The sequence below is a fragment of the Miniopterus schreibersii genome (assembly GCF_964146895.1).
Source record: "Miniopterus schreibersii genome assembly, chromosome: 18".
Lineage (NCBI taxonomy): Eukaryota > Metazoa > Chordata > Mammalia > Chiroptera > Miniopteridae > Miniopterus > Miniopterus schreibersii.
In genome coordinates this window covers 19,104,914-19,249,092 of record NC_138121.1, presented here as the reverse complement: position 1 = coordinate 19,249,092, position 144,179 = coordinate 19,104,914, and the positions used below count along the sequence as shown (strand labels likewise).

At 43.0% G+C, this 144,179-nt stretch overlaps 3 protein-coding genes across 16 annotated transcripts; 1 reads left to right on the top strand and 2 right to left on the bottom strand.

The window, feature by feature from the left end:
• Nucleotides 1-13,932: 13,932 nt before the first annotated feature.
• ZFP1 (ZFP1 zinc finger protein) lies at nucleotides 13,933-30,836 on the bottom strand. Of its 3 annotated transcripts, none has more exons than XM_081118783.1 (4): nucleotides 30,632-30,836; nucleotides 26,312-26,366; nucleotides 18,788-18,914; nucleotides 13,933-16,846 (listed from the first exon to the last, which is right to left on the bottom strand). In XM_081118783.1, exons 2-4 carry the CDS (start codon nucleotides 26,324-26,326, stop codon nucleotides 15,768-15,770), a joined length of 1,221 nt encoding a protein of 406 aa, XP_080974909.1. In that variant the 5' UTR covers nucleotides 26,327-26,366; nucleotides 30,632-30,836; the 3' UTR covers nucleotides 13,933-15,767. The 3 variants fall into 3 exon arrangements, with proteins under 3 accessions (XP_080974909.1, XP_080974910.1, XP_080974911.1); XM_081118784.1 differs by having other exon boundaries at nucleotides 18,788-18,939; nucleotides 30,632-30,792; XM_081118785.1 differs by lacking the exon at nucleotides 18,788-18,914 and having other exon boundaries at nucleotides 30,632-30,782.
• Nucleotides 30,837-41,414: 10,578 nt separating this feature from the next.
• LDHD (lactate dehydrogenase D) lies at nucleotides 41,415-50,883 on the top strand. Of its 10 annotated transcripts, none has more exons than XM_081118171.1 (12): nucleotides 41,448-41,561; nucleotides 42,422-42,534; nucleotides 42,752-42,893; nucleotides 43,118-43,259; nucleotides 43,394-43,553; nucleotides 43,853-44,052; nucleotides 44,147-44,275; nucleotides 44,354-44,481; nucleotides 44,919-45,009; nucleotides 45,094-45,205; nucleotides 46,100-46,255; nucleotides 46,697-47,309. In XM_081118171.1, exons 1-12 carry the CDS (start codon nucleotides 41,496-41,498, stop codon nucleotides 46,797-46,799), a joined length of 1,542 nt encoding a protein of 513 aa, XP_080974297.1. In that variant the 5' UTR covers nucleotides 41,448-41,495; the 3' UTR covers nucleotides 46,800-47,309. The 10 variants fall into 10 exon arrangements, with proteins under 10 accessions (XP_080974300.1, XP_080974297.1, XP_080974294.1 ...); XM_081118168.1 differs by lacking the exon at nucleotides 46,697-47,309 and adding an exon at nucleotides 49,800-50,883 and having other exon boundaries at nucleotides 41,449-41,570; XM_081118173.1 differs by lacking the exon at nucleotides 46,697-47,309 and adding an exon at nucleotides 48,648-48,951 and having other exon boundaries at nucleotides 41,449-41,561.
• On the bottom strand, nucleotides 49,361-136,750 carry ZNRF1 (zinc and ring finger 1). Of its 3 annotated transcripts, none has more exons than XM_081118179.1 (5): nucleotides 135,686-136,750; nucleotides 61,684-61,779; nucleotides 52,870-52,975; nucleotides 51,116-51,207; nucleotides 49,361-50,221 (listed from the first exon to the last, which is right to left on the bottom strand). In XM_081118179.1, the coding sequence occupies exons 1-4, from the start codon at nucleotides 136,107-136,109 to the stop codon at nucleotides 51,150-51,152; spliced, it is 684 nt and encodes a 227-aa protein (XP_080974305.1). In that variant the 5' UTR covers nucleotides 136,110-136,750; the 3' UTR covers nucleotides 49,361-50,221; nucleotides 51,116-51,149. The 3 variants fall into 3 exon arrangements, with proteins under 3 accessions (XP_080974305.1, XP_080974304.1, XP_080974306.1); XM_081118178.1 differs by having other exon boundaries at nucleotides 49,361-49,922; nucleotides 135,686-136,748; XM_081118180.1 differs by having other exon boundaries at nucleotides 49,653-50,428; nucleotides 135,686-136,748.
• Between the last annotated feature and the right edge of the window lie 7,429 nt (nucleotides 136,751-144,179).

The following is a 144,179-nucleotide window of genomic DNA, read 5'->3' as shown; positions in this document are numbered from 1 at the left end:
GCCAAAGTCCCTAGTGGGTGTCAGTCCCTTGAGCTCAGGGGTAGGAGGCAGAGGCCAAGCTCTAGATGCCAGAAAACCACAACTATTCACTGCTTGTCCCACCAAAAAACTGCTCTGGGCTCCATTTCCTGCTCAGCAGCACTCAGAAAGGGTTGGGGGGGGATGGGGCTGTGGGGATGGTCTTCCTCCCCTCCTCTGCTTCTCACTGCACAGAGCTGCTGCACCGCTCACTCACTCGGAGGACACCTGTGCTAGCTGTCAGAGAGGGTCTGGGGCAGGAGCCCACTGCCCCAGAGCCCTGCAGTTGGAGAAGCAGACAATTCTGACCGTTCCCTGTTTTATCCTGCCACAGCCAAGCCCATTCCCATGACCATACACAGTCCCTGGTTCAAATCATTCTCTCCTCTCCCAGGTCTTCCTCCCAGTTTTTTCCCCATCTGGATGGTTCTCTCTAAAGTTTCTTCAAGATTGAACTTCAGAAAAAAAAATTGATCTTAGGGGAGGAGACCTCCAGATATCTGAAAAACGCAGTCCTGTGATAAGGTTGCCACCTGATGGCCAATGAGAAAACTGCATGGCTGCTCTGACTTCCTTCTAACCCAGCGCTGTACAAAAGACATGTGAGCCAAGTTATTTTAAATCATTTGGTAGCCTTACTAAAAAAGTCAAAAGAAATGGGAGATTTAATTTTGTTGATATGTTATTTAACTCAATATATCCACATAGTATCATTTCAACATGTAATCAATGTTTTAAAATTATTAAATGGGACGTTTTACATTCTTTTTCTCATATAGTAAGTCTTTGAAATCCAGTGTGTAATTTGCACTTACAACACATCTCAACTAAGATGCTAAATTCTCATTAGGAATACTTGATCTGCATTTAAATTTCATAAAGATTACAGCTGAAAAAGTTTACATACCGAAGTTGTTCCAAATATACTTTTTTGAATTTGGTGTTATACTGAAAGGTACAGTTTAGCAAAAAGTTCCACGTTTGAGGAGAGTCTGTGTCAGTTTACAGACATCCCCCTGCCCCAGGGCAAGGTCCATGTAACAGGCCCAGTCAAGGCTGCCCCACATCCTTGTTCTGAGTTAGACCTTGTTTGACACAATACACACTCTCCACCTCTCTGTCTGCACATAAACTTGCTTCCTAATTAACTAAAACACCTGAATTGATTAGAAAGATGGTCACCATTCACATCTAGAGACTGTCACACCATTCACCAGTCACTTATCAGCCAGCACCGGTGCCCACAGTCTAGTGGACTCTCTGAGGAGCTGTGTTGAGCTCCCCCGCCCCAGGAATGACTCTCAGCCCTCTGCTGTCAGTCTTCTCTGCAAATTTCCTCAGCTTAAGGGAATCATCTGGACCAGGGCAATCCACGTGCATGGGTTTTTTAAAGGCCCAGTCTCTTACCCCAATCTCGGGCTAGTGTTGAAACCCAGTTTCTCCCTCTGCCCAACCCTGCGCCCATTCCCTCCCTTCCCCTTCCCCTTCCCCTTCCCCTTCCCCTTCCCCTTCCCCTTCCCCTTCCCCTTCCCCTTCCCCTTCCCCTTCCCCTTCCCCTTCCCCTTCCCCTTCCCCTTCCCCTTCCCCTTCCCCGGTGTTGATTCTGATAAACTTTATGCATATTAATCTTCTTCTAGAATCTGCTCCCTGGGGAGCTCGAGCTTTGGCCGTGGGGATCAGGAGTGGGTCCCAGAGAGTGGGTGCTATGATGGGATTATGGAGTTGGAGCACTGCCTGCTGGCTGGCCATGAGAACACCTCTTCACCGTTGGCACAAGGTAACAATGAAATTGGTAAAACTTCTACCACTGATGAACCGGGCTGGTATCCTGGTGGAAGAGAATTCACTGGTCAGTTCCAGCTGTCAGGAATTGGAGGAAAATGGAGGGAGAAACTCTAAGGACTGGAATAGTGTGGCTATTGCTAAGCACAATGAAGTCTTTGGAAAAAGAAAAGCTGAGAGTGATTTATAGGCAATTAAAAGCTGGCTGTGCAAGCCAGCGCGCCTCCTTGGGAGCACAGGTAGGCTCTCCCCTCCTGCGGTTGCCTGCACAGTGGAGGAAGCTGAGGACTGGGTCCAGAGTCTAGCCCCAGAGCAGTCAAATTCCAAAGGTTAAACCCAGGCTCAGGTCTGCTGTGCCAAGCTCATGGCCCCACAGGATAGCGGGCACCCCTGCATCCGCCCCCATGTCTCTGCTCCTGGCCATGATGGTGTGTGGGGCCTGGAATGAGAGGAAAGAGAGTCCCTGCCAAGGGAGCTGCAGGGTCAGGCAGCAGGTGCTGGCCGGGCCAGGAGAGCATGATGGGGACTGGAGGCTGAGAGTGCTCAATCAAGGGAGGGGCAGAACCTAAGAAGGATAAGGGAGAGTTTATTAATTTGGGCACACTCACCCAGGGTGTAGGTTTTAACACCCTGGCCAGGCCCCAGGGGGATGGGGACAGCATGTTCCAGGATCATGTAATGGGCCACATTAAATGAGGCAGAGATAACAGAATGCTGTGTGAGGCGGTGGAATGAGGCTCAGAGAAGTGGGCATGGTAGAGTGGATAAGCTATGCAAGGCGGAACACCTGTTTCCCCGGAAGGCCTGGACAATGCGCCCATCTGCCTAAGCAGGGAGGTCTGTGCTGGTGAGAGGGGCCCCAGCGTGGCTAAGAAGTTCACCTGAGGCTCCCCTCTCTAGGGCAGGGGTAGGGGTTAGGGAAGGGGCCACTACAAAGCTGAGATGCCATGTGCTGGGCACCTGAGATAACAGGGGCCAGGGGGCTGCAGTCACCAGCACGAGTGGCAGCTGGGAGCTGCCCTCCAGAGTTATGTGGATGGCGAATAGCATCCGGCAACCCTGGGGCAGAATGAAGGACCGCTGGCTGGCGGGAAGGGCCTGGCCTGGGCAGTGTGCAGTGGGCTCAGTGAGGGAGTCAGTGATCTTGTTGAAAATGGCTCCTGGTGTAGAGCGGTTAGTGTGTGTGGAACCGCGAGGAACAACGACAGGAACTGGGGCCCCTAATTCTTCCAAACACCAGATGGGCTTGCCTTGTATGAAGAAACTGTCCCTTAGCCATTGGCCAGGCCAAACCACAAGGCTGTTAGAACAGCCCAGGAATCTGTAGCAAAGGGGAGGCCCTGTTTATGGCCTCTTTAAGGCTGGGTGAACAGCTTAAAGCACCACCAGCTGGCTGAGCTGGGCGTGCCCTCCTCCACTGGAGAACTGGCTGAGGCACGATGCGTGGCCCTCCAGGCAGCACCATCCGCCTGCTCATCTCAGACAGCTGGCCCCTGGGGGCTCCCCAAGGAGCTGGACTGGGAGGACGCAAGGCCACCTCTATCACTTCCTCAAGGCTCTGGGGCATAGGGAAGCCACATTCTTCCATAATCCTAATCCGGAAAGGCCTTTGACGGCTGGATCAGCCCTCTCCTGAAGGTTCCATTTCCATTTCACCAAGGAGCATCAGGGGCGGCAGTGCTTTCGCTGGGAGGCGTCTGTGGCCCAGGACATTGTGGGAACCTGGAGAGGTGCAGTCCTCGGTGGGGCCTCAGTTTTTAAAAGAGCCTCCTGGGAGGGGGAGAATCCCCCACACTTTTTAAATTGTTACGGCTGGGCTCATAATACAATTGACACAAAACCAGATTAACCGGGGGGAAGAAAAAACAATTTAACATTTGTGCGCAGGAGATCACAGGTGATGCTCAGAGAAATGATGAACCAGCTAGTATTTTATATCTTTTTAGGAAAAACAAACAATAAATTTGAAGAATTGATAGGACCCCCCAAATTTAGAGGTTATCACAAAGGAATCTAAGCAAGGTTTGAGTATTTATTAGTGAGGAATCTGAAGAAAGTTCAGGCTTGGGTAGTAAATTAATAAAGGGGCAACAAGGTTTGATTATGCAGGCTCTTGGGTCCTGCATCTCTTAGCTCTAGTGATAAGGTTGTCTTAGCCCTCCTGGGGCAGGGAGGGCACCTTTCACAGGGAGACTGTTTTGTTTGTTGATTTATATTGTTCTTCAGATTCCACATATAAGTGAAATCACATGGCATTTGTCTTTCTCTGTCTTTTTTCACGGAGCGTAATACCCTCTAGGTCCATCCATGCTGTCGCAAAAGGTAAGATTTTCTTCTGTTTTATGGCTGAGTCATATTCCATTGTATGTATGTGCCACCACTATTTTATCCACTCATCTATTGACAGGCCCTTGGGTTGCTTTCGTATCTTGGCTATTGTAAATCATGCTGCAATGAACACAGAAGTGAAATCGCTGGGTCATAAGGCAGCTCCATTTTTAATTTCATAAGGAACCTCCACACTGCTGTCCACAGTGTCTGCACCAGTCTGCGTTCCCACCAACAGTGCACCAGGGTTTCCTTTTCTCCACACCCTCACCAGCACTTGTTGTTTGTGGATTTATTGATGATAGCCATTCTGACAGGTATGAGGTAATACCTAATTGTGGTTTTAATTTGCATCTCTCTGATGATTAGCATGTTGAGCATCTTTTCATATGTCTCTTGGCCTCTTTGGAGAAGTGTCTATTCAGGTGCTTTGCCCACAATTGTTTTAGGTTTTGTTGGTGTTGAGTTGAATGAGTTCTTTATAAATTTGGGATATTAACCCCTCATCAGATGTATCATTGGCAAATATGTTCACCCATTCAGTAGGTTGTCTTTTTGTTTCCTCTGCTATGCAAAATCTTTTTAGTTTGATGTAGTCCCATTTTTTTTCCTTTTGTTTCCGTTACCTGAGGAGATATGTGAGAAAAAATATTGCTAAGAAAAATATCAGATTTTACTGCCTATATTTTCTTCTAGGAGTTTTATGGTTTCAAGTCTTACATTTAAATCTTTAATCCATTTTGAGTTTATTCTTGTGTATGGTGTAAGAAGGTGGCCTGGTTTCATTTTTTTTGCATGTATCTGTCCAATTTTTCCAACACCATTTATTGAATAGACTGTCTTTACCTCATTGTATATCATGCTTCCTTTGTCAAATATTAATTGACCATATAGGCATGGGTTTATTTCTGGGATCTCTATTCTGTTTCATTGCTCTATGTCTGTTTTTATGCCAGTACCATGATGTTTGATTACTATGGCCTTGAAATATAGTTTGATAACAGGTAGCATACCTTCGAGTTTATTCGTCTTTCTCAAGATTGCTGGGGCTAGTCAGGGTCTTTTGTGATTCCATATAAATTTTTGGATTGTTTGTTCTAGTTCTGTGAAATACACCACTGGTACTTTGATGGGAAATGTGTTAAATCTGTAGATTGCTTTCGGTAGTGGACATTTTTACAATGTTAATTTTTCTTATCCATGAGCATGGTATATGCTTCCATTTATTTGTATCTTCAGTTTCTTTCTTCAGTGTCTTATAATTTTCCAGGTACAGGCCTTTACCTCCTTGGCTAAATTTATTCCTAGGTATTTTTTATGCAATTGTAAATGGGATTGTTTTCTTAGTTTACGTTTCTGACAGTTCATTCTTGGTGTATAAAAATGCAACTGATTGCTGAATTTTTCTGTTTCCTGATACTTTATTGTATGTTCTAGTAGTTTTTTGGTGGGATCTTTGGGGTTTTCTATGTACAGTATATACAGTATCATGTCATCTGCAAATAATGACAGTTTTATTTCTTCCTTTCCAATTTGGATGCCTTTTATTTCTTCTTGTCTGATTCCAGTACTATGTTGAATAAGAGTGGTGGAAATAGACATCCTTGTCTTGTTCCTAACCTTAATGGAAATGCTTTTAGTTTTCCCCCACATTGAGTCTGATGTTAGCTGTGGATCTGTCATATATAGCCTTTATTATGTTGAGATATGTTCCCTCTGTTCCCACTTTGCTGAGAGTTTTTATTAAAAATGGGTGCTTGTTCTTTTTCTGCATGTTGAGATGATCATATAACTTCTATCCTTCATTTTGTTTATGTGATGTATCATGTTAATTGGCTTGTGGATTTAGTACTAAACTGGTTTCCTGGGAATACATACATGTATGATCTTTTTAATGTATTGCTGGATCCTGCCTGCTAATATTTTTGTTGAGGATTTATGTATCAATGTTCATCAGGGATACTGGCTTATAATTTTCTTTCTTTGTAGTGTTTTTATCTGGTTTTGGAATTAGGATAATGCTGGCCTCATAAAATGAACTTGGGAGTTTTCCCTCCTCTTGAGTTTTTTGGAATAGTTTGAGAAGGCTAATTGCTAGTTCTTTAAATGTTTAGTAAAATTCACCTGTGAAACCATCTGGTCCAGGACTTTTATTTGGTGAAAATTTTTTGATTACTGCTTCGATTTCACTACTTGTAATCTGTCTGTTCAGATTTCTGTTTCTTCTTGATTCAGTTTTGGAATATTGAATGTTTCTAGAAATTTATCCATTTCTTCCAGATTGTCCAATTTGTTGGTATATAGTTCATAATATTTTCTTATAATTCTTTGTATTTCTGTGGTGTCAGTTGTTACTTTTCTTTCATTTCTGATTTTATTTATTTGGGTCATCTCTCCCCCCCCTCCCCCCTTGATGGGTCTGGTTAAAGGTTTATCAATCTTGTTTATCTCTTCAAAGAACCAGGTCTTGGTTTCATATTTGTATTTTTTGTAGACTCTATTTTGTTTATTTCCACTTTTTTTTTTTTATTAGTTCCTTCTACTTGCTTTGGGCTCTGTTGTTCTTTTTCTAGTTCTATAGGTGTAAGGTTAGATTCTGTGTTTGGATATTTTTTTTGTTTTTAATCCTCACTGGAGGATTTTTTTTTTTTTCCATTGCGTTTTCAGAGAGAGTGAGAGTTGGGGGGGTGAGGAGAGAGAGAAACATTGATGTGAGAGAGACACATCGATTGGTTGCCTCCTGCAGGCACCCTGACTGGGGCCGGGGACTGGGGATTGAGCCTGCAACTGAGGTACGTGCCCTTGGCTAGAATCGAACCCAGGACCTTTCAGTCCACAGGCCATCACTCTAACCACTGAGACAAATCAGCTAGGGCAGATTAGATAGTTTATTTTGAGATTTTTCTGTTTTGTTTGTTTGAGGTCGGCCTGTAATGCTATGAATTTCCCTCTTAGGACCGCTTTCACTGTGTCCCATAGATTTAGGGTTGTTGTGTTTCCATTTTTGTCTCAAAGTATCTTTCGATTTCCTCCAAGATCTCATTGTTAACCCATTCATCGTTTAGTACTATGTTATTTAGCCTTCATGTGTTCGTGTTTTTCAGTTTTTTCTTGTAATTGATTTCTCGTTTAATACCATGGTAGTCAGAGAAAATGCTTGATGTGATTTCAATCTTCTTTAATTTATTTAGACTTGTTTTGTGGCCCTAGTCAGTTTTGCTCAGTGGTTAGAGCATCAGACTGTGGACTTGAAGGGTCCTGGGTTTGATTCCGGCCAAGGGCACGTACCTCTGTTGCAGGCTGGATCACCGGCCCTGGTCGGGGTGAGTGTGGGAGGCCACCAATTGATGTGTCTCTCTCACATCGATGTTTCTCTCTCCTTTCCACTCTCTCTGAAAAATAGGAAAAAATATCCTCAGGTGAGGATAAAAAATAAAAAAGACTTGTTATGTGTCCTAACTTGTGGTCTATCCTAGAAAATGTTCCATGTGCACTTGAAAAGAATGTATATTCTGCTGCTTTGGAATGAAATGCTCTGAAAATATCAAATTTATCTTGTCTAGTGTGTCAGTTAAGACCACTGTTTCCTCCTTCCTTTGTTGCTGCACGAAATCTTTAAGAAAGGTTTGAATTTCAGTTAAAGTATAGTTTCTAATCTCAGTTTCTACTTCCTGATTTTCTCCTGTTACCTTGATCTTGTGTGTTGTTATGGAAAACTTTGTGGATGGCATCCCTGTGAGCTCGCTTTCCTTCCCAGGGAGTCCCAGTGGAGCTCTCTGGGATGGGGGTCTGCCTCCCCTGGTGCAGTACTCACAAGGTCCTTGGGAAAGGCCCCTGGGCCTCTGGAGTATCAAACCAGAGCTTTGGCATGTTGGTGTGTTGCGGCCCTGAACAGCCCCACGAGGCTTCTGCATCAAGGAGCTGGTGCACGTCCTCAGGGTTCTTAGGCACTGGCCCTGGGTGTTTAGGACATTCATATTTGTCCATTAATTTTTTAGCAACATCCTGCTAGGGATTAGACACGATATGCTAGCAGTCAGGGGAGGAAGAGCAATAGCAGTGAGTGAGGCGGTGACACAGAGACCACAGGCCTCTGCTGCATTTCCCCTCATGGTGTCATTGGTTCCCTGTCACAAGGCTATTTCACTAGTCTGGGTTGGGACACGTAGTACAGGCACAACCCACCCACTCAATGGTCGCAGGTGGAGGTCTCTGATTCCCTTTACCTATGGGAGATTTTTACCTAAATTTCCTGCCTCTCCAGAGCCTCTGCTTAGGTGATGACAATAGTCTTACAGCCAGTCTACCCTCCTTAGCTCTCCTTGGCCTTGAGTCATGGAGGATCTGTAGGTACATGCCAATTAAGGCCTTTATAATTAGTGGTCTAATCATCTCGTTAGACCATATGGCCTTGATCACATGACTGTGGGAAGACTGTTGGGTTACTATGGTAGCAGTGAAATTTAGGGATGGCTACCGCAGGCAACACACGACAGAGGCAATATGTGAAAGCGCATAGTGGTGTGACAAGACTTCTAGCAGTGTTCCCTCCCCAGATGGTGCTACCCACCAGGGTTGGTCAGTCAGTAAGCTAGTTTCAGCTACATCAATTGTTTTGTGCTGGTCTCAGCCCATCAACAGAAATGCCATCGGCTAGAAATACTTGGAGGCACTTATGCAGGGAGCCCCCCACAGACATTCAGAACCAGAGTTGTGGGTGGACTGGCCCTTGTGGTTCTTATTACATTGCAAGAGGCCCTCGGGAACAAGAGGAAACTTTGGAAAAAACACACAAGGTTTATTACTCTCAGGTCCTGGAGGATCCATTGCAGGCCTGTGGCCACAGGTTGAGGTTGTGGGTAGAGAGAGTGTATGGACCTGGGGTTCTGCAGTTATTGGGGTAGAGAGTAGAGACCTAGGGTTTTGAGAGTTCAATCTTTATTGGTGAATTTTAAAAAGAGCAGGAATTAAAGCACATTAAGGGAAAAACAAGCAGCTAAATGGTCAACCTGGGATCTCAAAAACCAAGGAAAGTTGTGGAGGGGTGGGGAGCACAGGAGCCTGGCTCTTAGTTGTGTGGCTGGCGATGTGTTTATTCATATTAGCATTGGAAGTGGATGTCTCAGCTGTCATAAGTTTGTCAATCACTTGTATCCCAATAAAAAACCCCCAACTGGCAGGTGTTTAGACTACAGCTATCTTGTTACTGACTTCTAGCTGAATTGCGTTGTGGTCAAAGAACGTTCAGTATGATTCCAACCCTTTTAAGCCCATTAAGGCTTGTGTGGCCCAGCATGGCTGTCTTGGTGAATGTGCTGTGGGCACTTGGAAAGAATGCATTCTGCAGCTGCTGGCCAAGTGTGCCATCAGTTAGATCAAGGTGGTTAATTGTGTTCACATGTTCCATCTTTATTGAATTTTCATCTAGTTCTGTCAGTTGCTGAGAGGTGTTGATGTCCCACTGTGCTTGTGGGCTTGTCTTTCCTCCCTTTACATCTGTCCATTTTTGCTCTGTCTGTTTTGAAACTGTTATTAGTCATATACATGTTTGTCTCTTTGAATTGACCCTTTTATCAGCCTGATTGCCCTTGTCTCTGGGAGTACCGTCTTGAAGTCTACTTACCCTGATATTAATAGTGCCTCTCCAAGCCTCTTATGTTTACTGGTTACATGCAGTACTCTTCCCATCCACTTACTTTCCACCCGTCTATGTCTTTATATTAAAAATTATTCTTGCCCTAGTGGGTTTGGCTCAGTGGTTAGAGTGTCGGCCTACAGACTGAAGGGTCCTGGGTTCGATTCCGGCCAAGGGCACCTACCTCGGTTGGAGGCTCGATCCCCGACCTGGGTCTGGCAGCATGCCAGAGGCAACCAACCAATCAATATATCTCTCTCACATCGATGTTTCCCTCTCTCTCTCTCCCCCTCCCCCTTCCACTCTCTAAAATGCAATGGAAAAAATATCCTCAGGTAAGCATTAAAAAAAATAAAATTATTCTTGCCTGGCTGGTGTGGCTCAGTGGATGAGTATGAACCTATGATTCAGGAGATCGAGGTTTGATTCCCAGTCAGCACACATTCCTGGGTTGCAGGCTCGAGTCCCAGCAGGGATCGTGCAGGAGGCAGCCGATCAATGACTCTCTCTCATTGATGTTTCTGTCTTCCTCTCTGTCCCTCTCTGAAATCAATTAAAAAAATATTTTTAAAAAATGATTCTTACAGAGCATATAGTTTGGTCTTGTCTTTAAAAAAAAAAAAAATCCATTTGCCAATTTCTGCCTTTATTAATGTGGTTGACTTTTAGGTGTACCATTTTACTATTTGTTTTCCGTTTGTCCCTTTCCCGGACCCCTTTTCCTTTGTTCCACTCCTTTTTGCCTTCTTTTGGGTTAAAAACATTTTTAGGGTTCCATTTTAACTTACCTACTTGCTTTTAAATATACCTCTTTCCATGATTTGTTTCAGGGGTTGCCCTAGATTATAATATACAACCTTCATTTTTAATACTCTTAAGAATTGTACCATTTCACGTAGCTGGAGCAAATTCCTTAACCTCTCTGAGCCTGTCTCTTCATTTATACACAAGAATAATAAACTTACCTTGGGTTATTTGACTATTGAACTGTTGGGGCATATAAAGTGGTAACAAACTGCCAAGAGCAAAACAAGGAAGCCATACCTACACACCATCATCACTAATAGCAGTAGAGTGGTTATTATTACTACTACTGGGGGTAAATGTTTTTATTAGTGTTGGACCTCCTGGGCCACAGGGGCGCCATATTGAGCATCCTCACTAGCTTGTCATGTGTTTCCACCTGCTTTTTTTTTTTTTTAATTCTCATCCGAGGATATGTTTTTGACTTGAGAAGGGGGTTGGTGGAGACATCCATGGGTTGCCTCCTGTTGAGGCCCAGACCAGGGCTGGAACCCACAACCCGGGCATGTGTCTGACTGGGAATTGAACCTGTCACCTTCCATTGTACGGCATGCTGCTCCAACAAACTAGGCCACACCAGAGCTCCATCTGCTCTTGATCCCTCTGCTCCGTCAAGGACAGTTCATGTCTCAGCAGGGCATCCCTCAGCTGCTCCGGCCTTGCCCAGGCCTGTGCCCATTCTAAAGGCTTCTCCTGAATCCCAGTACAGCCAAGCCAGCTGACCACAGCCTGTCCCAGCCCTGCCTGAACCTAGTTCTCATCCCAAAGCCTAGCTTTATTGTCAACATTAGTGTCTGTTGTCCTGAGCAAAGTGACCTGAGGCCACCGTCCCACAAGCCTCCTGCTACCTTCAAATGCATCCTTCCCAACATGACAGGGCTCCCCACACCTGTATCTCCCTTCTCTCTTCATTTCCCTAAGAGCTATCAACCCCCATCTGTGGAAATCAATTGGACAGCAAAAGTGCTGATATTGGTTCTACCCCTAGCCAACCTGCAGTTACTCTGAATGTTTCTTGGGGTGTGGAATTCCAGAGTTTTGAGGTGGAGATGAGTAATTCTCAGGAGTCTGGATGGGCTGGGGCGGTGGCAGCAATGGCACAAACACCAGAAGACACTAGGAACAGAGCTGGGGGAGCAGAAGGAATTCAAGTGAACTTGGACCCTTGCAGGATGCTTTGTTACTAATTGTCAACGCTCAGGAACAGAAGGAAGCAGGAAGCTCTTGATTGCTGTCTGAGAGTTTTGTTAAAAGCAACTGAAATGGGGGCTTTGAATTGGCAGAACTTCCCGTCCTAGGCTTCTCTTCCTGGGTGGGGGTTTCTGTGTCTGGGCAACTCGACCCAAATTCTCCTTCCAGTTAGCATCAGTCTCATGTACTTTTTAAAAAGCAGATGCTGCTGCTATTCTCGTGGCTTCACATTTCTCACAGGGACAGGCCCAGCCCACACCTGTTTCCTGCTTCATCCTGTAGCCTGCCCTCTGCCCAGGCTTTCTGGCTGCTCCGGGGATGTACCTGATATGTAAACGTGCAGGGGCAGGAGCCTCTGTCATAATACAATCTATTCACCACAGTATCTCCAGCAGCGGCCATACCTGCCCCCTGTTGGTGCTCAAGATGTCTTTTTTGAATGCATGAGTGGCTGTCCCCACCTCCCCTGCACGGTTAGTGCCGACCACGCGGTCTGGGCTTCTCACGGGGTTTCGTGCTCCCTGTACTCTCCACCAACTTGAGTTCCTCAGTACCCATCTCTGGGTCCTTTCACAGTGCCCTAACCTTGGCAGGTGTGTTTTGGTTGGTTGGTTGCATTTTAACACCCAACAGTCCTTATAAAATCAAGGAAGAGGTAGGTTCTCCTTTATTCAAATGTGTGTTACCCAAGAACCAATTCACGGATGTGCCTGAGGTAGAGGACCAGCCTCTCTCCAGGGACCTGAGGTCACCAACAATGAACTAAGGGCTTGGAAATGGGGCAGAGGGGTCCCAGGAGTGTTCCACTGACTACTGCTCAGCAGGATGAGCTACGGGTTTTCCTTTTCAAAAACAGCAGAGCACAGACAGTATAGTCAGAAGACTTAAAGTGGAGACCAGGCCACAAGAGTCCACTGTACTTTGGCCAGTAGGACTTGATAGGAGTCAGGTAACCAGTTGAGCGACACAAGGCCCGGGGATGGCAGGGTTCCTGACTTTCCAGACCAACTACCTGAGGGCTGGTGGGGAGAACAGGGCTCTGCGTTGCTCTCAGCTGAAGAGAATGAGGACACTGCAGCCAGAGGTAGCCAGTGTGACAGGGGAGATAACAGGGGCACCTGGGACAGAACCTTCAGCTGCTCCCCACTAAGTCCCCCCCCCCCCGAGGACCCGGCGTCTCACATTTCTGTGTCTTTGCAAGCCTAGAATGCCGTCACCTTATCCCCCACATGACTGACTAGTCCTCAGACTTACCCAACAGTGGTGTCACCAACTGGATTTATACCAAGCATATAATCCCCAATTTAGATTTATAAAGCATAAAACAATGTGAAAAAGTAAAAATATTTCAGCAATTTGGTTATGAAAAATACCTATGGAAATAAAAGGGAAATCTCCAAAACGAAATTATCAGTGCCAAGTGCAATGGGTGGGGCTCTGGGGTCAGACAGGTTGAGGTCAGTCTGGAAACACCCCTGCTGGCTGGGTTTTCTTGTGCAAACAGCACTGCCCCCTGGCCTGCTGGCTCACCAGTCAAGTAACCCCGCTTCTGAGCTTGCTAATAAAAAACACAGTCCTGTGGTTGTCAGGTTATAGAATCTGTCTTTAGAAGGAGTTTCATCTGAAATCACTTTGGTTTATGATATTTAAAAAAATTAAAAGTTCTGGACTGGATGTCTAGGCCCTGGGAGTGAAAGGCTTATGAAAGGACAGTCATCCTTGTGAACACCTTTGCAGTTGTAAAGGTGGGTATGTGTTCTCAAAGCATTTGTAACTTATAATTTATAGAAATAACAATCTTGGCAATCCTTGTATTTTTTCATTGCTTATTTTGTCTTTGCTATTTTTCCTTTTTTTATGTAAGGTTTCCATTGCGTGAACAATTAATGTCAAATGCTTGCTTTCCTTGAGAACACAGGCTCGCATGTACGGCACAGCCATGGCAGCTAGGGCCTGCCTTATGTCATGCTGTGTTAACCTACGCTATTTAACAAACTGTCCATTTCAATGGGTTACGGTGTTGTTTCAGTATAAATGAATGGTAATTTAGGGACTAAGGAATGCATGAAAAACCTTCCACTGGAATTAATGGCAATTATATTTTTCACTTAGGATTCTATTCTCCAGGCCCATAAAGTCACACACAAATACACACACACACACACACACACACACAAGGTTCTTAGATCTTTATTTTACAATACTTGGTGTATACTCTCTCCTCTTGCCCCCTCACCCGACCTGGAGGTATTGCTCCTACGTATTCTTTTCTGTGGAATACCATCAACCACGATCCATTTTTACCACAATTCATTCAGCCATTCCTTTAATGATGGTCATTTACACTGTTTCCTTCAGTCCTTACAAAAAAAAATACGCTATACATTGATAAGAATAATCTTAAGTACTGGCATGTTTGTCTTTCCTTAGGGACAGGTTCCCAAACATGAGACTGCTGAATTGAAGAGTGTGTATTCTTAATGTTAAAACAGAGTCACAATGATTTCCAAGGCTGTCACAATTTATTCTCACAGCAGAGTATGAAATTAACCCTCCTGCGCTTCCTTGCTGAGAGTGGATCAGATGACAACTTAAAGACTTATTGGACTGCGGATGTTCTAGTAAATTTGTTCAGAAAGTCACTCATATTCATATAGTAACAGCATGTCAATGGTTTTCAAAAATTAATTCTAAAAAGCCAGTTATGGTTGCCATTTATAATTCTATGCATGATTTGTGATTGAGAGGAAAAGGAGGAACTTGAGAATCTGAAATCTATCCTCAAATGGTATCGTTGAGTTATGCAAAAAAAAATTTTGTAGGTTAAAAAATATATGAACAGATCACTGAACAGTGTAATTTATAAAACTGTTTGTGAACCTTTAAAGGAGAAGTGTAACTTACACTAAGTAAGATTCCAAAGAGAAATTCTGTAGGTTGACAAATACTGCAAAAATGTATTTCTAAAGTGGACTACGTGCATGGAAAATTTAAAAAGCAACAAGACATGATAGTTTCTTAAAATAAATTATTTTTCCTTTAAAGTCTCTGAAAGGTAACATTTGTGTACTACATACATATCCTATCATTTTTTACAAGACAATTCATAAAATAAGAGAAACAGGGAAACAAAAATACAGGTGGTCTCTGGGTTATACAACATTTTGGTAATTGACATGCATCTGTATGTAAACATCCTCCTGGAAAACAGCAGCATGATGGATGTGGGTTCTCTTTAGCCCATTTTTATCTGTGGTACGTACTGAGTAACACAGCCCATAGCTGCCTCCTTTTACTCTCCAAACCTCCTCTTAATTATCTACTTGCATATTTATGTAAGTAATGCTTCTAGAAATTCTTCAGCAAGCCCAGAAGCAGGTTAAAACTTCAACATTGTCTTGTTTATTATGAGGCAGCTCAATAACAATGGCCATGCCAACTTATATACGCCCGCAAGCAGTAGAAAACGTGTTACATGCTACTTCAAAATCTGTTCCATATTTCATCTGGAATGCATACTGAGTTGTAAAGATACTGAAAAAAACATGTGGTATTTAATATGGAAAATCTTTTGATATGTCCGAATTATTACAGAGGACTAGAATTTCAAACTTCCAGTGACTGTTACATTCACACATGCAGATCTAAAATATACTTTTGTGTTTTTGTGGCAAAATTGTGTACCACTAAATCCCTAGGTATTGTCTGTAGATCCTTTCTGCTGCTTCCCAGAATACTTTTCTCTTGAATAATTGAGACTTTAAAAAGCTCACTGTAATAGTTAAGTGTGCCTATTTACAACTGGACATATTCTGATATGTATTCTTTAGTTGGATATCATATCTAACTTTCAGTATACCGGTGTTCCTAGGGGACCCTGTTTTTACGTTTCTGAGTTGATAGGTGATATCTGAGTAAGAATTCCCATGCTCCTTCAGTACCTCAGGAGGTTTCTCCCCCCGGAAGGGCTCTGATGGAAGGCTTCTGCACAGTCCCCCTGGCTGCAGTCTCAGGGTTTGTCATCTATATGAACTCTTAGGTGCACACTGAGTCGGGACTTCCTGCTGAAGGCCTTCCCACACTGAGAACATTCATATGGTTTCTCCCCCGTATGGATTCGCAAGTGTAACCTAAGAGTCGACCGCTGGCTGAACGTTTTGCCGCATTCTGTACACTGGTAGGGCTTCTCCCCTGTGTGAGTCCTCATGTGTATGATGAGTTGCGAGTTCTGGATAAAGGATTTCCCACATTCACTGCACTCATAGCGTTTCTCCCCCGTGTGGATTTTTTGATGTATGATGAGGTTTGATTTCTTGAAGAAGGTTTTTGCACATTCATTACACTCATAGGGTCGCTCCCCTGTGTGGATTCTCTGGTGTGTAGTAAGTTCGAACTTCTGGGCAAATGTCTTGCCACACTCACTGCACTCATACGGCTTCTTCTCCATGTGTGCTCTCTGGTGCACAATGAGGTTTGACTGGTGGGTGAAAGCTTTTCCACACTCAAGACATTCAAAGGGCTTCTCCCCGGTATGAATTCTCTGGTGCTTAATGAGGTTTGCCTTATGGGAGAAGGTTTTCTTACATACGTTACATTCATAAGGTTTTTCTCCAGTATGTATTCTCTTGTGACTGATGAGGAGTGACTTAAAGGAGAAAGTCTTGTCGCAGTAATTGCAAATGAAAGGTTGTACCAAATTTCTAACTTTCTGATGTTTAAAAATGGCTTCTTTATGGCCAAAGGCTTTTCTACTTTTGTTATATTGGGCGTACTCCATTCCAGTATGGGTTTTCTCTTGCTTTAGATAGAAAAGTGCTTTTCCAAATCCATTATAGTCATCAGCTTGCTTCCTTATGTAGCTGCTACCATTAAGGAAGTCTGAACTATATTTCAAAGTTTTTTCATATAAGTCATATTTATAGGGTACTTGTCTTAAAGAAACAAAGTCTGTGCTCAGATTGAATGAGTTTTCGAAGAGATCACTTCTTTCCTCAATTGGGGTTTGGTTCTTAAAGATTATAAACGGCCTCGTCTGCTCCTCTGGGTTGCTGTGCCCCCTCTCCACTTGGTCGTCAGCCTTCCACACCTCTAGGAAAAAGCACAGGAAGTACAGTCAGTGCTTCCACTGTAATGTTATAGAAAGTGATGCCTCCACAAGTGTTCCTTTGTAGGGATGCCTTTTTAGTTTGGGACCCAGTATTCCAGTATTAAAAAGTTCCCAATGTAAATTTTTCCCATCTCTTCAACTTTGAAAGAAAAAGGATTAAAAAAAAAAAAAAGAGCCTATAGTAAAAAAAAAGAAGTGGAAACTGACAATGAACACAGTAGCACTGAGATTACAAAGTAACCTTCAAGGGGGGTAAAGTGGGGTAAAGTGAAGTAAAAACACAGGGCAGCAAACAGGAAACATGACGTGGGAAGGCTGGCGAGTCCAGGGTGAAGGAGATTCACAGTGTCCTCAAGGACGCTGCAGTTAGCACAGAGACCAAGAAAATAAGGTGAAGATGTTAAGGGGAAAGACACAGGCAGATCTGAGTTCAGCAACTGGAACTTTGACTCTGAATTACTGTGGTTGGACCAGCACTTTGTCTACATACTTCTAGGCTCTCTCTCCTCCTTTTCCCTTCCTACCGGCAGCATTTCTTAGTTTTGGGGAGACAATCCTATTGCAGAGCTCCACATCTCTAACACAGTGATTTTCAACCGCTGCGCCTTGGCGTTCTGGTGTACCACAAGAATTTTAAAATAGGTTTGTGTCCCTGAATAAATAGTTATTGCCTCTTTTCCCTTAGATTATCAAATTTAAAAATGACAACAGCCAACACAACAATAGCTGTCTGGTGTAAATTAATCAAAATTATACTTTTTTCTTTCTTTTGGTCAGATTGGCAAAATAAGTTTTTGGTGTGCCACAGAATTTTTGTAATTAGTTTATGTGTGCCACGAGATGAAAAAGGTTGAAAATCACTGCTCTAAAGTGAGATGTTTGCAAATGAACGGCAAGGTCCAGAAACTCATATATTCTGTAGGAAATATAAAATCAATCCAAAGATCCATCCATGATCCTTTTTGATAGATTCAATGCTATGGCTGGTTTCACTGCTTTTTCTATTGAAGTTGTTGGAGAGAGAATGCTTTCATTATGATCTTATTTTTCTCCATTTATTTTCAGAAAGTGCATATGGGGACAGATTGTAGAGGTTATTTTTATTTTTTTCCGATAGGATTTTATTTTATTCCTTTGAGAGAGGTAGAGAGAGAGAGAAACACTGATTGGCTGCCTCCTGCATGAAACCCGGGCATATGCCCTGACTGGGAATCCAACCTGTTACCTCTTGGTTCATGGAACCACTGAGCCACACAGGCCGGGCTTATCTTTCTCCTTTTAATATGCTTAATTTCTCCGTCAAATCACCCAGTCTCTACCTATGCCTTGAATAACCTTTACCATCCTCTGTGCATTATTGGTCATTCCTGCCTCCTGTGATCCTGCTGCCATCTGTGTCCAGGACAACGTCACTCTTGCACTGAAAAAATGGTTTCCCTTGAGGCCACTACGCCAATGACCATGAGCTAAAATATAAAATATTCAGACATCTGAGGTATACAGGTCATCTCTTTGCAGCTATCTTTAAAGGTTTAGGGATTTGAAGAAAAAGTCCTAACAATATTTCAAAGGTACCAACTCATTCACAATCTTTGGGATATTACTTCTAGTGGCTTCTGGTTCTCATTCCCTCCTTCCACAGCTTCCCTAGAAAGTTCTTACCTGGCAATTCTAACTTGGTTAGCCACAGCTTTTGTTGCTCCAACTTAAAAATCACATCTGGTTGGATATCTCCGAGAACTTGCTAATGGAACACAGCTCCTAAATGCTTGGACTTTAGAACTCTAGAGTCTCTCAGCTTTAACACCTGAAGCTTGAGATGAAAACCACTTACTAATTTAGAAGCTCATGACTTCTGGTAACTGAGAAAGGACATAAACACTACTAGGTAAACAAGGGTTACACCTGAAAGCTGTCCTTACCCACTGACAGCAAGTTGCTATAGTTCTCCAACATCACATCCATGTACAGGATCCTCTGAGACGGGTCCAACTGCTCCCATTCCTCCTGGGTGAAGTCCACAGTCACATCCGTGAATGAGACTGATCCCTGAAATGGCATATTGCTATTCATTCTGGAATGATGAGCATTTGGTGATACAGAAAGGATATATGAAAAGTTATTCTTACCATATTGTTTTAAAAGTCATTCACCAGGAAATTTACACAACACCAACTGCACATCTTCACTATATTTTGTCAAAAGACATTTTTGCACTGTTAGAGCATATATTCAGATTTTCCCATATCTCTGGCACTGTCACACTGGACAGGTATCTAAGATTAACAAAACCCCAGGTCCCCTCTAAAGATGTGTAGGGGCTCAATACTGCATAAACACTAACAAGAGCAGTTATCACAAAGGTGATGATGATGCTCACAGAGGTACTGTGTTTATGGTATCAAACTAGACAATATTAAAGAATAAATTAAACTTTTTGTGATATTGTGATCTGTAAGAAATATATTTGGTCTTTGTCCACAGTTCCTGGCGCACAGCTCCCCAAACTCCTATATTAACCTAAGAATTGAGTGTGATAAAGGTTCTTGCAAAATAAATGAGGTGAGTTGGAAGTTACTTAAGAGGCTGGTCAACACTAGACCTGACCATGTGATTAGAAGGTTGGAACTTACAGCCCTGCTCTGTGACCTCTGGATGGAGGAAGCGAGTTAAAAGGTACAAACTTCAAGTTATAAAAAATATGTTGTGGGGATGTATAATGTAGAGCATGATGGGTATAGTCTTTTTCATCTACAATAGCATACCTTCGAAATGTCAGGGTAACTTCCCTTTTTCCAGATCCAACAACCATGCCAGAGCAGACACCATAAATTCCTTCTTTGTTACTGTTATCAACTGTTAATTGTTGACTGTTAACTACCCTGCACCCACCCATATACATGTAAAAGATGTATATGTCTATCATTTTATTTTTATCCAATCACAGAGGTTTCCCCCACTTTGCTTTCTCTCGCCTTCCTAATCTATCACCAATGGATTTCATTTAACCCCCTTACGTCTTCTCTTTTGATTGGCAGTTTTGCACCTTATTTTATATATTACATTCTCTGTAATATATATATACATTCTCAATCCATTGAGGTTTTGATTCCCAGCAATTGTCAACAGTTTAGCTCAAATAAACTCACAAAAATTCTCTACAGGTTTAAACGTTTCTTATGTTGACAATACACCATATCAAATCATTGTATTGTATATCTGAAACTAATATGTCAAATTACATCTCGATTTAAAAAATAAAAATTAAAAAGACTATAAAAAATAAAAGAATGTTCACAGCAGCATTTTACATAAGAGCCCAAAGTAGGAAAAACAAATGTTCACCAATGGATTAGCTTCTTGTGGTATATTAAAACAATTAATTACTATAAAGCACTGAAAATGAACTAATTCCAGCTACACAGGGAGAACTTCACAAGGGCTTCAAGAATGCTGACTAATTTCTATTTCTTGGCCTGAATGGTGGCTACATGGGGGGGTGTGTGTGTATCTATATAAAATAAATCACATGTACATTTTAAATAGTCTTCTATATATGATACTTTATCCCCACAAAAGAAATACTGAAGCACAGAAAACCAAGAATTTAATCAAAACCAGAAAGTTATAAGAAAGGAAAAAATAGTGAAGACCATTTAATAACTTTCAATACCATCTCCATGTGCCACATAATAAGTACACTAAGAACTTTTGCATCACTGTCAGACCAACAAAGGTATAAACCTGTGTATGGCACATCACTGTGGCTCGATTCACACTGATTCAGAAATGGCTCTACCATCAAATATGAAAATACTTTGTCTCACAATGCTGTTTTCCATACTCTATACAAACAAAACACTGCTCAAAAAATTGGTGATAAAACACTATTCTGATACTGTAGCATTAAAAAGATGTCAAACATGATTGACTTCAGAGGCTTACTTTTGTCATGACAGATACAGTTTCAATCTGAAATGATTTCCTGCTCTGGGCAGAAATTCTATGGCCATGAGTAGAGGTGTACCTAGCTTATCTGACACCCAGAGCAGACTTTTAACACCTTAACTCTTTAAACTGTTATATACATCTAAAATCTTCACCTCTAAAAGAATCCTCTTAACCTATTTACATGCTCTTTCCTTTGAATCTATACCTTTCACCTTCAGTTATGACTTCCAATTCCTTAACTTCTCATACTTATTCCAAATTGTCATTGCCCCTCTAAGATTACATACCTCCAAAATCTAGATTATCCTTGTCACCAGCTTCAAAACCCTTGCCCCAGTAACTTTCCACCACTTCCCACTCATAACTACTAGCCCCAGGAAAAGTTACAGGAAGTGAGAGGGAAAAAAAGATAAAGGTCTGAGTACTATAAAAGGCCTAGTTATAGTTTACAAATTTGCATGTCATGTAATCAGCATTATTTCAAGACATCTTACAGGAATCTTTAGCAATTTGGCATGGGAGCAGAGAATGAAGATGATGATGGGTCATCTATGCCTGAGATCAATACCATGAGGGTCAACAATCAGAGTCAAGATTTTCCCAATTGTAAATATTCTCCATTTTAAGGTCACTTCTGAAATTACAGTTAAAAAAAAACCAGGATGACTAGAAAATTTCCTAGGGACTAAATTAAGTACTAAGGGACACAAAGACCAGGGTAAGTCTTCACTCTGATAGCTACCCCTCAATTCTCTCCTTTGCTTCCTACATCCACTGCCACCCCAGCTATTACAAAAGCTTCCTCTTATTTCTTGTCTCCCCTTATTCTCTTTTACCCCACATTCTAAAGCATCTGTAATTTTCCTGATTAGAAATGGATACCCATACCTATTGTAATAAATTAACTAGCCCATTATTCAAAGCAGCTGTACTGTTTTCACTAAGGTTGTGTAAAATTTTTGTAATATTTGCAAAATCCTAATATCTACTACCTCAGTTTCCAGAAATGTTATGCATAATCTAGTATGCTTGTCTCTTCATTAAAAATGCTGTTTATTCAGCTTGTAATCTACATGATTCCCAGATCAATTCCGGCTTGTATATTTATTTGCATATATTGGGTATTAGTTTTATTAGTGGCTATTCAGCTTTTCAGCATCTAGGGCAGGGGTGGGGAACCTTTTTTCTGCTAAGGGCCAGACCAAATGATTTTGTGGGTTGTGGAATAAGTATCAAGCACAACGTAAGTAGAAACATCCATGTGACTCATCACTACACAGGCATAAGTTATAGACCAAGTAACCTCTCACAAAAGAACAGAATAAAGAAAAACTAAGCAGGAAAAAAATCAGAAAAAATTTTAAATATATAATTGGATATAACAGGTTAGATACAGCTTGAGGAGATGATTAGTGAACCGTAAAATAGGTCAAAGTAAGAAATATCCAGCCTGAAATAAAGAAAGAACAAAAGATGGGGGGAAAAATCTAAAAGCCTAAAAGACATATGGGACAAATTAAAAAGGTCTACTATATTTGCAATTGCAGTCCAAATAGGAGAGGCAAAATACAACAGAAACAATACTTGAAGAGATAATGGCTTAGAATTTTCCAAAACAGCTCACACCAGACCATAGAAACACCACTAATCCCAAAAAAATAAATACAAAGAAAACCACACTTAGGCACATCATAATAAAGCTGCTAAAAATCCCAAAGGAAAAAAGATGCATTGCCTTCAGAGGCAAAACAGTAAAACTGACAGCTAACTTTTTCAATGGAAACAATGGGAGCCAGAAAATAATATTTTCAAAGTGCTGAAAATACTAAAATATGAGTTGGCAAACTTTTTCTATAAAGGGCCAAGTAGTAAATATTTTAGGTTTTGCAAGCCACATGTAGTTTCTACTCCAAATAACCAACTGTCATTGTACCACAAAAGCAGACAGGAGCAATATATAAACAAAAGGGCACAGCTGTCTTCCAATAAAACTTGACTATGGACACAGAAATTTAAATTTCATATAGTTTTCACATCATGAAACACTCTTCTTCCCCCCCAGCCATTAAAAAAATGTTGTAGGTAATTTATTCAGCATTGTTTCATGGCATCTTATAGGAATCTTTAGCCACTTTGCATGGAATGCAGGTAATGGGTCATCTATGCCTAAGATCAATACCAAATACTATATACTAATACTAAATATCAATACTAAAAACCATTCTTAGCTGCGGGCCATACAAAAACAAGGCAGCAGGCCATTTGGCCGATGGGCGATAGTTTGACCTTCTAAAGTAAAATTACAACTACTAAATAATAATGTTATGTGTTAAGTATTATTACTACTATCAAAGGACGTACTCCAAAAAGAAAATTAAACCTAGCACAAATCAGTTAGATGCAAAAAGCAACAGACAGCAAAATATGTTGTTAAAATAAGCACATATGGAATGGAGGGAAGGGATGTTAAGTAATAAGCTGAAACTAATTTTTAGATGCCAGAAACCTAAAAGTACTGTGTTTGGGAGGAAAATATAAATTGTGATTAACTTTAAATGTTTAAGTAAACATTAAAGGAGTAAAATAAACTTTAAAAGGATGGAAATATATTCTGACAGATCTAGAAGAAAAGTAGATCAAGAAAATCAGTAATCAAAATAAAATGGAATAAATATTTAATAAAAGATTAAGAGCTTCAGGAGTTTAAAAAAAACACCACTTAAAAGCCTGAAAATAAAAGTAACAGAAAAGCCTGCAGGAAAATGTCAATAATTGATTAAAACAGAATTCCAAAAATAAATGAACAAACAAAAGAGAAAACAACAAACTAATGGTTGCCAGATGAGAGGGGGGGTTGGGGTGAAGGGTGAAAAAGGTGAAAGGGATTAAGAAGTACAAATTTCCAGTTATAAAAATAGTCACAAGGATGTAAAGTAAAGCTAAGAGAATATAGCCAATACTATTACAGTAACTATGTATAGTGTCAGATGGGTTCTAGACTTATCGGGGCAATCACTTCGTGAGGTATATAAACGTCTAATCACTATGTTGTACATCTAAAACTAATTTAATATTGTACATCAACTGTAACTTAAAAATTAAATTAAAAAAAAAGACACACACAAAAAAGAACAGATAATTTCTATTACTTAACCTGGGTAAGTATATGTGTGCCCATTTTATTATTACTCTTTAATGTATACATAGTTGCCATACATATTGTTATAACACATATAAAAAGTATTATAATACTGTATATGTGTTATATTACACAATAAAAAAATTAGGAAACTATGCCCTGTTATGGGAAGACTAAAGACTAAAGATATGTTTTTGAATGATACAAACATACCTAATCAAGAAAATGAAAAGACAAAACCACAGATGGGAAAAAAATCTTTGCAAAACACATACCTGATAAAGAACCGGTATCCAAAATACATAAAGAAAACTCCTAAAACTCAACAATAAGTAAACAACCAACCTGATTTAAAAATGGGCAAAAGACACCTCACCCAAGAAGACATACAGATGGAAAATAGACATGGAAATATGCTCTACATCATGTCATCAAGGAATTGTAAATCACAACAAGATACTTCTACACACCTATTAGAATGGCGAAAATCTACAACACTGACACCACTAAATGCTGGCAAGGATGTGGATCAACAGGAACTCTCATTTACTGATGGTGGGAATGCAAAAACGGTACAGCCACTTTGGAAGACAGTTTGGCAATTTCTTACAAAATGAAACATACTCTTGGCATACAACCTAGGAATTACACTCCTTAGTATTTTATATCCATGCAAAACCTTGTACACAATGTTTATATAAAGCTTTATTCACATTTACAAAAACTTAGAAGTAATGCCCTTCAATAGGTGAATGGATAAATGGTGGTAAATCCATACTGTGAAATATTACTCAGTGCTAAAAAGAAATGAGCTATCAAGCCATGAAAAGACACTGAGGAATCTTAAATGCACATTTCTAAGTGAAAGAAACCAATCTGAAAAGACTACATACTGTATGATTCCAACTACATGACATTCTGGAAAAGCATAACGATGGAGATAGTAAAAAAAAAAGCAGTAGGAAAGTCATGCAACTGCCAGCTGCATTTAGGTGTGCGAGCCCCCAGCTCAGGCCAGGATGTTTGTCTTGGTGGAGATGGTGAACACTGTGCGGATTCCCCCATGGAGATCTGAGAGGAAGCTCAATGACTCCATTGCCAATGAGCTGAACAAGAAGTCAGCTACAAGGTACTGGGCCCATGGGGTCACACGTAAGCCTTGGCATGAGAGGGTCCAGCACTACCCACCTGCAAGCTTCAGGCCCAGCCTTGGGCAATTTGCTTATCTCAGAACTTGATTTCCTTACCTTTACAAGGTAATTCTTATCCCACAAGGATGTTGGACGGAATCAAAAGAGAAACTGGTTTTGAAAAAGGCCCCTGTAACTGCAAAGTGCTAGATGACACACTTCCTAATTACTTTGCAATCTTGCGTAAGCATTTACCCACTCTGGGTCTGTTTCCATTTGTAAAAGAGAAATAATAATTGCTGTCCAAAAAAAGCACCCACAATGTTTGTCAAGGGCTCAGGGAGAAGGAGGGATGAATGAATACATAGAGCACAGGGGATTTTTAGGGCAGTGAAACTATTCTGTGTGATATTATAATGGTGGATACATGTCATTATGTATTTGTCAAAACCCACAGAATGTACACCACCAAGAGTGAATCCTAATGTAATCTATGGACTTTAGGTAAAATATCAATATTGACTCATCAATTATAACAGGTATACCACATTAATATAAGATGTTAGTAACAGGAGAAACTGTGTGTGTAGAGGGAGTATATGGGAACTCTCTGTACTTTCCACTCAAATTTTCTGTAAACCCAAAACTGCTCTAAAAAATGAAGTCTATTAATTAAAAACACATATAAACAGAACAGTATGATTAATAATCTATCTTATAATAACCTATATTTGTACTTTGTACATATGTAGAAATAAACTCTGGAAAGCTACTCAAGAAAGTAATAATAGTGAGACTTGTGGAGGTTAGAGAATATAAATACGCATCCAAATATTTACTAAGTTCTCTGCATCATGCTAATCTGATTAGAAAAATAAAATACACAATAAAATCCTGCATTTGCACTGAAGAATGCTATATGAAATAACCATAGACAAATTGATAACTCTTTTAATTTGGGTTGTTTCTGCAGACACTGTCCAAAACACCATCTAAGTGAAGGTTTATAAAATTTCTTCAGACCTAACGCTAGACAACCAAAAAAATGGTCTTCATAACCAATGTAAGGCACTTAATTAACTTGGTTTGCTTTTCAGCTGCTGGTATTGATCAGTTATATTTACTTTGTTTTCCTTTATTCATCTATACTCTTTTGTTTCATAGTCTGGATCCTTATAAACTTCCTCAAATGTACTAAAAAACAAAGTTGGAAATAAACAACTCACCTGGGATTTGTTCATTTTCTGCAGTTTTTGGATAAAGGTAGATATGAAAGCAGACCTGAAATAAAGCAAAAAGAAAGGTATTGTTATTAAAGATCTGACCTGCTTCAGAACTCCTAGAAATCCCTGCACATCACCTGGGAAAACACCACCGCCTGGGGTAGTCACTTTGCCTCTTCAAAAGGGGCAGAAAAGATCATACTGGCAGCACTCACCTTCAATCACACATTATGAGACCCCAAAAAGGCCATGAGTAAGACCACCCACTATCAAGAGGAAAAGTAATCAACAAAAGCCTCACCTAATAAAAACAGGGAATTTAAAACAAATATAATTCATATACTAAAGGCTTTCATGGGAAAGTTAGACAATGTGAACAAATAGGGAATTTCAGAAGAGATGGAAACTGCAAATAGAAATCAGATAGAAATGCTAAGAAAGAAAAACAGTAACTGAGTTGAAAGAATACCTTCAACAAGTTTATTATTAAACTCAACAGAGCTGAGGAAATTTTCAGGAAATCTGAAGACAGGTTAAAAAAACATTACCCAAACTGAAATACAAAGAGGAAGTGGAAGAAGAAAAAAAGGGTGAGGGCTGTGGCACAATATCAAATGACCTAACAAACATGCCAATGGAATCCCAAAGGAGAAGAAAGAATGGGACAGAAGTATTTAACGATATAATGGCCAAGAATTTTCCAAAAATAATGCACAATAATGTCAAACCACAGATCCAAGAAGCTTGGACAATTTATCCAAAAGGGCTAAACCCTCCCCAAAACAAAACAAAGACACACTTGGACACATCATAGACCACTAAAAACCAGTCAAAGAGAAAGTCCTGAAAGCAGCCAGAGGAAAAACAGATATATATACAGAGGAAGAAATAATCACAGCCATTCTCATCAGAAAACAATGTACTGACATCTTTAAACTGCTTTTAAAAAAGCAAAAAAACCTCAAAAACCAAACATACCACACCACCTATCAACCAGAATTCTATACCCAGTAAATATATTTTTCAAAACAAAAAAAGAAATAAAAACCTTTTCAAACAAACAAAAACAGAATTCATTACCATAGACCTGTACTAGAAGAAATATTTAAGTAAGTTCTTCAGATAGAAGGAATATGAGCCCGGCCGGGCGTGGCTCAGCGGTTGAGCATCAACCTGGGATCCAGGCGATCAGGGTTCGATTCCCAATCAGGGCACATGCCCGGGTTGCAGGCTCGATCAATGACTCATCATTGATGTTTCTATCTCCCTCTCCCTCTCCTTTCCTCTCTCTGAAATCAATAAAGATATATTTAAAAAAAAAAAAAAAAAGGAATATGATACCACCAGGCAGAAACCTGGATCTACACAAAGAAATAAAGAGCTCCAGGATGGTTAAAAATAAAGATAAATAATAACACAAAAAGTGAGGTAATGAAATTGGAAGTATACTGTTTTAAGGGTCTTACATTACACAGCATAGTATTATTTAAAGGTCCACTGTGATTAATTCAAGATGTTTACTGTAAACTCTAGGGCAACCACAGAATTAAAAAAAATATATTTTAATCAATTTTTTAGAGAGAGAGGAAGGGGAGGAGGAAGGGGAGGAGGCGGGGGAGGGGAGGGAGAAACATCAATGTGAGAGCAGAACATTGATCGGCTGCCTCCCGCCCACCCCTTCCTGGGGATGGAGCCCAAAAACCAGACATGTGCCCTGAGGAGGAATTGAACCAGCAATCTTTTGATACATGGGACGGTGCCCAACCAACTGAGCCACAACCAGCCAGGGCAGATATTTTTTAAAAGAGGTATAAATGATAAGCCAATAGTGAGAAAAAAGTGGAATCATAAAAACTACTCACAAAATTCAAAGTAGTAAGAAAAAGAGGAAAATAGAAACAAAGACCAGATGGGACAAGTAGAAAAAAACTAGCAAGATGGTAGGTTTAATCCAGCCACATCAACAACTGGTATAAACACACCAATTAAATGGCAGAGGTTATAAAATTAGATAAAAAAGCAATACCAAACTATGTTCTGCACATAAGCAGTGTATTTTAAATATAAATATATAGCTAAGTCAAAAGTAAAAGGATGAAAAAAGATATACCTTGCAGACCCTAATTAAAACAAAAGCTGGAATGATTACATTAATATCAGACAGTTGGAAATTAAACAACAGACTTCAAAATAACCAATGGGTGAAAAAGGAAGTCACAAGGGAAGTTTAAAAAACACGCAGAATTTAATAGAAATGAAAACAGAATATACAAAAATTTGAGAGATGTAGTTACAGCAGTATTCATAGGGACACTTATAGCATTAAACTATTTCTATAAGAAAAGTTTCAATGACTTCAGCCTCCACCTTAAGAAACCAGAAGGGAAAAAAAAGGTAAATTAAACCCAAAGCAAGCATAAGGAAGAAAATAATAAAGGTAAGAGCAGAAATCAATGACACTGAAAATAAAAACGAGAGAGAAATTCAATGAAACCAAGAGCTGGTTATTTAAAATGATTAATAATATCAAACCTGTAGTGAACTGGCCAAGGAAAAAAAGAGAACACTAATTACAAATACTGAGACCTAAGGTAACCATATAGGTTGGTCTGCAATTAAAACTTTTAACTGAAACCACCAGTTTATAAAGGTAATCATGTTCTAGGCGAGACTCTTCCCTGACAAAAGTGAATCTTTACCTTAATTAAGCCTGCCTATTGTCTTTTTGCAGCTACCACAACATACCTTTGGAATGTCAGAGTAACTTCCCTTTTTCCAGACCTCTCAGAGCACAACCAATGCACCAATGGGGAGACCACAAATCCTCTCGTTATCATGTTAATTGTTGACTGTTAACTATCCTGTATCCACCTACATCAAAGATGTGACTATCATTTTATTTTTTATCCAATCCCAGAAGTTACCCCACTTTGCTTTCTCTTGCCTCCCTAGTCTATCACCAATGGATTTTATGTAACCCACTTATGTCTTCTCTTTTGATTTAATGTATAAAATAAGATGCGAAACTGCCATTCTCTGGAGCATTTTCTTAATCCACTGAGATTTTGCTTCCACAGCTGTCGACAGTTTGGCTCAAATAAACTCACAAAAATTATCTACAGGTTTGAATGTTTCCTAAGTTGACCAAACAGGTAACCATTAGCTACTCTAATTAAGGAAAAAAAGGACAAATCTGAAATACACAAAATTAAAAAGTGGGAAATATCAAATACCAGAGAAAACAGATAAAATGGGAAAATTCTATCTTCAACAGAAACAAAATACTATATAAAAATAAAGTTAAGGAAAATGCAATTATTTTATGAAGATTATAAAATATTGCTGGGGGTGAAGCTGGGGCAAAACAAAAGAGGACTTGAACAAATGGGAAGGCCTACTACAGTAAGACACATCATCATAATGGTGTACATTCCCCCTAAATTAATGTAACCATTACTGGGGGTCACAATAAAAGTACCAGCAATTTTTAAAAATATGAACGTAAAGTGCCACTGGGAATCATCAGAAAACTTGTATAATCTCAAAGTGGTGAAGGCTCTGGGTGCTATGCATAAGAGGAAAGCGCAGTAAATTCAACTATAAGTTCCAAACGCCTGCATGGCAAAAACTACCAGCGAGCAACGTCAAAGGCAAATAAAAAGAGCTTTGCCGCTCATATAAGTATCAGCTGGCTGTGTGACCTGCGCGAACCACTTCACCCTTCAGAGCGTCCGTTTTTCCTTCTGGTGAAACTGATACTAGCGAAGGCCCAGGGTAGGTGTGAGGATTAGGTGAACACTTAACTGAAAGGGCTCCTGCAAAGAGGTCAGTGCTCTAATTCGTTCGGCACGTCGTGTGCATGAGGAAACCTGCAGCATCTTTCAATTCTCCCTCCACCTCGAGGCGCCCCGGGACGCGGCACGCGGCACACGCGCGCGGCCAGGTGTGTCCGGCCCCGCCCCCGGCCTCGCGCGTGCTCGCTGGGCCCAGTCAGGCGCGCGCCCGGCCGGACTTCCGGACTCCCTCCGGCTCCCCCGGACCCTCGCCGCGGGTCTGGGGCGCTTCTCCGGACAAAGGGAGGAAGGCGAGCCTCGCAGCCGCCCTGTCCCTCCGCCGTCCCCGCCCCCGCACGTCCGGCCTGGAGAGCCCTGCCAACCCCACGCCTACGAACGCGCCCGGCGGCCCCCCGACGCCGCCCCGAGGGTCACCGCCTCCAGCGAGTCGCCGAAGTTTGGGCTCCCACCCCGCGCGGGCAAGAGCCCATCCCTCATCTTCCCCACAGCCCCCAGGCCTGGCGGAGCTGCCTGGCAGCCTCCCTCATACCTAGAGGGGCACAGTCTCCACTCGTGGCTCAGTGCCAGGCTGGGTCACGGCGTGGGGTGGCGAAGACACGCGGAAACCGGGGGCCTGTCACCCACTCGCGGCTAGAGGAGGGGGGAAGGGCAGCTACGGGTGCGCTCACAGCCTTGCACATGCGCAGCTGCAGGAGCTGCTCGCCCTCCCAGGGTCCTCCGAGGAGCGGTCCGTCGGACTTCGAGACTACATTTCCCATAAGCCTGCGGGCCATGCTGTAGGGACTCTCAGGAAAGTCTTCGCCTAGTTTAGCGGTTTGGAAGCGCATGAGCGTTGACGAAGATAATCCCTTGGAAGGACTGTTCGTTTCTTCCAGATCGTGTCAGGAGTTACAATCACTATCTCCCCACAGTACAAAAACCTGCCTCTTAAAGATTACTCAGGTGATCTATGATACCTGTATCTGAAATAGAATCTATGTATAAAATAAAAGAAACAAAAGCAAATACCTATAATTTCACTTTTCAAAGATAACACCTTTAAAATAAAATTGGCCATGAAGATGATATATGCCACAACTAGCTTCTTTTCTTCGTTTAGAGCAGTTGTAGGTTCACAGTAGAATTTGAGGAAAAAAGTACAGTTCCCATACACCACCTTCCCCCTCACATGAATAGCCTCCTCCACTATTAACCTGACTAGAGTGGAACATTTGTTACAATCCCGTGTACACCAACACATCACCCAAAGCCCAGAGTCTGCATTAGGGTTCACTCTTGGCAGTTGTACATTTTATGGGTTTTACAAATATGTAATGACATGGATCCACCACTATAGTATCATACAGAATAGTTTCACTGCCCTGAAAATCCCCTGTGCCCCATCTAGTCATTCCTCCCTCCCTCTCCCTAAGCCCTTGGCAACCACTGATCTTTTTATTTTCACAGTTTTTGCCTTTTCAAGAATGTTAAATAGTTGGAATCATACAGTATATAATCTTTTCAGATTGGTTTCTTTACTTAGTAATATGCATTTAAGACTTCTCCATGTCTTTTTTCAGGGCTTGATAGCTCATTTCTTCTTAGCACTGAATAATATCCCATTGTCTGGATGTACTACAGTTTTTCCATTCACCTATTGGACACCTTGGCCACTTTCAAGTTTTGACAATTATGAATAAAGCTTCTATAAACTTCCATGTGCAGGGTTTTCTGTGGACATAAAATAAGTTACTCATTTGGGTAAATACCAAGGATCACAATTGTTAGATCATACAGTAAGAATATGTTTAGTTTTATAAAACAAACAAACAAACAAACTGCTGAACTCTTCCAAAGTGTCTGTACCATTTGCCTTCCCACCAGCAAAGAATGAGTGTTCCTGTTGCTCCACATCCTTGCCAGCATTTGGTGCTGTCAGAGCTGTGGATTTTGGCCTACTAATAGGTGTGTAGTGGTAGCAACTAGCAACATTCAAGTCTGCATTACTACACCTACCATGCTTGGAAACTCTAACAGAATACTGGAGGCCATTCAGAAAAATCTTGGCCCTGACCAGTGTGGCTCAGTTGGTTAGAGTGTCATCCCATACACAGAAAGGTTGTGGGTTCGGTTACTGGTCAGGGCACATACCCAGGTTGTGGGTTTGATCCCTGGCTGGAGTATGTATAGGAGGCAACTGATTAATGCTTCTCTTTCATACTGATGTTTCTTTCTCTCTCTCTTTCTCAAATCAATAAAAACATTTCCTTGGGTGGGAAAAATCTTGGAATAAAGGTTCGGGGGCCTATACCTGACAAACTTTTCACTTTTATAGAGTGGGTTGTTTAGGGGCTGTGTAAATGCACCAAATGGTTCAAATAAATGACAACTACTATGAGGATCTGACACCCAAGGATACTGAAGAAACTATTGAGGAGCTCAAGACTGGGAAAATTCCAAAACCTGGGTCAAGGAGTGGGCGCTTTTCTTGTGAGCTAGCTGAGGGTCTCACCTCTTTGACTGAACCACCCAAACGACCTGGCTTTGGTGTGCAAGCAGGCCTTTAATTTATATTCAACTGTAAATATGTCACTGGAGGAATAAAATATGAATCTCCTATCTAAAAAAAGGGGGGGTACTTGTACACCAATGGTCATAGCAGCATTATTTACAATAGCCAAAAGGTGGATGGAAACAACCCAAGTGCCCATCAACAGAAGAATGGTTAAATAAAAGGTGATATATATAATTCAGCTAAAAAAAGAATGAAGTTCTGATACATGTTACAACATGGATGAACCTTGAGGATAAGACAAGTAAAATAAGCAAGCTACAAAAGAGCAAATATAGTATGATTCCATGTACAGCAAGTTCATAGAGAGAGAGAGTAGAATAGAGATTACCAGGTACTGGGGGGAGGGAGGCATGGGTTGATGAAGAAGCTCTGAAAAGAGATAGTGGTGATGGCTATACAACATTGTTAATGCACTTAATGCCACTGACTTGCACACGTAAAAATGGTTAAAATAGTAAATTTCATGTTATGTATATTCACCAGAATTTAAAAAATAATAATAAGCTGGGCCCTAGCCGGTTTGACTCAGTGGTTAGAGCATCGGCCTGGGGACTGAAGGGTTCTGGCTTTGATTCCGGCCAAGAGCATGTATCTCAGTTGCAGGCTTGATCCCCAGCCAGGTCAAGGTGGGCGCTTGCAGGAGGCAACCAACGGATGTCTCTCTCTCACTTCTGTCCCAACAAGCACTGACACCGATATTAAGTACATGCTTGGATGGCACTGCTATAGGATGCAAAGAAATTTTAACTGTAATTATAGTGACTATTTAAAGTGGAGCAAATGTGTGGTTTGTCCACAGATACTGACAAAATCTTTTTATTTTTGTTTACTTGCTAAAATGACATTGCCATGGGGCACAGTTAATATGTCACAACATGTGAACTCATCAATGAACTTTTGTACTCTGTTATATTAAAATCCATTGGTCTTTCTTGTACTCTGAATGGATCATTTATCTAGACATGATTTTCTAGGATCATGCATTGGTCATTTGAAAAATACTGGCTCACTGAGTCATGAAGATCTTTTAAATGCTGAGATATTTTATTACATAGTAGTATCAAAAGACCACAATAATATCACCACTAGTCTCATCAGAAAAGCCTTAAGTACGGGGAAGTGGATTTTGCCAAAATTCTACTTTTCACTTGAAAGCTCATTTTATCATTGGGCGACAAATATAGTCAGTTGTTTTCCTTGAAGTGACAGCTCACTTCATTCATTTTTGAGAAAATGTCTGCCAAACACTCAGCCTTCATCTGACACTCAGCTGTTCAAGGAAAAATGGTGTTCCATGAGAAAAGCAGTTAGTTCAGCTCATGACTCAAACAATCGCACGAGTGATCTTCCTGGAGTCAACCATCGTGTTTTTGTGTGTGGCACAAGTATTTCATGCATACTTTTCATTTAATCAGACAGAATAAAAAGACATGCACTCAAAGGTTAAGGCTTAATACAGTTAATAATTCATACTGCTCCACTAAGGTCATTCTTAAGTCAAACTAACATTTCTTTTCTGTAGTTGCTTGCAAGTGCAGGATGCAAAGGCTGCTAGGTCACTTTTGGTGCCACTGTCTGGAATCCTGCTATGGCACCAGCAGGTTCCCTCACCAACTGCTCTTGCACCATTATTGCAAATGTCAACTCAATGAAACAGGAAAATAATGTCTAGTTATTATTATTATTATTATTATTAATATTAAATAATACTGACCTCTTGGGTCCCCTGAAAGTGTCTTGGAAAATCCAGGGGTCTTCAGATCACACTTAAAGCACAATCGCTGTGCACAATTATCACACCTAAAAAATTAACGTTTCCTTAATAATATTCCAACAGCCATTTGGTGTTCATAGTTCCAAATTCTTTTCATAAACATTATACATCTCTTCAAATTTTTAAAACTCAAGCTCCTGCCTGGCCGGCATGGCTCAGTGGTTGAGCACTGACCTATGAACCAGGGGGTCACAGGTTCGATGCCCAGTCAGGGAACATGCCTGGGTTGTGGGCTTGATCCCCAGTAGGGGGCGTGCAGGAGGCAGTAGATCAGTGGCTCTCATCATTGATGTTTCTCTCTCCCTCTCCCTCTCTGTCTCCCTTCCTCACTCTGAAATCAATAAAAACATATTTTAAAAAAAAATAAAATAAAACTCAAGATGGAAATGAGTCCATGTCCTGTGATTGATGTCTTAATACACAGGATTCCCCCTCCATTTCTTTCTTTTCCTTTGCCATTTATATGCTGAAAACACTGGGTTGTTTATTCCAAAGAATTTCTGGCAATCTGGACTTTTCTCATGATCTTATATTTTAATGATCAACTTTCTAGTCCTTCATCTGGATTCTGAACTTGAGAAGGTCAACACTTAAGAATTTTTGGCCAAATGTTAACAGTGATTCCTCACTTCTTGCCAGGTCTTAAAATGATTTCTTTTTCAAAGTTACTGGTTTCAGGTTTCTCCCTCAGGCGTCTTTATTTCCTACTTTTTTATTCAGCGTTCCTGCAATCAAGCTTTGTCAAGCATCCTCTGGGTGGCAAACACTATACTAGGACATAGCTGTGAGCACCTTGTGGTTTATATTCTAGTTGGGAGGACAGGCAATAAGCACTAAGTGAAATATACAGCACGTCAGGTGGCATTTACCACTTAAAAGTTTGTATCAGGAGGGCTGGCAGGGGATGTGTGTGCTTTTTTAAATAGGGGGAATAGAGAAGTCTTTACTGAATAGGTCAGGTTTGAGTCAAGCCTCCTTAATCAGATCTTAGGACCCACAATCAGATCCCTACTGGCAGATGTTCCTTTCCTTGAATTATTTCCAACGTCTGATAACACCACTCCTTCTAATCACCAATTCCTTCCTGCAAGTTGACCTGCCTCCCTCTTTTATACCTGAGATGATGGGAAGAAATGATACCTAATCACAGCTTTTGCCTCCTCATTTGGGCTCTAACAAGTGGCCTTCAACCTATCTTTCTCATGGCAAAACTACAAAGTAGGAAGCCTGCAGAAATTCTCCTGATAGGAAGCAAAGTGAATCTCATGCTCTTTATTTTTAACATAAATTAACTCTGGAGAACAAAACAGCCTGAACCTTGCGAAATCCAATTGTTTTACTGAGCATTTGAAAAGACCATCTTTCTCCTCGATGAATGAAGGATTCTTACGTGGCCAATGGCTTAGAAAGGGTTCATCCAGGGATCCTCTGGGCATACGAGGACTGTTACTGCCATTCATCTCTGCCTTCCCAGCACTGTGCTTAGCATAGGGGAGAAGTGAATGAATGACTGGTGCAAGAACTGACAATGCTGGAAACACAACGACTACCGGCATCATACAACCCTGTGGTCCTGCCCCCTGAGTGTACCAAGTGCTGCCACACATCCTGCATGCGTCCTGCTGGAGTGGGCGGTATGGGTGGTACCAGCATCACCTAGTTTTTCAGCACTGCCCATGGGAGCAAAACAGGCGGTGCCTCTTCATAGTGCCAGAGGAGGTAGCTGCCCCTTCAGGCCCTCCCTCCTGCTGGCCAGGTCTTGGGACTGCAAAGAACTCCAGCTAGTTCCTTGCTCTGTCCCCTCCTTGGGGAGAGACACCTAAAGAATATCCTATTTATCCCACGATGAGAAGGAAAAAAACATCATAGTTATTCTGAATAAGTTTTAATGCTGGATGTATTGTTTTTATAGAGGATTTAGAGATAATTTCATATAGGTCAGAAAGACAGGGGTATGAATATTATCAGGCAAAGTATTATTACTAAATGAAGCAGTTGAATCAAAGCTTCCCATATTTTATGTATAGATCCAGAGATAAAAAGCATCAGGGTCTGTTAGTCCAAATACCTGTTTAAGAACAGAAAAAGTAAAGTCTGGAGAAGTCAACAAGCTTTAATTCTGACAAAGACAATCTGTTGATGGTTTCAAAATGATAATATGACTGTCCAGGTGTCCCTAAGACCATGCTCAGGTTCGATTATTCTGTAGAAGGACTAGCGGAACTCAGCAAGATGTTATACTCCTGGTTACAGTCTATTGCAGTGAAATGATACAGACTAAAGTCACAATGGAAAAAGGCACAAAGGCCAGGGTCCTGGAGACACCAGACACAAAACCCAGTTGTCCTCTCTCAGCAGAGTCATGCAGGCTGTTCTTAACTTTCCTAGCGATGATGTGTGACAACACATACGAAGTATTGCTGACCAGAAGCTCGCCAAAGCCTTGGTGTCCAGGGTTTCTATTGGGGCTTGGTCATATAGGTATGTCTGACCTATACCGCTCATTTTAAGTCTCCAGACCCAGCAGAAGCCAAGCTGATACCATGTGGACCAAGGCCCCCAGCATAAATCACATTGTTAGCACAGTCTATCTGGCTGATCCAAGGCCTCCAGGTAAAGACAGACACTCTTATTAGGCAGGATACTCCAAGAGTTTAGAGATAACCTCCCAAGAGCTGCACAACAGTTAAACCTTTCTTCATAAGGTATAGGGTTTAGACAGCCCAGGCTTGTTTAGTTAACCTTTTACTGCATAATGACCTACATGAGAAACTGGCTGTGTATTTTGTTTTGTTTTGTTTTTCTAGAAAAGCAATACTGAAGAACATTGAGGTAATAATTACCTTCTCCTCCCTTACACACAATCATTTCTTTGTGTCCAACTGTTGGTCGCATTTGCCAAACAGCATGAGGGAAGCTTAATCCTGTATCAGAAGTACTTGATACCTCAGTGGGATTTGGAGTTCCTTACAAAAAGAAGTGGCCCCAATGAATGGCCCACCTGTCTCCACGCTCTCGCAACATGACTTTGCAAGATTTCTTATCAGAAGGTGCAGTCTATTTCCCCATCTCTTCAACTGAGGCTGGCCTGGTGACTTGCTTTGGCCACAGTCTTATGGTTTTAAAGTACCTCTCCCAATATATTTATTAAATTCAAAGAGAAAACTAGTAACCAGACAGTGCAGAAACCCCACAGACACCACCTAAACAAAGTGATCAAGGTTCATGTCACAATAATAAGACACAGCAACATCTTATACTGCTGATACGATATATTGAGAAGGGCATATCACTTCTTCAGTATTCTTGCCAAAAACACAAGTCCTCAATCTCATGAGAAAAAATCAGGACAACCCAAATTGAGAAACATTCTATAAAGGGACTGATAGTACTGAAAATGTCCAGGTCAGAAAGTCAAGGAAAGACTGAGGAGCTGTTGCAGACTGCAGGAGACAAAGACAACTAAATGCAGTGTGAGAAGTTACTACACCCTGGACAAAACAAACACCTCCCAAAACAAGAGTATGTCAGTGGGAAAAGTGGTGAAATCCAATTTGTAGTTTAGTATTATACCAATTCCCTAACTGTACCAATTTTACCAGTTTTTTTTTAAACTTTTTAAAAAAATTGATTGACTGATTGATTGATTTGGGGAGAGAGAGATTGGAGAGAGGCATCAATTTGTTGTTCCACTTATTTACTCTTGTATGTGCCCTGACCAGGTACCAGACCACAACCTTGGTGTATCGGGACAATGCTCCAACCGAATAAGGTACCTGGCTAGTTCTTAGTTTTGATATTACTGTTATCTACAACATCAACATTAGTTCAAATTAAGTGAAAAGTATATAGGAATCCTCTCTACTATTTTTGCAATTTTTCTGTAAGTATAAAATCATTTCAAAATAGAAAGTTAAAAATAATATGGATACTCACCCTTTATCTGTTATTCATATAAAAAAAGTTTTCCTCTTCTGGCACTGCAGCGACGAGATGCATCTCTAAGCTGGTGCCTTTGCTGCGCCTTCCAAAGGCCATTCCTTCTATTGTTCCGTGAGGTGGATGGCTCTGGATGGTGAGGTAGACGTTAGGATTAGTGAATCCCATGGTCGGGAGTGAAACCCACCACTACACCCCTTTGTTAAAAAGTGAGTCACTTGGCCTGAAGTGATGTTATGTGCTATCCTGTGTTGGTGGATCAAACACTGTGAGCCTTCAGACAGAGGGGATGGCTGAGGCCATGCAGGCAGGAGGGGCAGACCTATAGTCATAATATGCGTTGTATTATTTCAGAATGTAATCAACTTGTTACCAGGTGACAAGCTGGTCTTCCAGGCTGGTCTTCCTCAGGAATGGTACCATGTTGGGGATTCAGTGTTACAGTAGGGTAGACCCACAGTAGTGGCAATAGCTTGATCAGCCTCAGTGAGTGGGTACCCATGCTGGTGGGCCCATTATTAGCCTCTATGGCTACTATTACTATGCCAGCATTGAGGTGGGTGTTGACAGAGCTTGGCCAATGACAACTGGCCGAATCCCGCTTTCTACTTCATTTAGTCTCTTGCATGGTAGATGCTCTCTGGTGGGTATTAATGTGATATAAAGATCTCACTTTGTACCTACTCCTATAGCTCCAACGACATGCCTCTTCCCAAACCTCCTTGACCCTAATTTTCTCATCTTTCCCCTCATAGGCCCCTGACCAACCAGCCAAGCCACTCACCATTGCCCATGGGCCCATATATTTTCTTCTGTTGGACCATTTTTCTTTCTACAAAAGGGGATGATCAGGTGTATGACCTGGAGCTCTGCCAATTGGGAGGATTTCAAGGTTACCCCTAAGTAGGGCTATAGTGCAGCATCGGTCCATTTTCAGCTTATATCCTCATATTGAGCCAACTCATTCATGAATCAAGCTGTAGGCATGAGCTGAGGGAGAAGTACTGGCCAAGCAACGGTGGGTGACATGGGCGTCTGGGCCGCCTAATCAAGTGGCTTACTTTGCCCTCTGGTTCTGCCTGTGGCCCATTTTGTTTGTTCCCCTTTCAACTATAATAGATTGTTTTGGACCTACCTGACTTTACTACTTGGTAGGTCTGATAGGATATAGCTCATCATGGCCAGCTTTGGCTACATGGTCACTTGAGGTCTTGGGGTCACATTCACCATCTTAACCAGGACCTAGTAGTAGGCCAGGGGCAGTATCTTGAATAGCGTATAACAGCTCTCTGTTGCAGATCTCATGGCCCAGCTCCAGAATATTAGGGATCTACATGGTGATTCTTTTAGGATTTGCTACACACTCTACCTGGCATCTCTTCCCCAACCATAGAATAAAAATGTTTTTATTGATTTCAGAGAGAAGAAGGGAGAGGGAGAGAGAGACACACACACACATCAATGACAAGAGAGTCATAGATCAGCTGCTTCTTGCATGCCCCCTACTGGGGATCGAGCCTACAACCTGGGCATATACCCTGACCCGGAATCGAACTGAGACCTCCTGGTTCATAGGTCAATGCTCAACCACTGAGCCACACCGGCTGGGCCATAGATAGCTTCAATATCATTAGCTACCCGCGGCGAGCGGCTACCATATTGGGAAGCACAGATATAGAAGATTTCCATCAGCACAGAAAATTGTATTGGACAGCACCACATCTAGGTCTAACAGTTTATAAGAAATACAAGATTAGAGAAATATATGAAACAATACCACAAGGATGCAATCATCCAAAAATGGAATGTGGAAAATTCTACAGAACAAGTGACCCAGTTTCTTTAACAAATAAATGGCATGGGGGAAAAAAGGCGAGAGGGAAACTGTTGCAGATTGAAAAAGATTTATGAGGCACATTAAACAAATGCATTTTGTGGGCTTTCACTGGATTGTGATCTTAACTAACCAACAATGAAAAAGGCATTTTTTGAAACACGCCAGTTAAGCAACACATTGAGAATAGAAATGTGAACTCATTTGAAGATGGTTGGGGAGAAGGGCCTAAGTAGATGCTTGTATTCCTGATTCGATTAGGAAGAAAAACAAAGCTAGGAAGAGCTTTATCTCAATAATGCTAGCAACATGCTCCTTTAAATTTGCTGTGGGAGGAAAACTGAGCTGGAAATACCTTCAAGAGCAGAAGCAATATCACTCCAAGATGGTCCAGGATCTCCCCAGTGGGAGGGTGGAGATGAAAGGGATGCAACAGTCTTTTCCTTCACTTATCTGGTGAACTGCCACTCATCCTTAGCTTTCCTCTTCCAGGGAGGCTTCCAGGATTGCCTCACTGCCCTACTCCATTTCATCCCCTGCACTTTTCCTCTTCACAACCTTGATTTCACCTACTCTCTGATGCTGGAGCTGAGACTTGCAGGGTGAGAAAGACAATAGTATGGCCAAGGCTCTGAGCCTTGCTGGAGCTAGGGGTATACAGGAAGGGAAAATGAAGCTGGAGCTTGGAGACCAAAGAGGAGACCGGAAGGAAGTGGGATAGATGGAGAGGTAAGCAGGAACTGGCAGGACCTTTAAGGCCATGGCAAGGAGTCTGCCTTTGTTTGAAGAACAACAGGAAGCCCTGCTATTTTGCTTTCCTTTGTATTAGGTAAGTCTCACCTCTCCTTTTTTTTAAATCCTCACCTGAGGATATATTTTTTCCATTGCTTTTTAGAGAGTGGAAGGGAGGGAGGGACGGAGAGAGAGAGAGAAAGAGAGAGAGAGAGAGAGAGAGAAACATCCATGTGAGACACATTGATTGGCGGTCTCCCGCACGAGCCCCTACCTGGGCCTGGGATCGAACCTGCAACCCAGGTACGTGCCCTTGACTGGAAATTGAGCCTGTGACCCTTCTGTGCGCTGGCCAACACTCTAACCACTGAGCCACATAGGCCAGGGCCTCAGCTCTCCTTTTAAAGTACTGATCCTGGCAGACATACCTGGCTCAGCAAGGTCTGGCAGGGCCACCTTAAGGAGTGCCACCTTAAGCAGGCTCTACCCTGAGCACAGCCAATGGGCTGGGTGTAGCTACCCAGCTTAAGTGCCCATGATTCTCTAGTCACTGCCCAGCTATGGCCAGTCTGCTGCGGGCTACTGCGACCTGGAGGCTGTTTCCCTGGAGGGGCTACTGCTCCAGGGTAAGGCAGGTAGGCAGACGAAGCCCCCTGGAGGGTGGGCTCCCCCCCATGCCAAGTTCCCACCAGGCTCTGCCGCCCCAGCACCAGTTGACCTTGAGCAGAGGATCAATGGGCTCACCTTGTGTAAAGTGTGGGTGTTGAGTGAGACGGCCAAGGCTCCCACAGCTGTCATGAATGGGGTTCAGAGGTGCCAAATGAAAGTTTTGTGGGCTGCACCCGAATGTTCACATATCTTTTGAAAGAGTTCCTGGGAGGCAAGGACTTGGGTTCTAGGCCAGGCTCTGTCCTTGACTTGCTGGCTTCCATTCTCTGTAAAATGGGAAGACATCCCCAGAAGGGGTCCAAGACCCCTACAAGCCCCCAGGAGAGGCAGAGGGGGTGGTGGGAGCACTGTAACTGGTGGGCAACGGAGTTTTTTCTTCCTGTCTTTCCTCTATCCAGCTCTGTGTCCCTGGTGTGCTTAGAGCAGTGCCTGGCTGGCCTCAGAGAAGGGGCAGAGATGAGTAACCTTTCCAAGTCACTAAGGCAGGCCTGGCTATGTGATGGAACCTTTTTGATGCCCCTTTCTGTAGAGTGAATCTGGTTCTTATTTTTATCCAGTGGCAGTTTTTCTGAAGTGAAACATGGACCCCTGTGGTTCTGTTTGGAAGGGGGCATACCTGCAGAGTGGGTCTGCTTCTGGTAGGCCCACTGGCAAGGCCTGGGCCTTGGAGGCGGTATCAGTGGGGAGTGGGGCAGAGAAGGCCAGAGATGCTGGCAGCACCTCCCACTCCAGCCCCCACCCCTCACACCTGTCACAGGGGCAGGCCTGTGGCCCCGGGTGTCTTGAGTGACCCTGGCAACCTGTTTCTTCCCTGCAGGGCAAACTCAGCAAGGACTTTGTGGAGACTCTGAAGGCAGTTGTGGGCAGCCCCCATGTGTCTACTGCTGCTGCAGTCCTACAACAATATGGGCACGATGAGTCGATGCACAGGTGTCTGGGGGGGGGGGGGTCTCCTCCTCTGTCAGAGCTCCTGGCCAGAAGTGAGGGTTCTGGGCTGGCTTCTTCCCCACCTATCTGTTTTGGGGTACTCTGGCATCCTTTCCTCCATACCTCAGCCCCATGCCCTGTAATACCTTGGGGATCCTGGAAAGGTGAGCAGGACCAGAGAGTCCCATGCCCCCCTAAACTGCTGAGGGTCTGATTCTAGGTGCCAACCTCCGGACGCCGTGGTATGGCCCCAGAATGTAGAGCAGGTCAGCCAGCTGGCTGCCCTGTGCTACAGCCAAGGCGTGCCCATCATCCCCTTTGGCACAGGCACTGGGCTTGAAGGTGGAGTCTGTGCTGTGCAGGTATGGTGGCCCCTCCCAGGCCAGGCTCTGGTCCCATCACACTTGTCACATTTGTGGTACCCCCTCTACCATACACATCTTGGTTGCTCAGGTCCAATCCTTCTTACCTGCCATTCTGAGGCTCTGGTCTCGCTGCTGGGAGGTCAGCTTCAAAGTGGAGTCTTGGGGGCTGTGGCCTGGCAGAAAAACTAGGTCAGCTGGCCCCTTGTCTCCCCTCCTGCCAGGGTGGTGTCTGCATCAATCTGACCCACATGGACCGAATCCTGGAGCTGAATCGAGAAGACTTCTCTGTGGTGGTGGAGCCCGGTGTTACCCACAGAGCGCTCAACACCCACCTACGGGACAGTGGCCTCTGGTTTCCTGTGGGTAGGCTGGGACTCGAGGCCCTTCCCTGAGGCCCTGAGGGCTCCCTGGAGGCAGGGGTTTCTGGGGCTTGAGGGGACCCCTCTACCCCTGAGGGCCTGCCCCAGGTTTCCTTCTGCCTGCCCTCTGCTCTCCAGACCCAGGTGCAGACGCCTCTCTCTGTGGCATGGCAGCCACTGGGGCCTCAGGCACAAATGCTGTGCGCTATGGCACCATTCGGGACAATGTGCTGAATCTGGAAGTAGTGCTGCCTGGTGGGGAGCTGCTTCACACTGCGGGCAAGGGCCGTCATTTCCGGTGAGCACCCTCTACCCGCAGAGATTGGGGCCTCCTCCATAGGCGGGCCAGGCTTCTGAAACTGTCACATGGGACAAAGCTGATGGTACTGGGGTTTGTTCTCTTGCATGAGGCCAACAGGGTCTGTGCCAGGGAACACCTGGGTGGTCTGGGTGGAGGGGGCAGCCCAAACCTCAGGCTCAGCATCCCACCTCACAGGGGCCTGGGGGACAGTGCCCCAGCTTCTAGCTCCAGGCTTCTGACTAGAAATTCATTGTCACGTGGCCTGGGCACTTACCTTGTGTGTCTCTGGGGCCCAGGAAGAGCGCAGCTGGCTACAACCTCACAGGGCTCTTTGTGGGCTCTGAGGGGACACTGGGCCTCATCACAGCCGCCACCCTGCGCCTGCATCCTGTCCCTGAGGCCACGGTGGTCGCCACCTGTGCGTTCCCCAGTGTCCAGGCAGCTGTGGATAGCACTGTACACATCCTCCAGGCTGCAGTGCCCGTGGCCCGCATTGGTGAGCTGGGAACTGGGTGGTCCAGGTAGGCTCCCTAGAAGAGGCCCCCTTTGAAGACCAGCCCTCACCTCACCTGCCCTCTCCTTGGTCCCAGAGTTCCTGGATGAGGTCATGATAGACGCCTGCAACAGGTACAGTAAAATGAACTGCTCCGTGGCACCCACGCTCTTCCTCGAGTTCCATGGCTCCAAGCAAGTGCTGGAAGAGCAGCTGCAGCAGGCAGGTATGCTGGGTGCTGTGGGGCAGGGGGGCATGGGCTGCCCAGAGTAGGGCCCGGTGTCAACTCCCCCACCCCCTGCAGAGGAGATCACCCGGTACAATGGAGCCTTCCACTTCTCCTGGGCCAAGGAGGCTGAGGAGCGCAACCAGCTCTGGGCTGCTCGGCACAATGCCTGGTACGCAGCCCTGGCCCTGTGGCCGGGCTGCAAGGTGAGTGGGGCTGGGGGGAAGTGGGACCCATGGCTCAGCCCACTACCCTGGTGTCCAGAGCAGCAGACTGAGGCCCACAGCAGGTAGGACTGCCCCCACCTAGCTGCTTCTCACTCTCTAGAGGAAAAACAGTCTGCTAAACCCTCAGGAGGAAGCCTATGCATTAAGCCAGGCAGTGGGCATAGGGCAGGGGGTGCAGGAGGGGGTGACACCATCAAGGGTGGGGAGCAAGGAGAGAGCTGTGGAAGCCTCTACTGGCAGTGCCTGGAGAACACACCCCAGCCATCACCTTGTGCGGGGGAAACTGAGACCTAGGGGAGAGAGGCAAGTTTACGTGTGAGAGGCAAAGCCCCCTCAGACCTTGACTATAGTGACCCCTTAGCTCCAGGCAGGCAGGGGGTGAGGGGAGAACCTCATAGGCCCGCTTCCTGTCCCAGGGCTATGCTACTGACGTTTGTGTGCCCATCTCTCGGCTGCCGGAGATCCTGGTGCAGACCAAGGAGGACCTGAAGGCCTCAGGGCTCACAGGTTCTGCCTGCCCACTGCTGGGGTAGGGGAGGAGAGGGTGGAAGGCTAGGCTGGGGGCAGCAGCTCAGTCCTCTGGGCCCCCAGGAGCCATTGTTGGACACGTGGGAGATGGCAACTTCCACTGCATCCTGGTGGTAGACCCAGAGGACGCTGAGGAGCGCCGCAGGGTTCACGCCTTTGCACAACAGCTGGGCAGGTATGAGCAAAGGCGGGCCAGGGAGGCGGGGAGACTGAAGGGAGCAGGAAGAGCACCCCACTGATGGTCTCTTCACTGCTTCCCAGGCGGGCACTGGCACTCCATGGGACGTGCACTGGGGAACATGGCATTGGGCTGGGCAAGCGGCAGCTGCTGCAGGAGGAAGTGGGTAATGTGGGCATAGAGACCATGCGGCAGCTCAAGGCCACACTGGATCCCAAAGGCCTCATGAACCCAGGGAAGGTGCTGTGAGGGGCTCCAAGCACTTGGCCCAGAAGCCCTCAGACAATAGAACATCCTGTCTGGACTCTTTCTTCTGCCACAGAATAGCTCAGCCTTTGCCTCTTATCTGGAGTCCCAGATAAGGCCAGAGGAGGGGAGAGAAGCCTGAAGGCCTGGCTCCTCCCTGGCCCTCTTGCTGTCCCTTGGAGCCTTTGGTCTAGTAAATGGCTCAGGTTCATTCCTGATGAAGCTGCTTCCTCTCTGCTCTCTTACATATCCTGTCCTGGCTGGGAGAGGTGTGGGTCACCCCAAAGACTAAGGTAACTCCTTTCCATTTAGGCATCCCCATTGCTGGGAGCCTGGGACAAAGCCTGAGGAACTTGGAACCCTTATTCCTACTCCATGGGTCTCCTTTCTTGGTGTGGGAAGGGACCTTGATAGCTCTCCTTGGGGCCCCCAAATAAACCTGAACCCCATTTGCGGCTGCCTGGAGATGAGCCCGCAGTACCTGTGAATGGCCTTCTGCCCACCACCCCCAGGTCATTTGGCCAGTGATACCTCCATCCCTCGTTCCAGACCTGTCTGACTTATTGCAGCCTGGGGAGGGGATGGTGCTTAGGCTATAGATGAAGGTCACTTTCAGGAACCCTATCCCAACTGCTCTGCTGGTAGGAACCCCAGGGCTGACGACTTGCCCATGGCCAACATCACTTATGACAGACTGAGCCCCAACTGGGCCTTAGAACATTCTGAACGTTCTTTAAGCAGCTGCTACCAATCATTGGAAATGGAAGTGAAGTTATTCTCCTCACACCACACCTCTCCAAGGTACGATTATAACTCACAGTTCATTTGCCCTCAAAGTCGGAATCTGTCTACCAGGGATCCCAGGCCAGAGCTACAACCTGACAGTTGTTCCCCCTAAGCCCACGAGAGGGCTCCTGCCACCATAAACCCAGACACCACAGCATCTGTTGGGGGCAGTGGTGCCCAGCTTTCCCCTCAGTCAGGGCCTACAGCCTCAGCCCCCCACTTCTGAGGGTTGGGGAGGGGCCTGGCATCCTGGAAGCCAATGTCTAAACTCTCCTCCCCCCTGAAGGTCCCAGGAGCCTATTGTATGGGCCCAACTCCCTCATCCCCTGGCTCCTTAGGAAACAGGCTTGGCCAGCCACATAGGGGCACCCTCCTCCTCACTTCACGCTCTCTCTCAAGCCATCAGAGTTCCTTCCCTGCCTTCACCCCTCAACCCCCCTTACCTCTTCCCCTCAGCTGTTCAGGCCCTGGGCAGAGGCGGCTGTCTGTGACTCCTTGGTTCCAGGAACCCTTCCTCTGTGTTAACACTGGGTTGAGCCTGGACTTTGCTCCTCTTTGACTTTTCTGTCCCCTGGCTGCCTTGGATGGGAGCAGTAGCTGTGCCAAGGGGCGGTGTGGGGCAAGTCTCATTGGCTCCCTCCCCAAACCACCCCATACAGGTCAGCCTCATGAATTCCACAGAGGGATGGCTCACTAGACCCCACCTCCCAGGGCGCGTTCAGTAGGAGCAGGTTTCTCCCCTACAGGACAGGGCTTGTCTCTAATATGCCTCCCACTGCCTGGCAACTAGTAGGTGCTCAGCAAATAGCTATTTCCCCACAATTTTTTATTAGGAAAAATTCCAAACATACAGAAGAGTTGAAAGAACAAGTGTACTGTTCACTGACATATCAGTCACTGAAGATTCAAAGCCGAATATTTTTGTCTTATTTGCTGTATTTTGGAGAAACCCATTTGGAATTTGCGTATTTCTTAACATCACTCACCTACATAATTCACTACCTGTCTCCTAAGAATAAAGACATTCTCCTAAAAACCTCAACAACATTAAATGCTACTAGACGATTTTATACTTGGGAGGTACTCCTGTCCAGACAGTCCCCCAGAGTAAGTGGAACATACTTCCCAGCTCCTGCCCATCCCCTCCCCTCTGAGAGCTTGTCTGGATGAAAGATGACAGATACCAGGTTCCACCTGGGAAGCCCAGACACCCGTCCTACCCCCACCCAGGAGCTGGCAATCCAGGTCTGAATTCAAAGGACACAGTAGTCAGCAGAGGGCTGAAGTGTGCCAGGTGGGAGTGAAAGTTGCTGGGAGTTGGGAGGGGGGTTAGCATCAGTTCCAGGAGCCTGGAATAGCACCTGGTGTGGGTTCCAGCCCTACCCCACCTGGCTCATGACCACTCAGCTCACCCAGGATGCTGCCAAGGCCACCAGGCCTAAACAACTGAGGTGGGCATACAGTCCTCTGCCTGCAGGCCCAGGGGTCAGGCAAGGAGATCTCCTTCAAGGCCAGCTTTGCTGGAGGAATTAAATATAGAACAGGGAGACACAGTTGCCAGGCAGAGCAGGCGGTGCTGTGAATAGAACAATGCTCTTTGCAGTGATGAAGCTACGAGAGAGCCTGCTATGCATGTGCCAGGGGCTTCTGGGCAGACTCTGACCTTCATGGTGACCTTTGAGTTGCATGACTTTGCCCCACTCCACATGCGAGAAAACTGAAGTTTAGACAAATGAAGTCACTTCCCCAAAATCATTCTGCCAAGTGGAGCCACATGCAGATAATTTCGAGCCCACGTTCTGGCTACCATGGTGATCGCTGGTCCTGGGGTCTCTGCTTCAGGATGGTCTGACTCCAAGGCCCAGGCTGACCCACATACTCTTCAAGTATTTCTCTGAACATACTGAGTGTGCCTCTACCTTAGCTCACGTGTGCCCACGGGCTTGCAACACCCTTGCAGAGTAGGTGCTTCAGGAAGCGTCTGACAGAAGGCGGCTACAGAGCCAGGGCCTGGCGGGGTTGGAGCCCAAGAGGGACAGCACACTGAGGCCTTAGAAGGGCAGAGAAGGTGTGGAGTCATCTCCCTCCAGAGCTGTCCTTCGCAGGCTCTACAGGAGGCTCTGGTATGCTGCTCTGGGAGCCTGTCTGGCACAGGGAAAGAGGTCAGGTGTGCAGTGCTACCCACTGCCCTGAGCTTCCCGCCCAGCCTGAGTCGTGCCAACTCTTGTGAACCCTGAGTGGCTCTGAGCTGGCTTAGCCTCAAACAGGGCCTGTCTCTGGGCCTCAATGAAGCATGCCCATGAGTCAGCACTGAGATATGGACTGAGCAACAGGCAGGCAGGACATAGGGTGAGGAGCAGGGGGCGGAGCGCTGGGCCAGCACCTGAAAGACTCCACATCCTTGCAGCTTCCAGTGGCTGCGAGATCTTTGTCCCTGCAGATCTTGCAGAAGAGTTTTGTCACAACCGCTCCAAAGGTGATGGCAGATTGATTCCATGATGCTTGAGAGGGTTAGTGGACCTGTAGGTCTGGGGTCTGACCTGCCATGCTCCCTCTACCCAGGCATGACCGCTCTGAGAACCCCATCACACTTGCAGTCCCAAGTAGTACCTTGAAGGAAGGCTAAGGACGTAGGGGGAGTGAGAGACAGGGTGTACAACGCTTATTTCCTGACTGTGTTACAGCACCATTAAAATAAAGTCACACAATGCATCTTTTATTAGACATTATTTTAATACCATATCAAAACATCTTGACTAATGAAGAAAGCTTTCCCCCAACTTTGAACATTTTTTAAAACATTTTATAAGGGTTTTATTTTTTTGTATTTTAATATATAAATACAGAAACCTATCTTGCATGGGCTGATGCCATGTGTGAACATCGATGGCTAAAATGTTCTCAAACAGAGTGCCTGAAAACGGGTAGCTGTACATATTCCTTTAATAAGTCTTTTGTTTAAGTTTCCTGGAAAAAAATCCACAAGGGTCTAAGAAGAATGTTCAGGCATTTTTGCAGGACACTTGTGATTGTTAAATCCTCTGAACTGACCAGAACCAGGAGGGAAGGAGGGAGACGAATTGGGAATGGAGGGGAAGAAGATCTTCCATGGGTTGTTGGTTTTGGCAATAAAGTCAAGATCTCAGGGTCCCAAGGGGAGAAAAGTGCAAAACTAAGCCAGGAAAATGGACAAAGAAAACCAAGGCAGAGTGGTTGGTGATGGAGAGGGCCGAACTGATGGGGCGCCGGGCATAGGAGGACTGTGCTCCCACGCCATCAGAACACGAACCTGGCTCTGTTCGTTTCTGTCACTGAGTGGGTTCTAGCTGGGCAGCAGACAGCAATCTGTAAACATCACGGGCGAAAACACCAGTCGACACTAGACTTTTTTTTATGATTTTTTTTTTTTTTTGTAAACACTTTAGAGACAGACCCACAATGCCTTTCAAAGGTGAAAAAGAAAATGCCCTTTCCCTCCTGGGATGAGGGGTGAGGGAAAGGAGGGCGGTTGATTCTTTCTTCTCTCAAACTCGTGGCTCATCCAATTTGGTGTCCTCAGGGAGAAAGGGAGAACCATTCTCTGGAAGTCAGTGCGGAGGGGGTGCCCTGTTCCCACTGGTGTCCCCAGCTCAGCTCTGCCCCAGTGTCCGAAGCCTCCTCTCAGGAACAGGGCTGGCTGTCCCTGTGTGGACCACAATACGTAAGTCGTGCTCCTGTCGGGCTGTAGCTAGCCACACGTATCCGGCTGAGGCCCAGCTGGGCGCCTGTGGTTCCAGTTCGGGCCCGAGAAGGCAAACATCATGCCGGGAATTTGGACTCACTCCAGCGCCAGGCTCCACTCCCTCTGCCTCACTCTCACCCTCACTGTTTCTTCTCCCCATGTCCTCAGTTCTTGAGGTGAAGGTAAAAAGAGCAAATGTCCCTGATTTGTCTGCCATCATCAGCTGTTTTGGAAGTTTACTTGGAATAAATAAAACAAACCTAACAAGAACAGAAAAAAACAAAAAAACGAGAGAGAGAGAACAGAGACCCCAAAACCTTTGGATGTGAGAGGAGGTGGAGTCAGGGTTTTGGTTTCCCTAGGGGTTTTGTCTGTTTCCCAGGAAAAAGGAAGTGCGAGCCCAGAACTTGGAAGGGACAGGTAAGATGGGGGACAGGAGAGGATGGTCAGCAGTAAGGCAGGGTGCCCTGGGGAAGAAATGGAGAGGTCAGGCCGAAGGTTCTATTGAGGGATGTGTGAGCACATTTTGGGGAGGAAGACAGTTGGCTGGCCTGCTGTGGAACCAAGGACCTGTGCTGTGGGGTGGGCGGCTGGATCTGGCCTGGGGGGGTCTCAGCTCCATCCAGCAGCAGGTGTGAGGGAGGTGGCCTGAGGCAGGGAGGCCCAGCAGTGGAATGATTGCTGCTGAGTATTGCAGGAGACAATGGGCCACCCCACAGGCTGTCTAGTTTAATAAGTGTGACGTCCACATGGGGATGAGGAGTGAGGACCTGCCCTAGCTGCTCAGCAAGCACAAGGCAGGTGCAAGCCCAGGGTCCTGAGCTTGTACGGCTCCTCCCACCTGGCACATTCCAAGGGGCTCTTCCTGAACCTTCTTCAGGGAGATTCACTCTAAAAGTCTGGAATAAACTGGTCTTTCCCCAAAGAATCAACTGTACTGAGCATGTTTTTCTTCAAAACCATGCAAGTTTGCATCTTTTTAGCCTTCCCAGAACAACCCCTCACCCCCCACACCACTACTAACTGATAAGGTGCTCCCTTCTCCCTCTGCTCCCCTCCTGGGGGTGTGTAAAGGCAACTCAGCTCCCACCGACAGGCCCCAGAGTGACCTGATCCCAAGCCTTGAGCCCAGAGCACCCCCAACCACCGCTCACCTTTGAGAGGAGTCAGCAAGAGAGCCCAGCAGGGTCAGTCCGCAGGGTGTTCTGGACAAGATCTGTTCACTTCAAACCACGAGTCTATGCAGCTGAGGCAGGAGGCGGCAAGGGGAGACATGTTACCGCTGACCAGGCTGCTCCTTAGGGGGCTCACTCCAAGGGTCAGGTTTCTGAGCAGGGGTTTCCTAAATCTCTTCTGCGAGGACCCCAGGGGAAAACAAGTGTGTCCCCAGATACCCACTTTCTGAAGCAAGGAGGAGGCAGAACACCAAAACTGATCTTGGTTCAGCCTGGGTGGCCAACCTGGCATGGTGCGTACAGGACTGGGGTGGATCTGGATGCTGGAAGGGTGGTATGTGGCCTTGAGAAGGATTAAGACCGTACTTGCATGGAGCCTAGGACGGTGGCAACAGCTACTATGAGTAGGGGTAGAGTGCAGGGCAGCTAGCCAGCTTTCCCTCAGGCTTGAAGGACAGGAAGTGGGAACCAAGACACAGAAGGCTGGCCATTACTCTGAGCTCTCAAAGAGCTCTCCCCTGGGTCAAAGGAGCAGCTTTGACGCTCCCTCCCGAGGGGGTGTCTTCTCAGGAGACCCCAACCTACCTGGTTGGGTTGGCTGTGGTTAGTTGCCAACATTTAGCCCTTCCCAGAGAAGGACAGCCCTCTGCCTTAGTGACACTGCTAAGGAGAACGAGACAGGAGGCTGACAGTGAAACCCTGGTCTCCAGTGTTCACAGAAAGGACTGTCTGAATCAAAGAGGGAACAGAGATTGCCCCAGGAGAGCTTTCTGATTTGTAAACCAACATCTGGGTATTTTCAAAGACAGAATCCAGACAGGTAATTTGTATAATTCTCCCCAGAGCCAAAGATTTCCTTCTTCTGGTTCTGGTTGGTTCCTGGCCAGGAAACTGGAGCATTCTGTACAGGGCCTGGACCAAGACCCCCTCCTCCAGGCCAACCTTGAGCCTACTCTGCATCAGCCACATCTGTGCCCCGGGCACCACGATTGCCCTGTGGCCAGTGGCCCTGTGAGTCAGGCTTTGGAAAAGCCCATGTGTCAGGAAGAAGCTCTGAGGCTCAAGGAGCCAAGAGCAGGTGGTGGCCCCAGGCAGCACAGAGCGTTCTCCTGTCTTGGGTAGGGAGGTGTCTTCTTTCCAGTTGGAAACAAGAATGAGGCTCATGCTGGAGCCTGAGGACCAATCTCAGCCCTGCTAATTATAGCAGCTTTCAGCACCATGGCCCCAAAGGTAGTGGCTATTCCTGACTGCTTGGCCCTCTGGGGAGAAGGGGTGGATGGAGGGGCAGTAAGCACACCCCTCCATGCTGCCTCTCTCGCACAGATGAGGGGCCTCACTCCATGGAGCAGAGGGGCCACAGAGGAACAAAAGGCTTGGGGGAATGGATAAAGAATCAACCTTCCAAAGAAGGGAATCTTTGGCTCTGTGGGATCCTAAGCACCTCCAACCTGTGGAGCTCCACAGGTGTTCCCATTGTCCCCCACCATCCAGGCAGGCTGTCAACCCAGAGCAAAACCTCTGGCAATGTGATTGGCCCTGTACTCAGCTGGCCTCTGCCTCAACCTCATTCACATTGCCCTGCGGGGGGGGGGGGGGGGGGGGGGGGGGATATTCTCTGGTAACCAAAGGGAATAGAATGGCTAGTGATGCCCTTCTCTCCCCTGCCTGTAGCAGAGGAAGGAGCCCTCTGGGATCTGATATGTGGCTGAGTTGGCCCTGTTGTCCTCTCGTACCTTTTGTGATAAATGCACAGGCAGGGCAGCCTGGCTATCGTGTCCCCCTGAAGCAGCTCCTCCAGGCAGATCACACACTCACCAGCGTCTTTAGTCAGCACGTCATCTGCAAAGGGAAACGGAAGAGTGAGAGAGGGTCAGTCACCAGCAGGCAGGTGGCACAAAGCAGGCATGGATCTAGAACAGGTTGGGACAGCTTGGGTCACCAAACGTGTACAAGGAACTGTGGGGGACACAGAAGCCCAAAATGAACCTGGACCTGAAGGCCCTCTCTGCAGAGATAAGACATGCATATCACATGTTAATTATGTGAAGACAAAATGAAATTAATCACCAAATAAGTGGTCCAGGGTTAGGGTTAGGAGGCTTGGAGAGGGATAGATGTGTAGCAGAAGCAGAATGGGGCAAACTATTTCCCTAAATAGGCTTTTCCCCTAAACATACACATAGACCAAGTGTACTGATTCTGGTTTGAAAAAAGATGGGGATGACTAGAGCAGTATAGTAATATGAGGCAAAAATGAACGGAAAAAATAGGTACTTTCACAAATACTTGTACATGCACATCCATAGCAGCACTATTCACCAGAGCCAAAAGGTGGAAACAAATGCCCACCAACTAATGAACAAACAAAATGTGATATATCCATGCAGTGGAATATTACTCAGCCATGAAAAGGAATGAAGAACCAAGGCATGCTACACTGTGGATGACTCAAAAATATTATGCTAAGTGAAAGAAGCCTGACACAAAAAGTCACCTATTATATGATTCCATTACATGAAATGTCCAGAATAGGCAAATTCATAGAGACAAAAAGTAGATCAGGGATCAAGGGCAGGAGGAAATAGGGGAGTGACTGTTTAATAGTAAGGGGTTTTCTTTTTTTCTTTTTCATGGTAAGAACACTTAACATGAGATCTACCTTCCTAACAAAATTTTAAGTGTACAGTAGTCTTAACAACAGGTACAATGAACTTACTCATCTTGCATAACTGAAACTTTATACCCATTGAGTAGCAACTCCCATTTCCCTCTCCCCTCAGGTTCTGGCCACCATCATTCCATTCATTCCCTGGTTCTATGAGGTTGACTATCTTAAATATCACATATAAGTAGAATCATGAGAAGGGTTTTCTTTTGGGGTGATGAAAATGTTTATAATTAGATAGATATGGTGGCTGTACAACACTGTGAATGTTCTAAATGCTACTAAATTGTAAAATTCAATTTTTTAAAAAAGAAAAAAGCCTCCCACCCCCACACAAAAAAGAATGAATAGAAGGAAGCCCCTGCGCACCATGGGCCCCAACAAAGCCATGACCAGAAAAGCTGAGCAGAGCGGGAAGAGCACCACAGCCAAGTCAGCAGTCCTTTACTCAATTTCTAGGACATTCTGGGCACTGGTGATTCAGTGAATAAGCCACGAACTCAGGATGCAACAAGATCATAGTCTAGCAGGAGAGAACGAACAAGAAAATGGAAATGAACAGAACAGAAATTTCTAGGAAGTCTTATGATGCACCTAAGCCCAGGTATGAGAAGTATGAAAAAATACCTAATTGGTTGGAGTAGGGACTGTTCAGGGAAGGATAGTCCAGGCAAAGGGAACAATATTGGCGCACCTGGGAACTGCAGGTTTGCTATGGCAGGTGCAAGCTCCTGGGGCCATGGCAGGGGTGGAGGGGAGTGAGACCAAACTTGTGTCCTGCTGTGGTACATGGGTTTTATCTGGTTCACTGAGAAGCCCTGGAGACCAACTCTGATCACATCTGGTGTCCAGAAACTACTGGAGGAGTGACTGAAAGAACCCAGATAGGGAGCCCATTCTGGAGGCCAACACAGCAATACAGAGGGGGTGAACTCAAGGCCTGCACTAGCAATGGGGGCAGGAAGGGAGGAACGGTGCGCTCACAAGGGAAGCAAGGAAAATGGCGGACACTTGTCATTAAGAGAGGGAACCCAAGAGGAGGACAGGCATGGGAAGGCATGTTAATGGGAATTTCTAGGAGCCCGGTCAAGTCTACATCTGGGTGGTTTTTTGTTTGTTTGTTTGTTCTTAGTTGATCTTAGAGAGAGGGAGAGAGAAAATAACACACACTGATGTGAGACAGAAACAGAGATCGGTTGCCTCCCATACCCACCCCAACCAGGGATCGAACCCATCACCTCTTGGTGTACGGGACAATGCTCCATACAAGTGATAGAAGAAGTGTGGGTGACAGGTTGTAGATGTGACATAAAGAGACTGTGTGGGGAGAAAGTTTAGGCTATAATCCAAAGAAGGCGGAATAGGAATCTAGGTCAACCTTAATACCTGAAAGGACAGTGAAAGAGGTGAAATAAGCAAAGGTTACCCAGAAGTTCTCAAAGCCACAGGAGAAAAACCTCAAGTAGGTTTATAAGCGTGAAAAAAAGGAGAGCTTAAAACAGGATCACTTCTCCACTGCTAAGATTTTAATTGTTCGTGAACACTCCATGATATGTACTGAGATTTCGATTTCATGTGTGTGTGTGTGTTCATCTGAGCCTCACAATCTTAGGAGCTAGGCAGGGCACATGGTATTGCTCTCAGTTAACAAAGATACTGAAGCCAGAAGTCAGACATCTTGCCTAAGTCAGAGGGCTCATGAATGGTCGTGCAGGCCTGGGACCCTCTAATTGGTACCCTCCTCCACTGCTATTTCTCTGTGCCCTTTGATTACTTGGGTGGAAAGAGAAACATCTGGGACCCATAAAATGAGGATTCTTCATGGCCTAGAAGGCTAGGGTGACTCAAAGCCTCTTACCAGGAAGCCCAAGGAAAAAAACCCAAGATAAAACCAACTCAATACGTCAGTTCCTGTGTACATGAGCTGGGAGAAAAGTCACTCTCAGCTTCTTGGCCACCAGACAATCTGTGGCCATTTTCTCTGTCTGTAAATCCAAAGGCTGCCTGAGGGCTCCTGGGATGGAGTTTGGAACTTGACTGTGTGGGGAAGCAAGCAGTGCTCACACCCAGCACAGTACCCAGGGAGCAGCTTCTCCTCGGTACTATGGAGAAGGGAGGAACATGCCCAAGTGGGCTGAGTAAAGCTTCCTGTCCCAATCCCTGAGGCCCTGGAAATCAGCAGCCCCTAGATGTCTCTGGGAGCCTCGCAGGGAAGAGGAAATGACTGAAGCTGAAGCTTGGCTATCTACTGGTTCCTACAAGACTTCCACACTCTCAGATGGGAGCCTGCTGCCCACTGTGGGAGGACTTCACAGCACAAAGCCAAGAACACTAGGCCTGGCACAAGTTGCAGATGAACTCAAATACCCCTTGGTATCCCCAGGTCCCCAGAGGAGGGGGTTCAACCAATGCTGGTTGATGAGAACACAGGAACAAAGCTGTGCTTTCTACCTTTCTCTTACTGCCTCCCAAGTCCCTTCCAAGCACCCTGATATCCTGTGCAAGGCCAATGTCACTGCTCAACGGGGAGTCTGAAAGTGTGTTTGGCCAGGCTGGGGGTGGTGAAAATGGTGTCAATGCCTGTCCCTCCAATAAGACCAGGAACAAAGCACAGTGGTAGGCAAAGTTCTCTAGAGCCAAAACAAGACCCCCAGAACTGCTGGTGGCAAGGAGGGGGTGGGGAAGCCCAAACAGCTCTGGATACATTTCTGCTAGCAGCAGAGGGAAGGCTGATGTTCTGCAGTTCACAGAGAGCAGCTGAGTATGGGACTGTGCATAATACGTTTCCACTTGTGCCTGATGGCAGGCAAGGTCCTGGTGGGAAAGGAGGTGGAAGCCAAAGGGAGAACCCCCCTGCAAATGATGCAGAGACACAGGCTCCACCCCCTGGCCTCATTTCTAGTCTAGGTGTGGAACAGCCTGGTCTTGCAGCCTCTCAGCACCCACAGAACTGCTGGCCAGTCTCCTGGGGAGACAGGAAGGGGAAGTGCCACCAACGCCAAGACTTGTCAGCTCCATTCCTGAGGAATCTCTGGGCAAAGGGGAGACTTTTAGCAGAGAGAGTTCCCCTACAAGCATCCCCACCCCAACACCTCAGGACTGTGAGGTAGGATCCAATTGTTTTGGAGAGGTGGTCTGCAATGATGATAGCCCAGAGGAGTGAGCCACTAAAGCTCAGGCCAGAGGGCTTGATTTACAGAGGCTCCCCGCAGTGACCCCACTCAGTCACCTCCTTCGGCCTCCTTCCCTTCCACACACTCCTCATTTACCCAGCAGCCTGACCTGCCAATCAGCAGCTGCTATAGCATCTAACAACAGCTCCTGGCAGTGCCTCACTGAGCTAAGAAAACCCTCGGCCAGGAACTGGCTCCCCCAGACCCAAAAAAAGGCATTTCCATCCCAAATACAGGGTTTCAGAAGAGACACAGGCTAAATAAGCACCACTTACTCAGGTTTACTGGCTCAGCTAGGGGTAAACTAGCAGCAGGCATTCCTGCTTTTAGGGGAACCAGATTCCCTCTCCTCTAAACCATGTGTGACACCAGCATTTCAAGAACCCTGAAGTTGGGGACAATGACCTTTGGCAGATAGGAGGGGAGGGCAGTCAGGACCCTGAAGAAGCAGGGCATGGGTTCTGCCCACCCAAAGAAAGCTGAAGAGAGCCCTGGCCTGTGTGGCTCGGTTGGTTCAGCATCATCCTGTGCACCGGAAGGTTGCTGGTTCGATTCTGGTCAGGGCACATACCCAGGTTGCAGGCTCGATCCCCACTAGGGGGTGAGCAGGAGGCAACTGATTGTTTCTCTTTCACATCGATGTTTCTCCCTCTCTCTCCCTTCCTCTCTAAAATCAAGAAAAACATATTTTAAATAAATAAATAAATAAATAAATAAATAAGGCAAGCAAGCTGAGGAGAATCTTTCTGAAGCTGCTCTGATAACCACTAAGCTCTCCTAATACCACTGGCAAAGGAACTTGCCATACACCAGAATTTTCCAGGGCCAAGAACCCCTGGCTGGTCCTGGAAACAGGGTGTCCTATACTTTCAATGGCAGTCAGTCATCTGTCTTCCCTCCACCCATATACAACTCTCTTTTGTTCATTACAAAATCAGGTCCCCCATCTCGAGGCTAACTCTGCTCGCTGAACAATTTGTTGGTCCAAATTTGAGGGCATATTCTAGAGGGAGAGTTCCCCTAGTCTCGGGACCACACACAGATGTTGGAAAGGGAGAGAAATTAAAAGTCCCATTCGAGCTGACCACATTTACCCACAGAAATGGGTCCCTCCAGCTCCTTCCTATCTCCTAGGAGTCCTGGGTTCGGAGCCTCCCTGGAAGAGGAGAGCGAAGGATGTAACGTTCAGTGCTCTGGGGTTTGGCACCCTCTCTGCCCCTCCAGCAGGGGTTAGTGCCTGCCCTGAGAGCACAGGTTACTGGTCTTCGCATTTCTCTAGAGCACTGGGCAAACCAGTTGAACTAGTCTAGCCTTTACTAAATGTGTTTTGCTTTTTTTTAAATCTGGCAGGCCGCTACTGGAGGCCTTCCAACCCCCAGCTCAGGCCAATCCTCATAATAAGAAAAATACTATTTTCTATCTGCTTCATTTAGGAGGTTTCTACTATTTTTCCTTTGGTGGTTAACTAAATTTCATCTTATATAACCACTGTAAATTTTCTAAAAAATTCCCCAACTGGTGCCAGCAATTACAAAAAATGTGTGTGTGTTTGTAGATGGAAAACCTCCAGGGCAGTGACCAGGAGTTCCAATGAATCTTCCTAAGAAAACAGCAATCTTTCTCAATGTACTAGGAAAGCCTCGTCTTGCCCCCTTTCCAGAAAGATTCTGAGAGCTCTATACTTCACAGACTCTTTAAGTCTCCTCACATTTTTTTTTTTTAATTAGAAAAGATAAAGTGAAGCCAGGAGGTTGGGATGTTAAGAAATCATGGGTAAGATATGTTACTGGCAAAACCAAAATAAATACCTAGAGGTCCTGACTGGGGGATTTGGCCTATGGGCCCTGAAAGTTCTGTGTTTTATCTGAACAAAAACAGGACTTAGACCAGCCCTGAAGACTCCCACTCCATATACAAACCCCAGGTGGCTAACACCTTCTTACCAGGAAGGTCTAGGTATCTTCAGAAAAGAAAAGCAATACGAGGAGTCCAGCCACAAGGCCTCATTTTCACACTAACAGTGCACACAGAGGGGCCAGACCACTGTTTCTGAAGCACCTTCATCACCTTATGACAAATTCCATGGAGAGGACCCATGCAGCATGCCCTCTCTTTGCCTCTGGTGGTAAAGGACTGGCTTTTGCAAAGGAGATCCTTCAGTTTAAGGCCTCTAGTTTAGCCCAGCTGGGTGTGGCTCAGCAATTGAGCATCAATCGATGATCCAGAAGATCGTGGTTTGATTCCCACTCAGGGCACATGCCCAGGTTGTGGGCTTAGCCCCCAGTGCGGGGTGTACAGGAGGCAGCCGATCAATGACTCTCTCATCACTGATGTTTCCATCTCTCTCTCCCTCTCCCTTCTCTCTGAAATCAATAAAGACATATTTTTTTAAAAAAGAATATAAAGCCTCTAGTTTACATGCATGCACTTGCACGCGCAGACACACACACACACACACACACACACACACACACACACACACACACACACACACACACACACACCCCCCCCCCCCCGAGGAGGTGGCTTTTCAATAAAGGAAGAGGGGAAAAACAGGAACAGTATGAGAACAGCCTCGGTGATGTCTCAGGCTGGTCGGCCAACCTCCTCGTCCTCTAAGGGGACTGTGACTCTGAGTGTGGCCTCTGCGGGTGACCTGTGCTTAGACTACTGGGCTGCCAAGCTGCTCTCCTATGGAGGTGAACGGAAAGGAGGAGCCTTCCCTATGCCTGCGGGCAGGGAGGAGATGTTATGGGCAGCACCAGGCACTTCTCCGGGGTAGAGCCTGAGCCCCCCCCCCATTCTCCAAATGGGGCCAGGGGGTACTCCGCTCTTAGATGGCCCCAAGAGCACTCTGTCTTCCACAGCTGTCTTTGCAAAGTTCTCCCTGATGACACGAAGAGCCCAGTCCTCCTGGGTGAGCCCATTCTAAGGCTGCTTTGTGTTCTTGTGATACAGGCGGTATCTACAGAGATCTCTCCCTAGTAACCCACAGGACAAAAAGCAGTCTTCATGAGGGCTCTGCGCAATGTGGAAAATAAGTGAACATAGTTTCTGAGGCCATGGCTGGGGAGAAGACTTCTCTCCATCCGTGGTCCCAGGCAGAGAGGAGGAACAGAACAAAGCGGAGCTGGAGTCGCCTCCAAGGGATGCTCAATGACAAGTCTACCGGGAAGCCCAGAGCACATGTGACAACAGATTCAGACCCTGCAGCTGTCAGTTCCCAGGGACAGGGAGAGGGTGTTTGCTGGGGAGAACAGGGGCTTCCTGGACACCAGGAGAATATGAAGGGGAGAGAAACTCAGGGAATACAGACAGGGTCACAACCTTCCCTGTGGCTGGTCCTCCAACCTGAGCAAAGGTTACCAGACTGCAAAGGTTACCAGATGGCATGCACGCATCCAGAGTCTTTTGGCTGAGTAAGTAAACGAGGTGAGAGACTAGTAGGATGTGTTTTCAGGAGAAGTGAGTGGATCAGATTCATCAGGTTCATTTCACAGGAAAAAACTGGAATCAGCATATGGGGGTCTGAGGAGGCAGGAGCCCAAGGAAAGGTCTGTAAAGAGTCTACTCAGGAAACTTTCACCATCAGCATGGGAACAAAGCAATCCAGGCTCTCTGAGATATCACAGAACTCTTTTCCTAAGCACCGCTGTGATTTTAATCCTAGAAGGTGAGCCCAGTGCCTGGGTTGGGGCACGCCCCACTCAGATCCAGTGCCTGTTCTTGTAGAAGACAGTTCTCAGATGAACATGGTTTGAAGACCAGACTAAGCACATAAGAATGGAAACCCAGAGAGGTGCCAGCAGCACAGAGCATGCAGCACTAAGATGAAAAGAAACCCAAGGGTGGTCTCGCCTCTTTCAGGGCTGTTGTAACTTCCTGAGCACTGACTCTATGCTGAAGGGTTTTACATGTAATATTTTACTTTATCCTGATGAAAATCTTATGAACAAGGTACTGATGTCCCCATTTTATGGACCAGAAAACCAAGGCTCTGCTAAACTGAGCAACATGTCTAGGATAATACAGTCAGTAAGTGGTAGAGGCAGGCTTTGAACTCAGATCAGCCAGGCTCCAAATCCTTACCCACAGCATACCAGGCAGATGTTGACACTCACTTTGTCCACTGAGCTGCCATATTAGGGGGATTTGGGTTTCATAAAATCCCTGGCCCAGTTTCCTACGTGTGTATTCACTGCTCAGTTCTGAGGCAGCTTCCATGGCAGGAAGCAGCATGGCTTTAGTGGAGCGACCAGGTGGTAGCTCAGTGTTTTTATTCCCTAAGGGTATCCACATGTTATGCTATCCTGCCGTGAAGTCAGAGCTTAAGCACTCCATGCAAACCACTGGCACAAACTCCCCGTCCTCCAAGGAGAGGTGGCTCACTCTCTGGGCCCTCTGCTGTCAGGTGTGAGAACAGACAGAAACTGTATCACCAACCAGAGGTCCAAGGAACCAAGGGGTCAGAAGAAAGGGCACAGGGACTGAGTGACCCAACAGACTTTCTGGAACCATGGACCTGACCCATGGGCCTTCTTCCCTTGTCCCTTTGCTCTTCCTCCCCGACTGGCACAGCAAGACTTCCTGAACTGGCAGGCTTCCCATCACCACTCAGGAATTCCTGCCAGAAGGTGGGTGGAAATGCTGCCCAGAACCATGTGAGGTTGGGAAGACCCTCACTCAGAGGCTCCTGGCCAAGTCCTTACCATTGTAAGAGAGGCGAGGTTTGCTCAGACACATTATAAAGTGCATTTCCATCTCATCGGAAGCCACAGACTTGGAGCAAATGGGGCACTTGAAACCTGAAAAACAGAAAAACAGGATGAAATGTTTTCTCCAAACCAAATATATCCGTTATAAATGTGGATACTCTTAAATGACATGGCCATGTGGGGCCAGGATGAACATGGAGATTTCAAATCTAGATACATCCTAGACTTGATTTCTCCATCATTAAACCACCTCAACTTTTGTTATTTTATTACAGCCTCCAACTCCCATTTTTTCACTACCGCTCTCCCAGTCATATGCCTCTCGTTGAAGTTTATCAAAAGTCACTGACAGCTCATTTGAGTTTTACTTTCTTTTAGACCCTTTCCCAAGGAGGTCTAAGGAGCAGTGGGAACAGGCAGATATCAAATCAGGGCAACTAAATAACCTGTCTTTGAACAACAACGTGTTGAACACCCTTCCACCTCACAGCCCTCAAACTACTTGGTTGGGTGCCTTGTAGGAGGAATTCCTACTGTCATCAGCATCTCCATCCCTCACTCCGAGCACCTTTGCCTCCCTGTGGCTAGGGCAGCTGTCCTCTGAGTGCGCAAGCAGTGGGATGGCCCTCCAGAGCATTCCCAAATGCCACACGTGCCTTGGCCATATGCCACTGAGAGTAACAGCTGTTTCACAACACCAGGCGAACACAGGGTTCTATTCCCAAGTGTGGGCTGCTTATATACCCAAGGGGTTTCATCAGAATTGTATCAGTATTGGAGATTTCAGTTGAGAATCTTCTGAGCTGAACTCTACTAAGCAAACATAGTCTCTTGAATTATTTATTATTATTATTTAAATATATTTTATTGATTTTAGAGAGAGAGGAAGGGAGAGGGAAAGAAATAGAAACACTGATGACAGAGAAACATTGATTGGCTGCCTCCTGCACACCCTCTACTGGGCATGTGCCCTGACTGGGAATCAAACCGGTGACCTCTTGGTGCATGGGACAATGCTCAAACCAACTGAGCCACACTGGCTGGCTTGATTTATTTTTTATAAAGTATTTTTTTATAGATAAACACAGATCAGCCATTTCCAATTTCCCCCATTTTACTTTTATTGAAATTATTTTCAAATGGATTCTTTTCCATTCTACCCAAAAGATCCAATACTATTAAAAAGTTATTGTTGTGAAGATTTGGCTCTTCTGTTAATTTTCAGTAAAAATGTCCCATGCAGTTTTATTGGATGCTGGTAATATTTATCAGCAACATTTCTTATGAAACAGAAGGCTGGGGCTCGTGCTGACTGTTAGCTGCTCCAAGACAGGAGAATTCCACACCTTCACTACTCTTTCCTCTCTACGTGGCCTCAATCAAGCAACCTTGGATCTGCCCTCATGCCTGTGCTCTGCAAACAAACCTATACTTATATCAAATAACATTCCACAGAATGACCAGCCATTAGAAGATTGTCTCATTTTCTTCAGAGATTGGTTCACTTTATTTTTTGACTCAAAATACCATAGTTTTGCAACAACTTAAGTAACTAAAGGATACTTCTACTTTAAACTTGCTAAGTCAGCGTTCTGTCTGCAGGCTGAGGGCCAGGGCTGTGGGCAGACTAGGATGAATGTGACCATGTCCTGACAAAGTCACTGGGAGGTGTTAAAGTGATTTGTTACTAATAAAAAGCCTTACACCTCACACATTCTTCACTTTCCTGATAACTTAGAACAGATTCATAGTTATCGCCATAGTAGCAGCAGCCAGTTCCTGAATCCCAATGTGATTCCTTGAGTGCAAGAGAGGAGGCCGAGTTACAGCTAAGGTTCAGGGAAGCAGCCACCCAACAAGAAGGTCTACAAAGAAATGTCACTGAACATTTATTTCCTCGGAGAAAACAAGTTGAGACTCCAAGCTTTAGACCGGTCCCTCATTGTACAGATAAAGAGGCCCCAGTGAGACCATCAGGTCAAACTGAGGGAGCAGGGCTGAGACTACCATCAGATTTCTTAGCTCCCAACCTGGGAAAGTTGTTTCCAGGTGTGATACTGTGATTCATAATAAGAAATATATATTTGGTCTTTGTCCCATTTTTGGCACAGTGTTCCTAAACTCCTTGGAATTTCCTAACATCCTAAGCCCAGTAATATTTGTTTTTTTGTCATTTGTTCGTTAAATAGCTCCAGAGCCATAAGGTGAAAGGAGTGTCTATTAGTTGTAACAAGCCCCTTTCAATCACATCAGAGTTTATGTAAATGAGGCAACTTTTGGAATGTCCCTTGGTAAACTAAGGCTAGGGCTGGCTACCAGGGGAACCCACAGATGATCAGAGGGTTGGAACTTTGAGTCCCACCCCACAACCTCTAGGGAGGGGAGAGGGACTAGAGATTGAGTTCAGCCACCAATGGCCAATGATTTAATCAATCATGTCCATGTAATGAAGGCTCCATAAAATCGGAAAGGAAAGGGTTCAGAGAGCTTTCCAGGATGGTGAACATGGAGAGATTTGGGGAGAGGGGTGCCCCTGAAGAGGGCATGAAAGCTCCGGGCCCTTTCCCCATACTTTGTCCTATGTATCTCTTCCACCTGGCTGTTCCTCAGTTGTATCCTTTTAAAATAAATTGGTGGTCTACTAAGGAAATGTTTCTCTGAGTTCTGTAAGCTGCTCTAACAAATTAAATGAAACCAAGAAGGGGATTGTGGGAACCTCTGATTAACAGCCAGTTGGTCAGAAGCACAGATGACAACCTGGACTTGTAATTGGTGTCTGAAGTGGGGGAGGAAGTCTTGTGGGACCGAGCCCTTAACCTGTGGGATCTGATACTATCTCCAGATAGGTGGTTTCAGAATTGAGTTAATTGCTAGGTGGTGCTGGGAAAACATACCTCAGGACAGGGTTTTAAGAAAGAAGTGAATTGAGAGGAAGTACCACTGTAGTAGGAAGAGACCTACATTCCAGCAAAAAGCAGGGTTAGTGCCACTTGGATCACTACCTCTGGACTGGGGTGGGGGTGGCGGGTGGGGAGGAAGAGGGTAAGGCTCAAGACATAACTCAAAGTCTGTTACATAAGTGGGAAGCGCCAAGATGACCTAGGTTTTCCAGCCTGAAGATCTTGTCAATAATCTACCTTCATTGGACCTCAGTTTCCTCTTCTGAAAAATAGAGTCATTTACCTTACTTTTGCTAGAAGCAAATGAGATAAGAAACCTGAAAGTGTGCTAAAAAGCAGCTAATCAAATGTATGTGGTATCCCCATCATCACACATGGTAGCAACTTGACAAGAAGGAACAGGAGGGCTGGAAGAAGGACCTGGGGGCCAAGAGATGGGGTGATAGAGCATAGGGTACACAGGCCACCACCATGCACAGTGTGCTAGAGGGTGGCTAGTTTGCTTGTCAGTCCTATCTGTTTTCTTTGAACTTCCAGAGCACTTTGTATGGCACTTTCCTACAGCCTATGTGGAACCAAGGTCCCTGTTTAACCTCTATAGCATCCACTCTTACACATATATAATAGGTCACATTTACTGAATCATTACTGTGGGCAGCCACTGGGCTTTATATGTCTTCTCGTTTACAGAGTATAAGGTGGATACTAACATTAACTCTATTTTGCAGAAGAGGAAATCAAGGTGAGTCACTTGCCCAAGGTAACCAGCCAGAGAGCCAGAGCTGGCACACAACACCCAGGAAGTCTGACCACCCAGAGTGCACCTCACTCACAGAGCTGTGTGACTAGTAGGGCAGAAGTTATACAGCAGAAACAACCTAAACGCTACAGACACAAGTATTACTAAATTTCAAATCTCCCACACTGTCCCAATTTCTCCTGGGTAATTCCATAAACTGAAACAATGAATAAAATTTTGGGGGGAATTCTGTTAATATGGAAAGACAGAGTTGTGCTTTTCCGCTTGGCACATGAGCCTACAGCACTTAAGACGCTCAGTTTGCAAATTACCTTTTAAATGGGAATTAAAAGGCAAAAGGTAAGAGAAATAGCAAAATATGGATAACTAAAGGGAAAAAAACTACTGTCTCTTCCACCTTCTTTTCTGAAAGGTCACCAGTGATCAAGATGGATTCTACCACTCTACTGTCCCAATCTTTTCTCGTGATTGCTCTGTCACGATTCAGCACCAACAGCCCTACGGAATGATAAATACTGTGATCTTAAAGAGCTCTCTAAAGGTTAATATATCTAGGAAATTATGATACCATTTTCAAAAAAAGTCCAAATCAAATTAAAATTAGTCCTGCAAACAAAGGTAAACCAAAGGTCTGCAAAGTCATGCAACCGACTTGATTTTGTTAAATTTCGTAAGAATGTCATCAGCACTCAGGAAGCAGGTATAAGAGATGCCTGATTTTCCCTCATGAGAAAGTGACAGGTGGATTCTCCAGGAGACCCCCTAACTGCATCTGAGACGAGGCCCTGTCGTCACCCTAGAAGCCAGGTGAACAGACAGTAAGTACACCCAGCTGCCTTCCTCTCTTCCATCTAATTGACTTTCAGAGGCAGTGCCCTGTACCTGTTGTATCTTTACTATTTGCCACTGACAAAGTGAAGGGAGTGAACCAAGAGACCAGCTCAAGGTTATACAGTCAGAAGAGGCGAGGACAGTTTGATCAGCCAGAACCCAGCTGCTTCCTGTCTTTCAACAGTGTCCTGTTTAAGTGGGGAAATCCTTAGTAGGACCAGAGACCAGGGAACAGAGCTCCTGAGATGACAAGCCTACACTTGCTACCTAGTGGTCTTGAACCCTTTTTACTGCCAGGTCAAAGGGTAAGCCCGCTAGTAGGGTAGGTAAACCAACAGTGACCCCAGGAACCTGCACACGATTATGTCCATCAAGCATCTTCCTGGGCTGGATTAACTGGGCCCCTCGAACTTCACCCAGGCCCTTCTATTTGACAGGGCAGCGGCAACTGGCTCAAGATACAACTCTCCCAATACTCTTCAACATTTATCTTGCAATACAAATTAAAGTCTTTGTGCTCTGGGACCATATACTTCTCATTTTGCAAAAGTGCAACCTTCTCCTTTAAGACCTGATTTCTTGGGACCTGTGCTCTGAACGTTGCCCCAGTTCCTTCCCTGACCCACCCTTCTATGCTGAGGCGCTATTTTAACGCTGCCCCAGTTCTGCGTGTCTCTGGGATCACCTAAACAGAGAAGAATCAAAAGAAGCAACAGGGGAATATAAAGTCATGCCATCCAGGCAGGACCTTCTGTCTCGGGGAGAAGGGGTGATGTGGACTCCTCACCTAGGGGCTCAGAGAGCACTACCCCCAAACAACGTGACCCTAGTGTCCAGTTCCGAGTTTGCAGCCTGGATCTGTCCTTCTCACATCCTGGTGGTGCTTAATGTCTGTAAAATGAGACATGACTAAATGAATTTGATTCAGTGACATTTATTGCCAATGTAGAGCAAGAACTAACACCAAAAGACTTTCTTTTACTGCAGAGATGTGTCCCAAAGAGCAGAAGCTGCAGGTATCACATTCTCCTCCCCCACCTTTCTCTCTCAAAAAAATAACTGGAAACCACTTCAGTCTATGATTTGCTGAGGTGTGGGTTGGTCTCTCCTGGAGAACATTCTGGACTAGGGAAAGGCTCAGGAGTTCTGACTCTTTCAACACTGTTTTCCTGGAGTCGGCCTCCAGACTTTTGCTCTAGGACCTGGGGCTCACCTGTTTCCCAGGAACCAAGAAAATGCTCATAAGCAAACATCAGAAGAGAGCCACATCGACAATTAAAAGCAATTTAATATGTGTGTGTGTGTGTGTGTTGTGAATTAACTTTATGTATCAACTTGACTGGGTCATGAGGTGCCTGGGCACATTTATTTGGTTAAACGTTATTTCTGGGTTTGTTTGTGTGGGTGTTTCTTTAAGAGATTAATATTTGAATTGGAAGACTGAGTAAAGCATATCGGGGAGACCACACAATGAGAAGGGCCTCATCCAATCCATTTTAGACTTGAATAGAATAAAAAGGTGGAGAAATGAAGATTTTGGGCTCGCTACCTATTTGAGCTGGGACATTTCTCCTACCCTCAGACTGAGACTTCCACCATCAGTTCTCCTGGTTCTCAAGCCTTCAGACTCAGATTGGAACTAAAGGCAATGGGCTCTCTTGGGTTTTCTGGCAGATTATAAGACTTCTCAGCTTCCTTGATTGCATAAGCCAATTCCTTATAATAAATAATAAATATATCTCTCTCTACACACACACACACACACACACACACTATGATTCTGTTTCTCTGGGGAAACCGAATACATCTGTTTATTAAAATGCCAAATAATAAAAATTTAAAAGACAACATCAAAAGTTAGTAAGAATGTGGAGAAACTGGAACTTTCACTTTGCTGGAGGGAGTACAAAATGACACAGTCACTTTGGGAAAAGATGTAGTAGCTCCTTATAAAACGAAACATACACCTAGCCTAACCCCAAGCACTTCCTCATCTAAATACTTATTCCAAAGAAATGAAAACGTATGTCTACAAATAGATATGTAAAAGAATGTCCATCACAGCTTTATTCATAACAAGCAAAAACTGGAACAACCCAACTGTCCGTCAACAGAATGGGTAAACAAACTGTGGTGTAACCATGGAATGCAACAGAATACTACTCAGCAATAAAAAGCAGCAAAATACTGATATATGTAACCTCAACATCAATGAATATTAAGAACATGCTGATGAAGGACACAAAAGAGCATCTATTATGATTCCGATTATATGAAGTTCTATAACAGGGAAATCTAATCTAAGGTGGAAAATATCAGAACAGTGGCTGTCTCTACGAGGCAGGAGCTGGGGCAGAGATAGACTACAAAAGGGATGAGAGAAATTTCTGGGGTGATAAAAATGTTCTATATCACAAAGAGGATTTGGGTTCATTTGTCAAAATTCAGTGAATGTACGATCAAGATTTGAGATTTCCATATTTGTAAATTGTACCTCAACCAGAAAAAAAAAAAAAAGTGTAAATAAATACTGAACTGTAGTTAATGGCAAACATAATGAAGCACTTAGAGGGAAGAGTACTGATGTCTGCATTAAAAATGAAATGCATCAAAAATAAGATTTATAAGTTAAACTTCTTTCAACTTTTTTGTATGCTTGAAATTTTCATAATAAAACACTGGAAAGTGTCAGGCAGTGAGATTTGTATGTGTGTTAAGATAGCTAGTGGTCGGGAAAGGTCCCTCTGAAGGAGTGACAGGTAAGCAGACACCTTGGTGTGCTAGAACAGCAAGGGCCCAGTCACTAGGCACAGTAAGTAAAATTACTAAGGTAGCGGGCAACAGTGGGCTCTCTGACTCTGTCTATACTCAGATACTTTTCTTTTATTCTGGCAGCTGAACTGAGTTAATTAACACATCCATCACCTCAGTCACCCTTTTTTGGTTAGGGAGTGAGAACACTTAACATCTCAGTAAATTTCTTTTCTTTTTCAAATATGTTTTTTATTGATTTCAGAGGGAGAGAAAGAGAGAGAGAGAGGGAGGGAGGGAGGGGAGAGAAACATCAACATTGATTGGCTGCCTCCTGCATGCCACCTGCTGGAGATAGAGCCCACAACCTGGGCATGTGCCCTGACTGGGAATTGAACCTCCATCTTCTCTGTGTCCTAGGTCGATACTCAACCACTGAGCCACACCTGGCTGTGCCCTAAAACATTTTTCTCTTCATCGTTAAAGTTCAGTAATTTTACCAGAATACGCTTAGATGTGTCTTAGTTATTTCCCCTAGTGGTAAGCCATGAGTGCCATTCACCAAATATTTCCAGCTTTCCTCCTTTTAGCTATGTAATAGAAATGCATTAAAGGTGGGTTTGTAATTTGCATTGGCCAGTGAAATGTGAGCAGAAGCAATATGTGTACTTCCAAGTGGACACTAAGCACTAGTTCATAATTCACAACATTACTTGAACTGCTGCAGTGAGATGAACCCTCTATCATCTTGGGTTCTGAATAACAACAATGAGCAGAGCCCCCCACTCTTGACCTGCATTGGACAGTGCAGCATGGGGGAAAAATAAAATTGTTGAGTTAAACTACTGAACTTATAGGATGGTTTTATTATTGTATTACAACCTAGTTCTACTAGCCTGTCCTGACTGATACACCCTTCCTCTGCCTTTTTCTCCTTCTTGTATTCTTGCCACTTATATGTCAAATGTCTTGGTTCCATCTTCCCAGTTTCTAATCTTCTCCTCTCTAATTTTTACCTTAGCATTTTCTCAGGAGCTCAGCCTTTCTGACTCCCTCTGAGCCCTGCCTGTCTGTACCCCTGCTTGGCATTGGAAGAGATCAAAGAGATAAGACATGCATTCCAGCTACTACCTTCCCAGAATCCTCTCTGCCTGGATATTCATATTCTGATCTTTAAATATACTTACTTATTTATATCAGCCACAATCCACATACTTGTCATTTGCAATGCCGATGCATTCTATAGTGCTTAGCTGTTTTCTTCTGTGGATTATAAAGATTCTCTCAGTAGTGATCTCCATTCTCTACTCTCAGCACGGTATATTCCACCCCCAACATATTTTTACTGTTTCTGGATTCCAGACTGACTGGTTTAGAAGAAAGAAAATCATATTAAGAGTCAGAAGCAACAGGATCTCCCAATCACTAGCCAGGTGGCATTGTACAAGCTACTTAGCAATATTTTCATAGTCCCTGCCTACTCCCTACTGTCAGTATTGTTCTAAAGCCCAACTAAAGACAATGTGGGAGTGTTCTGTGAAGAGCAAAGCATGTGAAATGTGGGGTGGCCATTTTACTGGGGTGGCCATGTTACCAGGGTAAGTGCAAGTTTATTTGCATCCAGTACAACTCAAATACACTGGGTTTTGTTGGTAAAATTGTCCATTTGAGGAAATGCACAAATTCTTCAGGCAAATAAGTAAAAAATGAGCTGACCCTACATGACGTATTTTGTGCACTCTACGATGTCAACAATTTTAAGAGGCACCATTATGAACTTCCGAGAGAGAAAAAAGATGTCCTGATATGACATACCCTGATTTTAGAGTTGTTAAATTATGAAATGTGGCCTTAGAATCAATGAACATATATAAAGTACATATATGGATATTAAAAAATAGAGACTGAGTCCCAATCATGAACAGTCATTTACTAAAAACAAGAACAGGCTCAATGAAGATATCTACAGTGGGAACAAAAGGGAAGAACTGCAGGGGGTATACATGGATGTGGCCTATGACATCCAACCCATCCTGCTGCTACAGCAAGTGGAGGCTGCAATCCTGGCAGGTGGAGCCCAACAACAGCATTCCAGCCAAATGAAAAATGGCAAAACATTTGCCAGGAAGAGAAACTACAGCTATTAAATGGTCCTGTTTCCTCTGACCTTCTAACCCATTTCTTCCAGAGAAAGGACCTGAAAGGACTGTTTAGGAAGGCGATGATGGGAAGGGTGTGTGTGTAGAGATATGACAGTCTGATGACCCAAGCCTGAATAGGTACAAATACGAAAAAAAAGATGAAAGCCTCAGATGTGATTAAGTCCCCAACTACTGGCCAGGAAAGATGAACGTCAAATTATAACCCTGTTACCTAGCTACCATGCTTAGGCAAGTTTAGGGGCATTTGATCATGACTCAAAAAGTATGGATGGAGTCTCCAGAGGAACATCTGGCTTTTACTTTAGAGATGTCTTATTTAAAGGATGGACCATCTGTTCAAAAGGAAGACTGTCTAGCATCCAAATGGTCAAGCCAGAATTTATTTAAACTCTTAGATATTAGGGATTACCTATAAGCTAAACAATAGGTCTGGCCAGGAAATGCCTCGTTACTTGGCTGAATACCATGCTTTCCTCTCAATGGCTGTCCCACATTCCAATATCCAACAAAGTGCACACATATGCCTTTTGGACCCAATACTTATAGCAGCTTCTGGAATGGGCTTTCCGCTATTTGGACAATGCCAAAGAACGCTCTTAGGAGAAGGCAAAATTCCCTAGCTTTTTTTTTTCTCACAAACTCAACAGCAAGCAGTGGGGCCAAGGACCGCCTCCCATAAAAAAGTCAAAAGGACAATAAAATCTGGTTCTTAGGTTAAAAAGGAAGTAATCACCTCCCAGAGGATTTGTGGACTGCCTCCACATTAGCAACAGAAGGAAGCCTCACTTCTTTCAATTCCAGAGGGGCATGCAGTCTGAGCAGGACACCAGCCATGCAGGTCTAGTCTCACCCTACAGGTGCCCTCAGCAGACTTTCCTAGAGAAACAGTACTGCTTGGAACCACCCTGTTGCTGGCCTGTTCCTCCCATGGATATATAATCTTTCCCAAGTCCTAGAATCTTTACTGATATACTTAAAAATTCCAACCTTGTCCTGGCTGGTGTGGCTCATTTAGATGGAGTGTCATCCTGGGCACCAGAAGGTCACAGGTTTGATTCCTGGTCAGGGCACATACCTAGGTTGTGGGTTCAATCCCCGGTCGGGGCATGTACGGAGATTGATGTATCTCTCTCACATCAATGCTTCTCTCTCTCTCTCTCTCTCTCTCTCTTAAATCTATTTTAAAAAATTCCAGCCTTTAACTGACTTTGCTTTTTTCATCTTGTGCATGCACTCACACCCGGTGAGTGCTTGGAGGGGGGGTTGGAGGAGAAAAGGAGAGTTAGGGAGGGAAAAGGACAAGAAGGAAAGTTCCCTATAAAATCTATACAGGACCAACAGTTTACTTCTAAATAAACTTTTTAGGCATTGTCCACCCAGCGTCCATATGGTTGATAGGGATTTTTCATTGACAAGAAGGAAAATACTTGAATATATGGCCAGTTCATGTTCAGCCAGTATCTGACTCATCAGGAAAAGGGACATGACACTCAAATCTAAGTGACTGCTCATATTAAAAAACACCATTTACCTGGCACTGTGGAACTTGCATCTACTGATGCTGACAGCCCCGGCCTTCATGTCACTGGAGGTCTGCGAGAAGCCTCCAACTGCTCAGGATGCACAACACATACTGCTATATTCACATCATAAAAACTACCAGCTCCGGCTTGGGCCCTGGCATGCAGCAACACGGCAGGCTGAGTTTGGCTATTTGACATAATGAATGAGGGCTGGCTTCTTGCCTGAGCCTAGCCCTGGCCCCCTCTGAGCAGGGCATGCTCTGCTCAGCTGTACCTCCAACACAGAAGTAGGTGGAGGCGAAACTCAGAGACATGGTCCTGTAAGCCACACTGTGCTTTGAAATGGCATCTGAAGAGGAAGAAATTGAATGGGGTCGTTGAGAGCTCAACAGCAGTGGAATGATCAGTTCTATCAAAGGGAACAACTGTCAGTGTGTTGAGAAGGCCTTCATGCTTCAGGACTTGCTTTTCTGATAATCCACAGCTGAGTACCATACAGAAAGAGACAGAAAAACCCCAGAGAGCTATGAGGTACTGACTAATGAGTTTAAAAAGGATTTCCCAGAGACCCTCCAGGCACAAGCTTGAGCAAAAGAAGTCAATAATTCTAAGCTCCCTGAAAGAGTGAATGACCCCTACCAAGACACATAGAGCATGCTACTCTACTATACTGGTTTTCTTCATTTCTGGTTCAGATTATTTCGAGTCTGGTAGGCACAAATGGGAGAAAAAGAAGTGAGGAAGCAAGAGGAAGAGACTCCAACCAGGTAGCAGGAACATGGATGGTAATACTTCATAAATCTTTATTCTAGATAATGGTTCCAAGGTTAAGAAACCAGCAATCTCCTAATGATAGATAAGAATCTCCCCTGGCCGGTGTGGCTCAGCGGTTGAGCATCGACCTAGGATCCAGGAGATCGCGGTTCGATTCCTGGTCAGGGGACATGCCCGGGTTGCGGGCTCGATCCCCAATGACTCATCATTGATCTTTCTTTCTCTCTTTCTCTTTTTCTTCTCTCTTCTTTCTCTCTCTCTCTCTCTCTCTCTCTCTCTCTCTCTCTCTCTCCCTCCCTCCCTCCCTCCCTCCCTCCCTCCCTCTCTCATCTAAATCAATAAAGATATATTTAAAAAAAAGAAGAAGAAGGACCTTTAAGGAAAAAAAAAAAGAAGTAATCTGGCTAGCTGTTGGCTGGCAAGCAAAACTGTGTAATATGATATAACATTAAAATCAAGTGTATAACAGTGGGCAACATGTTAAGCCAGTGATCAGTCTCTGTACTGGACCTCATAAACATAAGTGTGTAAGAAATGGGAAGGCCACATAAACCTGGAATTCCTTCTTCACTTTACTATTTTACCTCGACAACTATTTTTACATAGATTTTGACATTCCCCCATTTCAAGCCAGCACATCAACTTTCCAGAATACTGGCATCAGAAACCTAAATATTCACAAATATCATTTATTGAAATCCATGGATGAGAGATAACTTAAAAACAAGCAGCCAAACAGAATGAAACAGCATGAATTTTGATTCAGAATTCAGTATTCAAGTCACAAGATTATATGGTCCAAGGACAAGTCACCTAATCTTCCTGAGCTCTGAGCTCCCATTTTCTGATCTGTAAACCAAGAATAATTTTACCAAACTAGCCACTAAATGAGAACGTGTATCTAAATAGCTACACAAATATGTGGTAGGCAGAATAATGGTATCCTAAAGTTGTCCACATCCTAAGCCCTATAACCTGTGGATGTCAGTTTATATGGCAGAAAAATAAAAAATAAAAAAATAAAAAGGCTTTGCAGATGTGACAAATTGAGAATTTTAAAATGGGAGATTATCTAGGTGGACCCAATATAATAACAAGGAAAGATAGAAACAAAGTCAAGGAAGCAAATGTCAGAGAGAGATTTGAAGATGCTACACTGCTGGCTTTGAAGATAGAAGAAGGGGACATGAGCCAAGGAAAGCGGGCAGCCTATAGAAGCTGGAAAAGGCAAGGGAATGGGTTCTCCTCTAGAACCTCCAGAAGAAATGCAGTCCTGCCAACATGTTGATTTTAGCTCAGTCAGACCATTTCGGACTTTTTACTTCCAAAAATGTAATAGAAAAAAAACTGTATTGTCAAATTTATGATTAATTTGTTATAGCAGCAATAGGAAAGCAATACAATATGTTATAGGAGACGTGATTATTTTCCTAAAGAACTAAATTTTAAATGAGGGAAGTAGTTGGGGTTCCCTGGCTCTACTAAAAATTACTGAAGCTTGGCATCCTCTCTTGGGACACCAGTGAAAACTGTACAGCTAGTTGCCACACTCAAGTAGGATAAGCAACCTTACAAGTGTCTGTCTGTCCATTTTTATTTTAGCTATTGAATGGTGAAGAAACATGGCAAAACATTAAATATAATTTCTTCCCTCAAGGAACCAATGATCTAGTAGGCTTAAGATAAGAGAGAAGACAAGATCACAGAGCTCTCATTACAGTCACTATTATGATAGCCTTAAGTAACTGTCTAGTGAATGAATGTATCTGACATGCAGCTTCTTTTTAAAAAATTTTTTAAATTGATTTTTTAGAGAGAGAGGAAGGGAGAGGGAGAGAGAAAGAGAAACAATGATGTGATGTGAAAGAACATCTATTGGCTGCCTCCTGCATGCCCCCTACTGGGAATGGAGCCCACAACCTGAGCATGTACCCTGACCAGGAATCCAACCAGAAACTTTTTGGTGCACAGGGTGATGCCAACCAACTGAGCCACACTGGCCGGGGCTGACATGCAGCTTTTTAACCTGGACACTGCTGGAATAGATGTCAGAGAATCCACCAATCTCCTGAAATAATACGCCAGGTTCTATGGTAGGTATGTTTTTCTGGAGACAATCCATATATCTAGACTGTCAAAAGGGTTTGGGTTTATAACCCAAAAGTTCAGAAGCATTTGTATAAAGATTAGAAGACTTCTGGTCAAGATGGCGGGGCAGAACACTGCAAGAAGGTGGCTGTCTACAAGCCAAGAGAGCCCTCACCAGGAACTGACACTGCCAGACCTTGATCTGGGACTTCTGGCCTTCAGAACCATGAGAAAATAAATTTCTATTGTTTAAGCCAAAAAAAAAAAAATTATAGATAGAAGAATAAAGCATGTTATAATTGATGTTTTAAGAACAATCCAAACATTTGAGACTTACTTTTAGTATAGAGAAGAGGGAACTCCAAGGGAAAAAGAACACTAGGCCGTCCAGGGCTCTAACACACCATCAGGGTCATTTAATGTTTGCTAAACCACTCCAGGGGGTCATTTACAACAAGTTCCATTAAACACATTTTCCTCCTCTAATGAGTCAGCATAGGTGCCCTATTCCCTTTATACAACACTCTCAATCCCACCCACACCTTCAGCAACTGTTCCATTTACAATAAAAAGCACCCTGCAAAGAGTTGTCTGCAATGGCCTCCTTCACCTCTTCTTCCATTCCCTCTTGAACTACTCCAATCCCCCAAATTACCCTTTCCAAGGTTATCAATGACCTCCACATAGTGGTATCCTGAAGTCAATTCTCCAACAGCCAGCAGCATTTGAGAAAGGTGACCTTCCTACTCCTCTACCTGGCCCCCTCTCATTACTGCACTTGCTTTTTGGTCCCCACAATGCCCCTCTCTCTCACATCTGCTAGTTCTCTCTCACTTCCTTAAACAACCTAACTAAAACAGCCACCACTTTCAATCCACCCCCGCCACAGCCCAAGTTATTTTCTTCTCAGCTCTCATCACCACTGCACCTGCTGTCTGTCACCCCTGTTACAATATAAGCTCGTTGAAGGCAGAGCCTTTTTCTTTTACTGCTGTGTCCCCAGAGCATGGCACATGACAGGCTCTTGTAAATATCTGTTGGATGAATATATTCCACACTTTGTGGAATTGTGTGGAAATGCCCAGCTGTACAACTGAAGAGATAACAAATTAAGGGTCTGTTAGACTGTCATTTGAGTCCATTCCCAGCAGAGGCTACCTTCTACCACTTAAGGCTCCAGCAACAGCCATACAACAAGCGAGGGTTAAGTAGGATGGTACAGTGTGTGAGACAGAATGTCAGTTAAAAACCCACTGTGGTCATGCTGCTTCCTGCCGACCCATGGTTCTGATGAAGGGTGCAGATAATAATCACATGTGCACATGAATGTGCAGACTGCAGGCACCCCTGCCACCAGCAATGTGGTGTGTAGCAGATTCGAAGGAACCTGCTTCAGTTAACACCTGGGCAGGCCTTGAAAGTCCTAGGGGCAGGAAAAAAGGTCAGCCCTGCCTCCATGCTCAACTAACAAGAGCAGGCAAGTCAGGGCCTCTCTACCTATCCCTCCCCATCCTGCCCCAATGGAAGTACCTGGAGGTGGTAGAAGAACAGTACTGGGTGACCTGGGCTTCCTACCCCAGGCACGGGCTGCCTAGGGACCCAGTAGCTATTGTCTGGGCAGTGGGAACTTCTGAATGCTTCAGCAGTCTGATAAATATATTTCCTTTATTAAAAAAACTCAAACTCCATCTTCTTATTATGGAAATTTTCAAACAAACTAAAAAGTTTAATGAGCCCCCAGTTATTCATCATCCAGCTTCAACAATGATGAACTTAGTGTTGATTCTGTCTCATTTTCTCCTGGGGTGTCCATGTCTTGGTTTTCCTGGACAATCTTGGTTTAAGCTTGTTGTCCTGGTATAATTAATAGCACCTTCTTTCAGTCTCAAACATGCCTGGGATTGGACCATAAATTATATGGTCACCTGATCTTTACCCTCACCCACTCCCCACTGTGCCTGGATTATTTTTGAAGCAAATTCCAGATATAAATCCATTCATAAATATTTCATGATGTGATACCAAAGATTTTAGTACAGCTCAACACCCTTTAGACACCAACTCATGAAGTTCTGTGTTCCACCCTCCCAACACTCACTTGGAGCTTTCATGTCTTGTAAGTGGGGAGCCAAGGGGGAGGAGTCGGAATGGCCCCCAGGCAGACTCTGTGCTAGCTGCTTGCATGCAGGCCCTCTATACCCACCCTGTGGACCAATGATGTGACCCCAGCTCATGGATGGGTCTGGCACACATGCAGAGTAGCTCAAGGTGTGATTATGCCAACCTGCCTGACTGCATTGTTCGGTCTCCTTCCACTATACACGCTGCCTCCACACAGAAGGTCTAGAACCAGTCATGGACAACAGGGCACCAGACCAGATTTCTGCAGCTGCAACTCATCTTATATGTGGACATAGAAGGAGCAGTTAGAGTTTGAACAATTCAACTCAAATTTCAAGGAGAATAAAACCCCGACTTCGGCCTCTGCTTGCTGGATGGTACTACTGTGAGATTCCAGAGCCAGGCTAAAAGCTGGGGCAATTTAAACAATCTACCTTTTTTCTAGGAGAAAAAAGGGAGAGAAATGAAAACAATCACTCTTCTGAGTCCTCAGAAGAAATGATTCTAGAAAGTTCACTGGTCTATGATCCAGCAAGCTCACTTCTGGGTATGTTTCCCAGAGAAATTCTCCCACAGGCCAATCAGAAGGCAGCACAGGATCAAGCAGGGAAGCAGTGAGCTGCAGGCAGCCCAGATGATGAGTGGGAAATAGGTACAGACCACGTAGAGTACATATACTGTGAAGTAGGCTGCAGCAGGCAGCAGCAATAGACTAACCATACACACAGATATGAACACAGTGCCGAGCTAAAAGAATAAAAGGGTCTGTGGCACAAAGCCATTTAGTTAAGTGAAAAATATGCACAAGATTTACTAAAGTCCAAATCCAAAAACAATAATAAAAACTCCACATGTTCACACAGGCAACAATTCATAACACACCAATAAGAGAACACATGTCAAGCACATTCGTGTGGTTGGCTATGGAGAACAGGAATAAAAAGGAACAACATAAGTCAATGTATGAACAAATAAAACCACAAGAACAGCCTTGCGCAGGCCAATGATAAAACGGCACACTTTGAGAATCAGTATTAACTCAACCCTCCACACCAGAGCAAGGTCTGAAAAGAAAAAAGAGAAAAAGCTTACTTTCGGCGCTGGCCAGGTAGCTAAGTTAGAGCATTGTCCCAATACGTCAAGGTTGTGGGTCCAATCCCCAGTCAGGGCCCATACAAGAGTCAGCCAATGAATGCATAAATAAGTGGAACAGCAAATCAATGTCTCTCTCTCAAATCAATAAAAATTAAAATAAGATGATTTAATTTTTTTAAAAGTTTACTTTTAATAAAAGCAAAACAAATATTTAATCTTGTGAGGCCAGAAACCTAGCCTCAACTTTTTAAATGCTTTCTTTCACCCAACCAGCTAACTGGTTGACAAATGGTCCAGGACTGGGGAGGGAGAGAGTACGGGGACTGAAAAAGGATGCCTCCCTCCTTGCTGTTGACACATGGGAAGGGTATGATGAGTGGCAATATCGGGGCGTCATCACTGGACCAACACAGTCACTGCAACACAGAGGTGAAGGCAGGTGGAGGGGCTCGCATCCACTGGAACACCTTCCTCACAGTATAGGCCTGGAACTACTGATCCTAGAAGCCCCCGTTTCTAGCTGGGTGACTCATGTCACAGCTCTGCTTACACTTCTTACCTACAGAAGGAGGGAGCTTGATGGGACAGTCTAAACCTAAAATTGTTCCCTGCTCTAATACTTGGTGCTTGCCTGTGTGTGTGCGTGTCCTACAATATTGCTAATCCTATGTATCAAACTGTGTTGATGCTCAATTTTGTGCATGTCACTGTCTCTAGTGGGTGGACACTGAAGGCTGAATCCATTTTCTCCATTTTACTGAGGGTTACTAAGTGCCAGGCACTGATCAGCATACAAGGCAGAAAGAGCTCTTTCATGGAGCGTCAACTCTGGTGGGGGATACATACAAGCACACAGGCACAGCACTACCTCATAAGCACTATTATGATAGGGACAGAACAAGGTGCCAAATGGAACTGGGGGAAGAGTCATCACTGAGATGTTGGGGCCGGGGCTGAGGCAGCAGTGATGTCAGGAGAGGCTTCCTGTAAGAAGGGATGACTATACTGAGGCAAAAGGATAAGCAAAAGCCAGCCAGGCCTCTAGGGTGGAGAGGAAGGAAAGGGAAAAGAGGGTTCCAAGTAGAGGGGACAGCATGTGCAAGGGCTTTGAAGTGAAGAGAGATCGTTCTTTTAAAAAACTAAAAGGAGTATCAGTGTGGCTGCATCAGAACGGTAAACATCTATCACAAGTTGAATGGTGCAGCAGACTGCATTTTCCAAAAAATGGCCTTAGGACTAGTCCCAGTCTCATAGGTCTTTCCAGAACCTTGTGGCTCTTCATCAAGTGCTTGCCTGTTTTCCCTCCCCTTGAACCTGGGTGGGCTTGAGACTGTTCTGATCTATCAAGTACAGCATCCTATGAAAAGATACAGCTGCTGCCTAGCTCACTCTCGGGTCCTCGCCCCTGGAACCGAGCAGTGAGGAAGCCCCCAGGTCACATGGAGAAACCACACACGTCAGCATTCTGGCTGATGGCTGTAGATGAGGTCTTGGCCGAGAGTCATACATGTGAGTGAAAGGCCATCAAAAGACACAGTGCCCAGCCTTCCAGTTTCCAGCGGAGGTCCAAATATCATGAAGCAGAGACGAGCTGCTCTAGTTGTGCCCTATGCAAATACTCGACCCACAGATAATAAACAGTTGTTTTATGCCTCTTAGTTTTGGGGTATTTTGTTTTGCAGCTCTAGTACAAGAACAAATGGCTACATAAAATATAGTGTTTTTACATATTGAAAAACTATTACAGCAAAGTCAAAAGGAAGGTCTACAATTATACCTAACGATATGGACACCTCTCACAACCATACTGTTGAGTAAAGGAAACACACACAGGAGCATATTCTATAAGATTCTACCTACCTAAAGTACAAAAATAGACAAGCTATGATGTTACAAGTCAGGACAGCTATTACCTGCTATAGGGGCAGTGACTGGAAAGGGGCATGGGGGCACACTGAGGATCTGGTAGCATCATCCTAGAAACACTGTAAAACTATTCAGAAATTCTGAGATGGGCTACATTTTAGAAATACCACTCTGGGCACAGTGCAGTAAATGGATTGGGGTGGTTTGAAAGCTTGCAGAGCAGTTAGGAGGATGTTGCAACAGGCCAAAGATGGTGTGAATGGGGAGAAGCAGGCCTAAGCCAGGCTACCCCACTGCCCTGCCAACCACTGGCAAACATAAAAGTCCCCTATCTTACTGGGACCTCTGGACTGGCTGTCCAATGGCCCATCTGACAGACTCAGAATCCAGAAGGGACATCTGGAAGGCCCAGCTCTGAACAATTATTATCTTGATTACTGAGTTTTTTTGACATCCCCTTATACTTTGTGCCCAACCCTGGCAGGAGAGTATATGGATTTAAAGATCTATGAAGTGTTCATTCTCTTGGATTTGTTATCTTAGAAGTCAGAGGAATGGGTGCAGAAGAAGTAAACAATGAGGTTCAAGTTTCTGGCTTCAGAAAGTGGGTAAACAGTGGTTTTTCATGGACATGTGAAGTCCTAGAAGGAGGATGGGTTACAGAAAGCGGGCAGGGGTAAACATAATGGTTCCGTTTTGGACATGTCAAGTGTGAGGAAACTGACAGACAAGCAGGTGAAAATATCTGGTGTATCCAGTGTTAAGGAGCTGAGGCCGAGAGGAAAGATCTGCACTGGAGGTAAGAATTAGGCTAGAAATAGGGTGGGTAGGGAGAAATTAATCAAAGAATTTATGTGCATATATGCATAACCCATGGACACAGATAATAGTGTGGTGAAGGCCTGGGGTAGGGGGGTGGGGGGGGTAGAAGGGGTCAATGGGGGGAAAAGGGGACATCTGTAATACTTTGAACAATAAAGATAAATTAAAACAAACAAAAGCCATGGAAACAGGTAAGCCCACTCCAGAATAATACATAAGGATCCAAGTCTGGGCCCAGAGGGGAAATAACATTTAAGGAACCACGAAACATGGCAGTTACTGATAAGTAAAAGGGAGCAGCTAAGAATAATATTTACTGCACATATCCCTGGGACCCAGAACAAAAAAACAAATGAAGTTCCCAAACTATAGATATCTATTTGCAAAGCAACTTCTTGCCTTCCTTCTTTCCTTTTGTTCTTTTTTTCTTTTCTGTAAAGACAATAGTGTAAACTTAACTCAGATCTGAGTTAAGAGCAGCAGAAAGAACCATTTTTCTCACTTTCTTCTGCCCCATTGGTTCTCCTCAGGCATCAGCTTGATTCCATCCATTTGCTGAATGAAACTGGGGAGGAGGAAATAAACCCTCAAGTTTGCGAGTGAGACAGCTCCGGGTCTCTTTTACAGGAGAGGAAAAAGGCTTAGACAAGCAAGGAAACACAGGGCGAAAAGGGAAGTCAAATTTTAAACATGGTTTAAGGAGATTACATTTCATGCCCTAGAGGGAGGGAGGATACTTTGCTGCACAGGCTCCAGAAGCAACCTTGGCCTCACTCAGGGCAGCAGCTGGTGTTGGAGGCGCTCACACAAACGTGGGGCACTCCTCCTACAGCAGTCACACTCTACAACTAGGTCACTGGGGCTTTAACTTTTAACTTTTTGGCCTGATAAATGTTTGAGCTTGGGTTTAATAGGCAAAACCAATCAACTAGACAATCCGTGAAAAAGGAACAGTGGGTATGGATTAGAACCCAACTAGGCCTCCTGAGAAAGGGATTTTTCACGTGAGTGCAGCTGCTCTGCACACAGACTGAGACCCGCCCTCCCCCCACATCCCTGGGCCTGGTAGTGGTACCTTCTTTCCACTGCTGGGGATGGCATAATACTTGGGTTTTTTTCCCAATCACTTCAGCACATTACAAAATGTTCCCCACTTCTGACTGCTATCTTCCTGTAGCTCAAGGCTCTCAAGTGTACTGCATCCTTGAGGAACCCCAGCGCCTGGCCCTAAACTTTGAGGCCTTTTTTATGTGATACTCCCTCCTCCAGTGTAGAAATAATTTTCTTTTTTGAACATATTTCTAGACTAAAATATTTCTTTTTACAGCTACACTGTTTTGAAATCTGCTTTTTTTTTTTCCTCCATTTTAAAATACATTTTCTTTCCATGAAATAATGTAGTATCCCTCATCCCTTTTAAGAAGCACTTATGTAGTATCCTATTGTATGGAGACAGAATTTATTTAGCTAATGTCCTACAGATAGACATTTAGGTTGTTTCCAGTTTTTTAATATTAGAAGCTACAATGCATCTTGGCAACACTTGGGCATTGTCCAGTTTCACCTCTAATTTCACAAAGTTATACTGTTTAGTTAAGGTGCAGATACTTTACAATAACTACTACTACAAAAGGGTGCAAGGGAAAAGTAAAAGTCCTATGAAGTACACAGATATCTCCTTTTCTAGATCTACCCTTTCCTGGATTCCAGGTTTTCTTTTTTCTTGGTTTACTTCCTCATTAGGAGTGAACATACCCTCCAGCAGCTTTCTAGAAAAGGGTACATTTTTTGAGACCTTACATTTGAGACCCTGCAAATGACTTTACCCTCACGTGGGGGGCAGGGATGGGGGGGTGGGCTGGATGGATGGTGGTTTCACTGCAACAGTGAGATTCAGGTTGCCCACCCTTTGTTTTTATCCTCTGGTTGCAAGGGCTGGTCTATTCACTTTCTTTTGTCTGTTCCTTTCATCCCCAGGGTCATTCCAGTGTCCTTCCTGCAGACCTTTTCCTCCAGAAGCAACCATTTAAATGTACTTGATATGTATCCTCTGGATTATAGGTGTGCTTGCAAAACACGGATTGTCATTTTGGCTATGTGACCTTTTTGCTCTTTACTGGATCATCCCTGTTGGCAAACAAACATGCTGATATTTCTCCAGTTTTGGGAAAATGCCTTTTCTTGACTCTGCTTTCTGACAGTTGTCTCCCCATTTCTTTGCATCGTTTTGCATCAAAACTCCTCCAAAAGGTTGTCTATACTCACTAATGCCTCTTCCCTTTTACTCTAACCCTTCTTTAACCAGACTTTAGCCTTGACCATTCCATCAAAACTGCTCAGCAAGGGCACCACTGGCCCCCATGCTGCTAAACTGAACAGTCGACTTTTGGTCCTCACCTACCTAACCTCACTCAGGAGCACAGATCAGGTCGTCACTCCCTCCTCTTTGACTTACTTTCTTCACTTGGCTTATATACTGTACTCTTGGTTTTCCTCCTGTGCCACTGGTTGCTCCTCAGTCTCCTTTTCTGTTTCCTCCTCTTCCTCCCAAGCACTCAATAATAGTCTGCGCCTTAAGGCTCAGGCCCAACCCTCTACTATTCTTTCAACATCCTCTCCCTTCTGAGTCTCCAGGCTTTAAATACCACCTATGTGTGTGTCTCTGCCTTATTTGTGCTTTAAAAAGTCCTTTCCTGCTCTTGTGACACAAAGATATTCTGCATTTTTTTCTAGCTGTTTATAACCCCTTATCTGCAAACCTTGGGGCCAGAGGAATTTGGAATTCAGATTGTTCCAGATTTAAGGAAGGTGATGTCATGTAATACCCCTATTAATGTATAGGACAGCACCGCATAATTATACACATTAATAGTTTTGAAGTGACCCACCAAAGGAATAACTGATTGGGCAAGAATCATACTGGATAGTAAAACCATTAGATTTTACCATTAGAATGCTAAAATCATTTGGTTTTTGGAGAACTGAATATTTGCAAGTCACCAATGATTCACCCTGTTAGTAACTTGCTAACTACCAAGGGGAACAAGGTACTTTTACAAGGGAAAGATCTGGCAGTCACCACCTTAACCAAATCATCAAACTTAACAGAACAGTGGGAAAACCTTGACATTCATTACATGTCTCCTTACATGACACAATCTGAAGCATGTAGCAACACCTGTATTCCTGCCAAAAATGTTTAAACTGAAACTAATCAAGCCTTTAGACCTAGCTTTCAGTTTCTACAGAAATACAAGAGATAGTATAGATAAACAAGTTAAATGACACCATGAGGAAACAATCAGACAAATCCAGAATGAGGAACATTCTATAAGTCAATTGGTCCTGGTCTTTAAGTCATGTCACATACATGCACTTACACAAACATACACACACAGAGTTCTGGATCAAGAAAAATGAAAGAAACATACCAAGCAAATGCAGTGTATGAACCTTGACTAGATCTTAGTTCAATAAAGCCATCTAAAAGTACATAATTTTGGTCTAAGACCAAGTACTCCTCAAATTAGAAGCATTCTAAGGTCTGAGGAGAGAGGGAACTGGGTTAAGACCAGGCAGAGGATGTAGCAGTTCCCCCCAACATGCCATAGCAAGAGGGGAAACCAATGATTCCCTGCCCCACGTCCTGAGAGAGTTTTGTTTCTACCAGTTAATGGAACTTATTATAGTCTGCCTTGCATAATATTTTTTGTGTGTGTATGTTTGCAACTCCCATACTAGATTGTTTCTGAGGACACATCTAATTTTCTCTTCTTTCTAAATGTTGACTTTGCTACTTCAAATGCATTTAAGAATAAAAGTTGTTTTTTAAAATCCAATTAGAATTCTGAATGAGATTGCATTTGTGGCAGACTGTATTTTCCAAAGACAGCTTCACCAATATATGTCTCATCCTACATGCTCTTTTTACAATGTGATATTAACATTCCTCTATCAACAGATGGGGTCTGTGTTCCCCTTCCTTCTACCTAGAGTGACCTTCACACCAGCCTCAACTGATGGTGTGCAAAGGTAACAATCGGTAACTTCCAAAGCTGGTTCCAAAAAGGCAATTTAGCTTTCTATCTGGTTCTCTCTTGGGACAAGGGCTGTGGGAGCCCTGGAACAAGATGTAAGAAGTCCAGCTACAACCTTGAAGGCATCATGCTGAAAAGATCATGCAGAAGCTTGCACATAGGTAGAGATACCCAAGGAGCCCCAGCCTCCAACTGTTTGAGTCTTCCTAGACCAGGCGCCGGGCATGTGAGTGAAAAAACCTTTGAGATGGTCCCATCCACAGCCCACTGCAACCTCATGAGTGGCCATAAGCCAAAAATGCCTAAGCAAGCTGCTCCCAAATTACTGGCTCACAAAAAAATTGTGAGAGAGAATGATTACTGCTTTTTTAAGCTATTAAGTTTTGGGGTAATTTGTTACTCCACTGTCACTAGAATAGCACTGAATTTATAAATCAATGTGAAAGGAAGATTATCATCTTTATAAGATTACATCTCATGCAAGAACACAGAATGTCTTTCTATTTATTTGGATTTCCCATAGAGGTTCTACATATTTTTGTTTCAGTTAAATACCAGAAACTTTATGGTTTCCTCTGCTATTACTTCTTATATTTCTAGTTGATTACTGCTGGCATAGGGAAATACAAATTGATTTGATAGACTCATCTTGTACCTGATTATATCATGTGACAATAAAAAGTGTTATCTCTTCCCTCACAATTCTCATATTTAATTTCTTTTTCTTTCCTTAACCTGTTGATCATAACATCTACTACCTAGTTTCTTTGGTTGAATATAATACTATAGGTTTTTATTATTTAACTTGTCAAATTAAAAAAGTTCCTTTTATCGTTATTTTACTCAGAATTTAAAACATTAAATGGTACTAAACTTATCAAATTCTTTTACTGTATCAAATGAGATCACATTTTGCCTCCTTTTGGTCTATTAATACAATAGGTTTTCTGATGTTGAACCATCTTTATATTTTGGGGGAAATTAGCACTTGTTTGAGATATTTATGTTCGTGTCCGGCCAGGCTTGGCTCAGCGGTTGAGCATCGACCTAGGATACAGGCGATCGGGGTTCGATTCCCGGTCAGGGCACATGCCCAGGTGTGGGCTCGATCAATGACTCTCTCATCACTGATGTTTCTATCTCTCTCTCTCCCTCTCCTTTCCTCTCTCTGAAATCAATAAAGATGTATTTAAAAAAAAAAAAAAAAGATATTTATGTTCTCAATCACTATTGAATTGTCAGCTAATATTTTTATTGGAATCTTGGTAACAGAGGTGCCAGGGAGCTTTTTCATTTATGACCAAATGGTATTAATATGTCTTTTCTGTGTAGTAGTTCAGTTTATTCAAAGAAAGATCCTCCAGTCTTGTCTCTACTCCTGGAATTGAACAGGAAAGGAAGTTTGGAGCCTCGCAGTACAGTCTAGACACCTGTGTGACCCTCCCATGTCTGGTTTGGCACCTAACTCCCACCTTCCCTTCCTCGGTGATTGGCTAAATCCATAAACTCCTGCTCAGTTTCTCTAGAGACAACACAGGGACGCGGCCTATCCCTCACGTAAGATAAAGTGAGCAACACCCTCTGATCCCCGATGAAAAGCAGCCTCATCAGTCTGAATTAAATGAACCATACATTCCTGCATGACCAGGTCTGAACCAGTACAGTACACCAGCTGCTGGAGTTCCCCATCGCCCTTCACAGGGGCCTCTGAAAGGCACAGGACAGGCACATGTGCCAGGGAGGAAGGACACACAACAAGCCAAGGGTAGGGTCTGGGCAGTTGGTCCTTCTCAAAAGCCCCTTTGGCACTCACCAGCGCAAAACACAGGGGTGCTAAGTACTGCAGGAATCGCCAAGAACAGTCAGAACAAGTCCCAATCCTCTTGCCACAGCAGCTCTGAGTCTGCTGCTCACTGAGCTTTTCTATCCGCCCAGGGTGACAATGGGAGTGGACAGAGTAGCCTGTATTTCCAGAGCCACTCCTATGCACCAGGCATGGGTTCTGGGTGCCTTATTTGCATTGTTGCATTTAATTCCTTGAAATGATGCTGGGCACCGTTATTATTTCTACTTTACAGATGAGGAAATCAAGGCACAGGAAAGTTAAGTTCAGACAGTCATTAGTGACTTGGAGCTGCAATCCCAACCCAGGCAGACTGACCTCAGGACAATATGAAGAACCAGACGGAGAAGAGGGACGGGGAGGGAGGGAGGGAGGAATAAAGCAAGCTGGCCCAAACTGGAACTTGTTCCTCCTTTTCAATTAAGTGCAGAGCAACTGAGTTTTCGTTTAAAATCAGGCCCTTATCTCAAAGGTTAGCTAATGTGAGACTCAAGGTAGAAGAGAAATTTTCCAGAATAATGTTCCTATACTTCTTTGGGTGATCTAGAAATACACAGGAAAAACTATAAGAATAAAAGGACTGGATCCCTGTATTTTAATAAAAATCACAAGCTGGGAGACAACCTCCACTCCTTCTCTAGTCCCACTCGGCATGATAGAGGCAGACACGCAGGGGGGTGACAGCCTACTCAAAAGAAAGCCACTTGCCCCATCTTTACTCCTTTATTACAGAGACTGCTTTGTGCCTGGGTGCTCTCCCTCCTCATTCTGATAGGAATGGGTCCTTCCCTTAATCATCTGAGCCGAGATGGGGATACTGACAACGAGCTCATGAGCAATCACTTCTCTGTCAGCAGCAGAACTTCAGAGCTCCCAGTGACTTCACAAACTTCATTGCTGACTCTCACAACCACCAGCACATTACCGTCACTCATTCATCAATTCAAATCCTTTCAAAAATAGACTGAGATCTTTGGGCTAAAATTTAAAACATACAAATGAAATGCTACCATCTATTTTTTTTCCTCCGAAGCTGCACAACATAAACACCTGTCCAAGGCAAATGCTGAACCAGCAAAGGGGAAAGGGGGGGGGGGTGAGAGATGAAAGGGGAAAGGGTAAAATTAAACCAGGTGGAGTGGCTATCCATACCCACCCCAATCTAGGCCGAAATCTACTCCTGGCCTCTAGGGATGTGAACACCCATCCCTACACCAAGCTGGTGGCATCTTTCCCAACCTCCCTGAAGGCACTCCTTGCATATGATCTAGCTCCAAGTGTCCAGCCTGGGGCCGGTGTGGTGAGGTGGGGTGGAAAAGGGGCTAAGCAGGGAGCTAAAAATATGTGTGTTCTCATCAGGGATCTATCTCTAACCACTGGTGTGACTGGACAAATCTCAGTGTTTCTGAGTCTCTGTTTTTTCACCTCTAAGATTGGTTTAGGCCACTAAGATTCCTTCAAATTCTAAGGCTTACAGATTTAAAATTGGCCATTACTGTGGTATTTCTCCCCTACTGAGGGTCCCCTCCAGTTCAGGGAGGGCCTTGGGTTCTTCTGCCCCTGAAGAAAGGCAGTGCTATTCCCAGGTGAACCAAAGGAATTGGAGACGCCCCCAGTCTTCACAAGTGGCAAATATTCTAAAATATTTTCAGAACTGATGATACTCCTATTGTTTTTTAAAGAGCCTCTATTAGAAAAGGCATGGGAAGGCCTTGGCCAGGTAGCTCTCAGTTGGTTAGAACATCGTCAGGATATGCCAAGGTTGCGTGTTTGATCCCAGGTCAGGGCACATACAAGAATCAACCAATAAATGCATAAATAAGTAGAACAAATTAATCTCTCTCTCTTTTCCTTTCTCTCTCAATTGATAAATAATATTTTTTTAAAAAGAAAACGCATGGGGATACTTGCTATTCATACACTCACTGTTAAACTTCAGAAGATTCCTCCTTGTTCCTCCTCTAATGCCTCCCCTTGGACCACTTGTGCAGTATCCTACCCCCAAACCCCACATGAAGCTGCTATTACCTACAGTGGCCTGAAGGAGAGAGACTGAGTTTAAATATTGAGAAGCACAGCAGTAACATTCACCTTGTCACAAGTACCAAGAGGAGACGGATATGGGAACAGCCCAGATCCTGATGATCCTGCTACCCATGTACTGCTCTGATCATAGATGGTAAAGTGAACACAGATGTATGTGGCCAAAGCTACTATGAAAAGGTAAAGACATTCCATATTTGCACCCTTTTTAATTTAGCTCTTTTAATTTACTCTAATAAATAATTCATCTCACTTCAGCAACTCTCAATGCTAGCAAAACATCAAAGCATTGACCTTGAGCCTCTGTAGGCAGAAACATCTCCAGCTTCAGATAAGCCTTCAAATAGTCCGCAAGATGTTCTAGGAAGAGAACTATTTCCCAAGTGACTATGAAAAATGCACGTTCTGAAGAGACCTGGGGTGTCCCTAACCTCCTGGGGTTGGTCCTAGTAGAGCTTCCACAATAGGACAACTACAAGGCATTGCCTTTTTTTTAGATGCTCTTAAACAAATAAGGTTCTAAGCATGTTATTATAAATGAGATATAACAGGTATGTCAAAGCAAGTTCTTTAAACTGTCTTGATTCTTTTGAAGTTGCTGAACAGCCATTTGCTTAGATCCTTCTAAGCAGCCTAACAGCAGGAACTGATACACTGTCAAGTCAAAGTGTAACCTAATTTTAAGTTTCTTTCACAGATTAACTTGAGGGAAATACAATATAAACCAGCCTTTTCCACTGTCTCAGCAGTCAGGAGCTCAGGAACGGGAACCTCTCACAGTATTACTACGCTTGGGCCAATTTTCATTAAAAGGCCTCAGCCAGGTCAGAAGCTGTTACAAAGCTGATTCCTCAAATTGATACTTTAAACCAAGCTGGTGACAAGATGATTAATTCTGCTAAGAAACCTGGTGGAGTGGAAGTTATACTGGAGTACAGGGATCAATTGAGAAGTCTTATTCTTTTCATATCCTCGCTGCTCGGTTACTTCTGACTAAGCCATCACAAAACCTGCCAGAAAGAACATCACAGCTTCATTGCAGGGTTTGACTCCATTGTGTCCCTTGAAGGGAAGTCACCATTGGGCAGCCTTACTGAGATCTCTTGCCTCATTTTCTTGGCCTTGTCCTCATGCAATTAAGAAACTTCAGTACCCTCACAGTATAGAGGAGAAATAAAGAATGATCTTTGAAGTCTTCCCCCAAATCAAGGATGTAGCCAAAATTAAAATCCAGGTTTCTAGACTTTTAATCTCTCCTTTGAGGCTGGTGTGCTTGAGTGGATTTCATGTTCCTGATGCTCAAATGTGTAGATAGGACTTATTTCTCCACTCCTGCCACAGGCAAGGTCGGACCACCCTAATTCAGGAAATAGTCCCATCACCTTGGTTTAGCCATGGCCAGTCCAAGTGTTTCTGTGTTTTCTACAATTGAGAGAGGATCTTTTCTACAATTGAGAGAGATAGCCTGACTGTACCAAATAATCAAACCAGGACGTCTTGTCATATAGCCCAGCCCAAACTCTATCTACTCCTCAGATTCTGTAAGTGCAAAGGAGTGAAGGTAGAAATGAGGGGTAGGAAAGATAAAGGAATATAAACACTGTGATTTCCAAGGGTCCAATGAACAAAGCCAGACTGGAGGAGAGAGGTCAAATCTATCAGCCTAAGACCTTTAGTCCACTTTTTTAATTGATTGATACAACTTCCAATCATTATAAGTAGAGTGAAAAACTCAAACTTTTGTTCCAAATACTTCTCTGCTCGCATCTAGAAATAGAAGGACCAAATAAGACCTAAGAATACACTTTAAGATATGAGTCTTCTGATGGCAGAAAGGTGGGTTCCTAGGCTACCCAAGCCATTTCACCACAAACAAAACGAAAAGACTAGTTTTCTCTGATACCCTCACAATATCAGAGATTTATTAGGCTTGATCTTGATTTATTATGCTGCTCTTTTTTAAATTCCATGGCATCTGATGCCAAGCCTGCAATAGGGAAGGGTAACTAACTGAGTCTATAGTGAGTCCTCTTGTTTAATCTGGACAGTTCTGATAGCAGGCTTTTCCGGTAGCAGGTAGATCTGGGACATTTTGAGAGCTTCCTTCACAGCTCCTAAATGCTATGCAGCTGGAGATCAAGGCCAGCATCTAGTCATTTATATTCAAATATGAAAAGCCTAGCAGGTAGCAGCCCCCGAGATGACGGGAAACAGCTCAGAATCAGAACAAGAAAAAAACCAGTGTGGTTGAAAACTCTCAACTAAGGTGTGCAAGAAGCCCAGTGCATCTTCTGCGTGATGAGACTTGGTTTATTTAAAGGCGAAAAGGAAAGGGGCCATATAGAACAACTCTCCTGGACCCAACCAGCCAAAGCTGCACCCAAAGCAAGCGTTAGTGCTACTAGCTACTGCTATCTAACCTCGTATCAACTTACCAAACTCAATCCAAACACTTCTTTCAAAGCAATGTGATGAGATTTGCTGCTTACTTTCTGCCTCAGTGCACCATGAAGGGCTGGGATCCCCACTGTCCAGCAGGGATCCAATTCCCCTTCAAGTTGTCCTATCTTGAACCATTTCTCTCAATTCTTTTTCAAGGCCTTGGCTACTTTTCTTCCTTTAGGTTTGCTGCCTGTAGTGGTGGTGGGCCAGCAGGTATGGGAAGCTACCCTAGATGTAACTGTTACCGTTACTGAAAAGTCAAAAAAGGAAGAAGCTGAATACCACTGATGAGAAGAGCCCACCTAATAGGACAGTCCCAGGCTCTCCTCAGAGAAAGAGAAGGGGAGGATGAAGTACCAAGAGTATTCATGGGACACGAGGGGCAGAATACAGGCTGTCCTCTCTCTGCCTCATTTGCTGAGGGATTTACAATGTTCCCTACCCTCTCCACACACAGCTCTCTGCTAAAATGGCAGCTCCCAAGGCAGACAGAACCAACCCCACTGACTTCCTTGCAAAGCAGCTACTGCTGACGATCCAGAGGCCAGGGCTGATGAATGCCTTGGTTTCATCCAAGGCATTATGAAGTTTTCATTTTCTCCTATAAAGTTATTTTCAATCCGTATCCTAAGACTTCTCTGCCTTTGGAAGTAGAACTGGGAGGTTCCAAAGTGAGAGAGGCCCAGAGAGAGCACACAGAAGGACAGAAGGAATCTGTTCATCCAGCTGCCCTGAACCAGCCGACCTCTGGCTATGCCGAAGGCTCTGGAGCCTCCGGACTGGAGGAATTTGTCTTCTGCAAGTCCTTCTCAATCCCAGCCCAAATTAAATCTTTTTTTGTTTTAAATTGCCAGGTTTTGATCAAACCTGGTGATTCTTGCTGAGCAAACAAGAAAACAAAACTCCGTGGCCATCTCTCTTTGTACTGGAATAACCTCACTGAAGTCTGTTTAGATCAGAACTCTGTTTGGCATGAATAAGCACAAAACAAGTATCTGAGTTACATGGGAGTCAAAGGAGCAGGGAACTGGAGGAGGGGGCTGGAAGGGTGGTGGTTTCCAAAGACCTGGAGCCAACGTGTTCTGAATGAGGAAAACCCCCAGGAGGTTGGGAACAAATCAGACAGAAAGGATGGTCCAAGGGCATCTGAGAGGATGCTCACTTGCCCTTCAAAGATTCAACACTTTACATACTCAGTGGAGTGTCATTCTAAGAAGCACAGACATGCCTGCTGGGAAATTTTACCTCTGAGCAAATGGAAGGACATCAATTGATCTCAAAGAAATAAACCAGGAGACACTGTCTCACTTGCACTTTGGTGAACTCTAAATATGAAAGACGTCCATGCATTGCAATCCTGTTTACCTTATTTTTCTGGCAATAAAATGGCCAAACCCAGAGAACTCCTGAGTTTTTTGGTTCCTTCTCAAGGGGACTGATTCCCACAATGGGTAGTAGAACCTAGTGGTTTGAGAAGTCTCTTCCATGAGATAATTCCACAATGATTTTTTTCTCCCACACACTACTTACGAATATCTTTAAGTCTTGTATAAGCATACAGTTCCCATTCCTGTTAAAGAGTGCCAATGCCAGGTTTATTCTCTCTCTTGTTTTCAAATCCTCACCAGAGGATATGTTTATTGATTTTTAGAGAGAGAGGAAGGGAGAGAGAAAGAAAACATTGATTGGTTGCCTCCCGTATGTGCCCTGACCAATCCCCACAACCTTTTTGGTGTTTGGGACTATGCTCCAACCAACTGAGCCATGCAGGTGGCTGGGGCCAGATTTATTCTTTAACCAAGAAAGGTAAACACCAACATCAGACAGAATCCCATACGTAACTTTCAAACCTGTTCTGGTTATGACCACTAGAACTGTCACTGAAAATGATGAAATCCTCCACCCAATACCCAATTTGCAGGGTCCACAGGCCAACGTGCCTGATGGAAATGTGAAAACAGCCCCTGGGATCTATGGAAGGAGATAGATTCTTTCACAGTCAACTTTCTTAAGCCCTGGTCTCTGAAGAGGAAGATTCCAGCTCATGGAATCCTTACATTTCAAACCATATATATATATATATGTATATATATGGTTTAGAAGTGGTATATATATATGTGTGTGTGTGTGTGTGTGTGTATATATATATATATATATATATCACTTCTAAAGTGACATGGGGAGAGGGATCTGTAGAAATAACCATCAGCTATTAATAACTAAAATGACTGCTGTCTTCAGAATATTCTCCAAGAGCAAATAGTACCAATTACATATAAATTATAAACTGCCAGCTCAGCAAACGAATGGATCTAAACTCTGAACAGCTGAGGGACAGCTTTGGGTCACCAGATAGCAAATGTCATTGTTGAGGAAACACTGGAGCAGAAATATTACTTGTTTTCTTTGAAGCTTATGATGCAAGAGACACTCTCTTGGTCCTTCAAGGATATACCCAGTTAAGACGTGAGGCTTACTGTCGCAGGGAAAGCTCATTTCACTTGGAAAGGCAGCAATTTCCCTCACAAGACTATAGATTCAGGCTGGTTTTTCTCCTGTAAAATCAAAGTCCTTTGTCTTTAAGCTCACTTGAAGAGGTCAACATTCTCATGCCTTTTTCCCTCCAGATGGCAGCTGGTGTGTCTACAATGCCTGTGGCTTTGTGGGGAGAGAAAAAGACCTCTCCCCCAGAGTGACCAGTGGTGCTCACCATCAAGCCTGCAGTCTTTACAAGAAGACCCCACTGTCTGAGGACAGAGCATGGCCTGTTCCTGGTCCAACAGCATAGACAGTGCTGGGGACCAAGTTCTTCCCAATAAGAGACACCCAGGACCTTAAACCAGCCTACCCAGTTCTGTAAAAGAAAAGTGAAATTCTCAATCACAGGTGAGGGACTGGAAAAGAGGAGTGTACATGAAGGGAGGGGTGGTTCTCAATTCCAGTTAACTAGGGCTGCCACTTTATTTAAACCAGAGAAACGGTTCCTTTAGAAAACGCTAAAATGGGAGCAAGGGGAAAAGTCCAAATGAGGTTCCCACACTTCTCAATTCTCTTTCTGCATCAGTGCAGCATGGGACGATGCCTGGCCCTGCTTGTTGGGGAGAGTAGCCCCTGCTCTACAAATGAACATGGACCCACCCACTCTGCCTGTTACAAAGGCCGTCTTTCTGCATTTGCCCTGGGAAGCAGATAAGATCGCAGTAACAGGTTCATCCAGACACCCTGCTCCATTAATTAAGGCTTGAAAACAAGAGAGCTACATAGGAGAACAGGCCAGGAAGAGAGTCAGACCCTCTTGTTTGGACTTGACTGTATGAAAGGCCAGGTGTGAGAGACAAGGAGGGGTTGAGATTGTTCAACTGATGGGATCAGTGAAAACCATCTCCATGGAACAGTCTCACGCTCCACATGAATAGGTAAGGTCAATCCCCCAGTGGAATTAACATCAGGAGAGAAATCACTGTGATACAGTAATGCCATCCCAGAACTCAGATGGAAGAGAGATGGTCAGGGAAGCACAGAGCATTAGTAAAAGTGACTGGTAAATTATTAAATGGCTTCTTAAAGTAAAAAGCAATGGTTCTAGATCCTTAATCAGACATGCTTGACTCAGGGACCAGAGAGAAGACTGAAAACCCAGCATGAGACCTGAGAAGCTCACAATGATCTTCCCTCTTGCCCAGGCCTGTAGGGAAATCTATCCAGGATCTGAGACTAGAGACTCTGAGCCTGGCTTGCCTCTGGACTCACAGAGGTCAACAAGGCAGCAGAACAACCAGGGTATCAGGAAAGCCAAGGGGTATCAACTTCTCCCAGCAAGGCCACCCCATACCATGTCTGGACGTCCAGACCAGACCCCTGATAGTACCCCACTCTCACAACAACAATTGCTGGGTTTTATTTCCCTTCTCCAAACCAGGAGCCACATTTCTGGATCAACATGGTTAGCAAGGCCCTTCATTCTGGAAGACAAAAAGCACATGTAAAAACGCTATGCTGTTGAAAACACACACTGCAGGCCGATCACTTTCTACATATGCTCCTGCCATTTCCACAGGAACCACAAAACCAGAGGAAACTAAGGGGCCTTGCTGGGGGCAGGGAGAGAGCACAGAGCGAACTGTCAACAAGGAGGGAAGAAAGGAAGAGATACAGTTAAATCAACCAAAAGCAAAGTTTTGACCTGGGCTTGGGAAAACAATGGCCACCAAAGAGGATACAAGGGAAGAACTTGAGCCACTAGGATGAGCCAAACAAGACAGTGGACACTACAGCAGATGTGACCTGAACAGGGAACACAGAACCAACAAGATATACCCTAAAGGTTCTTTTGTGAAGTCTAGATTTTCTTGAAAATGTGATGTGTCATATGAAATACAAACTGAAAAGACATAATATAAGCTAATGAGGAAAACTATTTACATGAGCCAAGTCTGCTTATTTAACATGTGAATCATGTTTTGCAGCATGAGGCACACCTACGATGGGAATTACAGCTGCAAAAAGAAAACCTTCAGGCTCACAAGGAGCGCCTGGGCACTGCAGTTTTCACCTTTCCAGCTGAAGTCCTCAAGTTAGAGAATACAATTCCTTCCTGACCCTCTGTTTCTATCTTATATGTATATATAATTGGTGTTCAATGTTCATTCTAACCACCCACCTCAACTAATTTTATAAGGTAGGGTGGGGAGTGATATAAAATTCCCTAGATTTCCTCTGGGGTCTATAGAGCTTCTGGAAGCCATTCAGCCTACCTAGGGCAAGACTTTAAGAAAGAGTCTATTTCTTCAGAAGCTTCCTCCCTCACTTCCAGTATGGGCGCTTCATGGAGTTAAACCACAAGACGTCTAGCCTTGGGAATACACATATCACATTCCCAATGGCAGCAAACAAAAATGTTTCTTGCATCAGCAGGTTCAGATTCTCCCCATTTTCACATGGGTCACCAGATCTGTTTTAATTCTGTAAGAATGTGCTGCAAAGGAGCAGAATCGCAGAGGAGATCATACAGAGATTAAAACTGCATTTGATCAAATGCATCAAAACAATAAGATGGGTTGACGGAGAGACTGCATTGATGAACAGTTTGTGATAAAGCAAATATAGGAAAGTGTTGATTCTAGAGTCTTGGTGGTGGTTACATGGATGTTCATTGCACAATTTTCTCAATTTTACTGTCTCTGGCACACCCGTCTACTTGAGGATGGAGGTGGCTTTGCAAGAGTATAGATGTTACTCACACCCCTGAGGCAGAAAACCTGGCCTCACCTTCAACAAGTCTGCTGGGCTGAAGGAGGCATTTTAAATCACCAAGGGTTCTTTACAAGGGTATGCATCAGAATCAGCCTTGTCAAATTAGGGACCCTTCAGATGGGTACTAGACTTATCGAAGTGATCACTTTGTGAGGTATATAAACGTCTAATCACTATGTTGTACACCTGAAATTAATATAATATTGTATGTCAATTATAATTGAAAAATAAATTTTAAAAAGATTAGGGATCTTTTACAAACAACTCATGTTTGGGCCCCACTATAAGTCTAATGACCCATAATCTAGGTTAGTAGAGTGATGTAATTTTTCTCTTCTTTTTTACCTTTTTTTAAATTAAAAAAAACTTTTTATTGCTTTTAGAGAGAAGGAGTGGAGAGAGAGAAACATTGATTTATTGTTCCACTTATCTATGCATTTATTGGTTGCTTCTTATATGTGCCCTGACAAGGGACCAAATGTGCAACCTTGGCATATTGGGATGATGCTCTAACCAACTGAGCTACCCTACCAAGGCCTCTTTTTTAATACACTTATTGAGGTGACACTGGTTAACAGGATCATATAGGTTTCAAGTGTACATCTCTACGACACATGATCTGTATATTGCAGATTCTATCTTGATTACAGGTGTGAGTTACACTTGTGTAATGCACTTGTCAAAAGCCAGTGAACATATACTTAAAATGTGTGCACTTCACTGTGTGTAAATTTTACATCAAGAGAAACTGTAAAGAAATATATACACCAGTTAATGATATTTATATTGAAATATTTAAAGTATACAGATGTCTACAATTTACTTTGAAATGAGTTAGAAAATAACATTGATGAGTGGATGGGTGAATAAATATGTGATGATAAAACAAGTATAGTAAATAAGATGTATTTGGGGAGGGTAGTGGTAGAAGTGGTGGTATAGCTGTCCCAGCAGACAAGTGTTTATAAAAGTTCCTCAGGTGGGTTAAACAAACTGGTCCATCTACACCATGGAATACAAATTAAAAAAAAAAAAAAAGGAATGAACTATAAACATGTATAACTTGGAAAGAGAATTATGCTAAATGAAAAAAGCCAACCATGAAGGTTACATACCATATGATTCCATTTGTATAGCACTAACAAAATAACAACATTATGGAGAATAGATCAGTGGTTGCTAGTAAAGAGGAGGACGAGTGTGACTATAAAGGGAAACACTAGGGATCTCTGTGGTGATGGACACTCTGCATCTTAATTGCAGTGATGGCTACTCCAGCCTACAAACGTGATAAACTGCATAAACTACACATACAAATGGGTGCATGTCAAACCAGTGAAATCTGAATAAGGTCTGTGGATTGTACCAAAGGTACCAATCTCGATTTCCATATTTCGGTCTTGTACTATAGTTATATTATATGTATCATTGGCGGAATTTGCGTGAAGGTACATGGGATCACTCTCATTTTTACAATCTTCTGTGAATCTATAATTAATTCAAAGTAAAAGGTCAAACACAAGTTCCTCAGATGATGCCAAAACACTTCCCTAGTTAAGAACTACTAATCTAGTCTAACCACTTATTGTAGGGGGGAAACAAAGTCCATAGAGGTTTCTCAATCACAAAAACCTTAATTTTCCAATTCCAAAACTAAAGAAAGTTAATCAAGTACCAAAAATGTTCATTAATATTTCTCAGCCATTTATGCCCAAAGACTTCATCCCTTCCTTCTTTGGAATAGCAATCTTAGCGTTACATGAAATACTAGGCCTCATATCATCCAAATAGGTAATTTCTGGCAGGATTGGGAAGGGTAGATCAAGTGGGCCAAAAGAAAAAAAGCAACAGGTGATTTCTAGAGTTACACTGGGGCAGCCACAAATTTTTGAACTGAAAATTATAGGTAAGCTTTTTAAAAACTGAGTGTTTCATACCCATCATACCCAAGCCTGGGTTTGTCAAAATGGGGTTCTCTCAGCTTTGAGAGCTCCCAAACCATTATTTGCTAGTAAATTTCATAAGAAGCATGAGGGAACATGCTCTAGACACAGCTGTTTCCATCTGTGTTGTTGAAAATAAGATCCTATCTAAAAAAAGAAAATGTTAAAAAGTCATAAATCCCTTCAAACTACAACCTCAGTGGGGAAGTGAAACACTATTCTTTTCATCTTTGAAAATGTAATAACTTTGCTCCAGCTTGATCATATTGAAAAGGAAACCATTATGACATATTTCAATGTTGATATACTGATTCCCTTAAGACCTGAAAGATTAAGAAAAACAAGGAACTCAGTGGCTTCTACAACTTCACTTCACTATCCTCCCTACTGCTTTCCACCACTCCATCTCTTCTCTAACCCCCGATCATTAAAAAACACACAATAATTTGTAATATCTTTGTAATCAGGATGACTAACAATTTGGGAAGCTAAGATTCCAAGACTTGTTAAGTTGTATGAAAGATAACTTTAGTCATTTGTTGGAAGTTCACGGAAGGCCAAATCTAAGCCTTGAAAAATTATTTGATGTGCCCAGCCTCAATTCCAAAAATGAAAATCAGGGGAACTTCCAGTTACAGTAACGTGACAGCCTAGATAACCAGAAAACCCTACTGCTACAAACATGTGATACTATTAGAGAACAAAAGAAAGAACTGGAAATCCCCTAGTGCCAGAAACTGAGATAGAACTGGAAAAAAAAGAAAGTGAGGGTACAGAAAAAGGCTTGTGTGCCTGTGCTATATATAGAGGAAAGAAAAGCTTCTCCTGAGATTTGTAACCATGGGCCTGCACCTCCTATGCCATGCTTGGGATGAGCTTGTAGTCAAAAATTACAAAACACGGGGAAACGATCCACTACAGGCAGGAATCTGAAAACAGTACAGTCTTACCAAATCCTGTAAAATAGGTATATTTAAAGATTAAAGACATATGCCTCGCCAGTGTGGCTCAGTGGTTGAGCGTCAACCCATCAGGTTCAATTCCTGATCAGGGCACATGCCAGGATTGCTGGCTCCATCTTCAGAAAGGGGCATGCAGGAGGTAGCCAATTGATGTTTTTCTCTCACTGATGTTTCTGTCTCTCTGTCCCCTTCCCTTCCTCTCTCTCTAAAATCAATAAAAACATTTTTTTTTTAAAAAAGATTAAAGACATAAAAGGATTCAAAATTCCAAAGAATAAGATACTATGGAAGGAAGGAGAAGAGGGGGAGGGATGGAGGGAAGGAAAGAGGGAAGGAGGAAAGGAAGGGAGGGAGGAAGGAAAAGGTAAACAAGAAAAAGTACATTTCCAGCACAACTGGAAATCTGAATGAGAGCATAACACTACATAATATTAATTGGTAAATGTAATGATGTATACACTTACTTTTGGGGGGGAGGAATTTTGGCAAACGGTTTTTATTTTTTTATTAAAAAATTTTAACGTTGACATTATTGCTACAACTTACTTTTAAGTGGTTCAAAAAATATGAGAGAGGGAAAGGGAAGAGAAGTTTGAATATGGCAAGATATTAACTGGATGAATCAAGGTGAGGGGTATGCATAGGTGTTTGTTACCCTCTTCTTTCAAGTTTTCTATAGGATCGAAAATTTTCAAAATAACGAGGAAAAAGACATCTTGTACATTTATAAACATAAAAACCTGCATGTGTATCAAGACAAGTAAATATGGTAATGAGTGTGTGTGTGTGTGTGTGTTAAAAAAGAAGAAATGAAAGAATTGGAAGCACTTAATAATTTAATATGGTATCAATCCAAGTAAATTTTAGCAATAAGGAAGTCTCCAGGACATCATCTGATGAAGTCTGTTGGTTTATTTCAGGGGATCTTGGTTCCACACCACTTAAAGCAGGTAAAACTTACGAATTTGTGTTTGGATCATCCAACACTCAGATTTGGATCACTTAAGGAAATGTAACTGCCAACTTCACCAAAAGATCTAAAAATAATACTTTCACTATATATTCTACAGCCATAAATCCTGAATGCTAAATTAGCATAAGTCTTCTTATATTGTTATCAAAGTAATTTTTAGGACCAAAAAACTATAAAAGGGGATAAAAAATAATTCCTCTATGATTAAAAAGAGCTCATGGGATGGATAAAGCAAAGCAGAACCTAGGAGGAATTTAAAAATGCATGTAATAGAAAAGGCAATTTATACAGACAGGAAGTAGACTGCTTAGCACTGGGAGACTTGGGGGGAAGTGGGAGCTATCTCAAGGTTGTGGAGGTTTTTTTTAGGGTAATGAGAATGTTCTAAATTTGACAGTGGTGATGGCTGTACAACCCTGAATATACTAAAAACAAAACACTGAATTGTGCACTTTAAATGGGTGAATTGTATATGAATCGTATCTCAATAATGTTATGAAAAATGCATGTAAGATAATGAAAAACCATTAGTGTTCAACTCAAAAACCTAGGAAAGAGCCATAACGCACATACAAAGACTGGAAGGGAGAACAGCTGGGCCAAAAAAGGTTCCTCACAGCAACCAGCAAAAGAGGACTGTGGTGATTAGGCAGAAAAAAATGTTAATTAAAAGAATGGTGGCAGAGTAACATGAACTAGAAGCTAAGCTTCTAGGGACAAGGCCCAAAACCACAAAACTGGACTGATCAGGAGCCTTCCTTGAGAAAAATGTCACCATCACACCACCCCTGATGCCATTTACTTGCCAGAACTTGACCCAGTCAACAGGCAGCATCCACCGCTCAAGTTGCTCTTTCCAAATTAGCATTTGGACAGAGCCCAGGTCAACACTCTGGACCCTACAGTGAGGAAGGCCAGGTATTTAAATTTCCTGAGCTCTGACTTGAGAAAGCAGGGCTCATGGGGTTAGAAAGTCTGCAATATTCATTCCTAACAGCAAACTAGGTACAGAAAGGAACTTTCTTAACTCAGTGAAAACTGTCTACAAACCCATGGCAACAATCATTTTCAGTGGTGAGACTAAGAACATTCTCTTTAAAACCCCTCTATGGTCAGGAACAAATCAAGGATGGTTACCATCAATGCTTTAATTCAGTGGTGAATTAAACAGCTGAGCCAGTATAGTGTTATGAGCTGAACTGTATGCCCCAAAAGTCCTATGTTGAAATCTTAACCCCCAGTAACCCAGAAGGTGACTATATTTGGAGATAGGGTCCCTAAAGAGGTAATTAAAGTTAAATGAGATCATCAGGGTGAGCCCTAATCCAATGATTAGTGTCCCTATAATGGGCTGGATCTGCATTTTAAAAGCATACTTGAATTAAAAACAAAACAAAATAACAAACTGCAAAGAGATATGTTATGTTTTCCTTTTTAACATATACACAAAATCATGGATATTCATGTAAGTAATACAACAAGCACAGATAAATCCACAGGAATGATTTTTAAAAAATGAACATTTCATCTTGATGATAGGCACATATGTTTGCCCTATTATTTTCTGTATTGTTCTGTATATTTGAAATACTTCATTTTTTGTAAAAATGAAAACCTCTTTGAGGTCTAGATAAATGCAAACATTAAATTCTAAGGGGCTCAAAATGTTGTTTTTTAATATGTTTTTATCTGATTTTAGAGAGAGAGGAAGGGAGAGGTAAAGAGAGATAGAAACATCAATGAGAGAGAAACATCAACATTGATCAACTGCCTCCTCCCTACTAGGGATGGAGCCTGCAACTCAGGCCTGTGCCCTGACCAGGAACCGGTGACCTCTTGGTTTATGGGTCTCTGCTCAACCACTGAGCCATGCTGGCCAGGCTAGATAGTGCCCCTTTTTCATGGCTTTTGTGACCTCCTATAATCTGAAAGGTGTCAGGGATAAATATACCACACTCTCCACCTGGGAATACTCAGTGAGATCATTAAAGAGAAGATTCAGCTGAGTCAAAAGAGCAAAGCAGGCTTACAGACACCAGATGCAATATGTTTCAAGTTCAAAGTCAAGTTAAGACCCTAACAGGATGGCTTGGACAGAGCCAGTGATTGAAAATGTCACGGAATCTTTATTGCCAGGTTAAAAAGCAATCTAAGATTCAGTAAAATTTGCATGGGCCCCACCTATGCTTATTAGCAGTTACCTTCATCTATCTCCTCTCTATTCCTAGGATAATGACTCTAACTTCAATTTCCCATTCTTTTCCTAAGGGGGGAAAAACAACAGTCAATATAATACCTAATAAAAAACCATAATGCAAAAAAAGGGCAGGTAGAGTTCATGCATTTAATTTTAGGTCAGTTACCAGGTTTTTCTTGAGCCCTGGCCAGGGTTATTATTATTATTTTTTAATATGTCTTTATTGATTTCAGAGAGAGGAAGGAAGACGGAGAGAGAGAGAGTTGAAACATCAGTGATGAGAGAGTTGTCATTGATCGGCTCCCTCCTGCATGCCCCCGACTGGGGATCAAGGCCGCAACCTGGGCATGTGCCCTAACCAGGAATCGAACCACAAATTCCTGGATCCTAGGTAGATGCTCAACTGCCGAGTCATGCCTGGCCGGGCAAGGCCAGGGTTATTCTGGTATTGGCATGGGGAATCTGGTTTGCATGGGTGTGGGTTAGATTAAAAACAAACAAAGAACAGGAACACACCCCTAACCTGATCTATGAGGCCACCAGATAAGTAACGCCCATTGATCCAACCAAGACACCTACAGGAGATTTCTGCTAACGACAGGGTTCCACAGTACAGAAAGGGACAGGAGAGGCAGCTAACAGAATCATTATTTCAATCCTCTGCCACCTCCTTTCTGGTGGAAGTATTACACAATGTTGGAGAAAAGAATCCCACTTTCAAGAAGTCCATGGGTGACAGAACCATGCTAAGCTCCCCTTGGGGAATAATATATTAAATAACAGGTGAGGTGCTCAAAATATTATGTTACTCCATTTAAGTACATCACTCTGGTTCATTTGTTATATATACACAACACTTTTCCCCAAGGGAAAAACAGAATGCCCATCAAACAACTTAATTAAAAATATACCCAAGAGTCTTGTAAAATCAGTAGCAGCAAAGTGTGTCAACAGGAAGAGGAGGTCTGAAAGTCAGGCACTCTCTTCTGTCCTATACTCAGCAAGGCTGATAGCTAAACCACTGCAAGAGGTTTGAAAGGATTAAATTCTGAAAGTCATGATTGTGGTTTTAAAATATGAAGCAAAAGTAGCCCTGATTCATAGCAGTTTCCTTGGGAAAACAAGCAGTCCATCCAACCCTAAGATCCTCCTGATCTCTTATATGCTGCCTTCTATAGCTATTTGTGTACTTATACTACATCTCTTTCACCAGACTGTAAGCTCCATGAGGTTAAGAACCATGTTTTATCCATATCTGCACATCTATTAGGACCTAAAATGATACCCTGCATACAGTCAGACACTCAATAAATATTAGTTGGGTTTAAGTGAGTCCAGCACAAAAAGGCCTGGTGAAGTGGAAGGTAAGAACTACACAGTTTGGAAGGAAGCCCAATCAAAAGACATGCACATTTAAAACATGAAAAGATGAACAGCCAACCTTTGCAAGAAAGAGATAAAATGTTCCTCTAAGTAAAACTGAGGAAGGGAAGCACCAGAGTTTCCTCTCGCAAGCTTCTGAAAAGATAAAAGCATATCTGGTTTGTGAGTGATAATGTGTTAAAGGCTTAGGCAAGAGCAAGTGAAAAAATCTGATAAAAGCAATCAACCACGAAGCTGCCTCGGTGATGAGGGAACCAGACTTGTCCAGGCTGCTTCAAAACTCACTGGTATAAGGGTGGCTTTAAAATAGGAAGGATCAAAAAGAGAGAGAAGATAAACGCATCATCCTCAACTCATTCTTTACTGCAGATGCTTCTCACTCCTGTTAAGTATTTATGGTGTGCCAACTACCCGGGTGAAGGGAAACAGCCCAGTCCATTGCTGCTCTGGAGCTGGCCTGGGCCTGCTAAAAGCCCAGCTGTTAAAAGCCTAGCTGTTAAAAGCAACATGGCTAACCTGGAGAAATGCCAATACATCAAGTGTCTGTCAGGAACCCTTTATTATAGCCTCTCAAAGAGCAGTGAGTCAGTTCAGTTCCTCTCCGAGAAGTCACAAATACTCCTGATTAAAAACTTCGGGATTCAAAAAGGGGTAACAGTTTTGTAGAAATCAACAAGCTAATCCTAAAATTTTGAGGGAAATACAAAGGACCTAGTATAGCCAAAACAATTTTGAAAAAGAATCAAGCCCTGGCTGGGTAGCTTAGTTGGTTAGAGCATCGCCCCCACATGCCAACGTTTCAGGTTCGATCCCCGTCAGGGCACATACAAGAAACAACCAATGAATATAATACATAAATAAATGGAACAACAAATCGATGTCTGTCTGTCTGTTTCAATTTCTCTCCCTCCCTCCCTCTAAAATCAATCAATAAATAAAAGTTGAAATTAAAAAAAAAGAACCAACACTACCAGATTTCTACACTGAATATAAAGGTATAAGTAAGCAAGATAATGATAAACATATACATTAATGGAACTAAATTGAATCCAGAAATAATCCTTTACATTTATGGCTAGTTGATTTTGCCAAGAAAATTCAGTGGAAAAGGATGGTCTTTTCAACAAATGGAGCTAAGCCAACTAAATGTATATCTGTAAAAAAAATAAAAGGAACTTACCTATCTCACACCATACCCCAAAATTAACTCAAAATGAAACACAGACATATGTTAAGAGCTAAAACTATAAAATTTCTAAATAAAAACATAGGAGAAAATCTTTGTGACTTTGGATTGGCATAGATATTTTTGTGTATATTACACCAAAAGCATGATAAAACAAAAACACTGATAAATTGGATTTAATCAAAATTTAAAATGTTTGCTCTTCAAAAGACATATAAGAAAATGAAAAGACAAGCCACACATTGGGAGAAAATATTTGCAAATCACATATCTGATAAAAGACTTGGATCCAGAATACATAAGGAACACTTACAACTCAGTAGGATGACAACAAATAAAAAAACAAATGGGCAAAGATTTGAATAGACATTTCACCAAAGATAAGATGTGAATTGCTAATAATAATAAGTACATGAAAAAAGGTTAAACATCAATCATTAGGAAAATGCAAATTAAAATCGCAATGAGATACCACTACATACTTACTAGAATGGCTATAATTAATAAAACTAACAAAGCCAGGTGTTGCGAGGATGACAGAATTGGAACTCTTACACATTACTGAAATATACAATCACTTTGGAAATGCTTATCAATTTCTTAAAAGGTTAAACATGATCTACCATATAGAAACACATATATCCACATAAAAACTTGTACGTGAGAGTTCACAGCAGCATTCATAATTGCCTCAAACTGAAAACAATCCAAATGTCTATCACCTGGTGAATGGATAGAACAAATATGATAAATTCATACAATGAGATATTATTTAGCAAAAAAAGGGAACAAGCTCAACCTGGATGAACCTAAGTGAAGAAAGTCAAATGCAAAGGATTACATATTCTGTATTCACTTGTAAGAAATTTCTAGAAAATGCAAATCTAGAGATAGCAGATAAGGGTTGTCTGGGACTGACAGTGGGAACAGGCACTGACATAATGAAACTTTGGGGTGTGTGAAAATGTTATAAAATTGGATTTTAGTGATAGTTGCACAACTCTGTATGTTTACTAAAAATCACTAAATTATACACTTACAACAGATAAAATTTATGGCATGTTAATTATATTTCAGCTTAAAACAACAACCACCAGTCACCCCCATTATCTGGAGGGTCTGTAACTGCAGGTTGCTATACACAGTGAGAATCTTTTGGGGATACTTTCTAGTAGAAATAGTTTTCAGGCAGAAAACTAAGAAATGGATTTCTCTCTGACAGTGTTTTTCCAATTTTAGCACATGTACGAATCACTTGAAAAAACTACTAAAGCACAGACACCCCAGACATCCTCCAACCCCAGATATGAATTCAGTAGGCCTGGGATGGGGTTCATTAATTTGTACTTCTGAAAAGCTCCAGGAACACTCAGCAAAAATGCAGATTCCAAAGTCCCACCAGAGATCTATTACACTGAAACTTTAGGAAAGGAGGACCTGGGAATCTATACCTCATACAGGTACAGGGAGAATCTTATGATCCATCTCATGATTTAGCACTCCATGAGCTATAATACTCTCGTATACCATTAACTCCAATGATTTTATAAGTAGTTTCAAGAGTAAAATTTGTGTGCTCTTGTACTAACAATGACAAAATAAATGTCCTATATTTTAAATGGTTCAAAGTCAGGAGGGTTCTGCTTTAGGCCTTTCCAAGTAAAAGCAAATTTTCAGAGAAGTAAATGATATTTATTCAGGGTATTTTAAATATGCTTTCACATTTTAAAAAATGTTTTCTCCTTTAAAAATGTTTAGGCCACTTTTCAAGTTGAATCTAATTTTAAATCTGTTCAAGTGCAAGATCACGTTTTTCTAAATTCTTAGCAAGATGTGTAATTGTCTGATCTATAGGATCACAATTCTGACAAGGCACTGGATGACACTCAGCAGCAGCACCATTTTTTTTTTTTTTTTTATGGAGAGGAAGGGAGAGGGAGAGCGATGGAAACATCAATGATGAGAGAGTCAATGATCGCTGCCTCCTGCACTGCCCCTAATGGGGATTGAGCCCACAAGCCCAGCATGTGCCCTGACCAGAAATTGAACCATGATCTCCTGGATCATAGGTCGATGCTCAACCACTGAGTCAGGCCAGCCTGGAAGCAGCACCATTTTTAATGGTTCAATTCAATGATTTCCCATACACCTACTGGAGTCTAATGTTGTGCTATTACAGAAGACACAGTTAGACACACAAGGCCTAGTTCTTACCAGGAATTCACCATACTTTTACCATTATACAAACAATAGTATTCAACATCAGTGTATGCAGGAGTAGGCACGGAAAATTTTTCTAGAAGCAGGACTGTGTCCTAGAAAAAAATGTAACAGCACTTAAATTATTTTCAATTTCTCTTATCAACAGGGCTCAAAGAAGAGGGAGTGGTCTCCCACACTGGAATGCCATGTTAGATGAGCCAGAAAGAGCCAGACTGAGGACCTCAATGTGAACATGCTTAGAAGAGTGCACATAGGACTTCCCTAAGAGCACCTCAGTTTCACCAGATTCTGACTGAAGTAGCCTGGGGTGGGGCCCAAGCTCTCCAGAGAAAGGATTCTGTGATAGAGTATGTATCTAAAGATAGTTGCAACTATTGTTCAGCCCACAGGCTCCTCTGCAATGGCCCTGCCCCTGCCCTTATCACAGGGCAGCCTGGATTTTTGTTTTGATCCACAGAGTGTGGAGGAAGTGACAGCATGTAACTTCTGAGGCTGGTCCCTGAGAGAATGGCAGCTCTGTTTTTACTGCTTGGAATGCAGATGCCATGTAATGAAAGCTGCAAGAGGAGAGAGAACCACGTGGAGAAGGAGAGGTCCCTGCCTCCTAGCCATGCCCATCAGGTGCCAGATGTGTGAGTGAAGCCATCTCAGATGTTCCACCTCCGATTGCTGACAACAATAACCCCATGAGATGTCCTAGTTGAGGTCACACAGAGAACTGCCCAGCTGAGCCCTGCCTAAATTCTTGAATCATAGAATTATGAGCAAATATATTACTGGCTATGGTCTTAAGCCACTAAGTTTTGGAGTAGGTTTTATGACTTAACAACAGACAACAAAAATAGGTTTCAAGTTTGCTCTTGAACATTCTTCTAGGTAAATGATATGCAGATTATAGTCAACATGTATGTACATCGTCTCTACACCTCAAGCATGGGAGGAGCCTGAAATTTAACTACCAGAAGGAAGAAAGTAAGTGTTCACAAGCCAGACTAAATCCACTTCCTTATTATAGATTTTTCCAGATCTGCTGGCAAATGTTTTGTTGCTTTCCAAATTTTATATAAATATAAAGCAAGTTATATGCCCGGCCGGTGTGGCTCAGTGGTTGACTGTCAACCCATGCACCAAGAGGTTGCTGGTTTGAATCCTGGACAGGGCACATGCCCAGGCTGCAGGCTTGATTCTAGGTAAGGGATGTACAGAAGGCAATTGATTGATGTTTCTCTCTCTTCCTTCTCCCTCTCCCTTCCTCTCTCTCTAAAAATCAATAAAAACATATATTTAAAAAAATGTTTTTAAAAAACAAGTTATATGAATGTTTTATGTCTTCTAAAGGCCAAATGAGGCACAGGACTTCCGTTATACACCAACCTATCACTGTGGTTCCACCCTTTAGTTTGCTGAAACAGGAGGAGCAAAAGATTCTGAAGATGTAGGTTTCAATAGTATCATCCATTCTGCTCTTCCTTCTATAAAGCAGCACTTCTTATCAATTTTATAATAGGAACAAGAGTTTAAACTCGATCACATCTAAAATGCCACCCGTCACAAAACCTGCAAAAGACGATGCTGGAGTCAAGCAGATTGAAATTCTGTCTCTGTCATTTCCCATCTAATAGATGGGAAACCTGGCACTGAACAAGCATTCAAGAAATGTCAAGTTCATGTTTCCTGTCTCTTCCCTCCCAAATCAATGCAACTGAACCTATAAAGTGTTGCATAGCCCAAGGACTTTCTTCAATGTACTCTAGGCAAACACCATGAAGAAACTGAATTACATATAGCTGTTCATAGTGCTCAGGGGAATTAAACGTACACCTATATCACCCAGGTGCACTGGACAAACATACTCATCCAAGTACCACACAGGTATCAACATCCCTTTTAAGTGTTTAAAATTTCAACATCTGGGAGAGAAAATGAATAAAGTTGCTCCTATATTTCTGGACAGGTTGTCTAAAGATCTTTGAATGAGACAGCAAATAACTTCGCTGCCAGAGAACAAGCTGTGCTAATCTAGAGATGGATTCTTAAAAGAACTGCAGAGATGATTTCTTAGCCCAAAAGCAGCTATAATCTCAGCTCACAACTGAGCTGGCTAGTGAACACTGGAGCACTGGGAAGTAACATGCCCTTGAGTCTACTGCTTGAGAGAGAAGGAAGCTTTGGTTGAAACAAGGCAAAGAGTCTTCATATTCAAAGGGATGCTGGCAGATACAGTGGCTTAGTTCTGCTAGGGTTTAGGAGACTGAAAATTCCCAGGGTGATTCTTCTTGATTCTTACATAAGGTAGTAAGTTGAATCTTCCATTCTAACAGGCATTAAACTGATAATGGTAGCCTTCTACCAATTATAGCTCAGTCTTCACCTATTTCTGTTATCCTGAAATTCCCCTTGCTGTTTTAGTCACGTGAACCACAGAACCAGAAAAACGAGATTATATGTGCTTTTCAGGTCTCAGCTTCATATGATTTGCTCAAGATCTTACAATGCCTGCTGTATGAACTGTAAAATCTGAATGCTATTATTTAGGGCCTTCTCATTCACCATCCTCTCAGGTCAGTGGTTGAACTTGGGGCAGTGATAAAGGACTTAGAAATCTTCTGCTAAAGGCAAATAAATGAAAGAATACTGTTGCAAGGTTCTTACCCTGTACATGAAATGATATAATACTAACTGAAGGTACACTGTTAAAGTTAAAGATGTATATTGTAAAACCTAGAACAAACACTAAAAAAATTAAGTCAAAGAGGTAAAAAGCTAATAAGCCCATAATGGAGATAAAATGAAATAAATAAATAAAATTCTCTTGCCCAGCCGGTGTGGCTCAGTGGTTGAGCTGGCCCACCCACCAAGGGGTCTGGTTCGATGCCTGGTCAGGACACGTGCCCCGGTTGTGGGCTTGATCCCCACTGGGGGGCGTGCAGGAGGCAGCCTATTGATATTGTTGTTTCTCTCTCATAGAACTTTCTATCTCTCCATCACCCTTCCTCTCTCTCTGAAATCAATAAAGTATATATAAAATTTTTTTAAAGTCCAAATAAAGTCAGGAAAAGAGAACAAGAAGAAAAAAAGGGCGCCCAGCCGGGCGTGGCTCAGCGGTTGAGCACCAACCTAGGATCCAGGCGATCGGGGTTCGATTCCCGGTCAGGGCACATGCCCGGGTTGCGGGCTCGATCAATGACTCTCTCATCATTGATGTTTCTATCTCTCTCTCTCCCTCGCCTTTCCTCTCTCTGAAATCAATAAAGATATATTAAATAAATAAATAAATAAATAGCAAAGAGACAGAAAACAAATAAGCAAGATGGTCAACTTAAAACTCAGTCACATTAACAAATGAATTAAATACAAACATTCCAGTTAAAAGCATATGCAAAGTTATATGCTTTCTCTAAGTAACCAACTTTTTTTTTTTTTTAAATATATCTTTATTGATCTCAGAGAGAGGAAGGGAGAGGGGGAGAGAGAGAGAGAGAAACATCAGTGATGAGAATCACTGACCGGCTGCCTCCTGCACGCTCCCCACTGGGGATCGAGCCCGAAACCCAGGCATGTGCCCTGACTGGGAATCAAACCCTGATTGCCTGGATCCTAGAGGTCGATGCTCAAGCGCTGAGCCACACCCGGCAGGGCTAAGTAACCCGCTTTAAATAGGAAGACACAGATAGGTTAAAAGTAAAAGGATAGAAAAAGATAACCACGCAAACACTAATCAGAAGAAAACTGGAGTGGCCATAACTTATTGCTAAAGATTTTAACATTGTCTCTGTGATCAATAAAAGTAGAAGAAAAACACTACCACCCAGCCAGGTGTGGCTCACGGTTGGGCATCGACCTAGGATCCAGGCAATCGGGGTTTGATTCCCGGTCAGGGCACATGCCCGGGTTGTGGGCTCGATGCCCAGTCGGGGGCATGCGGGAGGCAGCCAATCAATGACTCTCTCATCATTGATGTTTCTATCTCTCTCTCTCCCTACTCTGAAATCAATAAAGATATATTTAAAAAAAAAAAGAAAATAGAAGGCAGAAAAACAATAGATTGATTCAATGAAACCAAAGCTGGTTCACTGAAAAAATTAATAAAATTGATAAATCTCTAGCCAGACAAATCAGAAAAAAAGAGAAGACACAAATTACCAATGTCACGAATGAAAAATGGGTCATCCCTAAACCTCCTTACAGCCATTAAATGATATTAAGGAAATATTACAAACACTGTTTTGCTAATATATTTAACAACTTAGATGAAATGGATTATATGAAAAAGATAAACTACTAAAGCTTACTTGATAAAAAATAACCTGAATAGCCCTATACCTGTTAAAGAAATTAAACCTTTAGCTAAACTTTTCCACAAAGAAGATCCCAGGCCCAGAATGCTTTACTGGTGAATTCTATCAAACATTAATAAAGGGGGGAAAAAATACTATACAACATCTTCCAGGAAAAGAAATAATTCCCAAATCATTGTATGAGGTCAACATTACTGATACCAAAACAAGACAAAAATATTTCCTGAAAAGAAAATTACAAATACTGCTCATGAACATAAAAGCAAAAATCCTTAACAAAATTTTAACAAATTGAAGTAAAAAACATATAAAAGAATAACACATCATGACCAATTGGACTGGTTTACTCTTTGAAATCAATGTAATTCATCATATTAACAGAATGAGAAAAAAACCTATGATTATCTCAATAGATGTTGACTAAATTCAACAGCCATTGATAACTAGAAATAGAAGGAAACTTTATAAAACACCTATAGCTAGCATCATACTTAATAATGGAAGACCGAATGCTTCTCCCTAAGATGGGGAGTAAGCCAAGGATGTCTATGTCGTTATTTCTACACAACGTTGTATTGGAGATCTTGGCCAGTGCAATAAAGTAAGAAATTAAGATTTGAAAAGAAGCAAAGCTATTTTGATTTGTAAATAGTGTAATTATGTGTGTAAAGGGTTCTATGGACTACACAAAAGCTACTGAAACCACTTAAGTTAATTTAGCAAAGTCATAGGATACGATATAAATATACAAAAATCAGTTGTATTTATACAGACCAGCAAAGAACTATGGGAAAAGAAGTTTTAAAAAGTACCATCAACAGATATGATATCAACAAAAGCACAGGCAACAAAAGTAAAAGCAGATAAATTCAACCACATCAAAATTAAAAACTTCTGTGGATCAAAGGATACAACAGGATGACAAGGCAACCTATGGGACAGGAGAAAATATTTGCAAATCATATTTCTGATAAGGGATTAATATCCAGCATATATAAAGAACTTCTACAACTCAACAACAATGACAAATACAAATAACCCAATTTAAAAATGGGCAAAGGAGACCTGGTCAGGTGGCTCAGTTGGTTGGAGTATTGTCTCACACACCAAAAGGTTGTGGGTTCGATTCCTGGTCAGGGCACACACCTAGGTTTTGGGTTCCAACCCTGGAAGGAGTGCATCCAAGGCAACCGATCGATTTTCTCTCTCACATTGATGTTTCCCTCCCTCCCTCCTTCCCTCCCTCTCCTTCTCTCTCTCTCTCTCTCTCTCTCTCCCTCCCTCCCTCTTTCTCTTGCATATCCTCAGATGAGGATTTAATTTAAAAAAATAGACAAAGGACTTGAATATACATTTCTCCAAAGAAGATATATAAACAGCCGACAAGCACATGAAAAGATGCTCAACATCACTAATCATTAGGGAAGTACAAGGATAGCACCTCACACCTGTTAGGATGTCTAGTATTCAAAAGAAAAGAGATAACAAATGCTGGTAAGGATGTAAAGAAAAGGGAACCCTTGTACACTGTCGGTAGGCATGTAAACTGGTACAGCAACTATGGAAAACACTATGGCAGTTCCTAAAAAAATTAAAAACAGAATCACCATATGATCCAGCAAAGCACTTCTGGATATATATACAAAAGAATAAAAGCAAGTGCTTGAAGAAATAGTTATACACTCATGTTCACAGCAGCAATTATTTGCAATGGCCAAAAGATGGAAGCAACCCAAGTGTCTGTTGGATAAACAAAATGTGGTATATAAACATGTAACAGAGTATTAATCAGACTTAAAAAGGAAAGAAACTCAGGCACTTGCTACAGCATGGATGAACCACGGATGAACCTTGAGGATATTATGCCAAGTGAAATATACAAAAAGACAAATATCATAAGATTTTAATGAGGTAGGGAGCAAGAGTAGTCAAACTAATAGAAACAGAAAGTAGAAGGGTGGTTGCCAAAGGCTGGGGGGGCGAGAAATGGGAAGTTGTTTAATGGGTATGAGTTTTAGTTTTGCAAGATGAAAAAGTTCTGGAGATTGATCACAGGACAGTGTGAATATGGTAAGTTTTGTTATGTGAACTTTATCACAATTAATTTAAAATAATTTTTAAAAAAGCAAACATGAAATACTGTACTTAGAGGTAAATGTTTTAAAATGTGCAGGGCCTTTATTATAAAACTATAAAACACTGCTTAGAGAGCTTATTAAAATTCACTTAAATAAATGCAGAGAAATACCACTTTTGTGGGTTGCAAGTTGCAATATTAAGTTAACTCTCCCCAAATTTATTCATAAATTTCAGTCAATCCCAATCAAAATTCTTGCAGATTTTTTTCTAGAAATTTACAAGCAGATTCTAAAATGCATATGGAAATTCAAAAGCTCGAAAATACCCTAAACAATTATTAAAGAGAGTAAGGTAGAGGATTTGCAGTGTTTGATTTCAAGACTTACTGTAATATCAAAGTGATCATGAGTGTGGTATAGGAATAAGGACAGGCATACAGAGCAGAATAGACTACAGTCCAGGAGTAGACTCACACATATACGATTAACAGGGTTTCTATAAAGGTTCCATTGTAATTCAATAGGGGAAAGACAGTCTTTTCAACATTTGCTGCTAAAACAACTAGGAGGGGAAATGAACTTTGAAAGTGTAAAACTTGTACATTAAAAGCTACAAAACAAAGCTGAAAGAAATTAAAGAAAATCTAAATAAATGTAAACACACCTTGCTTGCCCTAGCCGGTTTGGCTCAGTGGTTAGAGCATCAGCCAGCGGACTGAAGAGTCCTGGGTTTGATTCCGGCTAAGGGCATGTGCCTCGGTTGCAGGCTCAATCCCCAACCCAGTCGGGGCCAGAGACAACCAACTGATGTGTCTTTCACATCAATGTGTCTCTCTTTTTCTCTTTCTCCCCCTTCCACTCTCTTTGAAAAACAATCAAAAAAATATCCTAGGGTAACGGAAAACAAAAAATAAAAGAGTGAGGCCAGTGAATATGCTGGGTGTTTCCTCCAGCCCAGGAATACACCCACAGGGTAGGCAGTCTTGGAGTTAACCGGAGCTGTGGTTTAGCCAAGCAAGGGTGACAAAGCAAAAGAGGAGTAGGAGGAATGACAGGGTATTACATGAGGCAGTGATTATAATGACTGACTTTGGAATTTAAGTTATTTAAGGAGAAAAGTAAGGGCATGAGGAGGTGAGAGACAGGGAGAAGGAAACAGGATCAATGGAGTGTAGTCCCGTTGGAATAAAAGATTGTTGAAAGGATTGATGTTACGATAAAGAGCAAAAAATGCAGTCATGGGTGGCACCTCTTATGGTTGAAATGGTAAGAAAATGTGTCTTTATTTTGCCACTACAAAGAATGCTATAGGCTCCTAACTGGTAGGAAAGACATAGGGCTGAAAGATTCCCACAATTTAATTTTTGAAGGCCAAACTGATTACAATTTAATAACAACAGAGATACTATTTATTACAGCCACATTACTTTCTAGCTGTGGAATGTTGGGCAAATTCCCGAACAGCTAGGGCTCAGTTTGCTCATCTGTAAAATGGAAATGATAACAGTAACCACCTCACAGGATGAGAATCGAAAGAGTTAATATATGAGAAGCATTTACAACTGTGTCTGGAACTTAGTAAGCAATAAATAAATGCCTGTTATTAGTAATACTGATACTATAGACTACTGTTTAAGATTGTGCATGTTTCTTATTTTTAAAAGATGCAATAATGAACAAAAACAGACTGTTAGAAAAGCAACAGTCTCAACAGGGAAGAGTTCAAAGACCAGTATTAAGCCTGGCAGAGGTTCAAGGATTACAGAATTTTTCCAAGTCCTTTTGCCACTCTGCTCCTGTTTCTCCACTTTCTGGGGGCATGGGAGAAATGACACGTGCCATCCAGAAGGGCTGTGAGCTCACAGAAACTCTATTAACATCAACCTTGTGGTTGGGTAATGGGTTCAAGTTCATCCTAAACTCTATTTCCAGCTTCAGTGGAGCTGAAGGCCAGCACCTTCACTTCCTGCCCACAGTTGGTCTCAGACAGTTATACAAAATAACATCTTTAAAAAACACCTTGAGAAAATGCTTTTTCTTATTCAGGAATATTTCACATGTTCATTTAGGAAGAGGCTAGACTTCTTTTACACTTCCTGTAAGAGCTTGCTTATTGGTAGTTTTATTACTCCACAGGTCACTGGAGGAGAGAAGAGAATCAGACATTGCCTGCCAGTCACCTGACAGCTACTCAGATTATAGGGTTGTAGGAACTGAACCCGTGAGAGACTCCCCCGTGAGATACAGTCTCAGACAAGCATCTAGGTCCCAGTGGATTGATGGCTGCAGGCCCCACCAGCACACTGCCTGTTTGAGTTTCTGTTTGCATCACCCCTAGGAAGCAAAGGCCCCCGGGCTAAGTACAGAGCCATGATTAGCTAGCTGCCTCTTACGGGCCCCTAGAAATGTCTCCATGCCCGCCCCCTCCCCAGGCATTTTCTTTTAGAGTGGTTCAGATTGTGGATCTAAGACAAAAATTTCTTAGGCTCTAAGTCTAGCTATGGCAGAAGCAATCATCCCACCAGAAAGAAAAATGGGAAGGAGCAGTGAACTCTGAACAGGTTAGACATTTGGATTGCTTTCAGAAATGAAAACAGGGAGAGACCAAGGGATCTTATGAATCCTTCTGACTGGTGTAATTCATTTACCAAATGTCCTCTGCAGTTGAGGCTGAGCTCTGGGCTCTATCTAGTGTTGATCATTTAATTACTCTATGAGAACAAACTAAATTTATAGGAGGGGACTTTGTGATCCTTCCCTGTGGTATTCTTACAACTTACAGAAGTTTTTAGAAAATTTTTTTTATTGTTGATTGATTGATTTTAGAGACAGAGAGTGTGTGTGGGGGGGAGAAACATTGACTTGTTCCACTTATCCATGCACTCACTGATCAAATCCTGCGTGTGTTCTGACAAGGGATCGAACCCCCAATCTTGGGGAATTGGACTACAACGCTCTAACCAACTGAGCTACTCGGCCAGGGCTACTGAGAAGTTTTGAGCAAATAGTAAATATGGTCTCTGTGGCAAAGAGATAAACGAGTAAAAAGTATTTCTGGGCAAACTTCGTGAACAACAGCTTATTGTTATTGTATCAGTATTTCTTCACCTAAACAAGCACAATGGCTGGGTATGGGGGAGAGGGGAGTGATTTGCTGTGAATAAGTACACTTCCAAGAACAGTAAGTTTCTGGAAATTACAACAGAGACAAAAATAAAAATAAAAAATCCACACAAACACATGGAATGACACAGAATAACAAACAGAAGTTGTGAAATGATACAAGCATAATGTGTATTCTGCAGTTTCCTACATATCCATTCATTCACAGGTGCAAAAATCTGGAGAAATATACACCAAAGGGATCATGGGAAACTTTTGCTTTCTACATTCGTGTTTGAAATCTTTATAATGAATATTCTAATTATTTTTGTGATGAGGAAAAAACACACCCATGTTTCCAGATTTGCTTAAAAAACAAAACCCTGCTGACTGAGAAACCACAAAGGTCTGCTAATGTGTGGTTCTGCAGAGGACCTATTTAATTATCCCTTCCAATCCCCTCACCTGCTGGAAAGTTTTGTTTTTTGTGTTTTTACAACTTCTTCCTTTTCCTTCAACAGATGATGCCTCTGAATTCTTCCTAAACTAGTCTTCTTACAAGCCGTGTTTTTCTTTACGGTTAATTTCTTCCAGAAAGTCAACTCCAAGCTATCTTTGCCAACCCTACAAAAATCACCAGAATGAACTAAGTATCAAACCCTTTTCCAATACAAATTACCTTTATGCCAAACATTACCATCCTTTTTCATGTGTATCTCCATTGAACAGCTTTTACTTAGGAAACTACCCTGTATGGGCCTTAAATATTCAAAATGGGCTTTTAAAATTTTTTCTCAAACACGTTTGGGTCATAATGGCTACCCTGCCGTTAACAAGAACAAAGTCCCTTCTCTGAGCAGCCAACTCCAAGCCTCAAATCCATTACAAAGGACAGTAAACTGGTCTAGTCTCACATGCCAATTCCAGCTAGTTAGTCTGGACTGTGGGCACCAGAAGCACTGTGTTAAGAAGGATTAAGTTTTAGTAGTGTCTGCCATGGGCAAAGAACAGGGTCAGGGTCAGCGGCTCTTCCCTCTCTGCATGGCTTGTGGGGGCAGGGATGGCGTGACCCAAATTGTTCCTATTCTCAGTCTATCTGGAGTCCAGTCACTGTGAAATGTTGCTATACTTGAAGAAGGTGTGTGTGTAGGCGGGGGTGGTGGTGGTGGTGGTGCTATAAGTTGTGGGGAGAAGGAAGAAGGCATCTCTTTTCTTCCCTTGAGGATCTTTTAACTGTTCTACAGCAACTCAAAGGAGAATGAGATGGCAATTTAAGGGGGTGGATTAAGATGATTTCATTACAAGGAATTTCCAGCCTGAGTCAAATTTCAAGTAATAAGATCTTGGGCTGGTTTTCTCCAGTCACCTCACAAACCCATCCTTTCTGTTCTCAGTTTAGTCACAACTGCATAAAATCAACATACCCATGCAATAATTTTTCTTCATGTTCCTGAAAGTTTATTCAACTTCGGAGGTTCATTCACCTTTCTACTTGCTTCCCCTTTTCCTATGGCACCAAATTCTAGGTAATATAAATAGGCTTTGATTCACCATTTCATCGCATAAATCATTCTTAGAATGCAATGCCCTCTCTGAATTCTTCCTACACATAGATGGTGCAAAGTGGCAGTAACTCTAACAAGAGCCTTCTAAATTCAGGGTATCAGCAAACTCACTTTATCCATTTTCTGGAACTACACGTTTATCAATTCTCTATCTATTGTTAAGAAAACTGTGGAAGAGTTCAGAACAACACTGTCCAATAGAACTTTCTGCAATGATGGGAATGTTCTATATCTGTGCTGTCCAAGAATAGTAGTCACTAGCAATTTGTGGCTTTTAAGCACTTGAAATGTGGCTAGTGTGACTCAGAAACTAATTTTTAAATTTTAATTAACTGTAATTTAAATATCCACATGTGGCTAGTGGCTACTGTGTTAGTGCTGTCTAGAAGAGAATAAACCCAGTCTCTTAAGAAATTGGAAAGCTCTAAAGGTTTATCTTGTAACTTCCCTATGCATATCCTAAGTACAGAGGAAGAGTTAAGCTTCTGTTGCTATAGAAACGGATTTCTGCCACAGCTGTGAGCTCCCAAGAGGTACAGTGCTGAAAGGTTTCCCTACATGACTCAGGAGCTGCTCTTCCTCTGGGAGTAGAGAACAAAATGATAGGCTTCCAGCTTCCTGCCTCCCTGTCCATAGTGCTTGTTTGCTCAAAAGTGATTAATGCCAGTGATACAGCTTCATAGGATTTCTGAACAGGAGGAAAAAGAAACTAGCCAACCCCATTTACTTGCCCAAAGAGGAAAACTAGAACCATGGAAACAAGATGATTTACTCATTTTTGTTTGTTTGTTATTATACAATTGAGGGCAATAAGTAAACAACCACCAAATTATTCCAAGGAATTTAAAATGTAGTTCAATGAAATTTAAAATCCAATGGATGGCTAAAAAGCAGGTGAAGAAAGAATCAGTGTACTGAAAGGTGGAGATAATAAATTACCCAGCATGTAGCATACAGAGATAAAGAATTGGGAAATACAAAAGAGTTTAAGAAACATGAAGGATAGAATAAAGAAACATGAAGGACAGAATAATCTTTAAGGATTTCCAAAAGGAAAGATGGGAGAGAATAAAAGGCAAAATTTGACGAGATGAGTGGCTGTGAATTTCTCAGCTGCTTTGAAAGACATGAAATCTCAGATTCACAGACAAATAGCAAGCAGGATAAATAAAAATAAATCAAACCCTGAACACATGACAGTAATTTTGCGGAACACAAACAAAGAGAAGATAAAAAAGCAGCTAGGAGAAAAAAACATAACTCTAAGAGATGAGAAGTAGACTTCTCAATTGAAATGTTAGAAGCCAGAAGATAATGGAACAGAATAACATCATCCCATTACTGAGAAAAAAAATGATAACTGCCAGGCCAGATTTTTATATCCAGCTAAATTATCATTCAACAGGCATGGTAAATTTAAAAACACTTTTAGCCCAGCCAGAGTGGCTCAGTGGTTGACAGCTGACCCATGAACCAAGAGGTCACCGGTTTGATTCCCAGTCAGGGCACATGCCTGGGTTTCAGGCTCAATCCCCAGTGGGGGGTGTGCAGGAGGCATCCAATCGATGTTTCTCTCTCTCCCCCTCTCCCTTCCTTTCTATCTAAAAATCAATAAAAACATATTTTTAAAAAATCTCTCCCTAAAATCAATTTAAAAAAATAAACATAAGAGTCCATCTCAAGAAGTTAGAGAAACACAAAGCCGGGCCAAGGAAAGTAGAAGGGAAGATAAAATACAGTTAAGAGCAGAAAACAATGGAATAGTGGGGGTGGGGAGGCAATTGACAAATTCAGAAGTTGGCCCTTTGAAAATAAATTAATAAAGCTCTGGCAAGAGTAATCAAGAAAAAAAGAAAACATAAAAGTAATATTAGAAATGAAAAAGGGGATATAGTATAGAAACAGGAATAACGATTGCCTTAAAAGACATGCCTTATCAAAACTGACACAATACAAAATCTACACAGACCAATAACACTGAAGAACTTGAATCATTAGATAAAAACCTACTTACAAAAAAAGTCCCAGGCCCAGATAATTTTACAAGAGAATTTTATGTGCAAGTTCTACCAAGCATTCAAAGTACAGATATTTCTTTTGTCTCTCTTTCCTCCAGATTCACTTTCCTCTCTGCTCTATGCTCCATGAGGCTATTAAGTCTGGACATGGTGGTTCCCTTGCCTCCTAACCTTCTTCTGGACTTGGCCAATGGGAAGCACCAGAAGTAGACTGAAGGACAAGATGACAGAGAGGTTAGGGTGCTTATTACCTGGTTGTCTCTGTGCCTTGCTATGGAATGGCAACAGTATCATTCTTCTATGTAAGTCCATAGTTCTGTGGGATATCTCCCAGGGCTACAGTTCTCATCAGGTTTGATAATGGCTCCCTCCCTGTGCACTCCAGATCTAGAAGCCGTAACAGCTTCCCACTGTGGCCAGTATTTGGATGCTTCAGGCATCCACTGTGTAGTTCCTTTAATCCTGCCACTCTTCAGTTAAGTTTCATTCAATTACCTCTCTGAGTGTGCTATCAGTTTGCACCAGAACTCTAGTATGCCTTTATACAAACTCTTCCAAAAAAGAATAAACATACAGCTCTGGCTATGTGAGTGAAATCTCATTACATATGCAGAAATCCCAAGTAGAATATTAACATATTAAATCTTGCAATGTATAAAGTATCACAACCAAGTAGGGTTTACTTCAACAATATAAGGACACTAACATTACAAAATCTATTAATATAATTCACTTCATTAACAAATGAAAGGAGAAAGATCATCTGAACAAATGCAAGGGAAAATTTTGATAAAATAGACATTTGTGGTACTTAATTTAACAAATTAAGAATAAAAAATACCTACCAAAAACACACACAACATTTCCAATGCAAGAAGCACTCCCTTTAATAGGAGGAAAACAAGGATGCCCATGATTATAGACTCAAATAGATATTTTACTGAAGGAAGTAGCCAGCAATTCTCAAATAAGAAAGAGAAGTGAAACATAAGAGGGTTAGAAAAAGAAAAACCATTATTTGCAGACATGATTCTCTTGGATTTTCTCTGTAGATGTTCCCATGAAAACTATTAGACCTACAAGAATCCAACAAGTCTGTTCAAGAAAACTCAAACAATTATAAAAAAAATTAAAGCCACTCTTAACAGTAATAACCAAAAAACTATAAGGTACCTAGTGATAAATCTAACAAAAGGGATTCAAAATCTTTAAAAAATTATAAATCTTTCTCCAGAGACATTCAATAATAAAAGGGGCTACATTTACTGATGACTTACTATCTCCTAGGCACCGTTTTGAGTGATGTGGATATGCCAATAAACTCATTTCATTCCTACAGTAGTCCCATATGATATATATATAATTATTATTATCCTCTCTTGGGAGGTAAGGAAACTAAGGCACAAGGTTAAGTCACTTGCCCAAGGTTCCAAAACTAAAAATCAACAACAGTGGGATTCAAATCTAATTCAGTCTGGCTCTCAGTGTGCAACCTTAACCACTACCCCACACTGCCTCTCCTAAGAGTGGGGTGCCCCATTCTTCCAATGAAGGCACCTCTGGCTCAGCCAAGTCACACCTCCATTCTCATGTCATAAACTCTCCAGCCTAGAGCTGTGAGAAGACCCTCAACTTAAGGGCAAGAAGCTTCTCTTTCTACAGATGGGATCAAAATGCAAACACTGGGAGCAGGGGTTGGGACTTGATCTATTTTGCTTCACATAAGGATACAGGACAACTCTGATGAAAGCAGATCTCAGTACTAGGCCTAACCACTTCTTCAACCACCACGTCAATTTTAAGATCATGTCTTTTCCCACTCCCAGGAGCAGGTCAATGTAGATTCTCAGACTTTAAAAGTTTCAGTTCTTAAAACCTTAAGCTGCTTTGCAGAGTTAAGAACTTAATGGACATTCAACTCTATGTCTTTCAAATTTAAGGGGTCTGGGTGATGATGAATATGCAATATTTAATTTATTTGTACAAATTTTGCAACTTTTCTGTGAGTCTGAAATTACTTTGAAGTTTTTAAAAACATAAAAAAAATGCTATTCTTGTATCTGTAAATCCACTCCCATCAGGTTCATGGGTGGATTCAATTTTAAAGTTGGTGACTGATAAATTCAATGTAATTACAATAAATATCCTAACAGGGTTTTCCCCAGAAAAGTTGACAAAGCTGTTTCTAAAATTTATCTGGAAGCAAAATGTACCCAAAGTAGCTAACCAGTTTTTGTTGTTTTTTTATTGTTGTTGTCTATAACATACAGAACTGCTTATTCTGCTGTTTACAACACAAAGACATAGGGAAATGTTATTGTTTGTGCAATATAGTAGGGGGGAAAAACTGAAACTGCCCATTAGGGTCGGATTGCCAGCTGTCATTAAGAATACCAGCTATAAACAGAGCAGTTCCTGGTACTTTACTTCATTTTGTTGATTCTATCTGGGATTCAGTATTTGTCCCCTAGAAAGCTTCATTTAGACAACAGAGCTTTGAAAAAGAATAAATAACAAGATGAAAGAATTTGCCCTTCCACACAGCAAGACAAAACTACAGTAATTAAGAAAGCATTAGCATAAGGATAGACAAATTGACCAATGGAACAGAACAAAAAGCCCAGGAACAAATCCATGCCTGGAAGGAAACTTGATATATGATAGAGGTGGCTTGCAAATCAGTAGAAAGAAAGACCCTACTTATCATTCCTCACTTGTTGCTGGGAGATCTGGTTAATCATATGGAAAAAGGAAAATATATCCCATCTTACAGTTTAATTCCATACTGATTAAGAACTTAAATATGAAAGGCAAAATTTAAAGACTTTTAGAATGAAATAAGATTATATCTTTATAACCTCAGGAAAAGAAGATCTTCCTTAAGACACAAAATACACAAACCATAAGAGAAAATACTGGAATAATCAATTACATTAAAATTGTTTACCATAAGAAATCACAAAGAGAGTAAAGAGATAATCCACAAACTGGGAGAAATACATCTGCATTACATATGACAAAGAATCATTATTATCCAGCCCTGGCCAGATAGCTCAGTTGGTTATGGTGTAGTTCCTATATGCGAAGGTTGCAGGTTCCATCTCCAGTCAAGGCACATACAAGCAACCAATGAATGCATAAATAAGTGGAACAACAAACTGATGTTTCTCTCTCTCTCTCCCCTCCCTCCCTTTCGCTCTTAAATCAATTTAAAATTTTAATTAATTAAAAAAAAAGATTATACCAAAACAAAACACAAATTCATATAAACTAGTACAAAAAGGATGAACCATCCAACATAAACATGAGTAAGACATGAACAAACATTTCTTAGAAGAGGAAACATGATGATTAAATATACAATATTAATATATTAATTTATGCAAATATATATCACCAAATATATAAATAACATCATAATGAAATACCATTTCACACCAACCAGAGCTTGACAAAAATTAAACTATGACAATATCAAATTTTGGCAAGGGCATGAAACAAGCAAAAATATGCTATTTGGGGAGTGTAAATTGGTACAAGCAAGTTGGAGATCTATTGGGCAACATTTAATTAAGAGTTGAAGCTATATACCAATGACCCAGCTATTTCCTGACTAAGGATGGATGTACCCTAGAAATACTCTTATTCAAGTATATAAGGAAATAGAAAAACATTCTCAAAGCAATTGAAAATAACTTTAATATCCATTGACAGGATAATGGATCCATAAATGGTGATATTTGTGGTCTGTTCATATAATAGAGTACAGCAGTAAAAATTAATGTGGTAGAACAATAAGTACTACAATGGATTTATAGATCTCAAATCCCTTTTGAGAAATATACATACATGGATATAAAAGGATGGAGACATCATGATAAAGTTTATATAAATTAAATGAATACTGTTTTGGATAGTAACATGTAGTAAAGTGTTAACATATACAGGATGATAAACCGGAGAGCCAGGGCAGTGGTAACTTTTGGGGAGGGAAGAAGAAAGATGGGAATTAGGGAGGGTACATACAATTACACCTGTAATGTTTTATTTATTAATCTGGTTGGTAGGTAAAGTATATTATTCTCTTTTGAATACCTGAAATAGCTCATTTTTTAAAAAGATTCCAAGAGACTAGAGCTCCTATTCAGAGTCACACCACTATTTGACTTCCTGAAATGTGCATGTGAAATCAAATTTGAAATAGCACAAATCCCTGTGACTTTTTCGTTTGTCCATCACAGCACTGAAACTTTAGAGTTCAACTCATAAAAGTGAACGGACAGGAAGAGGAAGGGTCAGGCTCCAGCCTGGATCCCATGACAGGACGTACCCAGAGGCCCCTCACGGAAAAGAGAGGCAGGGAAGTAATTCCTGCTTTTTTATAAAAGTGATAATCACTTTTTCCTTAAGTGTTTTGAACTCCTTAGGCAAGACACTTTGTAATTATACCATTGGTTGAAAATGTTAAGCCTTTACTATGTAACATAAGAAAATCAGTCCTCTCAGAACAGAGGTTTCTATTGCTTTTTCCTTGTTTAAAAGAGTTGGTTAAAGTCACCTTTGAAGGATGTCTGTATAATCCTACAGGCCTCATACCTCAAGGCCCAGAACCCCCCACCCAGTTTTGTGCTCGTGCCTTCTTCTCTCATTAGTTATTGCTGGCTCTTAGGCATCAAACGCCAACTTCCTGTTCCCCTTTACTGAACTCTGGAGACTTGGAACTGGTAAGAGGCTTTGAAGAAAAGTACAAAGCCAGGAAAACATGGAATGGAGACAGCTATGACTCTCTGAAGGAAAGCAAATCTTCACACAGTTGTAATAACCTTTCAGACTTTTCTCTGTAGCTTACATAAGACCATGGTTCAGATATGAGGACGGAAGAACTGTAAGTCACTGAAGCTGGCAACAGTCAAAACTCAGGCTTGGGAGGGCAGAAAGGTTGAGGACAGGCATTTTGGGTTTTGATATCATAATCCTGGCCTGTTCTAAACTCTTAATACCTTTAGCATTTCCTTTTCACCATCCTACAAAGAAACTGACTGGGTGATTTTCACTTTGAGTATCACTGTAAGTGCTTTATTAGACCTAAAATCTTTTTTTTTTTAATCCTACCCATTGAAGGGTATTTTTTCCACTGCGTTTGGAAGGAAGAGAGAGAAACATCAATGTGAGAGAGACACATCGATTGGTTGCCTCCCGCACAAGCCCAGGAGCCTGCAACCAAGGTACGTGCCCCTGGCTGGAACTGAACCCCGGACCCTTCAGTCCATGGGCCTACACTCTAACCACTGAGCCAAACTGGCTAGGGCTAGACCTAAAATCTTGAGACCACAGATGACCTTGAATGAATCCTGTCTGTAAAGAGGTCCCATGATCAGTGCCAAGCACCAGGCCACTATTTCACAATGTAAAAAAGAAGGCACTCATGACTCTTAAATTCTCATCATTAGCTCCACAGTCATCCCTTAATCCAGAAATATGATGCTTTTCCTGCAAATGGCCTCAGGCCCTCTGACCCAAGGCCTCAGTCTCATGATCCTATATACTACAATGGTGTTTTAATGAACCCAGTTTGAATGTTGAAACTCCAATCTCATTGGTCATGCTATGGTCACAATTCACTGAGCACTGGCCTCCTCATTCTATTCTGCTGTCCCACACTTTGAATTCAAGGCTCACAGTCAGCATGGAAAGCACCAGAGTTCTGAAATGGCAGCCTCTGATTATGTTCCACCAAGGGATTTATCATCCACAACCTACTCAAATCCCTCCCCCAACAGCTACCAAAAATTCCCCTGGTGAGAAATGCTATTATGAGAAGGAGTGCCTGCTTTGTGACTCACACTGTTTCATTAAAAAGATTTTTTTTCAAACAGATTTTCAGTAGAAGAATCCAAAGGTTTTCCAAAGCCACAGCAAACACAGAACAGCTCATAATACTATTTCTCAAAGGTCTGCTACTTCATAGGAGATACCCTATACCTCAAAATACTGGAGATATTTAGAGACTATCCCTTTATGTGGCATTTGGCCTCTGAGCTGAGAGGATGTAGGAAATGGATCAATTAAATACAGCCAACATGACTAGGCTCGTCAGACATTAGCTAGTGTACAAGCCAGCCCTCATCACAGGTCTTAGATTTCCCATAGTTCTCAAGGGCTACTGGCTGCAATGGTATGAATGGTTCAGCCATATCTACCAGGACTAAGGAAATCCATTAACATGTGGTATACATGGGTATTTGGTGATGCTCATTAAAGTGATGGGCAGTGTTATAAAAAAGTTTCTTTGGCCCAGGCGGAGTGGCACATTTGGTTGAATGTCGTCCTGTGTACCGAAAGGTTGCTGGTTCAATTCCCGGCCAGAGCATATGCCTGGGTTGCGAGTTCAGTCCCTGTTGGGGTGCATTAGGAAAGCAACCAATCAATGTTTCTCTCTCACATAGAAATTTCTCTCTCTCTCCCCCTTCCTCTCTCTAAGCATGTCCTCATGTGAGAATTAAAAAAAAAAAAAAGTTTCTCTGAAAAGCTGACTTAGATGGTATCATACCTTAGAGGGCATTAAAAGTATAAATGATCTAAACAGTACAAAACAATATTACAGAAAGCTAATTTGTATTTATGGTAGATGAAGTACTTCATTGGTTTAGGTTAGACTCCCTCAAATCTTCTTAGGATTCCCAAAGTACTTGGGCAGGCCTCAGGACAAAATAATCTTAATAGCGCTCCCTAAGGAAAAACAACTTCTGCCCAGCCGGGCTTGGCTAAGTGGCTGAGCGCTGACCTAGGATCCAGGCGATCGGGGTTCGATTCCCGGTCAGGGCACATGCCCAGGTTGTGGGCTAGCCGATCAGTGCCTCTCATCATTGATGTTTCTATCTCTGTCTCTCCCTCTCCTTTCCTCTCTCTAAAATCAATAAAGATATATTAAAAACAAAAAAAAAGGGAAAAACAACTTCTTAGCAGAAAAGGAAGAGAAAAAAGAAGGTTATCTGAGATGGAAACAAATAAAAATACCTCCAAAGAGCTGAGAAATGTGGGCAAAATGACCAAGCCGTCTAGGGTCTAGGGTATTGGGTTCTCCTCTTCCATCTGTCCCAGATCATCTTGGTGACTCCAGATCTGCTTCTCCTACCTGCTAACAAATCAACTTTGACCTTAAAAGATACTATACTGTAGTAGAAGTGACTAATTTCAGAACCCTTTGTAAAGCATGGCTTATTATACCTTGTTAAGGGCTAAAGGTACTACCAACAAGAAAGTTGGAGCCATGTTATGACAAGTTTAATTCTGCAAGATCAAGATGACTGCATATTCCCAAATGTAAGGTGAGGTTTCTCCAAAAATTATCCTTTAGAAATCAAGGTATCACCTTACAGCCGAAGTCTGCATAAAGTCTCTCAACATGGAGCATTCTTTTAAATTCTTTAGTTTGAACAAAAAAATATTCAACTATAACACAGATTTAATAATTACTCCAGGAGGAATGACATTTTAGTCACTAGGTCTGCTATCATAAACAAGGCTTTAAAAATTACTTAAAACAGCACTAAAATGTCAATGTTGTGGAGCTCAGAGGCACACACTTAGAAGACCAACGAGGAAAACTGTTCCTTATGTTTCCTTATGGGTTTTTGTGACTTGGGATAAATTTTACAGAGACAGATTTAAAAAATGGTGGATCATGCTTCTAGAAAGCAGTGTTCAATGACGAGAAAGAAAAGTGGCTCTAGGGATGAAAAAGATCCTGAAGTCAAAGATATACAAGAAGAGTTAGAAAAATAGTTTTTCTTTTGATATTCTCATTGAGAAGAAAAAGGACCACCTGTATTGGGGCATATGAGGGATTCCTTAGTAGGCACTAGACTGGAACCATAAAGAAAAGATCACCTGCCCCAGCTCTTATGAGGGATTCCTTAGTAGGCACTAGACTGGAACCATAAAGAAAAGATTACCTGCCCCAGCTCTGAACTAGGGTTTAGGAAAGAATGAATAGTGTGTGCAATGCGTACAGAGGAATATCATCCATGTAGCTGCCTCATGAACAAAACCCTGAATGTTTGTTTATTCTACCAAGACACTGGTGAAGAAGGTAAAATCTTCCACAAGCTGCAAAATTCAGACTCTCTCTTAAGGAGCAAGGAAGCAAAGATTCTTAGGAATGTGGACCTGAACGGCTTCTAGGGAAAGTCACCTCACAGGGTGATCTGAACACAGTATAAATTCCTAACTGGGAAGGTCTTAGTGAGTAGTCAGGCTCCAGGCAAATAACTTGTTTAGTAAAAGGCTTATCTTTGCCTTAAGCAAGCCCTACCCATTGTTTCTGTGAGTCTGGGTTAATACACTTTTGAAATGCCTCTTTTCAGACCCCTCCTTCTTAAACTACCCTCAAGAGACCACAGAATTTTATCCTGTAATCTGATCCCCACCCCACCTTGCTTTCTCCCACTTTCAGGTAATCTTCCTTAAGGTTCCCTCAATTCCAAATGCATAGAAGTTGCAACCTGTTATTTTTTGGAAGCATTTATCTCAGTCTGTGGAGATGTTGCTTCCAGGTGTATCTTCTGTTTGGCTCGAATAAATTTTATAAAAATTCTCTACAGGTTTGGATGCTCTTACATCGACAGAAAGAACAAAGTCATGTTAATCACCCTTTTAAAAAATACTTATTCCCAGCACCTAGCACAGGTCCTAGAAGACTGGAGGCACTCAATAAGTACTAGTTGAATAAATGAATGTCTTAGCTCAATAGATCTCCACACACATACACAACAAGTCTCATACTTTTGGGTAAGTAAGAGGTGTTTTGTCCATTTAAAGTCTGGATTCATCCTAAATTCTTGACTTGTATAGCTGCTGGCTGGGGATATATAAGAGGATAAAACTCAGTAAGCTCCTCTGTAGCACAAGTAGCTAAAGGCAGCAGCTGTGCCTTAGAAGAAAAATCAGGGGGAAGACAAGCACAGAAGGAAAGGGGACATTGCCACAATTAACTTGTTTGGAGCAACTTCAATTCTCAGGACTAAGGCAGATTGGCTTAGGCCTATCTGTAGGAGCAAAATGCTTAGTTCCATGTAAGAGAAAACCATAAAATAATGAACAATGCTCTTGCCGGGTGAATCTACCCTATGGGAGCAAATGAGATTTGTATGGATCCTGCTTTGGTAAGATCTGCCTGGTTTAGCAATATTGAAAATAATGCTAATGAATGCACCCAAAAGAATCACAGTTCTTTCTGTGTGGGGAGAGAAAAGCTATATCCATGGTAGAGTTGAAGTTCAGATATGGATGGTCCTACACTGATTCTTGGGTCTCTTCTTAATTGTACTGAATTCTGGGAGTGAGGTCCAGTCAACTGCATTGTGAACGAGCCCCCTACAGAATATTGGGAAGGGTCAAGTTGAAAATCCTTTGAGCCATTTACAGAAAAGAGCTCTTGTTTGTATCTGCCTCATTATAGATCCAAGAGTACATTAGAAATTCTTACCATGCTTCCTCTAGCTTGTTTACAGGGACCCAGAGAATTCCCCTTTCCTCTTTATTCCCAAGAGAGGAAGGTGGTGCTCTCCATTCTAACAACTCTGGGGAGATGTCAAGGTAAATAGTCTCATCAGTCTAGAAACTACCCCAGCTGCTGCTTTAAGATTAAACTTGGTTCTTTACTTGCTTCCTACTTCAGGGTTGGTCTTCAAGTTATTTATTTATACCCACAACTCACCCCTTTATCAATATCAGGAACTCAATTACTAGATTCAAAAATAAACATGTGTCCTGTGAGAACATAAGATTCAGAAGTTAAAACTGCTGTATCATCCTGGCTGGGTGTCTCAGTTGGTTGGAGTGTCATCCCATATACCAAGAGGTTGCAGGATTGATTCCTGATCAGGGCACATATCTAGGATATCTAAGTTGCGTGTTTTATCCCAGTTAGGGCGAGTACAGGAGGCAACCAATCAACGTTTCTTTCTCTCTCTTCCTCTCACTCTAAAATCAAAAACATATCCTGAGGTGAAGGATTAAAAAACAACAACTACTGGACCTACGAAGTACCTTCTCATACTCAAGCCAATACCCACAGTAATCACTAGAAACCATTTGATTCAGACTAGACCATGATAAAGAAACAGATGGAAATTTACACTCATCCATCATTCTAAAGACTGGGATTAGGATTATGGTTTGGGGTTAACTTCAAGATTCTAATACCACAACCTCAGCGACCCACTGTCATTAAAACACCCCTACTTAAGGCTTAGTAGAAATAGGACCCATTTAAGTTACCACCACTTCCCTATGAAGTTTTTTCCAATTTTGAAACTGTCACCAGATAAGTTTAGTTTTAGAATTAGTTTTACCAAAACGTTAGTGCTCAATAAGCTTGGGTTGAATATCACATTTGTAAAATATAAAGCATGTTTCTTTTCCCAAAGGAATTAGTGTGTCATTTCTTTGGTTAAGAATGGCCTGGCTCAGAGTATTCTTTGTGACATATTTGGGGTGTGTCTTTGTTTAGTAGCAAAATGTACACATTCCATAAAGCAAACACTTTAAGAGGGAAATCTGTTTCTTACAACACCTTTCAAACCCCAATGAGTAAGAGTTCGCTGTGACCTTCAAGAAATTATCTTCTCCTCGAGGGAACTTCATTTATTTTATAGAAAATAAGCCCTCATGGTTAATAGAGAACCAAAAACTCTGCATTTAAAAAAGTCTTAAGAATGGAACTTTTTTGCAGGGCAGGGGACCCATCATGCTCTTTGGAGACCACAGAATGCTTTTCCTTCTCCAGAAACCATGTAAAGGATCACTGCCTCTAGCACACCTATGGTGAGGCACAAAAAGGCTTTCTGATCCACTCCAATGCAGTAAGAATAAAGAAAATTAAATCACTTGGGAACCCTAGAGTGGCAGCAATATAGAAGCCATGAGATATCCTGCTAGCATGCTTAAAGACTTATAGTCATGTTCTATCAGCCCCCAGTGATGGCTTGGTGACAACAGAGAACAGCTTAGATTTTTCTGAATATGCCTGTGTATATATATATACATATGACTAACAAGTTGGAGTGAAACCCTCAATGACCAGCCATCTTGTAGTAGGACCCAGAAAACAGACAACCTCTTCCTTCCAACATGGTGGACTGTCTATGATTTCCCCACCCCCACAACTAGAAATCCATATTCTGAGATAAAAAGGACACTATTAGGAGTTAAACACCTTACAGCAAAACTTACATTTTAATGTGCAAAGGAATGGGCTCTCTAACTCCAATCCTATAAAGCAGTTCTTCTCAATGGCATTCATTGTTATGAATGGTCGACCAATGCAGGTACAATTTCAGTAGAGAGTACTAGCTTCCATTTTGGGAAAACAGTTCACACAGTCCTAAATCACAATGCCCTGCAAACTCTAAGATGAAAGAAGACCAAGAACTCTAGAAGTGCCCCTAAAGGAACACCACTTCCATTTGTATGTTATTTGGCTTTTCTAAACACTATCTCAGGAGACCCAACAAGGTAAGCAAGATAAATATTATCCCCATCTTACAGGTGAAGAAATGATGACTCTGAGGCTAAATGATTCACTTGCCCAAGGCCACAAGTAGGCAGTTAACTAGTAGCCCAATCAGGAGATGAGTGCAGTCCTCTGACTCACAGGCCAGTGCAATTTCCAGGACCCTGACAGCTTCCTTGTTTTAGAATGAGAGGCAGTAGAGTATAACGGTTAAGAGCCCAGGTCTGACTCTAGCAGGACCTGCATTCCAATCCCAGCTCCACCACCTATTAGCCAGCTGACTTGTGTAGGTTCCTTAACCTCCCCCTAAACCTCAGTTTCCTCACCTGTAAAATGTGAATAAAAAGTCTTATCTCATAGAGTTACAGTGATGATTAAATGAGATGATAGACACAAGGCACACTCAACAAGTATTTGTGCCAAGCACACACAATACAAGAGTTACAATAGTGATCTAGAGGAACAGTTCTGCTCTTATGGAGCTTAAAATTTAGTCGATCTAAACAGAAAAAGTAAACAGATAAATGAAACACTTATAAAGCATAAGTGCTATTAAGTAAGGTAACAGGTGAGTGACTGGAGAGATTAACAGGAGGGAGTGGATTTTTAAGGGTGGTCTCTGAAGAGAAATTTAAGTTGAACCTTAAGGGGTCAAGGGATCAGAAGAGCTATCCACGTAGAGAATGAAAGGAAAAGCATTCCAGGCATAGGGAATAGGGCGTGAGAGGGTCACAGCCCAAGAAAGTGTAAGAACCAAGAGAAGACAAATGTGACTACTGTGAATCCTCACAGGATTTGGGAAACAACCTTACAAGGCTGGCTGCCAAGGATCACACATCTATTTTAAAAATAACAAAGATGAGGTTCAAGAGAGGAAATGTGTCTCACCCAAGGTCACAGCTATTCAGAGGAGCTGGGACCCCAGGATTCTACCTCCTGATACAGCGTCTCTTTGAAGAAGCCTCCTGCACACTGAACTCCCCCACTCATTTCACTCACAAGTATTTTCTGTGCCCAAGAAGAGGTCCAAAGCACCTTGAAAACATGAGCAAGAACATCACATCAACCTGCAGGCATCTAGTCAACTGTGCACCGAAATCCTTACCTTTATGCTTTTACGACACAAGAGCAAAAACTGCTCAGACCTTACTCAAAGGCTCCAAAACAGAAATGGGTTTCTCTTATAACAATGAGCAAGAGAGGAAAAGGGATGTCCTGGAAGGAAGATCCCTTGACCTGTTCCAGAAAGGGAGCTAGAACCACCGCTGCAGAAGAGCTGAAATATGAAGGTTCATCTCAAACTGCACAGGAAAAAACTATTTTATTTGAATAAAAGAACGAATTCTGAAAGCAGTGGTTCTCCATCAGGGTGGTACCGCCATGCCCCTACCAAGAGCATTTAGAAATTCCTAAGAGCTTTTCGTGGGCAGGGCCAGGTATGCTCAATGTCTTGAAAAAGGATAGGATGGTCCTATGAAGAAAGCTATTACCCAAAATGTTAATTGTAGCCCCCAACACTTGCTTTAATATGAATCCCTTAAGGGATTAATATGCTGTATTAATTTCCTGTATTTTCATGGTTCAGTTGTTCTTCCTACTCTCACCAAAGTGGGTGAAAAAAAAATTAAGATTTCACAGCTAAGGAATCTGAAATTTTGGAATCCAACTCACAACTCGAGCATGAAACCTGGTGGTGGAATACGGAAAAAGAAGTTTCTAGTAAAAGACAAGAAATTTTAGCAAACAGGGAACTCCTTCCCCAGACAGGAGTTCATTACATTTTACACGACACAAAACTGTGTGTTTACAATACACAAAATTCTGTGATTTTAGAGAAACTTCTTATAGTGCTTTTCACTTTAAAATTAGATACTAATGACAGTTCTTTTAAAAACTTAACCACATGATCTCACAAATACAGCTGACACTTTCTGGACCAAGTTTTATAAGAAAGATTATTAATTTCAAGGTGTCTAAAGCCAATCAAATGTCTAAAAGAGCCAAAGGCAGTCAGTCATGCCTTGCATCTCATTCAAGACCAAGTGTGATGAAAGTCAGAGAAGCTTCAACAATATCCAGAGGACTGTTCAGGTAATAAAATACCATCCTCCCAATTCAAAAGCCACTTCCAAGTGTTACCTGTAATCAGTCACTATCCCTTCCTCTCAAAAAAAATTTTCACAAATTAAGTTTATAGAGTTGAAAAAGAACCCAGACTATTTCCAAAAATAAAGGCCAATTAGTAAATAGCGGCTGGACACCCCTTTTAACCAGTTTTCTAGAAGCCTAATCTGGCTTCTCAGGTTAGCAGAGCAGACAGCCCTGTTTTCCTCCAGAAGCTCCTGCCAGTCAGAGCCTGGGAAATCCTCCTCTAGCTTTTCGCTGGGTTATCACTAGAAGTTCACAATGTGAATCCACCCAGATTCTTTGAATCCTCCTCTTCCCCTGTCATGTACCAACAGCCTGGCAATAAAATCCCACCTCTCCGTTACAAAAAGATGCAGATTACCTGGGAGACCAAGCACTTAGCATGGAGGGGAAGAAAAAAAGATGGAGGGATGTGAGAGTCACTGAGCCAAGCCTACTGCATGCAGCACGGAGGACCAGAGCCCTAATCCTGCAAAGCTGGGAGGGAGGCTCCCTGGCTGGTCCTCCATTCAGCAGGCCACACCTGTCTATGCCAGCAGCCTGCTATCTGCTCCATTTTAAACAATCCAAACAGACCTCCAGCAGGGTGGCAAAAATTGAGCACCCCTCTCTCCCACTAGAGTGAGAGCCCTAATCCAACCACCACTTGTCCCTGATTTCTTTTCACACTCTTTGTCTGGGAGACACCGCTTGGTCAAATTGATCTCTGTCTGGTAAGGGTGAGGTAGGCACAATACTGCAGTTACAGAAAGAAAGCACCAAGGATGACTGCTATAAGCCAGGCCAGATCTCTTCTCTGAGGACGGTGATGCCAATAAGTGGTATTTCAAAAGGCAGGTTTCACTCTGCCCATCCACAAGTGGACCAACGCCTGAAATCCTAAAACGCCAGGCTCCATAACCTCGCAGAATGCCTCTTTTCTAGAGGGTCGGTATCCAATTTGTCTCTTGGCTTCGGGAACCAAGGGGACAACAGACAGATCCAGGTCGTGAACTCTATGTGCAAACCTTCGCACGCGCGCCAAGGTTTGGGGCGCCCCAGCACGCCCTCCTTTGCACTCCACCCCCCGAGGCCTCCACCATCCGCGGACTCACCACTGTGCGAGCTGAACCACCTGGGTGCGATGTGCAGAGGTAGAGCATCCGCCAGCGAGGCTCGGGAGCCTAGGTACAGCATCCCGTCTCTATGGTGACCGCCGCCTGTCTCCTGGTAACCATTGCCTTGGGCATAGGTGGATTCGGAAGCGGACCCTCCGCCGCCTGGAGCCCTCTCTGAGTCGCCGGTCCCACGGGAGGCGGGGGTGTAGAGGCCAAAGGGCACCCCTCCGGCCGTGCTGGGGTCCATGCCCATGCCCGCCACCGAGCTGACTGAGCGGCTGCGCAGCCCCATGGCCCCACCGCCCGCCCGGTAGTGCCCAAAGTGGGGCGCCCCTCCTGGCGGGGGCACGGCGCTGTCATCAGTGGAGACCCCCGGGAAGGGGCCCCGGGACCGGGCCGCCGTGCTCTGCTTGCCCCCCATGCTCGCCCGGGCCCCGATGGGGCGGGAACCTGGAGGCCGAGGCCCTCCCCCACTTCTCAGCAGCGGAGGGAGGGTTGGGCGAGCATAAAGGGGAAGGGAGTCAAAAAGGAGATCGGGAGGGAAAAAAGGGGAAAAAAAGAAAAAGAAAAAGAAAAAACAAAACCCTCGGGGCGGAAAAGGCAGGCGGGCGGGGATTCCAAACTAAGAATTTAAAACGATCCAAGCCAAGCGCATGTTTCCCCTCAAGGTCCAAGGAGGCGCAGTCCGGCGCGGGCTCGGCACGCCACAGGCCGCCCCCGGGCTCCCGAAAGCCGGGGGAGCCGCAGGGAAGGAGGGAGGGAGGCGGCGGGCGGGCGCGGGGAGGCGCCGGAGGAGGCCGCCAACCGGACCGGAGGAGGCGGAGGAGGGCTGGGGGCGCCGGGCGCGTCCCCCGCCTCAGGACGCCGCGACCATGGACGGTGGCCTGGACCCCTCCAGGCCTCGGGCGGGCTGCGGCGCTGGGCGGCCAAGCGGAGCTCGGGAAGCCGCGGTCGCGTCGCGTCGCGTCGCGCTCTCGCTCAAGCTGCTGCCGGCCCCGCCAGCCGCGCCGCCTCGCTGAGTCCCGGGCTGCGCTCGCCGGCACTCCTCGCCGCCGTGGAGACAATGGAGAGCGGCAGAGCGCAGGCGCGGCCCGCGCCCCCTCCTCCCCGCCCCCCCCGCCGGCTTAACCCTTTCACGGCCCCCGCGGCGCTCGGCCGCTGACGCCCCGGAGGCCCCCCCCCCCCGCCTCCCGGCCCCCGCGAGCGGGCGGGTGACCGGAGTGGCCTGAAGCGCCGGGTGTCAGAAACAGAAGCGTGGGGTCTTTTCAAAGAAAGCGCTAAGTCCCTGAAAGTGGCTAATTATTCGAGGAAACCACCTATGGGGGAGGGGCGGCGATGGTTCAAGGGGGTGGGAGGGGAACCTGAGGAAGAGCAAAGATTACTGAAGACGCCTACCTGGCTCCGAGGGTCACTGGTCAAGCTCACCTCCCGGCTCAAATTTGCCCCCACAGCACCCTCTGGTGGACGCTCTGTCGGTTCTTTAGGAGGTTCTCCATCCAAGGACCCCTAAGATCAGGACATTTAGCGTTTGGGGGATTTTTAGCAGCGCACTGGGGGACTGTCCATCAGAACTTATTTTGGGCTTAAACAAATGAGTAGATACCTTAGCTAAAATGTGATCCTGAAAACCATTAGTTATGTGATAAAAGGTGAAAAGATATAGACAGGGGAATATAATGCAGCTAGGACTAGTGATTTTAGAAACTTCCTAGTACGGTGTCCTGAGGGGTCTTTTGTTTACCTTTTATCCTGGCATGTATCACAGGGCCTGGGGCACAATGGGTATTCAATAAATATTTGTTGATGAAGTCTGCGTTTTCAGTATATCCCTTTCACGTTTTCTTGTTCATTCATTCATTCGTTCACTAATTTCCAAGTACTGAGTGCTGTCTATGAGCATCACCTGGTCTAAGTGACTTCCAAGTGAATTGGACAAAAAAGGGGTGCTGTGATGAATCTAACTGAAAGTAACCTCACAGGGTGATTTGACCATAAATTCCTAACTGGACAGGTCATCATGGGTAGTCACATCCCAGGTATGTAACTTCTTTAGTAAAAGTTTTATCTTTCCATTAAGCAAGCCCTGTCCATTTGTTTCTGTGCATCTAGTTTAACACACCTTTGATATGCCTCTTTTTCAGACCCCTTGAAGGAAAGTGTAACCATCCTCAAGGGAGCACATAATCTTAACTATCCTGTACATTGCTTTCTCCTACCTTCACGTAATCTTTCTCATATTTCCCCCTTAAGTCCAAGTGTATAAAAGAAACTGCAAAACCGTCACTCTCCAGAGCATTTGAGATGTTGTTTCCTGGTAATTGTCATCAGTTTGGCTCACATAAACTCTTATAAAAATTCTCTAAAGGCTTGGATGTTTCTTGGGTGTACAGAAATAGTAAAAGAAAACCAAAAAAAAGAAGCACTGGTCTGTCATAGGTATTGATTGTCCCAGTGTGACTAGCTTGGAAAGAAACAGGAGGAAAGCTATTTGCAAGCATGGAGTGCTTGAGAGTGAGCAAAAAGCCCTGCAGAAGGAAGTCAAGAGTTTCTGTAGGAGAGCCCTGGCGGTGGGGCTCAGTAGGTTGGAGAGTTGTCCCATGCACCAAGGGGTCATGGGTTTGATTCCCAGTCAGGGCACATAACACAGGTTGCAGGTTCGATCCCCCAGGTCGGGGCACGTACAGGAGGTAACCTATTGATGTTTTTTTTCTCTCTCTCCCTCTTCCTCTCTCTCTAAAATCAGTAAAAAACAAACATATCCTCAGGTGAGGATCAAAAAAAAAGTTCTGTAGGAGAAATGAAGGTAAGGAAAAAACGAAATGTTCCAATACCCAAGAAATTATCTTAAGTGCCTAAATGAGAAATTTGTGCATACCTAAGATCCTAACGAGTGATCTGAAGAAAAATGAAAGTTTAAATTTAACCCAATTTCCTCCCTGAAGAAAGATTACCTAGCAGAAAAGGGGTGGTTCAGTAGCGTGCAGGAAAAAGAATACCAGATCCCCTGACAGATCTCTATTGGGGAGATAAAGGCTTTCTTGTTTTTCTTCAAATCACTCATTAGGATCTTAGGTGTGCACAAATTTCTCATTTAGACACTCAAAGGTAATTTCTTGGGTATTGGAACATGTTGTTTTTTTCCTATATTCCTACAATCAGTAAGTATTGTAACCATCTAACTAGTTTTTTATTTACCTATTCATTCAACACTTTTTAGACAAAATATGAATAATAAGTACCAGGCTCTACACTGAGTTCTGGGATACCAAGTGGTGAGCCAGACAGATGGAGGAGTCCTTGTTCTTACAGAGCTTCAGAAGAACTACTGCACATCCTTTAGGATGGCTAAATCAAAGAGGACAAGAACACATGTTGGTGAGATGTACAGAAATCGGAGCTCTCATACCTTCCTGATGAATGGAAAATGGTACACCTGCTGTGGAAAATAGCCTGGCGGTTTCTCTAAAAAGATGAAACATAGGGTTATCTTATGACCCAGCAATACCACTCCTAGTATCTTTCCAAAAGAAATGAAAACATATGTCCACAGAAAAACTTGTACATGGGTGTTCATAGCAGCATTATCCAAAATAGCTAAAAAGTGGAAACAACCCAAATGACCACCTGCTGATGAAGAAATACAGCAAATATGGTATATCTATATAATGGACTATTACTCAGCCAAAAAAAGAAAGAAAAGTGCTGATACATGCTATAATATGGATGAACCCTGAAAACATTATACTAAGTAAAATAAGCCAGTCACAAAAGACCTCATGTTGTATGATTCCAGTTCCATGAAATGTCCAGAATAGGCAAATCCATTGAGATAAGAAGGTTAATGGTTGCAGGGGCCTGGGGGAAGGGGAGAATGGAGAATGGCTGCTAAAACAGTAGCTTTATTTTCGGAGTGGTGAAAATGTTCTGGAATTAAATAATAGTGATGGCTCTTAACCCTTGTGAATATACTAAAAAACATTGAATTACACACTTAAAAGGGTGAATTTTATGATATGTGAAGTACAGTGTAACACACACACACACACATGAAGTATTGAAGCAGGCTTGTTAGGGCTACTCCTGGGAAGCCTTGGGAAACCCATGCCTTCCTCTCTGTCTCCATAAGCCAGAGGGTGTGGGAGGCTTCTTATGACTTTGGAGGGAGAACCCAGCACCTCCTCTGGGGGTAGGCAAGTATCTCCCAGTAAGAAACTCCCTCCCAAACATCTCAGGGCTCTTTACTATTTTTTTTATTTTTATTTTTTACATTTTTGTTGTTTTGCTTAAAAAGAGAAAACTTAAACAGGGAAACCAGGGTAATGGGCAACCAACGCACCTAGCAAGGAGCCTGAACATGCGGGCACGTCCACAAATCTTTGTTGACTGATGGAGAGAAATTGCTAGTGGGGCTCAAGGCAGGGTTCCAATATTCCCAGATGCAGACAGATGGAGGGGTGAGCTAACCGCACATTCTGCAGAAGAGGAAATAGAACTCTAGAAAGATAAAGGGTCCTGTTCAAATTTGCAAGGCTAGTTGCTGATAAGAGACAGCCCAAGCCCTGGATTTCTAGTTGGCCACATATCCTGCCTTCCTAGCAAGTGGCCTTCTGAAAAGACATTGTTTGGTGATAAGGGCCCTGTGTTCTGGTTAGCAAGTTCATGTCTACTTGACAAGGGAAGGGACTCCCAACAGTCCCCTGTCTCTGATTCAAACAGGATACTCATATGTGGATCTCAGAGGTACACAGCAATGAAGCAGCAGCCAGAGAACTCTGGACTTAGTTCCAGAGTTCCCAGTCCCCACTCTCCCTCTCTCCCTCCCTGCCTGCCTCCCTTCCTTCCTTCATTTCCTTTCCTCACCTGGGGACATATATATACATATATTTACTTTAGAGAGAGGGTAAGGGAGAGAAATATTGATGTGAGAGAGAAACATCAATTGGTTGCCTCCCTCACAGGCCCCAACCCTGGGAACAAATCCACAACCTGGGTATATGCCCTGACCCGGAATCGAACTGGTGACCTTTCAGAGCATGTGATGACACTCAACCAACTGAACCACACCAGCCAGGACTCACCTGGGATATTTTTAACTGATTTTAGAGAGAGAGGAAGGGAGAGAGAGAGAAACATTGATGTTCGAGAGAAACATCTATCAGTTGCCTCTCATAAGTTCCCTGACTGGGGATTGAACCTGCAAGCTAGGTATGTGCACTGATTGGAAATTAAACCAAAAACCTTTTGGTGTATGGGATGACACGCAATCAACTGAGCCAGAGTCCCCACTCTTTCATGATGACAGTGTGGATGGGAGATGGAAAGGAATGGCCCTAGAAAGCGATTTGAAAGGGGCTCATACCCTGGCAGGTTTGGCTCAGTGGTTAGAGCACTGGCCCAAGGACTGAAGGGTTCCGGGTTTGATTCCGACAAAGGGCATGTATCTAGGTTGCAGGCTCGATCTGGGAGGCAACCAATCGATGTGTCTCTCTCTCTCTCCCTTCCACTCTCTCTGAAAAGCAATGGAAAAAATATCCTCGAGTGAGGATTAAAAAAAAGAAAGAAAGGTGCTTATGCTTCCTCTCTCAAAAATTCTACCAGGCTCTTTTCATATTTAAGACAGAAAACATTGAGAGAACGCAGAGCACCAAGAATTTGAAATCCAAAGTACTTTCTGTGCCTATGAACCATAACAAGCAGATTTTGAGAACTAGACAAATATGAACTAAAGAGATGGGAGTGGGGAAAGGTTGCATAAATGCTTAGGCAAGGACAATCCTACTGGTTTTGGTGGGAAACAGATTACTAAACTATATATACAGACAGACAGAGAGCTTTGGAATATATCTATATCTACATCTATATCTACAAAATAAAACAAATGCCTAAGCAGGGTCCTTCCTAACTAGCCCTTTCCAAGTTTTCTAGCTGTACGTCTTGCCACAACCTGCCATATACCCTGACTATTTGCTAATCACTCATTTAGTGGATATTTATTGAGCACTCGGGACATTGCAGACAATAGGTAAATAAACAAATAAGAATATGGTGTGTTAATGAATTCATATTGAGGCCGATAAAGGGACTCTATGGAAAGTAACCTCACAGAGTGATCTGATCATAAATTCATAACTGGGCAGGTTATGATGGATAGTCACACCTCAGGCATATGACTATTTATTTATTTTTATTGATTTCAGAGCTAGAGCAAGAGTGAGAGCGAGAGGGAGAGAGACCAGAGAGAGACATCCATGTTAGAGAGAAACATTGATCCGTAGACACCCCGGCCTAGGATCAAAGGGATCAAACCCAAAACTTGGGTATGTGCCTAGACCAGAATCGAACCTGACACCTTTCAACATGAGGGACTACCCTCCAAACATCTGAGTCACACTGGTCTAGGCAGGCATATAACTTTTTTAGTAAAAGGTTTACTTTTGCCTTAAGCAAGCCCTGCCCATTGTTTTTGGGCACCTAGGTTAACACATCTTTGAAATAGCGTTAACCACCCTCAAGAAAGCACACACTGCACTCTTGTTAACTATCCTATAATACAATCCCTGTCTTGCTTTCTCCCACCTTTATGTAATCTTTCTTACCTTCCCTCCTTTATCTCAAATGCATAAAAAATAAACTGCCAAACTGTCATTCTCCTGAACAATTGAGATCTTGCTTCCTGGCAGCTGTCATCAGTTTGGCTTAATAAAGTCTTATAGAAATTCTTTACAGGTTTGGATGTTTCTTATGTCAACATATTCCTATGTGATGGCATGAGCATGCATAGAAAGTATTCTCTTTTTTTAAAATTTATCTTTAGTGTTGGAAGTATTACAGATGTCAGATGTCCCCCCTTTTTCCCCATTGCCTACTTCCACCAACCCCAGCTTCCCCCCTAGAAAGTATGTTTTTTTAAAAAAATATGTTTTTATTGATTTCAGAGAGAGGAAAGGAGAGGGAGAGAGTTAGAAACATCAATGGTGAGAGAGAATCCTCGATAGGCTGCCTCTCGCATGGCCCCTACTGGGGACTGAGCCCACAATCCAGGCATGTGCCCTGACCAGAATTGAACATTGACCTTATGGTTCTTGGGTCGATGCTCAACCACTGAGCCACACTGGCTGGGCCCTAGAAAGCATTCTTTATCTTTCCTTCTCTATGCCCTTGAACCTGGTTTGCAGTTTTCCCCCTTCCTGGCTCTTGGAGCTGAGGCCCTTTTCTCCAGAGCAGTCTTTGGCCTTTTGTGATGGAGAACTGGGAGGAAACTGGGAGGTAGGAAGACAGGCCAAAACGGGAGGGTGGAGGACAGGGCTAGAGGAGTTTTCTAAGGGTTACAGTTTGTGACAATAAATGATAGGTGGATGGGAAAGAAAGCCAAGGGATTTTAAGGGAATGATTGCTGATTCTGTATTCCCTTCTGGGTATAAAGAATTACAAGCAAAGACTGTGAATAGTTTTAAAAATTACTTTTCGGTTTCAAAGAAAGCATCCTTTTGACCTAAACAGCACCCCGGGGACATGACTTTATATGCTTTTCACATTCATTCATTGGGTAAATATTCAAGGAGTGCCTTGTATATGCAGTCACCATGAAGGGCTGAACAAGACAGACCTTGTCCCTGTCCTCCCAAAGCTTAAAAATATGAAATAAACAAAGAAATATTGAATTACAAGTTGTGATGTATTTTGAAGGAAAGAAAGGGAAGCACAGTGCCATGAGTATTAATTGTAGAACTGCTTTATGTCTTTGGAATGTATTCATACTTCAAGGGCTTTTTTCATACTTTTAATGCTGAAGTACTTCTTTTGATAGTGTACTCTATTAAAATACTAATATTGTGCTGATAAGCTTAAATGTTACCTTCTTCAGGATGCTATGTCAGGTCCCCCATTTAGTCTGTCCTCTCCTGTCACACTGCTTGCAAGTCTTTTAAAATTTATTTTTATTGATTTTTAGAGAGAGAGGAAGGGAGAAGGGAGAGAGAGAAAAGTATTGATGCAAGAGAGAAACACTGATTAGCTGCCTCCTGCAGGACCCACTACTGGGGACCGAACCCGAAACCTTTTGGTGCACATGATGAAGCCCAACCAACTGAGCCACACTGGCCAGGGCTGCTTTCAAGTCCTTTATAAAACCAAATTCATTCTGCCAAGTGCATGCCTGTTATACAGTGACCAATTATCCAAGTTTGTCTGGACAGAAGGGTTTCCTGGGATGAGTTGGCCACCCTAACTGTTGATAAGTCTGTCTTTCCCATTACATCCAACACTCCAGGAAATAAGAGAAGACTTTTTATCTCTATTCACACAAGCAGTTGCACATAGAAACAATGATAATATTAACAACAATAATAGTTCACATTTGAGTATTGTCTACATTTCAAGCCCTGTGCTTAACTCCGTACAACCACCAAATAAATGAAGGTCATTTCCCCTTTCTATAAAAAAATTGAAGCTAAGTCAGTTAAGCCAAATTTTGAGAAGATGGGATAAAATA

Excerpts from the sequence above, each read along its gene's own strand:
- ZNRF1 (XM_081118179.1), bottom strand. The coding sequence starts at position 136,109 with ATGGGGGGCAAGCAGAGCACGGCGGCCCGGTCCCGGGGCCCCTTCCCG. Across the intron at positions 61,780-135,685 it reads GTGGTTCAGCTCGCACAGTG|GTTTCAAGTGCCCCATTTGC; the intron begins GTGAGTCCGCGG and ends TCTGTTTTTCAG. Across the intron at positions 52,976-61,683 it reads ACCTCGCCTCTCTTACAATG|ATGACGTGCTGACTAAAGAC; the intron begins GTAAGGACTTGG and ends TTCCCTTTGCAG.
- ZFP1 (XM_081118784.1), bottom strand. The coding sequence starts at position 18,938 with ATGAATAGCAATATGCCATTTCAGGGATCAGTCTCATTCACGGATGTG. Across the intron at positions 16,847-18,787 it reads TAGCAACTTGCTGTCAGTGG|AGGTGTGGAAGGCTGACGAC; the intron begins GTAAGGACAGCT and ends GCTTTTTCCTAG.
- LDHD (XM_081118168.1), top strand. The coding sequence starts at position 41,496 with ATGGCCAGTCTGCTGCGGGCTACTGCGACCTGGAGGCTGTTTCCCTGG. Across the intron at positions 44,482-44,918 it reads CCCTGTGGCCGGGCTGCAAG|GGCTATGCTACTGACGTTTG; the intron begins GTGAGTGGGGCT and ends TTCCTGTCCCAG. Across the intron at positions 46,256-49,799 it reads TCACACCACACCTCTCCAAG|GGAGAAAGGGAGAACCATTC; the intron begins GTACGATTATAA and ends TGGTGTCCTCAG.